At 41.8% G+C, this 144,179-nt stretch overlaps 1 protein-coding gene across 6 annotated transcripts; it reads right to left on the reverse strand.

The window, feature by feature from the left end:
* Positions 1-3,114: 3,114 nt before the first annotated feature.
* ELOVL5 (ELOVL fatty acid elongase 5) lies at positions 3,115-89,551 on the reverse strand. 6 transcript variants are annotated; one of them, XM_074333089.1, is made up of 8 exons: positions 89,529-89,551; positions 29,933-29,998; positions 26,386-26,573; positions 11,545-11,622; positions 10,520-10,691; positions 8,754-8,878; positions 6,309-6,443; positions 3,115-4,994 (listed from the first exon to the last, which is right to left on the reverse strand). In XM_074333089.1, exons 2-8 carry the CDS (start codon positions 29,988-29,990, stop codon positions 4,857-4,859), a joined length of 894 nt encoding a protein of 297 aa, XP_074189190.1. In that variant the 5' UTR covers positions 29,991-29,998; positions 89,529-89,551; the 3' UTR covers positions 3,115-4,856. The 6 variants fall into 6 exon arrangements, with proteins under 6 accessions (XP_074189190.1, XP_019590241.1, XP_074189188.1 ...); XM_019734682.2 differs by lacking the exon at positions 89,529-89,551 and adding an exon at positions 81,953-82,230; XM_074333087.1 differs by lacking the exon at positions 89,529-89,551 and adding an exon at positions 79,721-79,762.
* Between the last annotated feature and the right edge of the window lie 54,628 nt (positions 89,552-144,179).

The raw sequence follows: 144,179 nt of genomic DNA on the forward strand, positions 1-144,179 counted from the left end.
GTAATTGCAACTTTTCCTGGGAACTTGCAGCAACATTCCACACCTTTCATCAATCACAACACCCAAATTCCACCTGCCCACTTTACCTCTTTTTTAAAAAATGGAACACATTCAATAGTTAAGTGATAGGTGTTGTGTCTCACTGTCTCAGTCGTCTACTCATTTACTCATGCTGTTTCCTGTACCTGGAATGCTGTCTCCCAGGCAACGTTGGGTCACCAACTATTGAAATCCAGATTGGCTTTGAAGGCTCAGACTAAGCCCACTCCTTTGCAGAGCTCTTCTTAATCACGTTGCCAGAAGAGTTCTCTCTGCCCGGACTCTTAGAGCTGGTTTATACCAATCGCATGGCACTTGCCACAAACCATCTCGTGCTGAAGTCCTGTACCGTGTTTCCCCGAAAATAAGACCTAGCCGGACCATCAGCTCTATCGCATCTTTTGGAGCAAAAGTTAATATGAGACCTGGTCTTATTTTATTATAATAATATTATAATATAAATAATATATAATATTGGGTCTTATATTAATTTTTGCTCCAAAAGATGCATCAGAGCTCATGGTCCGGCTAGGTCTTATTTTCGGGGAAACAGGGTAGCAAAGGCTCCTGCGGGGACTGAAGTCATTTCTCACAGATTCCCGTTTGCTCTATAAACCTGGCTCAGTGCTCCGTACCAAGCATTCTCCCAGGGAACCAGGCGACCTTTTACAAAGGTCTGGTCAACTGAAGAACATACATGGGCACCAGAGGGGACAATAAGCACCGTTCCGGAGAGTCTGGATGATCTGAGAAAGGGGTCAACCACTGACAACCATATGATGGGCCCTCTGCCTCCACTACACCATCAGTTATTGGGTCCCCCTCTGCTTGCTCCTACAACTTCCGGTCTGGAGCCCAGGCCGTTTTCCATCACCTTAGACCACAAGCCAGGTACAGGCATCCTACATCAACTGGCAAAAACCGGCCCGGGGAATTTCTCCCTGTGGGTGAGTGCCATCAGTATATTGGAAAAGAGAGAAGAGGAAGCTCCTAAAAATGTCAAGAATGACAAAACTATGTCTGGAATGAGAAAGAGTGGCCGGTGATGCAATGCTACGAGAACAGAGAACAAACAAACTAGTTCGCTCCTGTCTTCTCCAGCGGGGACAGTATTTCCCAAATTAAGAGTGGAGAAAAATCAGGTATTTGAAGTCTACGACTGATGAGGGGACAGTAGGAGACACCTGTTTTAAATGAGCTTGGAGGTAATATACCCAGGTACTGAAATAACCTATAGGTGTGACTGAGGGAGGCAGTGCTGTCAGAACTCTGCAGAAATAACCAACAGTAGAAAACTGGACACTGAAAACACTGCCCTGTTTTCCAAAGGGGAAATAGATTCTAGAAACTCCAGAATGATGAGTTTCATGTAAAATTCTGGCAAAATCTGGAATAATACAGATGGTGAACATTTTGACTCCTAATTGCTGGTTTCTTTCCCAGCCATCCAACTCCTGACGCAACACAGAAAGTGTCAAACCAAACAAACTTCCTTCCCTTTCCTATAGGATTACTAGAGCAACCCACCAAGGAAATAACAGTAAAACAATAGCTGATACTTTAGCGACTACTGAGCATGTGGAGCAGAACACCATCTTGAAGGTAACAGCTCACACTTTACTAGCTTCCTCTGTGCTAGACGTGGTTCCAAGGGCTTTTTATATATTTAATCTATTTAATCCTTGTAACGAGGGGCTACAACGTATGTGTCCTTGGCAGACGAGAACACTGAGGAGAAGTTCAAGTAATTTACCTACAGGACGTACAGGTAGGATTCTAACCAAGCCATGTAGCCCCAAATCCTGCTTTTCACATTAGGCTCTAGGGCCTTTCCCTGTGAACTGCAGGGATGATAAAAAGAGGGTAAATGGGAATCCTCCGTTTTCCATACAGGTGAGTGCACTTGCCTTCTCCCTTCCATACAGGAGAGGGAAAACTGTGGGAACACATCTGACCTTGCTCTGCCCTCTTACCCACTCACTTCTCTGAGGGAGGAGGGCCACATTCTGATTGCTAGGATGGAGAATGCCACTGAGCATACCTTCTTGACATGGTAAGGTCACAGCAGAATTGGACACTGCAAGGGGAGCTTGGAGAGTAAGTGGGTAAATTCCAGGGCTGACAGGCAAAATATTTTAATAACTAGTTCATCTCCAGGCCAATAATCAGAACAGAGGCAGGCCATAAGCCACCGACAGGGCGAGTACCAGCCCTGGTACGTTTACATCAATAGGGGTATTACCCTGGCTATTCAGACAGCCCTACTGTCATCTGTTTCCCCAACCCAGTCTTCTCAGTAAGACATGAGCTATTTTGATTTCCATTAGTCTGACTTCTATGTCTTGCTTTTTCAATTTGTTCTGGACTTAAAGAGGGCAAAGACAGGTTATGATTGATTAATCACCACCACCAAACCACCAGCAGTCCTTCACGCTTTTCAGGTAATATCCCAGATACTAAATGCAGTTTCAGATGACATTTTAAAGGTGACACGGATACACTGAAAGGCACTCGAAAGCCAGGGGACTGTGTGGTACGAAGTAGACGGAAGGAGGAGGAGGCAGGGAGGGGCCGAGAGCTAGGACATGACGCTCTTTGGCAAAGAAAGTGATAGAGCTTTGGGACCAAGATGGAACCTCATTACTCTGGGGGGGGGGGGGTCGGGGGAGCAAGAAGGGGCAGCGAACGCTGGTACTATCTGGCTCTCCACATAAAAAATGTGCAAACCTCTAGTCTAGACCTAGGAAAGAGCCTGGGGTGTGGGGAGAGAGAGGAAGGGAGGGAGGGAGGAAAGGAAGAAAGGGAGGGACAGAGGAAAGAAGGAAGGAGGAGCATGCTCGGAGCTGGGACCTTCAGTGGGGGAACCAAGAAAAGGCAGAGAGGAAAGGGTCAGGATGGAAACAGCACCACACCTTACCTGTGTGGGGCTCACTCCTCACCAGAGCTAAGCAGCAACATAACCTTTCAAACTGAATTATTTTCAGCTACTTGGGTGAGTTCCTCGAAGGTGCAGAAAGTGGATTTTTCTCCAGTTTTTCATAATTGGCAGCACAAAAACAATGTAAAACGCAAGCATAGGTAATCAAAAACATTTTAATGATTAATAATGTTTGGACATTATTTAACAGTGTGGGTATATCCAGATGAGCTAAAGCACACTTTGCCAGCACACTACTGAATGTTACAGTTTCTGTATTGAAATACGTAAAGACTTTCGCAAACTAGTACCTAGACATACATTTACAAATATACACACTCTAGATTTGATAAGGTAAATGTAAACAGATGCTGTGACTCCTTCCAAACAGAAAACCCACAAGACTAGGAAGAGAACCAATTGGCTCCCTTTAATATGAATGTGCAAAATTAAAGCATGATAAACTGATATTTACATAAATATCAAACCAACAATTAGTTTATATATTGTCAATGACCTTCTAAGATGTGTCATGAGTGGTTCAATGAATATTTTTTCTCCCCCAACGGAGGAGAACGTATTCAGAGACTAAATTTTGACACTTTAAAATGACACATACAATAGTCCTTATCTGTTTGACCACTGCCTCATGGGTGTGAGACATGATTTTATGATAAGTAGTCTACTATTTTTAAACAAGCGATTCTAAACAAATCTTTAGATTCTACACAGAAAAAAATTACAGATGTTATTTGATTTACATCAAACAAATGATCCTATCCAATTTCCTAGTTCTCTTATGCTGTAGCTATCTGTTTAATTTTACCTTAAAAATTTGTAAGGAAGGTCCTTAATCCCCCCCCTTTATTAATTTTGGTAAGCTAGGCACATTTTAAAAGGAAGTTTGTGTCAAAACAGATAGCAGTACAAAAATCAATCCACATTTGGACCCTGGCAACCAGTTTCCTAGTGCTCATCTACGGGACTCTGTCAAACGGTAAATAATCAATCATCTCTCTTGAAAAGTCTATCTCCTGTCTCTCATGACTGGAAAGCAAAATGGGCTTTGTTTCCTGTATAAAAACACTTAGCACTTCAGAAATTAAAAATGGCCTACTCATCCTACACACTTCCTAAAATCTTGAAGATAAAGAATATATATTTAAGTTTCATCAAGACTGCTTTAGAGCCCCCCCCCTTTTTACATTATTAATAGTGGCACTCAAAATAAAAAAATAAGATCTGTTAAAAAGTTAAACTGACTGTTCCACTAGATTTGAGCCTGCCTGATTTAAAGCCAGTATTACAAAACCGAAGGTGCCGTTTCTGATTTCACATACACAAGTCACTTGAAATTATGTGTCACACACTAGTTTCATAAATCACGGTGTTGGATTTTTCTAAACAGAGCTATTAAAAATGAATAAAAACTTGAAACATACCGTAATTTAAACTAATAAGCTTTGGGCCCTGCTTTTTTAAATTTTAAGGCATGTGTGTTTCTCTACTGTAACAACATTGTACAAATTTACAATCACATGCATGACCTACAGTAAAAAAAAAAAAAAGTTTGGATTACAGTGTTTTTAAATTGTGAATCACAATTCAGCACCTATCATGTTATAACTAATAAGGCAACAGCAGTGTCATATACTACAATAACTCTCCCTCCGCAGTCTAGCGCAGGGGTCGGTGAGAGCCCAGAAATGTTAAAAATCTTATGCCTACTTGTCTAATCTGTATACATTTTCTAGGGGTTTTGAGCTGATGAAAGAGGTCCTACATGAGTCACATGAGTGTGGGCTGGGCTAGTTACAGCAGCTGTTAACGAGCATCGGGCACAACTCCTCCTGTGCTTACAGTCAGGTGGCGTGGTGTGGAGGTCCGCAACGCTCACACTTCAATCCTTCCGTTGCTTTCTCGGCTTCACATTGTTCTCCAGGGAGGAAAAGCGGGTGGTGTGTCCGTTCACAGCCACGGATCCGTTCTGGTGGTCTTTCAGGTGCTCTCGACTCCGGGAAGACCCCTTCTTGTAAGTCTGAAAGGCACAAGGGCAGAGGGGAGCATGTGACACGGGGGCTCGGACGGGGGCTGCTCCCAAACACGAGGCCTAGTGGCCTTATAGGACCCAGCGCTATCAAGAGGAAAGTTCTGTAGTTGAGTGACCATGAACACGTTTTTTGCCACTGGTTTCGATCACTATTCTGTTTTTTGAGGCTTAGCCTGAGGTAAGTTCACTGAGTTATGGGTTGCAATACAAATACTGTTTTAAAAATTAAATGGAAAATTCAATTTGTACTTCATTGTTTTGCCCTTTCAGTATCTGGCGGCCCAGCCGGTGTCTCCCACTCTGCTGTACTTCTCCCGACACTCACACCCCTTGTCTTGAAGGCTTGCTCGTTACTTCAGCAGCTGTTTCAGCCCTTTTGCACAAAGTGCTGTGCTGCTTTAAGCAGTGAAAGGAAGCATTAGTTCAACTTCGTGGGGTCGTCCTTTAATCTCCCTCGTCCATGGTGAATGTCCCAAGTGCAGCACAAACAACGAGTCCAGCAGTCTGTGAACTCACCTATGCCACACCCAGGTGTGTGTGAAGAAAGGTACAGGTGGGCACAGGGGCGGGGAAACGTGGTTGAGACCCAGCTGGTGGCTACACACGACCAGGCTTTACTGCCTCCACATGTGAGGCCTCTGCCCTTGCTCCCGACCTCCTGTGCCTGCCCGGGAACCAGGCACTGCCCACGGGAGCAGGCACACACGTCCCCTGGGGCTGATGGGAGACTCGGGAATCAGCAGTGGCTGCAAAGTGGTCTGGCTCCACCGGACATAATCTGCCCTAAAGGGACCCTTCCGTGAGCAAAAACCTGCATTACATCATACACTTGGAAATGACCTGAAGCCTTCAAACTCGAGAAGTAGATGTGTAAGAAAACTGGGACAAAAGGGCAGAGTTCTATCAATAGCTGATAGATTGTGATGGAAATTTCTTCGGACATTTAATTTAGCCGTGAAGTTCAGAGCAGCGGGGCTGCGAGACTTCTGATTGAGAATCCCCTCTACGTTGTGCACCGCAAGCCACAGGGAAGTAATCCAGCAGCACGCTGCACAGTCTTGCTTTTGCACACGGATCCCGAGCCTTCCCCGCCATAGATCCCGAACCCAGGAGGTCTGGGACAGACCTAGTACCTCCTACGCCAGCCATCCCGATGCAGGGGCTGCCTCCTCACTGTGACAAAATACAAGCCCAGTGCACCGCACACACCAGGGGCTCCAAAACCACCCCCTTAAACGAACAAATGAGGGTCTTTGCTGATAACATCCCAAATCCCAGCTGCCACAAAAGGGTGAGACTTACCTGAATGTAGAAATTTGTGAAGAGAACAATCAGAGAAATCATGTATCCAATCTGGAAATACAACCAACCAAGAGGGAATGCGCACCGCCAGATGACCCCGCAGCTGGTCTGGATGATTGTCAGCACAAACTGAAGCTGGTGGGAGAGAGGGGACACAGCTGAGCAGTGTGGCACCAGCCCACAGACGCGGTGCACGGCAGAGGGGCTCGTCCCCCAGTGTCCCTGGGATTTGTGAATTAACGCTTATTAACCTTTCTGTAGGCACCACAGTACAATGCATACACTAAATGTGTCCCAAACTATCTCTCAGTCTGGGTTTGTGCTATATATATTCTCCTCCTCCCCTCCAAGCTACTTAAACCACCTTCTCTGACATTCGGGGAATAGTGAAAAATATTGTCTCCTGTATTTGCAAGTTTCTAGGAGAGTACACCTTCAAGTTCTCCTCACAGAAAATATTGTAAGTATGTGGGGTGATGGATGTGTTAATTAAACTTCTGCTGTCATCATTTCACAATATATATGTATTATCAAATTGTTATGCTGTACACCTTAGACTCACACGATGTTATATGTTAATTATGTCTCAGTGAAGCTGGAGGCAAAAAACAACACACACGCACACTTCAGGAACACAGTACAGAGATGTGAGTGTGTGGGTGTATGTTTAGGGAGGAAGAAAGGGTGTGAAATGTATGTTTAAAAGGAACCAGGGATGTCACTGCAGAACGTACAATCCCACTGGACTCTTCCTATACCTTACCTGTGTACCCTTTTGGTTTGGTGAAGGCTTCTAAGTACATTTAAACTCTTATTAGGGTATAACACTAAGCTCGTAGAATAGTTCTGGTGAGTAAATCTTGCATATGGTAGTGCTTGGAGAAACAAGGAAAAGCTGTTAAAATAAGGTGTGGCTCATCTATGTAACTTTACTAACGATTGTCACCCCAATAAACTTTAATTCTAAACAAATTAAAAGAAAAAAAAAGGTGTGGCTCCGGAGAGTGCCTCTTCAAAAGAGGAATAACAGCAGAGGGCTGGGTTTTGCCCACTGGATTTCTGGCCCGCTACCAGTGCTTCTATATAAAGAACCGGGTTTTTCTTTTTCTTTTTCTCTTTTTTAAGCTCAGTACTCTAGGCTGATAAATAACTAGGAGCGGTGCTTAAAATAAATCTGGGCAAACTGGGTGCGATCTTCTGCCTCAAAAGGCAGAGCCTAATGGGAGACCAACTTCCCCATTCTGTTCTTTTAAATTTTGCTTCTGTAGAGCCACAGCCGTGTCTTGTAAATCAATCTCCTCATCACTTCTCCTCAAGTGTAACAAGAAGGTTAAAGAACAATTATCTTTGCTCATAGGTGGGTGAGGAAAAATTAAGGACTATATAGCAACTAGCAAAAAGGTGATAATGAAATGTCAAACACATCAGCAGCTCAGATCTTCTCAGGTTTCTTTTTCCAGACTGTTATTTTTAAATATTGAAAAAAAATCACAATTGACTTGGAGGGGTCTGAATCAGTTTGGTTTCTTTAGAAAAATATGTTAATAGGCAAGGCCAGGGCTAAAAGTTTAACGTCTAAGGCCCTCAGTCAGCTAGCTTTGGCCTATTGCCTCAGTGTCCTCATCTGCAAAATGGGGATAACAACATGAAATCAGGCTATTGCAACAATTCATGTAAAATTGCTTACTTTAGCATGAGTGCCCAACATGTAGTAAACGCAACAAATGTCAGCATTTAACATTAGTGGTAATAGCATTGATGATTCGTTTGTGGAGGAATTCATGAGGGGAGAGGAATAGGGATCTATAACATACTGACAACTGGGGAAAGCTTAAAAAAAGGATGGTGAGAAATAACCAAGTGCAAATCATCGCTGGATGGCCCTGGCGAACCTTGGGAAGGAGGCTGTCATTTGAAGCACAGCAGGTGTCATCCTCACCAATGGGTGCTCCATTATAAAAGGGCTGAGAGGTCAGCTGGCACCTGCCTTAGCAAATATCCTCACTGCCTAATGAGCTACAAGCACCCTGAACTCATGTCACTCCACAGCCCCTTTTGAACCTCCTGGGAACACAGATAAACAGTTTTCACTTTGGATTTTGGATTATAATTAGAAAACACAGACACACACATATATGCACACGTGCTTTGTGCACAAACTGAGAACAAAGGACTGAACTTGTCAGAAAATTAGATTCTTATCTTCGTTCTACAACTCAACTCGCTGTAAGACCAGAGACGCAGTTTCTCCAACGATTAAAATTTTAAAATTCCCTGCTCTGCCCACTTCATGGAGTTTTAATTGGCTCCAATAAGAAAGGAGGGAAAGGCACATCTTAGATGCTCTTAAACCGCAACAGAACTGGGAAGGCAGCAAGAGCACGTTAGGAAGACCTCTGTGTACAACCAGCTGCAAGTGCAGTGGCAAGAGGCCGAGTTACTCACCAGCTGCCCCTGAGTGATGTACTTCTTCCACCAGAGGTACGGACGCATGGAAGGGACAGAAGACAGACCATAGTACGAGTACATGAGGACGTGGATGAAGCTGTTAAGTGTGGCACCAAAATAAGCTGCAGGAATAGGGGGGATTTGGACAGAAGGATGCATCAGTGTTTTATATATAACAGATATAAATACAATGAAATACAACAAAATAAAATCCAAGGTTCTTTTTTAATCTGAAAAGCACATGTTTCTGAACAGGGGCTGGGAAACAGAGCCGCAGCAAGCACCACATGGGTGTTCAATCAGAATTCAATCCCCGCCCCCCCCCCCGCCCCAGCAGGCAGTTATCAGGATGCTTTAAGCCCAGCGTCAGCTGTAGCTGCCCGGTGGGCCTCTAACACAGGAGCCATGAGACCCCCTGCCCTGCTCTGGCACCTACAGGCTTTGCTGCCAGCTCCCCATCCACAACCAGAGGCAGCCTCAGATCATTGTTGAAGGCTTGAGGAAGAACAGCCGAGGGGCCTTATGTTCAAAGCTGGCTGTCTCTACACAATGGCTGAGGTTTGGAGAAGCCTTTGAAGTCACCTCCTAATTATTCCCCAGGCCTGCAGTACCGAGGCCATATATTTTTATTGATACTACAGATCAGAGTCCAGTTCCTTAGAGATAGAGATCTGTCTTTTATCACATGATTTTTAATTTCCAGTAAAACCACCCGTTGTTTTGACTCTCTGTTCTCCTTTCCCACAGTAGGCAACTACACAATGCTGTCTCGCTCTTCCACGTGCAGGTAAACAAGGCTGGGATCAGGGAATGAGTTTGTACTCCTGGCTACGACAGTAACTGGCTGTGTGACCTTGAACAAGTCACGTCTATTCTCTGGCTGTTTCCCATGGGCCAGCTGGAGCTGGTTAACATCTGTCATCCTGCAAGTTTTTTGAAAACGTTAAGCGCTCTTCAAATGTAAGGAGGTGCTCTTTCTATTAAAAGAACGTTAAGTCAGTTAATCCACAGCCTCGAGGTTCCTGACGGTGAGAAAAGATTCTATGCCTGTGTGACTCCTGGTGAGCCTTGTTACTCAAGGGTAGTGTTACCCCAGTGGGCAAAATATGCGAATTGACTCAAAGGTTCTCTGTCAAGCATGTCAGTGATGGATGACACAGTGATGGATGAAACTTCAGATGACACTCTTTTTGAAACTACCTATACATCTTTCTTAGAGAATTTACTTCAAATTTTGGTGCTTCCCATAGAAGGTATCCTGCTAAACACGTTGCACAGAACACGAGAGTCATTAGATGAGAACGTGTGCAGACTTCCTGACGCACTGCTTAGCTCGAGCTGTATTTCATCATTAGCCTTGTTCTCTGGCGTTCACTCAATGGTGTGATTTCATCTTCCTAGCCTGCGCCTGTCAGTCAAACATCTTCCAAAGTGTAGAGAAAGAGAATGAGAAAAAACCTGGAACAGCTGCCCTCTAGGACAGAGAACATTGTCCCTATTTGTTAATATGCCCCAGGCTGGGAATCAGCCATTTCCCTCACTTTGCCAGGGCAGCACAAGACATTTACGAAACCAGAAAAGGGTTTTGCCAGCTTACTGAGTACACGGGCCACACAGAGTAGCACCCCAAGCATCCCAGACACAAAGGTGAAAGCTTGACCTAGAACTGTACAGAAACGGCACCTTTTCTGAAAGGCGGTTTCACGTCAGCCTGTTCCCGAGTCCCGAGTCCCGTGTCCCCCCCCCCCGTGCAGGAGACTTACAGTGGCCGCAGGGGACCCAATTCATCACAAACCACCAGATGTTCAGCATGGTGGCGTGGTGGTAGACGTGCAGCACTGTGATCTGGTGGTAGTTCTTCCGCAGGATGAAGAAGAAGGTGTCCATGAACTCGATGAGCTTGGAGAAGTAGTACCACCAGAGCACACGGATAATCTAAGAGCAAGGGGGGGGTCAATGTCTCGCTGGAGAATCACCTCCGACTCGATTACGAACGTCCCAGAATCCCACGGGAACTCAGAGGCCCGAGTGCCCCACAGGCTGCTCGAGTCCTACAGCTGTCGGGAGGGCCGGTCACCCCGAGAGTGGCTTTAAGCACAGAACACAACCGGGGGGAGTGGGAGGGGGAGGTTTGAAATGACATCAGGGACAATTTCAAAAGGGCCAATGACACCTTTTTCAAGATGAACAAAAGCAGGAGGCTCGGATGTTTCCTCGGAAGGAGCCTGCAGAGAGCCACCAGTACAGAAAAGCCAACCGAAAGGCGCTTCTGGTTTCAGGTGCTGCTGTGGGGCAGGTGACAGGACACGAGGCAAAGAAGAAAGGGAATCGGAACTTTCAGTGTCAGGTCTCTGCCCAGCTGAATATGTCAAACCGGTGCTCTAAGGAAATGACTGCCCACGTTACACTTACACCAGCAGCCTTGTATGTAAAAAACAAAAGACTCAAGAGTGGCGGTCAGAATCTAAACACCACCGCTCCGAGGGCAGCTCAGAGGAACGAGGGAAGCATTTAAGATCTTATTCTTATGATCTCGTGTATATTAATATAGCATAAATACTGATAAATGCATGCAATTTTCTTCCTGGAAACTGTTAATAGGACTTACTTGTACAGAGAAGGAAACTTTAGTTCTCATTTTATACTTTTCATGTTGTTCAAATTTTCATACTGTGTACGTAACTTTTTAAAATGTCAACAGGGATTACCCTAGACAGTGAAGTACTAAGCCATGTTGTCTTTTATACAACTTCATTATATCATATTTCAAGTAAAAGAGAGACAGTACCTTCATATCGGCTTCTCCCGCACTGCGTGTGCCCTGACAGAAGAAGTTGTATTTGCCTTTCCATACTCCTGCCACTAACTATAAAAACAAAACAACGACAAAAAAAAGGGAAAAAGTCAATCACCAATAATATCAGAACCATGTGAAGATCTATTCAATTAAACTTCATTAATTTCAGAATCTATGAAAATTGACCTTGGGCTGGCTGAGGCCAGTTTGCTCTGAGCAAAAAAAAAACCAACATGATAGAGGAGTATAAATAAAGTTTAAGTTTAAATGATGTGAGCCTCAGTTTCACAAGGGGTGGACCCAGCTATAGGTTAGGGGGCGCACCTGGGAGTTACTCGGGGCTGCAGCCTGCAGAGATGCTTCAGCTGACTTTCTCCAGAATCCTCAATTCCGGAAGCTATCACAAACGCCCTAAGCAATTCCAGAGCTCTGACCAACCCAATCACAGGCTCCCATTGCTGGCCCACGGAGCCTCATGGGAGATCACTACGTCACAGTCAGGCTTTCCCTCAACCACTGCTTCTCCAACTTGAGTATGCAGCCGCAGATCACCTCAGGGCATGATCAAACAGGGGGTGCGCGCCGCCTGGGGTGGGATCCCCCTGTGATACGGGAGCTGCTGGTCTAGAGACCATACTCCGAGAACCACTGCTGTCAGCTTAGGGATGACCTAGTCCGGCTTCATCATCTTCATTATTTCCTGTTGCTGTGCCTTCCCCTGGGCCCATGAGTTAGACACTGCACAGAGGAAACTGTGCCCATTCCTCAGAATTCAGCTGCAGCAGAGTAGGCACTGTGACGTCACACAGGACCCCAGAATTGGGGCGCGAGCTCTAGGTTACAGACCTGCAGCATCACCAGCTCAGCGTGGAGGCCTCAGTTTCCTCATCTGCACACAATGAGGACACCTGGCCTAGATGAGACCTAAGGACTCGCTCTAACAGTCCAGCGGGAAGGTCTGACTTCACCACCCTGTGCGTGTCCACCGTCTACTATGTTCTAGACAAACACCTACGAAATGATATTCTTTGCCCACGCAAACTGTAGCTCACTGCTTCCTCTCGAAGCTTAGAGTGACCTCCAGTTTTCCGGACTTTCCCTTGGTGGCCAACTGGCACCGGATGGGGAGAAACCTGAGGTGGCCTGCTGTGTGCCCCATCTCATCCTGTGTCCAACACAAGGAACCGCCCTGGGTTTCAAAGTGTTGTTCTTAAAGTGAGTTCCCCAGTCCAGCTGCGTCAGCACCACCTGGGAACTCCTAAGACATGCAAATTCTTGGACCTGCCCCAGACCTTCAGAACCAAAACTCTGGGGGTGGACCGTCAAGGCCGGGCCTCCAAGTCTTGGATCACAGAGAATCTAATACGGTGGTTTACGAAGTGTGATTGGGACACAGCAGTACCAGCATCACTCGGAAGTTGTTAGAAATACGAAATTTTCTCTGGGTGGTGAACACACAATGGGATTTATAGATGATGTAATACAGAATTGTACACCTGAAATCTATGTAATTTTACTAACAATTGTCACCCCAATAAATTTAAAAAAAAGAAAAGAAATACGAAATTTCAAGCCCCACCTCACACCTACTGAATCGGGACTGTCTGGCTATGAAGCCCAGTGGTGTGGTAACAGGTTGTTTTCCGGGTGATTTTGATGCCGCTGCAGTTGGAGAACCGCTGGCTGAGAGCTGTGGTTCCCATTCGAGCTGCATCACAGGATTACCTGAGGGGCTTTTAAAGCGTGCCAATGCCTGGTCTCCCCCTAGATCACGAAACCAGAATTTTGAGGGGTCTTTTAGCAAGCTCTCAAAGCAAATCCAATGTGCAACTACGAGTGGGAACCACCGGTTTCACACAACGTAATTTCAACTAAGAAATGGTTCGCCTACCAGTGCCTTGAGAAAGACTAAGAACCCAGGACCCCAGAGCCCCCCGCGACCCCAGCCCGAGTGTACAGCTGGGTGAGCAACACGGACTCCCTCAGGGAACAAAGGATTACAAGGGTCTGAAGACAAACTGGTAAACCTCCACCCGTCGGACCTCAGACACATATCAGGCAGTGGGTGTAGCCACTGCACTCACACCAAACACCCTGCTTAGAACCTGACTGTTCTACGAACTTCCTTTTTGTTGTTTTCCTTCTGCTTTGTCATCTTCTATATATAAAAAAGCACCTTGTTTTTTTAGCATAAGGATTTTGTGTACACATGTGGGGAGGCATCATTTTATGATGAAAAGCACCCGGGGTTAGGAAGCAGAAGGTGAATGCCGGGGCTAGTTCGGCAACCATGTCCATCTTGGCCTAAGAGCTGAGGCAAGCCAGCTAATTGCCTTAGTCCTTGGTTGTTTTTACTGTAAAAAGATGACGAGGCTGGACTAAATAATCTCTAAAGGTTCTGTTCTAATTTTCTACAATGTTTAAGATGTCTTGAAAACAGACCACGCACAAACTATGCTGCCTGACCTTTGAAAGGCCAGCACCCGCAAGGTAATTTACTGGAAGGTCTAGTATCTTTTTAGTCTTAACCCACTCTGGAAAGCCATGGCCAGTTACGCATACCACATGCAGACCTATCAGAAGTTCCAAGAATCAAGTCAAAAAGCCTGGGTCCGAAGTGCAGTGAGGGGTGGGGCGCTGGCGTTGTGTCCTCAGCTCTGCGGTGGGAGAGAAGGAAGTGCCGTATGTGTCGGCACAGAGTTCGCGGCTCTTCCTTCCACCCCACGAGGGAACCAATGAATTATCTGCTGTGGCTGGAGGGTATAGGAAGGGACCTGACGCTTCTTGATGAAAATTTCACAGGACTATCGCAAGTGAGAATAAGGACAATAGAGCAAAGTGTTCATAAATCTTAGATTTGTGCAATTTAAAATACACCTTTATTTAACATAAGCCATATTTGGCAAAATGAAAAATTTACTAACATGATTGTTCTTATACATGTTTTTGCAATTTTATCATGAATCTAAAATTCGAGGACCCACCATCCCTGGTTTCCAGCTACCATTTTGGTTTATGGCGTCCTAAGACACCCTGGTCAGTTTCCTTTTGCCAATTTTGGAACAGGATGGCTGGTGTGTGTGTCTGCACGTGTGTGCGTGCACAGCTACAGCGGACTGAGCTCACGAATGTCTACCTTGGCAGGGGTGGGGAAAAGCAAGGAACTTCTCTGGGAATGAAAACAAGAAATTCTTGCCTATAAAACCCACAGATGCCCTAACCTCGGGGGGGGGGGGGCCAGAGACGGAGGGGTCTGTTAACTCTAGCAGAAGGCACCTCTGACACATCTTCTCTCTTTTAAAATGTCTTTCAGAAGGAATCCAGGTAAGATTGCCACGACTCTTTAAGCTTAGTGAACCTGAAATGCCATTTGCCTTTCTCCCCATAAATAAAAACAAAAATGAAACAACCCCAAACCTGTTTAAAACACCTGTTCTTTGGAGGCTGAAGAGCTCAGAACTAGGTGTTGGGTGGTGAACCTCCCCAGGACGGATGCACAGAGCAGGTCCACACCCCGGACGCCGCTGGTCGGCGCCACCTGGCCCACCAGGCTCCTGCAGGAGTACAACCAGGCTTCCCGGCAACAACCCCTTGACTGACTGCCGCTGCCATGCAGCGCTTGTCCTGGGGCTCCTGGGCCCCTCCAACCACAGAATCCTGTGTGTAAAACCCTTCAGTGACTCATCACCGACTTCAGAACGAAACCGAATCCCACGCCCAGGTGTAAGTGTTCTTCCACTGCCTCTGGGCTGAGCTTTCACTCCTCCCTCACCAGCAGTCAGATGGCACCCACGTCTGTCCTCCAAGCCTGCGGTTGGTTACTTAACCACCACACGGTGACCAAGGGGAAGAGAGCAAGTTTGGGACTAGCCAGAACAAGGTTAGATCCTCGCTTCCCCACGTATAGCTAGGGGACCTTGGACAAGTATTTCAGTCTCTTTCGGCCTCAGTTTGCTCGCTCCTCAAATAGGATAAAAGTACTGCTCCCGCCTCTTAGGGCTGAGAAGTTAATGAGATGAAGTGTGCAGTGCTTATCTTCCCCGACCTGGTCTGCGGGATAAGCACCACACGTTAGCCGTGACCATTACGCTCTTCCTTGCAATTAGAATGCCCTCTGCCACCACGGACCCCATCTCCAGCTCTTCAAATCCTATCTGTCCTTCAAAGTTCAGTTAAAATTCTATTTTCTTCATGACTGCTCCCTTGAGGCCTGCAGCCTGAAGTGTATTCTCCTTCCTCCAAGCTCACCCTGCTGTAACTTGTACTTATTTGCTCATGTGCTCCCTTTAAAGCCCTTTGTTAATGGGTCTGTGTTAAGCTCCTCTGTAAGCTCCCACATCCACACAATCCAGCCCGGGCACTCGGGCACTCGCACACACGAGTGCTCAACAAAAATATTTGCGACACTAATGACAAAGAGCTCAAGATGCTGCTTTGTCCCCCAAATCTAGGCCTAATATTTTATTTGCAGCAAAAAAGGGGAGCGGGAGGCTTTACTTCTGGTTTGCAAATGGAGGGACGGAAATACAAGAAAGTATTTTAATGAGGCTTGAACATGACGATATTCATCTGAATTCTGTTCACAAGATGAAAACCAGTCTTCATCAAATGTCATCTTGGTGACATGGAAAGTTTAACTCTCAAGCATCCTTGGCTTCAGAAGGAACAGAATAATTTAACACACAAGGACCAAGCACCTGAGCTAAGGTTGATTCATCTAAAACTCTCAGCAATCCTCCACAAAATGGGCCTGTGTCAGTGTCCTGGCCCCTCCATCCCCGTCACAAGAAAACAGCGCGTCTGTGTGTAACAGATGCCAGAGGCTTTCGGAGCGAAGCCTGGCCTTCCCTCCAACGCTACAAGCAGCACATGAAAGGAGACAATGTTCTAGTCAAAGACGCCTCAGCCACTGTTTCCCTTCAGGGCTCAAGCCTGGATTCTTTCCAAAGAGCTGCTTTGGTCAGTCCCTGGAAATTCATCAGTGTGCTGCAGGCACGGCAGGGGGAGAGCGCTCAGGAGGCGGAACGAAGGAGAGGAACAGAAAGGAGGGCAGGTCTCTCTACCCGGGCTTCTGGGAATCAGCTCCAAAGGAGGCAGGACTGTATTCCAAGGAAAGAGCAGGCCACAACGAACAGCTCGCCACTACCTGGACAAGTCCTGACACTGCTGACTACGAGGGGGCATCGTTTACCCTACCTGGCTTTTTCCAAGTAATCGAGATACAAACAGCATCACTGCAAACTACAGAGGTGCCAAAAAAATGTATACACATTTTAAGAAAGGAAAAAAAAACATTAATTGTAATACTCAATATATACTGATAACAAAAGATGAATACAAGTCATGTTTGACGTCTGCAATTACAAGAGGTGCTCTAAGTGGTTACCATCAGCGTCCAGACACTTCTGATTACAGTGAACTACTGCTTGAGCAACATTGACCAAAGTGTCCAGTTGTATACATTTTTTTGGTACCCCCGGTATATATGTGCTTCCTCCTTCCTTGGAGCAAAGCAAACTTTAATTAGTCCAGCCGCATGTGAACAGTTCTAATTAAAGCCAAGCGAGAAGCATTCTTCTCTCCTTAGGAGACAAATTCAGTAACCAAAGGTGGTTTTGTGCACCTTTTCATTTAAAGAAGAAAAGTGAGGCGAGTATCACAGCTGGTCTGGATGACACAGTACACGGAGTCATTTCTAATAGTGAGAGTTGACTTTTCTCATCCAACACCACACTGAACCACAAATGAGGTATATAACCTTTACCATGATAACAATTTCCATGGCACCCTCTGGAATGCTACCAAAGCAGCTCAAGAAAACAAGCTCATTTGAAACACTTGAAGAATAAGCAGGGAAAAAATGCCATTCTGGGTGGCCCTTATCATTCACCCCAACATCCCAAGATGTCAGAGCAACAAGATAACCCCTTTGCAGAAGGGGCTGGTGGCCTTTGGTGATAAGGGCTTATGAGCTGTGTGGTTATTACCCCCGAGGCAGAAATGGAATGACAGGTAATGAGAATAGAGACTGTCCATACAGGCATTCAAATGCATCGAGGGCCATTTCTAAACACCACCACCAGAAGTGTGTGTGGGGTTGACATTTTCAAAACAATGCTGAGTGTTTCTATGTGAACCCCTAAGTGTGTCCTTTTTAGACCTTGTAGAAGATGAGAAGTGATGGGTGGCCAAAGGCACACAGCTTCTTGGAGGCACTGCTGGGGCCAGCACCCAGGAATCGTGGCTGTCAGTCCAAATGCCACCACACACAGCAGCTCCTAACTCCTTTGACCTTCTTTGTCTGTTTCTGAATCCTTAGTAAGAACACATGGATACTCTATCCATGGAAGAATTCTGTGGAAAAGTAGACCTTCAGCTGCATCTTTATCTTTACCAGATGTTTGGTTTAAAATTAACCATCAGCTACTCCACAATTAAAGTACCTATTCCCTCTAGGGTTTAGCTGGCCAATCTTGGAAGTGCCATGATGGAAGAGGGTCACGTCAAAGCACGTGGTTTTGAGTTTCAGATCTCTCATGTTCAGAGCATAAGGACGCTCATTACGCTACTGTCACACCCATGACCTCCAAAAGTGTTTTTTTCCCCCTTATGACGAGAATACCCTTGGGTTACAGCTGAATGGAATACTCTTAAGTCATAAGGACAGGCTCTGTACACTGGAGAACTCTTCAGAACAAAGCACAAAGAAACAGCTTGTCCTCAGCCCAACCTGGAACAGGTATGTCTGGCATTTCTCCCTGAATCCCAGGCCCTGCCCTCTTACGCTGGCAGTCCTTTTTTCTCACTGTTCAGGCCTCCTGAGAGGTGCTTTCAGGTAGGTTGCTTCCATATATCCAGCAAGAAACGCTCATTTTATATTCCACGGGGGTGTTGGTGGCTGGGAAGAGAAAAACCTCAAGCTAAGACTTAGCATTCTGAGGCAGTACTGTCCAATGGTTTGGAGCGCAGACTCGGATCCCAGGTCCACCCTGGAGCTATCGCTCTGCGCAATGGGGGCAGTAACAGTGCAACGAACGTTAATGAGTTAGCCCAGTACCTGGCCTACGGTAGGCACTGTGTAAGTCTTTGCTCTGATTCTAGCCAAACATTTACCATTTCCGCTTCCAAGGCCTGAAGGCCCATGACTAGGTCTGAAGTGGTATTGCTCCTACTGTGTACAGGAGCTTCCTTCTGAGTACAGAAGCCCCAACCACAGCGTCCTTTGCATAATATAAAGAGAGAGCTCCAGCCTACCTGCTGACTCGGGCTTTGCAGACCCAGTCTGCTTTAGTTGCGGATCTGTAGAGTGGTGCGCTGCCTGTTACACCAGCTGCAATGCTGTGCTACCAAAGGTTTGCAGGGTCAGTTTAGAGGAGTCAGGCTGGGCTTTGGACCAACTCCCAAAATGCCTCTCTACTGGAAGGCATCCCTTCCTTTTCCCCTGGGTGTGAGGGGTGAGGGGAAGGCTGTGCTTCCTCCTTCCCTCCATTTGCCCCCCTGTATGGCATTCTCTCAAGACAGTGCCAGAGAAGCTGAGGGGCAAGGAACAGAGTGGAGTGTGTCCACTCCCCGAGAGGTTTCTTTCTGAGCAAGGAATTTCAGTTGTAAGGGAACTAAGAGTGAGAAATACTTTAGCCAATGCTCAGGCTTTTCTTATAAGTATTAATCTCACCAGATGTTTCAGCTTCTCTGTACTTCTGTGAAATGGGAAAAAAACAGAACAGTAAATATCTTTTTCAAAGTATTTTGGTAAACAAAATAATTCTTTTTATAAAATTCAATCATCTATTGTCAGATCTTTTATAAAGTGTTTTTCCAAATCCTATTTTCCCACAATAATGTATCTATTTTAGGAAAGCCTGAAGGGAAAGAAAAACAACAAGATAGTTTAGAATAGAATGTTTCCAAAGCAACTGCTCTGTGGTTCTACTGAGGACCTTCAAAGCCAGAGCCCGGGGAGGAATCAATCGCCTGTCAGGTACCTGGGGAGATGCTTCAGCAGCATCCACGCCACAATTATACAGCAGTTAGAAAGCAGAAAGCTTCAAAAGATTCAAAGAAACAGACACTGACGTCTGGTTCCGGCAATGCAGCAAGTTGAACAAAAGCTGAACAACTCCCCCACTATTGACACACACAGAAAGGCTGTATGAAACACACCAAAAGAATTCCAACATCACTGACGCCTAACTAACTACAAGGTGAGGTTCATCCCTACCACCCAAAAAAAAGAATTATTCAGAAAAGAGGAAGTTAGCTTACATTCAAGTCCTTTTAAAATCTTTTTTTGTATTTGGGGAAGACACACTGACCTGAGGTGATCTCAGTGATACTAGTTTGGATGCTTACACAGGACACCTGACAAACCGTTCTGTTTTTGTTTTTAAAAAGGTAAAGAAATTTAACACAGATTTAATATTTATTCCAAGAAGCATGACCTCACAGATGTAGCTGGAAGAAAACTTTTTAAAGACTATGTTGAAAAGCAATATAGTGATGATTAAGTCTGGACATCACTGTCATATATCTACATTATGGAGGGGTGAAAAAAGAAAGATGTTTCCATGTTATGGAATGAAAAAAAAAAAAAAAAGAATGAGCAGTGAACATTTGGAAATGAAAGACATAGTCATTGAAACTGAAACTGAATGAAATGGATGAAACAGATTAGACACAAGTGAAAGTATGAGTGAATTAGAAGAATTCACAGAAGAGAGATGTGAAGATCCAAAAATTGTGAAAGAGAGGATAGGTGGGATCTGAGAATGTCCAACACATGTCTAACAGAAGCTCTAGAAGGAGATAATGGAGACGGAGGAAGAGAGGCCACAATCAAGGAGATGATGCCTGGTACTTCCCCAAATTTGTGAACCATAAATTCTCAGACTGCAGGCACACGAGTCCTGAATGATAAAAATGGATGACATCTAGGCACACCATAGTTTTATTTTTAAACACTTTAAAAATACCTGGAAAGAAAAAGATTACCTACAAATGAATAAAAATGGACTGCATTTATCCCAGACTTCTCTGGGATAAATCTTTAGAGTGCTGAGGAAAAATAACTGTTAATCCAGAATTTTACGCCCTATGAAATACTCACATAAAGACAAAATGTCAAACAGATACTTAGAGTTTACCCTTCTCAGAAATGAACTACTTCAGAAAAAGAAAACTGAACCTCAAAGGAAAGAATGGATTTCACAGATCAACAGCGAGCAAAATAAAAATGAAACAAAAATCAGTGAGCATTGATTGTAATGATGATGATTGTTTAAGACCTTAGAAAAAGGTAGAATTAAACAATTGCCACCAAAAAACATGGAGGACGGGGGATCGGAGATGAAATCTTCTAAGGTCCTTGTATTGTTCAGGAGCACAGAAATAGTAATTTACTTTAGACTTTATTAAGTCAAGAATGCATGTTAAAAACTTTTGGGTAACTACTAAAACCACAGAATTAGAACGAGTAACTTTTAAATAAAAAAACCATAAAAATTCAACAGAAAGCAGGAAATTAAAAAAGGGCAAAGAAAACACATACATACGAGGTGTGATCAAAAGATATGGTGAATGTTTAAATAAAAAGAATGTATTACAATAAAAGACACATTGCCATTAATCCCTCTCAAAATGCTCCCCCTGGCTTCAAACACACTTATCCCATCATTCTTGCCACTTTCTGAAGCAGTTCTGGAAGTCCTCTTTCGTGAGTGTCTTTACTTTATCCTCTATCATGACAACGCTCCGTGTCACACATCACTTCTGGTACATGGCAATTTCTGTCAAATAAAAACATTACGGTGTGTCCTCATCCACCTTATTCACCGGATCTGGCACTGTGTGACTTGGCTCTTCCCCAAAGTCAAAATGACCATGAAAGGTAAACGTTTTGAATCGATTCAGGACACTGAGGCAGACACAATAGCACAATGAAGGACACTCAGGAAAGAGGACTTCCAGAACGGCTTCAGAAAGTGGCAAGAACAACGGGATAAGTGTGTTCAAAGCGAGGGGGGGTATTTTGAGGGGGATTAATGGCAATGTGTCTTTTACTGTAATAATTCTTTTTATTTAAACATTCACCATATAGTTTTTGATCACACCTCGTACACAAAACAGAAATTACTCTAAAATAATTATTATTATGCTAAATGAAAATGGATTACATTCTCCACTAAAGGCAAGAAACTGTCAGACTCAGTCATTAAACTCTTACATGTATATGTGTATATCCGGTAAAAAAAAAAAAAGAAAAAAGAGAAAAAAAGACAAAAACTCGATCACAGTTGCACAAGGAGATGTGTCCAAGAACACTCAACACAACTGTTAATTGGAAACCTACATGTTCACCCAAAGAAAAACGGATAAAATGGTGTAAGAAATTCTAACACTAAACTAACACAAAAAGGTGAAACTTAATCCTTAAGATTCAACGTGGTTTCATCTCAAAACATAGTGTTAACTGGAAAAAGCTATTTGAAAGAGAATGTAAACAGTATATCATTTAAGTAAATTAAGAAAATGGTCTCAAGAAAACACTATACATCGTCATGTATACATATATATATACTAAAAGCATAAAAACATCCAGAGAAGAAACATGTAAACTTTAGAAGTTACATCTGTGAAAAGGGTGTACTTTGTATGTATTTTGTAATGTTTTCTTTTTAAAGAAGAAATTAAAATGTCAATATTTGTTATGTGCACAGATATCATTTATGTGATTTTATTTTCAATATTTTGAAGCAGTTCTGAAATTACAATTTAAAATAAAAATCGCAAAGTGAAAGAAAGAGTAAGTTTGGGATCTATGAAAATCCAGATCTATCTAGCCCATTAGCTGCCAATCATTTTAAAAATTACATTTAAATGTTCTGAATGTTTGAGAGAGGGACTACTCTCACGCTAACCACACATCCAGTTCTAACTGCAAGGGAATAAACATACACAAATACTCAAAAAATAATCTTGTTTGCAATCTGTGATTTATCTCTTAAATAAAGTAAAATCGTGGTTCTGGCATTTGCTTGCTTTCTCTCCTAATGCTCAGGACACATTTGGCGGATCATACTAGCAATGGGGGGAAAAAGAGGTGGAAGAAACAGTGTCATGACAACCATCCCATAAGCCAGCGACCTGTGTCAGAAGATGCTAGAGGGTGTATCCACCAGAGCACTGTAACTGAAAGGAATGTAGCTCGGGCATTGGGAATGAAGAGATACACGAAGAAAAATCACTGCTCTGGAGCTAAGTCCTCTCAAGACTTCACAGAGGCACTGATCCTTGAGTAGAGTCCTCAAAAATGAGATACAGGTGGTCAAACGGAGGCAGGCTTAGGTGAGAAAGGAAGAGACCAAAGAATGAAAGAGCCTGGTTCCAGGGTGGGATGGGGCAGGGTGGGGTATCTGCGTAGAGCTGGTTGGGTATAACAGCCAGACAAGGAAGCTCAGAGTGTCCTGAGGAAAGAAGCGGGAAGTGCTCTCAGTTCGAAGCCACATGGACTGTGTCGTACTGAGCCATCTTCCCCGGCAGCTCCTGGTGAGTCCCAGGACCAGTGCACAGGAGCAGGCTGATCAACAGAGACGTTCCCTCTTGGGCTGTAACAAACCAAGCAATCAGATCCTCCCTGCTTAGAGTGGTAAGAGCCAGAGGCAAAGAGGAGAGAGCAGACACACCAAAATGCTTCCCTGTCGGGACAGAGCAGCTGCCTAAGTGGGAATTCCATGTTTGATAAGTTCTCACAAAGGAGTCAGAAGCGGCTGAGAGAGCTTGCTGGGTGGGCCAGGGGAAGCCGGAGTCCAGCCTGGGTATATAGTGCATTATGAAGAATTTCATGTCGGGTAGGTGGGGGTTCCCAGTCTGGGGCTTGGGAACCAGGGGGAAGGCATGCGGATACTTAGAAAAAACAGAGGGGCATCTATTCAGAGGAAATAGGCACTGACTCTCTGGGGACAGAAAGGAACACAAGACTTTTACGTGTGCGATGAGGGTGGTTTTACAAAGCCAAGTAATGCAAACTCAAGTTGTTTCCTTGTGTAACGTGATGTTTTATTTCTGAGCCTTCACCATTGACTGTGATCTTACATAACACCTAACGGAACACGGAGAAGCTAAAAGGTTTGCCATCAAGTCCTATAGTTTCAATCTAAAACATCCCACTGTTCAAATACACTTCTAATCAGGGATCTACGACGGTTTTCCTGGAAATAAACACTAGGTTCATGAGATAATGAGCAGTAATGCCACCTCTCTCCTTTTAGTTTTCTTCCTACCAAACGCATAACGTATGAACATGTCTAGGTTCTTTCGACATTTTAAACTCAGTTACACAATTTTTAAAATATCGTTTATTGACTTTCTTTCTTCTAACAATTTTAACGTTTCAGTGACTCTCCCACCCCACCCTTGCTTTCCTGTTTATCGCCCCTTTTTTAAGATTTCTCTTTGTGTCCTTGAGCGATAATTTTATTTGTCTTAACCTAGAACTTGCCAAGGCAGCTGTGAATTGATGCCACAGGATTAAATAAACAAAAATATCAGTGACTACATATTTGTTTTAAAGATTCTTTACAGACCCAAATAAGAGATAAGCAGGAAGGTAAATAAAGACTAACAATCACGACATGCCAATTGCGTGACCAAAGGCCTATGGCTCCAACTCTTGGGACATTTCACTGAAATGAGGGGCCCAGTGGGGCTCCACGATCACCTCAGTTTGTTGTTGTACAATTCCAGGACTGCCCTCCTGTGTTTCAGTATTCACTGGACTATAAATGCTAAGTTAAAAAAAAAAAAGAAAGAAAAAGAAAAACCTGTAGCCAAAATGAAATTTAAAATTTGACAAATGATACATTATAACGGTCTTACTGAAGAGTTTATGTAAGTACAGAAAAAAAAAAGTCAGAAATCAAACGTAACTATCTTTACGTTGGAGTACCAGGGCTTATTTTCAACTCAGGTATAGCTGATCTGGGTAGAGTTCATAACCTTGATTTAATTTAAGGAATTATTACCCCCGTATCTATTACTCCTCTATGTACTCTACATTGTGAGTTGAAAATGTTATTTTTCTCCTCCGTATTATTTCTCAAATCTCTATATTCAGTGCTTAGTCACTGCTCAACACCTTCTATTGTTCTCACCAAGCTACTTATTATAATATTTCAGCATCCCCCAAATTCACTCCTATATGCATAGCAGCAATTTATACAGTTTTCTTCCCTCTTTACCAAGAGATTATCTGTTTAAAGATAATTAAGGTTAAATTATGAAGTTATACCTAGCTCTATTTCTAGAGCTTGAGAAACATATAAGGCAGATGCTTATGTTCTATAAGCTTTACCAATCTTAACTATGTTTTCTCTAGAATATTGCTATGTGCAATAATAAACTCTATAAAAGCTTCTTAAGGAAATGGCTCTATCACCTATCAATTATGGGAAACTAAACAGTTCAGTCTGCACAACCTGACCGCTTGCTGCGGTTTGTCCCTTGAACACAGAGCTGTGCTGGGCCCAGGAGCCACTCCTGGGCACTGCCCCTGCCTCGTCGTGCAATATCCATCTTGGAGGCTAATTAAAACTGCGTTTGTTCTAGAATAGGACAGAAAAAAAGCAAATAAGGAGCTGTAAGCATTTCACAGAGTGTCAAGTATAAAAGCAATGGTAGTAGCATCTACCATTCTGTTACAAAGCTTTCACTGTGGTTTATGAAACACACGGGAGACCTCCCAGAGCTGCAATACCGCTGCCGATCAAATGCAATGTTTTCCAGGAGCTTGTACACCCATATCTGCTCTCGCACACAGACACATCATCACAGCCTGAGGCTGATGGAGAATTCATTCTTTCCTCTAAACACCAATCTTAAGGTTCGTACTGATCTCTCCCCTTCCCCTTCTCCCCTTCTTGACTACTCCTCGGAGAATTAAAACCACAATAAAAGGTTAAAAATCTACATAGGACTGCTTACAAGTGTTCCTTTTATGCATGGCTTGATTCTCTAATCTAGACACATAGCAGTAGTTTTGTGTTGTAAGTCTGAAAGGTGTGTAGTCCTTTCCCTAAAAGTGTACACAAATTGTGCTTACCACTGGAGAGCAGCTTCCCACCCCCTTAGCTTTAAAGGTTGTATTACTATACTGCGCAAAATAGGGAGGGTATAGTATTGATGCTGATTCGTCTTTCATTTTTATTTAAGCTACAACATTTGCCTTTGAGGTCATCAGATTTGGTTTCAACATTCCAGTTATACAGAAAAAATAATTGGGCCTGAACTCACACAAACCATTCAAACCTGAAACACAGATCTCACTATCCACTCTTCTTAGCTTCTGAAAAATAACTTGTCAAATCTCAAAGCTATTTACAGTTATTAGAGCAGGAGAGGCAGGCTGACTTACCACAAACATACCAAATACAAGTACCACCCACTTCCTTCCTCCACTACATTCAAACAATAATCATGTATTAAATGCTTAATAAAATGCTCACAAATCTGTTTTTCACCTTTTGTTCATTTTCCACTCTGCATTTTGCTTGCACAAGAGTATTTCTGAAATATTTATTTAATTCTGAGCATAACAGGAAACATAAATAAAAGAATCAATAGCAAAGGCTTCTATTTTAAATATTCTAGAAGGCATATTTGCACACACACCTCTAGCATTTTGAACAAGGAAACTAAAAACCTCCTCAAAGGGCATCAATGTCCTTGCTCTTCCGGTTGTCTCCCCACCCCATGCAGCTGCTTTTCTTTGTTTAGGAACGCAATTCAGGACAGTGATAGTACAGGGAAGTGAGGGGAAGCCCGCGTTAACCTCTGACTTACCTCACAGAACATATAGAGAGACAGTAACGTGAGTCCAAGGTTATAGACAACTAAAATTCCTCGGCAAGAGAACGGCTGCCTGTTCTTCATGTATTTTGGTCCCAGCCATACAACCAGTAAGTACACGATGGAACAGATAAAAGTAGGTATATAATTGTCCAGAAGAAACCATCCTTTCACTCTGGTATCTGGCAAATAATAAAAGAAAAATATTTAGTGATTTATAAGGCAGGTATAAAAATGACCATCACATTTTTCAAACATTAAAAAAAACAAAAAATTTCTCTAACCACAATTTTATAACAGTTACCTAATACTCAAGTTCCTAATACCAACAAAGCAACCAGAAGAGGAAGCATGAGTTTTCAACCTCTATCACATGAGGTGAAGCTCCTTGTTTCATGTTGTGAACAACAATTGTGTATATTACTCATGGCTTTTGCTAAGTAAAATAATTTTTAAGAATCCTTTCCAACAAATCTTAAAAAAAAAAAAGAAAAAGAAAACAAGGAGAAAGCTAAATTTTCCATTAACTGGATTTATCAACCAGATTTATTCAATTCTGCCTGGGATAACAAAAGCCTAGAAGTGGCAGTCTTTGAACTCTGTAGTCCTCCCAGCGTGTGCAGACGCCCTCAGCCAGCTTAAGGAGAGTCACTGATCACACAGGCAAGCATCTGCTATGGGGGCAACGGTCTACAGCACAGGGGACCTCTTCTCATTTAAGGGAGGGTGAAGCAGCAATGATTAAGACTACTGAAGGTATTAAGGAACCAGGTGAGGAGCAGAAGCTTGAGAGAGAAGCTACATTGAGGTGAGGGAGCTACTGGTGTAAGAAAGATCTGCCCCGCTCCCTCCCATCCCTTTCCAAGGCAGGAATGAGGAGAAAAAGGAACAGCAGCTCCAAGTAGCTGCCAGCAGCAATCTGACAGCCTTCTCTTTGGACGGGAGTACAAACTCCTTGGCAGTCAGCTTCCCTAGGTGTTATCTGTCCCCTGCAAGATTCGACTTCCTCCTCTGGCCGACTCCCAGGAAGCCACCTCTGCATCCTCTTATGAATGCAGAAACCTGTGGCTCCTCAATCTTGTCTGCCCTCCAAGGCCTTCTACTCTGGAGCTCAGAGACTCATGCAGGTTGCATGTCTTGCATCTTCAGAGAAGCAGCAGCTAGTGGGGACAGGCTTTGCCCCCTCCTTTTTCCCCAGACCTTGTAGGACAAGCACAGGTTAAGTAAAGCATATTTCTACCTGGGGAAGGTACTGCCAGTCTCCTTTCTTGCAGACACCCTAAATCCTCCCCGGGTTCTTCTCGTGGCTTTCTTCCCTTGGCTTCAGGGGGAAATGACCCCCACCCTCTTGCACTAGTTGTGCTAGGCTGGCAGAGAGTGTTACTGTCAGTTCTGCTGAACTGGTGGTTGGTTCTTCGAAGTCCTTTAGAGAAGCAGCTGGCCCCGGTGACCCTGACAAGGGGTTTCTTAACACCTTTTGTCCTTAGCTCTGTGCCTTAGCTCTCAATTCTGAGAAAACAAGTTCCCACTTAGCAACTAACGTCAGATGTTAGTTTGTGTGTACATTATATATCACAAACACAATAAATGCACACCAAAAAAATCTCCCATTTCCTTTTATTTAAGGCTGTTTGCTTTTTACATTTTATAACCGATCTTCATCTTTCCATATCAGCAAATACCCAACCTCCTTCCACAATGCCAAGTACTTCCTGGGCAGATGGCCCCATCTCTGCCCCAGGAGGGGCAATTCTGAGGCATCTAGCCAATCATGGTCATCCTAACCCACTCTCTGGTGACTGGTTCAGACATGGGCATGTGAAGCAAGTGTGCCCACTGAGCTTTGAGGAGATGCCAACTAGTGAAGGTCTCTGGGGAATATCCTGGTTCTTTTTTTTTTTTTTTTAATTGATTGGGGTGACAATTGTTAGTAAAATTACATAGATTTCAGGTGTACAATTCTGTATTACATCATCTATAAATCCCACTGTGTGTTCACCACCCAGAGTCAGTTCTCCTTCCATCACCATATATAATATCCTTGTTCTTAAACCCATGTAAATCAGCAGATTTCTTGCTCCTCCTCTTGACAGTTCTGCCTGGAGCTGCTGCAGCCATCCCACAACCATGAAAGAGCAGACCTATTCTGAGGACAGAGCTGCTGATATACTGAGGATGCAAAGTAGATAATGACAAGAACCAGGCTCCTTGGTTAACAACAGAGTCCCTGAAATAACTCAGGAGTTGCCTGATCTTGTAACGTAAGCTAACGGTTTTTACCATGTTTCCCCGAAAATAAGACCGGGTCTTATATAAAGATTTGCTCCAAAAGACGCATTAGGGCTTACGGTCAGGGGATGTCCTCCTGAAAAATCATGCTAGGGCTTATTTTCCGGTTACGTCTTATTTTCGGGGAAACGAAGTACTATTGTTTCAGCCATTTAAAATTGAATTTTTGGGTCCTGGAAAGCTGAAGTGGGGCATCGTCCCCACATACAGATGGAACTAACTTACTCTTTTCCATTGGCTGTACACGAATTTATTCAACCTGTGTCCCCTATGGATGGGCATCCAGGTTATTTCCAGTTCTGACAAGCAAGGCTGTTAAGGAGCCTCCTTATACACATCTTTGCATAACTGATCAAGGTTAGCTGTAGATTAAATTCTTAGGATTCAATTAGCTGACTCAAAGGGCACGTGCATTTTAGTTTTGGTAGAAGACAAAATTACCCTCCAGAGCGGTTACACCATTTTAGACTCTTTCCCCACATTCTCAGTATTAACACAGATGGTATCACACATATGACTTCATCTTTGCCAGGTGAACAGATAAAGAGCCTTTTGTTGTGTTCTTTTGTATTTTAAAACTGTGAGTGAAACTGAGCATCTTTTAAAAGATCTGTTTAAAAGCCTCTTGTAATTTTTCTGTGAATCTTTCTGTGAACCTAAAAAGTTCCTTCTTTACAGATAAGACATGAAGAGACATCACAGATGACATTAAAAGAAGGCAGCATGAAGCTGATTTACTTCCTGAAAGATAATAAAAGATAAAGAGGCGTATAAAAAGTGAATTCAGCTGTACCTATTTACTTGTTGACGTGACACAACATGAAAGGACATTGAACAGCCCTAAAATGATAAAAAGGAAGGGAGTTTTAACCTCCTATTGCAGTAGTACATTTTGGGAGCCAGTTTCAGCTGGAGACTCACAAGAATTAAGGAAAACATACTGGTGATAATGGTGCGATCTGTGGCCTTCTCAGGCTACAAGCTTTGCAGCATAATTTGACCTCCAGCTCAAGTAAGCAGAGGATCACAGCTGTGTCTCTGTTGCAAAAGCCAGGGGACATGGCAACATTTCAAGAACCATCAAAGGACTTGTCCAAGCCCCTTGTTATCCAGGACAAAGCATTAGTTTTATCACAGAAAATGCTCATGTTTTCTAGAATCTCATCATGCAATATTTACAAGTGGTTACAGTGGCAGGGGGTGGCGGGGAGAGGGAAGGGAAGGAAGGAAGCAAAACCAAAAACCACCTTACCTCGGGGGCCTAGCAATGCCTTGAAATAGGTACTAAGTGATGCATCAAAATTTTCCATTTTAAAACCTATTAAGAAAAAAAAGACATTGATTAATCTCTATTCAAAATGCTCTTTACACAGTATTTTTCATAAAAGAACAAGAACCAATTCTTTTCAAAGAATATGCTATGGATAAGGTTGAATTCCTCATGTTAACACAAAAACGTTTTTTGAACTCACACAAGTTAACTTATGTGCCAGTTCTAATTTGAAAATCAAAAAGACACAATCCCGTGAATTCACTTTATAAATGAAGTGCCAGTCTGAACTTTTCTCAGTTCCATAAAGCTGAAATCTCAGTGGGGAGAAGAGTGGAACTGGATTGAAAGGTGGCAGACAAGAGGCGATCCCATCTGGGCAAGAACCAAAGCCTGAACTAAGGCAACAAAGAAAGGCAGGAAGAGCTGTATCAGAGGAAGGAATGCCACAGTGAAAAAACGGTTTCTTCTGCTTGTGACTTTTATTATTATTTTTAAATACTTCATGCCCACAGTAAAAAAAGCAAGTATTAAAAATGAAAAGAGGCGGTAAAAAAATCTCATCACTTCCTTCCAACCACAACCTCTAAAGCCCGCCCAGTCAGAAGGAAACTAATGGCAGCATTTATTGGGTGTACTTTCCAGAGGTCATGCCAAATGGGTGTTATAACAATTGCTGACTGTAGATCATCCATTAGTAGATGATGATGTCAACTTGGCTTATTAAAAATAATAAACTAGATCATAATAATCAGAGTGAGAATAAATATTGTTTCATAAATCTTTAATGTTATTGTGTCACATTTGTAAGTATGATGTACTCAGCTGTGATGAAAAATATATTCTTATGGGGGGGAGTGGTCACAGTAAAAAAAAAAAAATCTTAGAAAAACACTGTTTTACTGAGAAGTGAGCCCTCCCTCAATGTTGTTGTCAATAGGTTCTTGGAACTACAGGAAACCGACTTATAAATGAAACCAAGTTTACCACGGGCTCATGATATAAACAAAAGTTCCTATGGCATCTTATCAACGTTGTAACAAAAAGACATTATTCGAGGACATGCTGTATATTACCTGTTTTCACGTAATGAGATATCTTGGGGACAGTATCATATCAATAGTTATAGATCTACTTCCATCTTCTAAGATTTTATAAATCCTTACGTTTCCCCCCTATTTAAGATTTGTATTTACAAGGTAGCTAGGCATCTTTTCATATGTGTATTGACTAGATTTTCTACATTAACATTAGGAGGCATATTTTTTCAACTTTCCTGGTCAATACTCTTACAGAAATAATCACACATATTTCACCTTCCAAGAGCAAAGGTAAAAATCAGTTTTATTAACTAAGCTGTTAATCTTTTTTTTTTCCAAAAAATTTTTTTTACAAGTTTCAGGTGTACAAAACAACAGACTTTTTAGACAGATACTTACATCCCTCACAAAGTCATAACAAGCTGTTAATCATTTAATGCTACTTCTCTTCCTTGGCTCACCACATGGGCACGTATGTCTTCTTTGGGTAATTTCACGGATAAACTACTTTATCTGTGAAATTACCTAATGGGCTGTAATAGTTAGAACTCAGTCAATGCAGCACAGCCAAGCTGTGAGACAGAGAGAGCTGGAGCCATCAATAACACTGGAAGCTGCAGCTACCAGGGTTCTGTCCAGCCCTGGAAGTGACTCGGGGAGGGGACTCACTCCCTCAACCCATGGCTGGAAAGCAAGAAGCCACCGGCTGCCACACATCCAAGTGCCACCAGTTAGGTATGTCACCTTTGTCCCTCAAGTTACACAACCATGCCACTAGGTCACTTCTGAAATTCAAAAATGAAACAGCTTTTTAACAGAGTTTTCCTAAGACCATTTTTGTCCTGAGCCATTTTCCTAACCTCAGACTGAAACCCTTCAGGAGACAGAAATACTAGAAAATCTTGAGGAGAGTTGGCTTAGCTTTCCATTTCCTCCACAGAATGCTTCTTCAAAAGGATTCCATCCTTAAATAAGAAATGTAGCTATTAAAGGCAATTAGAAGTCCTACAGTTAAAAAACAGTTTAACCATATCCAGTTTTTCATCATCTATTGAAAATCGTCTAGAAAATGCAAGTAGTAGAAGACAACCATCGTGTTTTTATGAAATCCAAGTCACTCTAACACAACGGAACCTCCTCTGCGATGGGTGGTAGGCCATATATACAGAGGGCACGGGATCTCAAGCGGCCCGGTCAACAGTAAATGAAGACACGGCTCAAGGAGAAACAAGGTCATCAATGCCAAGACTACTTTCTAAGACATTTTAACTCTGGACCCTGCTACCGCTTGATGGGCATATAGCGTCCTAATGGGTCTAATAACCAAGCAGGAGGCACAAAGGAGCTGAGCGCAGGTGTGGAGGAGGCATAACAGGCTGGCAGGTGACTAAGTCGTTCAACGCTGGGCTCTTTATTAGAAAATCTGGGTTTGAAACCTATTTTTTCCACTTACTAGCAATGTGACTTTGGACAAGTTATTTAACCTCCTATCTGCAAAATGGGGGAAATGGTAATTGCCAATTGCCTCTAAGGTGAAGAAGGTCACATGACTCCATACACATTAAGGTCCTTAAGGCAGTGCCTGGCGTGAAATAAGCCCTCAGTAAATGTCTCCTAGGGTGTATTTGCCACAGGTTCAACCCCACAGTGAACACTACCAACCATGTGTGGCCACAGGGACACAGCTGGCATTCTGTCCCTGGACCCATCTACTAAATGCCATCAGTGAGCTCAGTCGTGGTGACAACCCACCATGTCCCCTTCAAGGCCTAAAGCCCCCAGGGGGATAGCAACAAAGGTGGGGGATAGCACTTCAGGGGAGAGGGGCTTGTCAGTATGAGGCATTATCCAAACATGAAAGACAAGGCTAAAAACGAAACACTCATTAAACACCCCAACAGCCAACAGCTACTGTGTACAAAAGATTGCTGAACTGGAATAAAAACAAAGGAGCAAACCTGGAGACCTAGAACAAACTAGACCTTCACAATGGGGAAAGAAGTCAGCTGCTGTACACCAAACACAAAATTCAGTTTGCAAACAAGTAGATGTCAGAATGATGCATGCTGAAACAAGCTGTATGTATACATGCTTAATACCAAGCTATAAAAATAATATTCAAATCACAGTATTCGGGGATCCAACGTCAGGAATAACCCTGACGAAAGCAGTACGGGAATCACTGTCATTTTTAAATAAGAGGCCTTTCAGAGAACTGTAACCAGTTTGGGTTTCCATGTAAGGCAGATATAGAAAAGCTGGGCACAAGAGGAAAGAAATGTTGGGGAATGATAGGGTGAAGGTGGGGGAGCGGTAAGAACATTGGTGGACTTAGGAAAAAAACCAGGCCGAGGCACTGGTACAAATGACCTATTATTACAAGGACAATCAATCCCTAGGACAAAGTTGAACTTGAGAATCTAGGCTAACATCTTGCAACAGAAAAGCAGCTTGATTAAACATCCGGTAAAAATTCAGTCCAAGTGTCCTGAACAGCAGACGACCAAAGGGTGTGGAATTCAGTGTTTGGAGATACTGAAGAATTCTGTTACAAGCCATCTGTCCTGAATCATCTGAGTCTAAACCCAGCTTGAGTAGAGGCCCGGGGAAGCTGGCAGGCACAGGGGCCCTCTTTCCTCTTTCTAACATAGAACATTTTCTCTAGAAAAGCACACGCACACGCAAGAGGTAATTTTGTCAGTAACGGCGCACCTGCTCTTAGACTGTATTTCTTCTCAGCTGGAGAATTCTTCTCAGGTTTGCAGAACTTTTCACGATCAAACTCAAGAACGTACGAAATAGGCAGCAAAACATTCTCGAAAAAGACATACGTAGAAAAGCACCACCATCGTTTTCAGAAAACAGTTGCTCGTTATTCCTGAGATGTCTGCACTGACAGGGAGGAAGGCTGGGCAGAGGCGGCCCGTGGGACACAGGCCCCTGCTCGGCAGTCCTCATCCGTGAACCCCAGTCCCGATGCTGCACTGGACGCGGCCGTGCTAAAGGTTCCCCCCAACTCTCGCCCTACACACTCACAACGTGGACTGGAACCTTCTGACCCAGGCTTGTTGTCTTTACACAGGTCACCAAGAGATATCTGCGCCGAAGGTTGACTTTCATCATTTACTCCCCACAATGACATCTTGCTGTCTCGTCGGCCACGTAGCTGGCGTCCCTGGCTACCATGCATTCACTGTTTCATTGCCACCACAGGCTTACCAAGTGCTGCTATGTGCCAGGCATGGCGGCACTATGGCCCTGAGGGAGCAGAAATTCCAGGCTGGGGTAGAAACACACACACAGAAAATGTGTTACAGAAAGTAATTGTTAGCAAGAAAAAATAAAGCAGGGGAAACGGGGTGGGATCACAGAGCGAGCGGAATTCACTTTGGAGAATGTAGTCAGAGAAGGTCTCCCTGAGAAGGTGTCATCGGAGCAGAGACCTGAATGGACAGAGCAGGCCACCTGTCTATCACGAGAAAGGGCATTTCAGGTAGAGGGGCAGGTGGGTGCCATGGCCCTGAGGTCAGCACTACGTGGCACACTCAAGGACCACAGGCCAGGCCAGGGTAGGGCGAGGCAGCAACTCGGGAGGCCTGCCCCCCTCCACTCCCCGCCCAGTGCCCAGACCTCGCTCAGCGGTCGTCCACAGACGTCCCTCACAGGGCACAACCTGTAGAGAGCATGTGGCCAACAGGCGGGGGACAGAAGAAGGTGCCAATCCTTAACTGCTCTCACTGCCACCATCCCTCCATCCGCCTGGCTGCATCCCACCTGCCAGCACTGTGCCCTTTTCCTTCTCGTCCCCCTTGCTGAGCTTTGCTACTGTGCCACAGGAGCAGCACAAAAGGTCTCAGCAAATGAATTCTTCACTGCCAGGCTGGGCTGGCCCGCCCCACGGAGTGAACTGGGTACTTGCCGAGCAGCCTGTGGGCTGAGCTATATACGCTTTTGTACTTTTCTAAAGGAATGGGGGAGGCACAGAGCCCTGCAAACCCCTTGCCACTTTGCCTATTGATCTGGAATCATGGCAACAGTGTGACCCACTTTACACAAGATGCCCAACGGCACTGCCAGGGCTGCAGCCTGCCTGCCTGCCACCGTTGCCCACCTTCTACGCTGCACGTGGACCAGTGACATCACTGCTCCATAACCGGAGTCACTCTATGGGCAGCCTGGGCGAGCAGGGCCAAGTGGGAACACAGCTGCTCTGTACAATTGTACTAGCAGGGACCAAGCCCAGGCGCTGGGCCCGTGGAAAAGGAGCTTGGTCCTAATTGCAGCAAAAGAATAAGTCATTCTTTGATCTGGCTGGTTCCCCACAAGCAAACAGGAACAGGGAGTGGTCAGCACCTCCTGGGAACCAGATCACGCTGATACCAAGCCACTTGGGCTTCCCCATCCTCTTTAACCAGGAGTCTGTGACACCCACTCAACGTACGGGGCTTCCCAGCATGACAAGTCCTGACAGGGAGTACAAGGAGCCCTTAAAAAAAATAAATTCCAACTACAACAGTATCCAAAAGCTATTCACTCACTCATTCAAGGGCCACACTCAGGAAATGATGACTATGAAAATGGGATAAGGGTAGAAAACAGAAGCAGGCAAAAAATTAGAATCAATTTTAAAGAATTCCTCTTTTATGCCTATTTTCCAAAAGACTCTATCATAGTTGAAAGCCACTCCCCACTATCAAATTCAGCAGCGTTTCTGGTAACCGTGCAGACTGTTATTGTAATGGAGCCGCACTGTAAATATCTCACGGAGAAATTAGTTGGGGCTGGTCATTCTCTATCACTTAAACGAGGATGTGGGAGAGAGTTCAGCACACTGTCACCTAAAGTACGATTGTGCAAATGCCAGGAACTTGCCCCAAGATACAGAACTAAGTGTTTCAGGACTGAGGTGAGCCTCAGGCCTGCATTCAGGACAACATCGGAACGAACACAGCACAAGATAGAGAAGCCTGGAAATACTGACGCAAGCAAAACACAAAAGGGCAAACTCTGAATCCCCCAAAGAGAACCGTGCTCATGTGGAAAATCCATCTGTCTATTCGTTAGCTCTGCAGGAGCAGTGAGCCCAGGTGAATCATCTGCGCGAGGTTAAAGAAGCATTCGTGTTCACTTTGATCTAATATCAAACGGAGTTTGCTGGAGGCTTGTCTGAAAAAAGGTACAGTAAGCTTTTCAGCAAACCAGTCTCCCACCCCCTTCTATCCGGCTCCCAAACAGGGACAACAATGTGAGAGAATTGGGGAACGGGTGGGGGCTGACAATGCAAGAAGGTTGCTGGGGTTAATGAGGGCCGGCATGGTAAGTAAGCTGCTTGCCTAACAGTGCTCAAATGCAAGTTATCTGCCTCCGTAAAAATGCAAATGCTAATAATCATTTCGGCAATTTACACCTGGAGCCAAGAGCAAGCCGGACAGCCACTCTGCGATCTTAAGGCAAATCTGATTTAAAAGCTACCAAAATTAAAAATAAAAATAAAAAGTTATAATAAAGAAAGTTAATTTCCTAAGCCCACAACTAGGCTATCGGCTGAGTCCAAAGCTTAGCAGGAAAGATCATTAAGGTCAAACCTCGGTTCTTGCTGCTCAGGTGAGGGCAGCAGGAAGCAGTGCGCTTGCTTTGAAAGCCCCCTTTCCTGTGGAATCAGTCGCGTCCCACTCACTCTTGGTTTAAACACATGTTTATTGCAGACGTATACCTACCGCTCAGCAGAACTGCCTCATCACATCCTGTTTTATTTATTTTTTGAACTGTTATAGTTCATCTAAAAATAAGTCAACTGAGCCGGCCTTACAAGCAACAGGGGTCAGGATGCAATTTCCCTCCGTTTTCTTTGCTCTCTGACCCATTCATCCCTTTTCACAGTCAACTTGTGTTAAGCAGGCGTGGGAACATTCTTCAGATTGGCTGCCAATAACACGGAAAAATTAAATGCCACTTTGACTTGGCAGGCACCACACTGCTTCTTGAATTTAAAAAGGTTTTTCTAGTTGGAGAAAGTCAGCTCAGGAATGAGAGGAGGAAAATAACCAACCACACCTTGCTCAGAAACGTTAAAATACAAAACATTGTCATACAGACCATGAAGGGAAAGAACATTTAAGTACAAACATGCTTTCACAGATATGAAAGTACATTGATAACGGGATCCCTTTAGAATGCTGGCATTTAAATAAATAACTCCGGATTAAATCTTGGCTGGAGAGAAATTTCTGTGTCACATCAACACTGCTACCATTATTATGACAATCCAGGAATCTATCTATGCTTATTTTTTTCCTCCACAGAATCCCCATAGTTGCTAGCTTCCATTCTAAGGGCATAACAAATTCTTGTTAATACTCTGGTAAGAGTCACCTTATCATACATTGTATAAGTAGGAAAAAACCACAGCCCTATTTGGGGCCTTAGATAAGTAACTGCAAAAGTAGGGCACTGAAACGCACTCCCCAGCTCCTGCTCAGGGCTGCCTATGTTTAAAGGAGGCTGAATAACCTCATTCTGGTGCAATGGACATTGGCGGGGGGGGGAATTTTAAATGTTACAATACAGGTTTCCCTGTACAAAAATCAGATTAGACAGGTTAAAAGAGAAGCTCCCACCTCCTGCTCCTTGGTTGCCATCAGTTAATTAAAAAGCATTATTTTAACCATTCCTAGAGAAGGACATTCTTCTAAAGCAGTGAAGCTTTGCTCGTCAAGGAATTCTCTCTTGTCCTTCGTCCCTTTCTCCCAGGCCCAGGTCAGATGTTAAAAAGGCTCCCCCGTGTCGCTTCACTGTCTGGACAACTCATTTAGCACACAGCGACTTCATCTTCTGCATGAGTTGGATACTGACGATTTCAAGGTCTTATGGGAACAGGCTCTGCACCTCCTGGGGTAAAGCCCAAACCGTTCAAGAGCAAGTACTCCCATTTGTTCTATGTGTACAATGATTATCTGTTGGTGATACTATAAATGGGGCGATACACCTGCGATTATAAAGTAAAAAGGGGGAAAACAGTGTCACGCACTGACACCCATGAGCCCACCACGGCAACGTCCTAAAACATGGACTAAAATCCTAGTTACAGAGGCATTTCCTCAGAGGACAGGTCCTCCATGCTGGTGATCTGGAACTCTTAACAACGGCGTGTTACTCCTGTCTATTATTACATGATCAGTAAAAGCATTTTACAAGAAACAAATACCAAAACAACAACAACAACAACACACACACACACACACACACACACACACACACCCCTCTTAAACATTCAAACAAATGTCTTCCCCACTCAGAGAGAGAGGTGTTTTTTTCTAGTTTTGGAAGGCAATACGTAAATATACATGATCTAAGACTCTCAGGCACAGATCATTGTTTTCAGCAGCGGGAAGAGGGAGAGGAACATAATCTTAGCACTGTCTTCTAGAGGAATGCTTATTCACTGCTGAAAAACAGAACGTTCCATCAAAGTTCCATCAAATTCAAAGTTCTTCCCCACTTCTCAGCGGGGGGAGGCAAGGACCCCCACACACCAACTCACTTAACAAGCAAGCATTTGGAGAGGGGTTCACTGTAGAAAACTACTCTTGTCGAGTTGTATTACCTTAAACAGGACCACTTAATTTTCATTTGAAACCAGAACAACAAGAAGCAGTGATGATTTTGCTTGGGTTGAAGCACACTCTTACTTGGAAAAAAACAATGCCGATCCATCCACAGAATGCTCCTGCTGGTGGATGAAGGCCAGGCTGCTGCACACGGACTTAGAACTCTGCTCTCACAAACAGCTTGCTGACAGTAACTAATTAATCCCCACAAGGCTGCAGTGAGACAAGGTAAAAGATCCATCAAGTGCCGGGATCGGGTCACTCCCATGGCTTTATTTCTATCCTCCCCCATCATTCTCAGAATGACTGCCCTTCACTCTACCAGGCATTTGAAAGGCAGCTGACTCACTAAGTTAACAAATACTTAATGCGTGCCTACTATGTACCAAGCTGTATACTGCTCATTAGGAAAACAGCAGGGATAGAGATGACCTCTGCCCTCTAGAAACTTAAATCAGGAAGCAATATGCAAAGGTACCTGTGGGTCAATCACTTTTGGGTAGCAGTGGTTAGGAGCATGCGCTCTGGAGTCAGAGAGCCTGCGTTCATATCCCCTGTAACTTCTGGTAAGTTACTTCACCTTTTCATGCCTTACTTTCTTCATTTGTAAAATAGGTAATTATAGTTAGTACCTTCCTCTTGTGACTACATGAATTAATACATGCAGAACACTTAGAATAGTGCAAAGCACACAATAAATGCTGCAAACATATTTGTATTACCATCATTACAAAGACGTGGCATTGACCAACTTCAATGTCAATGTTTATGAGCGAATTCTGTAAAGGCGTAAATCAGAATTCACTGAAACTCCACGGGCAATGACATTTGCCCACATCCATACCTCACAGTTCTGTTATTCTCTCCTTGGGATGGAATCCCATCACGACAGTAGTGAATCCAAGGATTTTTAAGAGTCTCAGGATAAATTCCTCTAGAATGTTCAGGGGATGCTGGCCATTGACTTCTTTATGAGTAGAAAGAAGATCAGTGTTCATACCCTCTTAGGACGGAGTGGAAATCAGTCCATACCTCATATGCCTGTTTTGTACGCCCTGCAACTAGCATACAGTAGATGCCCAATGAATTTATCCATTTACTACAACTGGAGAGGTGGCTGAGTTGCCAACGGTCACAGTGCTTGGATGGAGACACAGTCTGAACCCAGGTTTCCTACCCTATGACCCACTGCTTTTAAAATACCCCATATGGCCTTTTTTTTTTAGTTTCAGGTGCACAAGACAAAGTAATACTTAGACGTTTATCATTTATATCCCTCACACTATGTGAGCCCCTCTCCCCCCATCCACTATCCCTCTGACATCACACACAGCCATTACATTCCCACTGTCTCTGTTCCTAATGCTGTACTCCGCTTCTTGCAAGTATATACATATACATACATATATATATATAAATATATATAAAATTATAGATGACATTCATTATTGTTCAGCTTCAGCTTCAAGTGTACAGTGCAGAGATCAGGCATCTACATCATCCCTGAGGTGGTCTCCCAAATGGGACACGTGTCCATCGGATACCCTACAAAATCCTTACAACATTATTGACTACATTCCCCAAATTAATTTTCAAAACCCCGTCCCATATGGCCTTTCAAGGGAGCATCTTCACATGGTCATTGTTAAGAAGACAGTGACAATATTAGTAGTAATTGAGTTCATACAGATTTAACCATAGGAATAAGAAACAGAAGTAACTTACTTTTAAATAACACTATCAAGGTAAACAAACAAACAAACAACAGAACAAAAGCCAGTTGTATTTACCTATGATGCTTGGTTACAGAGGCCTTAGAAATCTCTGCAATTCAGACCTATGGGAAGATGGTAGGAAAAGGGTGGCCGTTCTCCTCGGCCTCATTTTCATATGCTCATCATCACGTCCACTGTATCTCAGTCAGTGATAAAATTATAGGCTTATTTTTTGGCTTATTTTTTAAGTGTTATAATGACCGGTTACACTATAATTATCTGTTCATTTGTTCACGATCCCCATTAAGCTCTGAGCTCTTCTATGGCAAAATCTCTGATGGTCCCATTTGTATTTCCAGAGAGGCTGGATCCATGAATGACAGATCGCTAATTATTACATGGTTGAAACCATGAATAAATGAGTGAATGAATGAACGCCTTCATGCCTTTTAGAGTTTCCTATCAATGGGTTCTCAAAAGTGCCTACATCTCAAAATCACCGAGGAGCTTAAAAAAAAATGATTTCTGGGACCTACTCCTAGAAATTCTGATTCAACTGTCTAGAGCCTGAGAAATTGGTCTTTTTGAAAAGTTCCTTAGATAATTCTGATGAGCAGCTCTTTTGAGGAACCAATGCTGTGTACATAAATCGGGCTTTTGGACTCGAATAAAATCCCCCGCCGCTCTTGAAGTTTTGTTAGTATCCGTATGTTGACAGTACTGCACTTACAGAGTCTAGACTGGGCTGGTGGTGGAGGATAAATTTCATTCCTACAAATCCAGTTACAATTCCCTGTTCGCTCTAACTCCACCATCCTTTCCTTTCAAACCATCTCTCAAGCTGAAATAAAACCCCATTAAGTTAGAAATCAGCTCTCTCACCACGTATCAAACACCATGTTACATAGTACCCATCACATATAACCAGCCTGCAATAAGTAGTGTCGGCTCTTTCTCCGTTCCAGAATGCTGTCGTAAAGAATACCACTGTCAGTAGGAGAAACCCCTTAACCTGTCACTTCCTGAGCCGGGTGTCAGTGGTGGCCAAGTTTGTAAAGCTCAGTGAGGCCAGGGAACGTATCTATCTTGCTTCCTGTAACACCCAGCAGCACAAAGAAGGAAACTATGAACTACTTATTGAACCATATTGAACTGGGGTAGTGTGGGGTGTGGCCACTGCTTTCGCAGCCGTGGCACACACTTGGCCACAGCCAATCGTATATACTCCCTGGAAGGAGACAAGGTGAGCAATGGGAAGAATCTGTGCACTGGCTGAGAGGTGGGCTCTGGCTTGGGTCCCATTTTCATCAGTCCTAAACCGAGCCACTTCCTGCTGGCTTCACGACCTGGAGGAGACGATCAAGGTTTCCAGTCAATGTGGTATCTGTGGACGGCAGCCTCTAATAAGATGGTCCCCAAGGATCCTTTCCTGCCCCGAACCAGGGTTGTGTGTGCAACCAACAGAACACAGCGGAAGGGATGTTATTCACGCCTGGGATTAGGTTATAAGAGACGTTGTGACTTTCATCTCGGTCAGGCAGTGTGACTGTCTTTCTCAGATCACTAGCTCTGGAGGCGGCCAGCTACCATGTTTGTGAGCAGTCCAATGCGGAGGCCAACGTGGAAAGAAACGGAGGCCCATGACCACCTGAGTGGGCCTGGAAGAAGATCGTTTGGGCCCAGTCAGCTTCAGGTAACTGCAGCCACAACTGCGGCCTCAGGAAAGACCCTGAGCCAGAAAGAAGCACCCAGCTAAGCCTCTCCGAAGTCCCTGACGCTGCGACTCTGTGAGATAACGTTTGCTCTTTTCAAGAAGATTTAAAGCTGTTGTGTCCATTGGTTACTCAGCCATAGGCAAAAGGCTTAGAAACTAAGGAGATCGGTGGGGTTGGGGAAAGCGGTTCTTAAAAGTCAACTCTCAGGATGTGGAGTACAGCATCCGGAATAGTCAGTGCAACTGTAACAGCTATGCACGATGTCGGAGGGGTAGTAGATTGGGGGAGGGCGGTTATCACTTTGTGAGGGGTGTAAATGTCTATTACATTGTTTTGTACACCTGAAACTAATTTAAAAAAAATAAAAATAAGAGTTAGTATATATATTAAAAAAAACCAAAAACGAAAGTCAACTCTCTTCCTTGCTTTCCTTTTGGTTACTACACATAAGCCAGGCACCCATTAGAAGCATGGCCATAAAAAATAAATGGCCATCCTTGATTTCATTGGAACTGGGAAGGAAATGAAAAGGCTTGTTATCTCAAGTACAGAATTTGGTTATGAAAAAAAGACAACACTTTTATTACTAGCCTGAAGCTTAACAGACAAGAGAGGTAACATTTATCTATTGCATACCTAGCTTTTCAAAGGCTGAGTAAGAAATTATTCTCTTTTTAATAGATGAGGAAACTAAAATTCAGAGATTTTAAGTAATTTGGTCAGACAACAAACAAGTAGAGCCATTCAGTTAAGTATGTTTTTATGTCTTGAGGTGGTCAGCCGTCCTGCTTTATTGGAACTCAGGGATTTCCTGGGATGCAACAATCAAGAGGAAAAAATAAATCAGCAAAGTCCGGGGGACACTGGTTTACCCTATTATGTCCAAATATTGTGCATTTTAAAGCTATCATTTTGGCAGCTTATAATCTGCAACAAATTTTGAAATGTCACCTATGAAAATGAAAACCACCAGCCTTCCAAGTCTTCACCTTGCAGTGTACAAGAAAAACTTTAACAGTTGCTATTCTTATGATACAAACTAGTATGGAAATTTCTCAGTGTTCAGAGTTTCTACAAACTTCTGTTTCAAAACAGCTCTGGAGTCCACTGATAGTGACTCAAAGTGGGAGGGCGGCTCCTCACAGAACTGCACACCAAGTCAGGTGCTCTGACAGGAGGGGCGGGCAGGTTCCCAATTTCCTTTTCTTCTGCAGAAGCCCAGAGACAGCTACAGCTATCACCACTGGGACCTTCAACATGAGCAATGCACGAGTGGTTTTCATACCTGGTAGGTCAGAAGTACACTAACTACCAAGTTAGTGCAGCCCCAACAGCTCTGGCCCTTTCTCTTTTAAAAAGATCCACATAACACCCACCAGGAGGGCTATAATCGTTAAGGACAGACAATAATAAATGTTGGCAAGGATATGGAGAAATTGGAAGAGTCATACACTGCCGGGGGGATTGTCAAATGGTACATGTGCTGTGGAAAATAGTTTGGAGGGTCCTCAAAAGGTGAAACACACAGCTACCATATGACCTAGGAGCAATTCTACTCCTAGACACATACCCAAGAGAAATGAAAACTTATGTCTGCGTAAAAACCCGCCACAAATATTCACAGCAGCATTTATTTATAGCCAAAAAAGAGAAACAGCCCAAATGCCCACCAACTGATGAATGAATAAATAAAATGCAGCACACCCATAATATGGAATGTTATTCGGCCATAAAAAAACAACACAGTACCGATACATGCTACAACACAGATGGACCTTGAAAACACTATGCTAAGTAAAAGAAGCCAGTTACACAAAAACACATATTGTATGATTCCATTTATATGAAATGTCCGTAATAGGCAAATCCACAGCGACAGAAAGTACACTAGCGGTTGCCAGGGTCTGGAGGGAGGAGGGATGGGAAGTAACTGCTGACGTGTATGGAATTTTTGAGGTAATGAAAATGCTCTGGAATTAGATCCACTTAAAAAAATTAAAAATAAACTTTGAAAATGGAAAGGTACTTAAAAAAAAAAAAATCTTTGAAATTTTGCATACTCAAGCCCACTTCTAGAAATCCTTATACTAGGGGAAAAAAACACACAATAGACGTGTATTAAGATTTACCTATGAGATTGTCATCAGTAGTATAACAGAAAAATGGGAGGGGAGACATCTTTAAATATCCATCTAAAAGTAACCTGTTAAATAAATTGTGGTATAGGCATATAATTAAATATCGTGCCATCATTAAATTGAAGTTGTTGGGCATTTCTTGCAGAGAATTGGAAACATATTCACACAAAAACCTGCCCATGAGAGTCCACAGCAGCTTTATTTGTAGCAGCCCCCAAACTGGACACAACCAAGATGCTCACCCGCAGGTGAATGATTCAATTGTGGTACCTCCTTACCAAGGAACATTACTCAGTGATAAAAAGGAATACACTGGGGGGGGGGGGATTAGCTCAGTTGGTTAGAGTGCGGTGCTCTTAACAAGGTTGACAGTTCAATCCCCACATGGGCCTCCACAACTAGATTGAAACAACTACTTGGCCTGGAGCTTGAAAAAGGATTGAGTTGTCCTCGAAAATCACACTTCAAATAAATAAAAGTTAAAAAAAAAAAAAAAGAAAAACAGGGAACACACTATTGATATACTTAACAACCTGGATGCGTCTTCAGAGAATTAATGCTGAGTGAAAAAAGCCAATCCATCTATGTAACAGCTTTTAAAAAATAAAATTATAGAGAAAGAGAAGAGGTTAGTGGTTGCCAAGGATTAGACATGGTGTGAAGGCAGGAGGAAAGTGGATGTGGCTACAAAAGGGCCACATGTGCTGACAGAAGGTTCTGTATCGTGGATCTTGACTGTAACGACCTCAGTGCCCTGCTTGTCATACTGAGCTCCGCTTCTGCAGGATGTTACCGTTGGGGAAACTGAGCAAAGGGTACTTAGCATCTCTGTATTATTTCTTACCACTGTGTATGCATCTAGCATTATCTCAAAATAAAGTTATGTTAAAAAAAACTACAAAAGTGAGGAAAACACATCAATGAATAAGACTAAGCATTTGATTTTTTAAAAAAAATTCAACTACCACCCTCACACCCCCAATCCACGGACACATGGTTGTGACTTTTGGGCATCTGTAAGTGCTTGTAAAGGAAGGTTGGTGCTGGAAAGGAATAGTCTGAACTATGACTCCATTCATGAATCATTAACCCTTCATCGAAATGCTGGTGTTTTCACTTTTTTAATTTTCAGAGCAGTCTAATTAGCTTCCCAGTAAACACTTATTTATCCAGATTACTCAGATGATTGGGAGTACTGTTTTGATCCACTTAATGTTCTTACTCATTTCAAGGGATCATACATCTCACACAGGTCAGCCTTCATAGAGTAAGAAAAATCATCAAATGTATCAAATAAAATCTTCGATGATTCAGAGGCATTTTGTGACCTGGAAGGGTTTCAGAGTCAGAATTATGAAAGTCAAATCCTGTTTTACAGAACTGTGGATGAGTAGGCATAGATAATTGGGATAAATCTGTAAATCTGTATGCCTCTATGATTTAAACCATAAGTTCCTGCAATCAGCTATTTCCTTGCTCCTTTCCATTCTCATAAACACAACACAGGAAACTTGAAATAGGATTGAGTTGTCATATTCTAGATCGTTTTTGATAATAACAATATGAACAAAAGTTTTCTGCGGGATGAAAAATAAAAATTGTGCTTTCTTCTACCTTTTGGATCATTTCTTGTCAATCCACTGGAAACACACACAGTGGTGAAGAAGCACTTTTATAACGTAGCGGAGCCCTATCATGTGACCCTCCAGTTTCCTGTGGTGAGAGTTCTGTCCGAGTCACACGTGTTCTCTGCAGTGGGCCTCTCACTGCCTGTCAAGAGGAAGGAGCCGTGTGACTCACAGAGCTCTCCAAGGCACAGTGGACACTTTCTTCCAGAAAAGGCTGAGATGACTTCTGTAACCCTCTCTGGAAATTCTCTAGCAAGATAAGCTCTCTTCCTAGCAGTGCTCTTCTTCTTTTCACCAAATGCTATTTCCAACAAATATGCCACTGTGTTTCAAAACCTCCTCGACGACTATTAAAGGTGAAGAAATACTGAGAATCAGGCCCTAAAGTCATTACCTTTTAGTGGAACTGCAAATATTTTAGAAAGTCATATTAATGTAACTGAATATTGTTACTGGCTAATAAGATTTTCCCTTCATTTCAATCCTCCCCAAGTACCAGTTCAACTCCAAGCTGTCATAAAAGCCACTGTGCTGTAACCAAATGAAGAAAGCAAAGCCGGTGATCAAATGTACATGAAGCCAATTAGGTACCTACCTAAAGCCAGAACACCAATGGAGACACAAGCAGATCCCAAAATCAAAATGCAGGACATAGGTAAGAAGAAAAAAAACTAGCTATTTGTGTGAAAATTCTTTCCTGGAGAAGTTAATCAGGTGAAAATGTAGGTTGTAAAATGGCATATATCATTGTTTAACGACATGCCTTTACTGAGCACCAAATGTGTTTAAGGCATCATGGCAGCTGGTACAGACAGAGGACGTGGTCCTTTCCCGTAAGCTCAGACAGCTAGCTGTCATCCAGTGGGAACCCATATTTTTAGCTCATTTCAAAACACAGAAATTCAGCACAAATCAACAACAGGTCAACACACACACACACATACTCTGAAAGGCAAGAACATTTTATTAGGGGAGGGGGATGGATACAAAATGACACATACCATCCTACTTTGATTTGGAAAAGCTATCACATTTTCCTATGCAGAACCAAATGACAACTGATACTTGAAAATTAATGTGATACAGAAGCAGTGATATGTTTAAAATGTATTATGGTTTTCTCCAATGATTTTTTCATACACATGAACAATTTAATATACGCCACCAGGTGGAAGAGTCGGAAAAGGAGGGGAGAGTGTCTTAGTCAGCTCCGGCTGCTGTAACAAAACGCGCTGACTGGATGGCTTAAACAACAGGTATTTTTCACTGTTCTGGAGACTGGAAGTCCAAGATAAGGTGCCAGCAGATTCAGTGCCTGGTAAAAGCCCTCTTCCTGGTGTGCGGACAGTCACCATTTAGCTGTATCCTCAACCTCACACGGAGGGGACAGGGGCTCTGGTCTCTTTCCTCCTTGTAAGGACAGTAACCCCATCAAGAGGGGGCCATTTTCATGGCCTCACCTAAACCTAATTACCTCCCAAAGGCCTCACCTCCAAATACCATCACACTGGGTGGAGGCTATGGTTTCAACGTAGAAATTTGGGGGGTACACAAACATTTGGTCCCTACTTCACCAACATCATTTTTCACTTTTCTCTCCCCTCCATCCCATTTAAGAGGCAGTTTCCCATTTAAGAGGTAAAGAGAATGAATCACTGTTTAGAGTCTAGAGAAAATTGCTCCTTTTTAGAAACCTAGTCTTTAAGGTGAGTCATTTTCATTCATTCAAGTTATGAAAACACATTATCTCTACTTTACAAAAGGGTTGCGTTCCAGATGTTAATTTGTAAACGAGTCATCTGGTCTTTGGAAAATTCTATTTTCAGATCCTATTTTCTATAGAAATTGTTATATCAGTAGTTCTTAACCTTTTGGGGATCCCATACTGACTGTAAAAATTTGATTAAAGTAAAGGAGACCTTTCTCTCTATCCCCAAATGATAAAGAGTTTGGATAAAACTGACATTTAGAATGCCCCAAATCCTAGGGACCCCCAGTCCCCAAATTAAGAACCCTAGTTAAATGTGGTTGATAGATCTCCAGATGAGCCCTAAACTACTTAATTCATAATGAAGAGGTACCTATAGGAGCATAGATTCTCACTGTTATATGAGAAACTAGAATCTATAGGATGTATAATTTGAGTTGCAATCCTCTGGGCTTTGACACAACACAGTACTACGGTATATCGTATGCTTCCAAGCCTCTATAGAGCTCAGTTTCCTGACCTATAAACAAGACATAATGACGCCTACACATCACAGTGTTGTGACGATTAAATAAGAGTCTATTAAACTTGGCACAAAGCGTAAGCACCTCAATTCATGGCAGCTATTTTTAAAATCATCATCAGAAAATATCCATCAAACATACATTTAATCCACTGTGGTAGTTGCTAGAACACAGAAATCCACAAGACAAACCTGCCTCCAGAGATGTCTGAGTCTGGCAAAGGGAGAGAGAAGAGATAAGTAACAACAGAGTGAGGTGCCTTGACACAGTGTGTACAGGGCGATGTGGGGGATAAAAACAAAACAAAACACAGTCGAGTTTACATAGGGACGTCTGGTGGGTCAGGTGCGGCTTCAGACAGTAACGCGTGAGTTAAGGCTTGCCAGTGGGGGAGAGAAAAGTAAAAAATGATGCTGGAGCAGGAGGTAAGGGCTCTAGTGTTTGATTTTAAACTGGGGTGTGGAGGTGGTGGGGGTGCGCAGGAGGTTGGCAAGAAGGGGAGATCCAGGTCAGTTAGAAGACGACTGCAATAGTCCACAAGAGGGACAGAGGACGTGCTGCCGCCACAGCAGGGGAGGGAGTGGGCGAGGCGAGGGAGAGGAGGAAGGCCAAGCTTCCTTCAGGCTTCACAGCCACAGCCTAGATGGGGTGCTATTTGATGAGTCAGGGAGCCCGGGGCAAGAGGGTAGGAATAAGGGAACAGGGAAAGTTCGACCATCTAGAAATGTACTGCTCGCCTACTAATCTTACCAATCATAGATCAATTATACAGTTTCATAGGTGCCTGTTGAGTTCGGAGGCAGACTATGTATTTTGAATTATTGGATTGCAAATTAGTGGAAATTCACTGCACTGACGTATGCTTGGAGAGGGAAATATTGGGAAGATGTTTGCATTGTGCAGTGAGTCGTAAGGTTAAGTCTAAGAAATTCAAGCTTAAGGTAGGACCTAAGCCACATATTTGTTTAGGGATTTATATACTCTTGTCCTGAGAATACAGTAAGCCAGCTATGCTCAAACATGAATTACACACTTCGAGAGAGGCTGAATTATTTAGCAAATTGCTACTTCCCTTCACTAAATGGTCTGCTAATTTAATGATCAGCCGCTACAAGGAAGATTTCCAAAGTCATTCTCCTATCACATTACTACTTCTCCAAGAGAATAGAATCAGCATTTAGGACATAATCAAGCCTACCATTTCAAATGATTTTTTATTTTCAAGTCCTTTCCTTTGAAGATAAGAATGATTACCACAGTAACAACTAACCCTCAGTCCACACTATGTGCCGGTAGTTTGTCTGCTATAAATTTACATGGAAAATCTCAGGTACTCCTCTGACCAGCCCTTCCATGTATCCCCCTTTCACAGATAAACACACTGAGGCAGAGAGCAATGAAGTCATTTCTCCAAGGTGACAGCAATGGCAAGCAGAGTGACTCCAGAGTCTGCTCTTTCAACCACTAAACCCACTGTAAAACTAAAAAAGGGATGTTTATTACAGAAAATCTAGAACGTGGTGAAAAGTTTTTTGTTTCATTTTAAAGTGAAAACAAAAGCAACCAACCAAGAGTGTGGCAGAATCCATGGTGCCCCTTCTACCATTTACAAGCAGAGTGATCTTGCACAAGGTAAGCTCCGAAAGCCTCCGTCTGCTCCTCACCTGGAAAATTCCCTTGAAATGGGAATAACAACACTTACCTAATCAATGAGATGGACGGTTCATGGAGAGCGTTTACCACGAAACTATGGTAATATTATATAATAAACATATAGGTATGTATAGACTATAATCTTTTCCCGTTTTCTATGTTTTAAAAAAGCATATACTTGTAATCTAGCATTTCAACACTGTAGCAATCACTTTAGGAACCTAATTTGAGTTCTGGAACAATGTTTATAAAAATGCTTTAGTTATTCCCCCATTATTAGTCATTTAATCTGTTTAAGTTTTTACTGTTCTTAAATAATACTGCAATGAACATCGTTGCACATAAGACGTTAGCTGTATTTTACATTATTACGTTGGGTGAGATTCCCAGAAACTGGACAATTAGGTCAAAGGTCTTTATATAGACGGCAAAATTTCTTTCCAAAATGGTTTTTTATCTGTTAACATTGCCCCCAGCAGGGCCTACATGAACAGCCTCTGTAACTGTACCCTGGCCAGCACTGGTAATCTCATGAAGGAAAGGAGAAGATGGTGTCACTAATTTAATACAAAATGCTCTATGCAGATATTAAAAAACAAATCATACAGAAATCCCAGTGGCTGAATAAACAAACACTGAACATATACATTAAAAATCTGTATAAATGAAGAACGATTTCTGGCTAACACTTGTAACAGAAAAATGAGTAATAAATTCTGTGCATCCTCTGCTTTCTAAAGGATTAACCTGTGAACGTGAGCTGGTATTGATTAACTGGTCACTTATGTTAAGAGTTTTTCTCTCACTCAGGCTACTAGGACAGGTGTCCCCGGCTTTGCTTGTTTTCTTCTTTCTCGTTCCACCACTTCACTCTTACGCAGGCCTACATGGGTAAGCACCCATTTTCGCTAACCAAAAGCAATCTGAAGAGGATTTTGGCTTTTACAAAAAAAGGTGATGTGCAAATAGCGTTTAGGTTTGTTCTACAGTGAAAGGACCACACTCAGCACCTCAGTATCAACCCACCAGCGCTCTGAACTGTGTCTGTGAGCATCTGGGCTTTATCTCAATTTAATTTTGTGCATCTGTTAGCAAGATGTGTCCTGAGGTACCAGAAAAGACGAAGGGGAGCTTGGAAGGGTGTTATGCTTAGTGTAAAACTGGACGTAATTATACATTTTCATGGTGGTGAACCAAATAATGACATTGTGTGTGCACTGAATTTGGGGTCTGAGAACCAAATTTTTCCATATAAATTCAATTAATGGTAATTGCTTCTCCGCTTTGTACCATCTCAGCTGAAAAGGTTTCATAGGAAAGCTCTACTTTCAGATATTAGGGAAAACCAGTGCATGGAATTTTCTGCATTCCACAAAAATTCCCCCTTGTACCAAGGAACTAGGTCTAGTTACCAATTTTTAAAAACTGAGAGAAGCATTACATCTTGCATAAACAATGGTGATCCTTGAGAACAAGTACGAATTTTAATTAAAAAGCACCATTCAAGCATTTAAGTATCTATTTTGTCTAGGGACATGGACTATTTTTTAAAAACCTGAATCTACAAACCCAGCCACAAAGAAGCCTTGTAAAACAACAGTAAATTTGGTTCTATTAAGAGAAGATCATAAAACTAGCTTTAAAAAAACACAAGTGTTTTCTGAATTTAAGAACTTCAAGACCCTTTCAGTTGGTTTTTTTAACTGTGTACATAAAATTTTGCAGGAGATGGGCCATTTTTTGCTAATCAGTAGCTGAGTCAGACAAATTTGGTTTATGTCAATATTACCGTCAATAAAGCATCATAAAACAGCTTGATTTTTCCAATCCCACATAGAGGCACTGAGTGAGCAGTTAGGAAAATATTTTGACTTGCTCACAGAGAAATTTCATATGCATTTCACAGGACACAAGTGAGAAACTCCAGAGTCCCCTTGCCTGCACTTTTCAGCTCAGTCACCACACCCAGAATAAATAAGTGGCGTAGGGCCCAGCAGTTTCAATTCAGAATCAACCAACTCCTTCCTACTGGGGTCATACAAATCCTCATGATGACAAGTGAGTGGCCCACTATCTGAAAATTAAGTCACACCGAAAGGCAAACTTGATCAGCAAAATGTCAGACAGGCACTGGGATAAGCTTTCCAAGATCTAACAGGATAAAAACGGCATTAACTCTGGCATATTTTGCTCCAGCAAACAAGTCTCGCATCGTTATAGATTGAAACGCTTCACTAAGGAGTTAAGAGGATTTCATTATTAAACCATATTATTTTCCCCTTAGAGCGTCCCTGGCTTAAGGTGACTAAATCATTAAAATCAGAAAATGCAACAATAATAATCATGAGAGCGGCTAACACTGAACACTCAGTAGGTGTTCATACCATACACGTCACGCGCATTATTTCACCTTCTCAGTAACCCTGTAAAGGGTTATTTCCCCCCCACTTTACAGAGGAAGTGAAGGCTCAGATACTAGAAACTACTGCCTGCGATCAGTGAGCCTGTATTTGGTTTATGGGATTCAAACCCTGGTTGCCTGTCCTCACAACCTGAGCCTCTTGTAGTGAAATGACACTAAGTTGAACTTTGTCCACTAGGAAACTACAAAAGCGCATCAAACTAGCAACCGACAAATACCTACAGCCCATTACTGGGTCCCAAGCAATAATCTCAGGTTTTATGAGGAACGGTTTATGACCAAGGCCCTAACACCAAGAAAATGGCGTACAACACCCGCGGTTAGCGAGCCAATGGTTATGTGACACACACTTGATTTGGTTTTTCTGCCCCATTCAAAGGAATCATTAGATAGACTTTGGTGTCCTGCAGGCAGCACAACTGAGGTCATATAATTCTCAGGTAGCAGGCCTGCTTACTTGATTTCAGTCAGGCTGTGACCGAAAAAACTCTCCGTGGAAACTTCTGGTGAGAGTGTTCTGGAGGATAGCACGACATGGAAGGAGACATGTGTCCACCCCGTTCAGCACTGGTCAGTTTCCAGAGCCAAGAGAAGTAATGAGTTTTTCCCATACCCCTTTAAACTATGGATATGCAGCACAGAACAAAATCAGTTCCAGATCTCTCTCTCTATTTCTAGCTATTAAGTGTATACATTTATATAATGAAAAATACACATTTTTAAAAACATACAGCTTCTAGAATATAGACATAGAATATATTGAGTTACAAGATTTTTTTTTAAATGGGCCTCTGGCAATGAGTTGGGGTAACTATCTAGTCTTAGATCAAAACAAAAAGCTGAGGACAGAGCTATCATGAAAAATAAGAATTTCTCTATCTCCAAAGAGGATCACAAAAGAAGCGTTAGCTTGAGGTTTGCCTGAAGGAAGAACTTTCAGAAATATGCAAATACTAGAAAAGGCCTGTGGGGATATTGCATCAATAAGCCCCCCACCTCTCTTCAGTGACTGGAAGAACAGATTAACCTGAGGCCAAGGCCTTTTTTTGGACACTGATAACCCTATTCCACGTAGACTGAAAAAAGGTGGAAAAGCACTGTGTTAAAGGTCACCACCGCCCGTCTCCTGACTTTGCCCCGCCCTCCAGGCCTACTTTCTAATGTGAAAAGTCAGTTCACGACTTAGGCTCCCACATGCCACTGACTGCTGACCACCTTCTCATGTGTTTAGATGCCCTTCTCATGTGTTTAATGTATGGAAAGATACAGCAAAGCAGACTCATTTGGGGATTATCCTTTGAACGAAAACAAAATTCTGGGTTAAGATACCCATTCCTGTGTCATAAGCCAAAGTATGATACTTATATCCAAATGCTGTTTTTTTTAAGTGCCCGTATCTTATCTGTCATTTATGACAGATAATTGTGACAATCATGAGCCATCTGTAGATACTTATGTGTGCCAACTATTTACAAGCACGCTTCTGGATGGAGTGGACCTGAGAGTCTTGTAAGGTCCAATATAACCGGAACCACATACACTTAATGTGGATGAAAAAGGGGTTGCCCGGAAAGTAACCTCACAGGGTGCCCTAATCATAAATTCCTAACTGGGCAGGTCATGGAGGGTAGTCATGCCCCAGGCATACAACTTCTTTAGTAAAAGGTTTATCTTTGCCTAAACTAGCTCTGTCCATTGTTTCTCTGAATCTAGGTTAACACACCTTTGAAATAACCACTCTCAAGAGAGTGCATAATCTTGTTAACGATAATTCAATCTCCGCCTCGCTTTCTCCCACCTTCATGTAATCTTCCTTAAATTCCCTCAACTCCAAATACATAAAAGAAACTGCAAAGTAGCACTCTCTGGAGCATTTGAGAGCTTGCTTCCTGGCAATTGTTGCCAGTGTGGGCTCAAATAAAACTCTCATAAAAATTCATTACATGTTTGCATGTTTCTTACATCCACAATCGAAAGTTACAATAGCACCCGGTAAGAGAGAGTGAGAGCCAAAGAGGGGAGAGCTGCGGTGAGGGGGGAGAGATCTGGGGCTGTGACACACAGAAGCTTCCCCAGGGGGTGGGGCTTGACCTTACACTTGAGAGATTCGTAGATGAGGGTAGGCCAAAAAACGAAGGCAGGGTGTTCCAAATATCAAGGAGTGGAGGTGGGAGTGGACAGCCACGCTCTGTGAAGAGCTGACAGGGGACAGGCCTGAGGAATGCTTCAAATTTTCCTTCAACTTTATTAAGCAACCATGTAATTGATTGGCAAGTGATTAACGCTCCTCTTTCACTAGAAAACCAAGTCAGCAATGTTTTAAAGCACATTAAAACATATGAACGCTCTATAAATATTTGTTAAGGTTACTGATTCTGAGCAGTGGATCAGGGAAGACGACACACAAATGGCACATGGGCAGGTTATAAAGGATTTCAGAAGGCGGAAGGCGTAGGAGGCAGAATGCTGATGGGTATTTCAAGCTGAAGGCACAGGAAAGGGTACAGTAGGTTGAAGGGGCAGGGTGCCAGAGCAATGCCATCACCTCAGCCTGCTGGTGCTATCTCCCAAGCACCTTACACATACCCACTTCTTCCCACCACTATCCCAGGGCACCATTTTCTTTCGGGTGGACTCCAAGCTGACTTTCAAGCATCCACTCTTGTCCCGTGTTATTCATCTCTACACTGCACCAGTGTTCTTTTTAAACCACCAAAATTGTTAGGGCCATTCCCGCCTGAAGCCTTTCAACTATATCTCCTTGCTCTTTGGATACAACATATAATTCCTTACTTTGCTTAGAGCCCCCTTCATGCGCTGGCGCACACATGCTTCCAACCCATCTTCTGCCCTCTTCTCCTGCTCAACAGCCCCAACCACACGTGCTTCATTCCACCCTCTCCACTGCCCCCCTATACTGAGGCACATCCAAGCCCGGAAAGCTCCCTGACCCACCTGCCCCATTTCCCACTGACCTCATATCTATGCTGTAAACCTCTGCTGAGAGATCCTTTATTTCACAGAACTCTTCCCTGACTCCTCCCCCAAAGCCCCAGGCTAAGTGAGGTCCCTCTACTCACACCCCAAATAAACATTTGGTGAGTATCTAAGGCCTTGAGGATAAGGGCTGTGCCTGCCTGGTTCATCGCCCTCCACTCAGGGCTCGGACACAATGCGCATCCATTCCCTATGGAGGAATGAGAGGTGTGCCGGGTCAGGAGGCTGGAGAACAGACTGGGGACTCAATGGGGAGACCCTGGAAGCCAGTCAGGCCCTTTATTCTGAGGCAATCAGGAGAAGACAGCTGGGCCCGGCATTCGCCTTGCTGTCCACACTGCTGGCCTCTATCTCTGCTCCTGGCACCAACCACAACTGCTGGCTCAGCTTGACCAACCTTCCTCCAAGGAAGCAGAAAGAAACTCAGGGTCTGCTCGCCACCACCCTACTTCCAACCGAGCGAGAACCCAGCAAGGCGGTCTTCCCTTTCACTGGCCTGCTCGGAACCTTGGTCTGTCCATCTGCTCACTGCAGAGGGCGGTGATGGATGACTGGTCTACCAACAGAAGCGATGATCCCCACTCTGGGTGGGCTCCTGCTTCCACACGCATGCTCTAACCTGGGGCCTCAAATTTATCCCATTTTGAAATAGGACATTCCTCCCCCTCTTAAAGCAAGCTCCTACCCTCTTACTCCTCTCTAACCGCCCCCCCCCCCAGCCCCCAATGGCAGTCAGTTTGCCCTTGGCAACTGCCAGCACCAGATGCAGACCTCTGCTGCCCCCCCTCCCAGCTCTGGCCCCAGGGGGCGTGTCTTCCTGCTCAGACTGGACCTCTCAGCCAGCCATTCCACAAACACTCCTGATGCCACATCCACCTCTGTGGAGTCTTAACACGTTGCGTACGAATCACAAGAATCTTCGTTTTTTCTGAGCCATGCATGCGTTAAGGACAGATAGCGAGAATTCTCGTTTTTACTGTTGACTCTTTTTACTTTGCACATTTTATTGAATTATTTGTTTCGTTAATAACAAAGGAAGCTGCTTTCTGCAGTATCACACCAGGAGGGATTACTAACATCATAGGTGAGTAAATCCTAAAAAATTCCATAGAAAAATAATAAATGACATAGAAGCATTTACGCTTTAAAGAGAAGAGTGCATTTTAAAGTAGTTTCTTTTAAAAACCTGCCGGAACAGAGGGGTATGAGGGATTTAAACCCCGCAGAACGCAACGTGTTAATCCAAGGTATATCCAGCTGGCTGAACTGTTTTGCTGAGATTCAGGCTGTCAAAATGAATTCCTTAAAACTCCCTCTGCTTACTTTTATACGCTATAATGCAGATGAACCTAGAAAATAGTATACTAAGTGAAAGAAGTCAGATACAAAGGTTACAGATTGTGTGATTGTGTAGAGGAAACACGCAGAATAGGCACATTCATAAAAATAGAGAAATTAGCAGTTGTCCGGATGCTCAGGGAGGGAGAGAACAGAGAGTAACTGCTGATGGACCCAGGCTCTCCTTTGAGGGTGATGAAAATGTTTTGGAATTTTATAGAAGTAATAAGAGCACAGCATTATGGATAACTAAATGCCACTGAATTGATAAATTTCTATACTATGAGAATTGCACTTCAAAAAAAATTCAAACACTTTTTGAAAAAGTCAATCTGTCCCTCCCCGTTCAAAAAGAGTGGCTTTCCATCCTCCTACATGCACCCTGGATCCTTTCCTGCCTCTTTCAAGAATTTGACTCCCATTACCCCTTTTATTTTCAATTTCCTCTCTCCATAGGAGGCCCCCCCTTTTTGTTCCCTGCTGACAAATCTGTTCAAATCTCCCCAACCTAAAAATCCTACCCTTAACTCTGTTTTCTCCTGAACTCTCATCTAGAACCACCTCAAGAGCTCATAAAAAGCAGCCAATATCAACGAGCCTCCATTTTCAAGTCCAATATTCCCTCCTAGTTCCATTTCTGGGGTAAAGCAGTCTAGAGATAGTGAAACCTACCTGCTACAGCATTTCCAAAACTGATAGACAAAAATATACAAAACTATTATAAAAATGTACCGATGAGCCTGCAAGAAACTCTGAGGTCAAGGAGGAGACAGGAATAAATCTTTGAGGAGCTGCCAGGTACCCTTCAGAGTTACACTGCCCAATAACAGGGACGTGAGCTACACATGGCTTTTTAATTGTATGTTAATTAAAATGAAAACTAAAAGCTCAGGGCCGCAGCTGCACTAGCCACATTGCAAGGGCTCAATTACTACCCCTGGCTAGTAACCAAGTGACTATTGTGTTGGACATTGCAACATATATCCCACTTAGAAATCTCGGTATCTAGAAATGGAACAGCTCAAGGTGTTCTGGTACCTGATTCAGATAACAGAACCGAAGATTATAACCATCTTGAAAGAATTCCCTAGAATAAAACAAAGGGGAGGCAGATGTAGTATTTACTAATCCCCCCAGTACAAAAAAAAGGCCAGAGGAAACTTTCTGCAACACATGAAATTATAAAGATTAAACAGAAGAAGGTGGAGATGTGGGACACAACGTAACAAATTTTTATTAAAGAAAAAGCAGTGTCCAAAAAACAAGTTTAAAAAAAAGTCAAGTAGGCATGAACAAAAAAGAAATTAGCTATTTTAAAAACTATTCCCAAAAAACAGCCAATCTGAAGGCCCAAACATTACAATGTATAGATAGCAAAGACAATGGGATAAATAGATAAAACGACCATCTCAAAAATTGTTTATGCTACACTGAGACCACCATCTCTTAATTTACTACTTTATGTTTTGGATTTTTTTTTTTTTTAAATTGACCATTATAGCCCTCCAAAAGGACATCCATAAAAGTAACCAATGTTGTTATAAGACATGAGTTTACTTTTAAAAATTATCCACTTAAGAAGGGCACCCTACTTAAATACATTTATTTGACATGACCCAAACCAGTCCACCTGGTGAAGTTCAAACACAAAGGTGGTATTCAGCGCTCTTGTGGCATACATTAAGAAACTTAGGCAGAAGGAACTAGGAGGCAACAGTTGCTGAAGTAAGGTTTTTATAGCTAAGAAGGGTGGTCCTTATTTAAAAATACACTAAATAGGATGTAGTTAGAATAGGGATTCTTGCAGCGCAGCCCACACACGGCTGAGGGTCCTTGAATCCTTTGGAGGGTTCCATAAGATCAACACTGTTCCTAATACGACTAGGAGGTTACTTTTTCAGTATCATCTCTCTTATCATTGTAGAGTGTCGCAGAGGCGACATGATGTGTGATATCCAAAGACTGAATGCACAAGCAGATAAAGAGAATTCAGTTGTCTTTCATAAAGCCAGATAGTTTGGCAGAAATGTCAAACAATGCCTGTTTTCACTATTTTTGTTTGTCTTGAACAATATATTTTCATGAAAATATAGGTTACTGATGTTATTTACCATGTAATGGGCTAATTATTGTTCTTAGATATATTACTAATTATTTTAAATTTTCATTTAAAAAGATGCAAAGTTAATTTCTAATAGAGTAAATACCAATTGATACAATCCACATGAACAAAAGTTCTGAGGTTCTCAATTTTTTTCAAGTGTAGGTCCTAAAATCAAAAAGTTTGAGAGCTGCTGTGTTAAAAACTGTGTACAGATTTTTCCCTCTATAAAGTTTATTTCTAAAAAGACATTGTAAATTTAGCTCAAAAAGAATATCTTTATACTTGACTTTAGGAGCTAAATTTAACTTGGAGTACACAGAGTTTAAAATCTGAACACTCAAATCCTTGAAATTTGTTAAAATATGGTCATTTTGAAAGCAAGCTAACAATAATGAGCAAAAATTGTAATAAATATTTTTCTTTAAAATACTCTGTGAAATAAGTTTTTACTGGTTCCCTACTAACTCATCAAATTATATGTAGTATGGTATTACAAGAAACTCAACCCCGATGAAACAGGGTGAGCTGATTTTTCACATTACTATGTGGGCATAAAAACTCTGAAAGTTTCTTTATCCAAAGCATAATACTAACTTCCCTTCCAAATCAGGATACGCCTCGTGGAAACTCTTATTCACCAAAAACTAAAATTCTGAGTCATAAATGAGACGCAAGTTTCCATGTGGCTAAATTGCATTAGATAGAACTGCACATAGAATGTATTCACCCTCATCAAGCATTATACAGATGCTGGAGTGTTTGTATATTTATATACAGAGAAAGAGAGCGAACACTAGCTCAGAATCAAAGACAAAAATACATATTCTTGACTTCAACTTGCCACAACAAAACACCTCTTAAAAACCACACTTTCCATTTGCCTGCCTGTCGCCTCAGCTGTCCAATTTTCAGCAGGTTTCTTTGACTCACTTAGCTAAATAGTTCAAGTTTGCATCGTGCAGGTTTCTCAAAAATTCAACATGCGGCCTCCTCAGAAGAAAGCCACCTTCCCCTGCAGGCTGCGGCCCCAGCTGCTATCTACTCCCTGCATCAGTGGCTGGGTCTGTGGGTTCATCTCCTTTCTTCCTCTAAAAGGGGTGTCAGTTGCAGGTGTGGCCCTGACATTGCACAGGAATATAATTAGCAGAAGGAAAACAGTCCCAGCTGAAGGAAGAAAAACAGGCCAGCAGAGAAAGACAGCGACAAGAATGAATACAAACAAGAGGGAGGAAATTACACGACGCTCCCCTCTGTTCCAATATAAGAAGAATCTGAGGGACTTTTCAACCTCCCCAAGCATGACTTGCACCGTGTAGAAGCTTATTCCTTTGAAAGAGAACAGTGTCAATGAGAGAACAAAAAGTGAAGCTTAATACTTACTATAAAGGTACATATTACATGCACCCATGGGTTAGGAAGAAACTATGCTTTTTAAAATTAGAGCTCGGGGCAGTAACCTTTCCATGCTAGACACAGAGCAGATATTTGAAAGTTTCTCTCTACACAATGTTTTCTCTATTTGCTTTCTTGGTTTGGAGAACATTACAGAGAAATGCCTGTAAGCGAAGGAGACGGTCTCATTAGGGGAAACAATATGATTTCAAGAATGAAAAAGAAGTCACAACTGTGTGGACAGTAGTTGAAATGTAACAATGAATCGGAACTGAAGAGCAGGACAAACTTTCTGGATGTTTTGGGGGCTGTCTTATAAGGATACTGATTAATGTAAATGACAACCCACAAAGAAGCACATATAAGTCTTATTTTCACTACATCAAGGGGAAGGGAGAACAGAAAGTTTAGTTGGTCAGGTTAGAATGAAAGAGCCCTCTTGCTTCAATCTTATTTCTGTTTCTGAAGAACGAAATGTAAGTCACTCATCATTGAAACTGAAAGTGAACGTTATGTGTGGTTTATGGAAGTCATTACTTTATTAGTCATACTTCATCTCTTTATAGGCTTTACCATTTTTTAAATTATATTCAGTGCAGTTGTCATTGAAAATCGCTTCACTTGTAAGCTCAAATTACACGGTGCAAATGCCACCACGTAAGTAGGTAGAAGGGGGCGATGAGAGAGAGATAAAAGAGCATCACAGACAGGTAGGAGGCCAGTGTGGTGCCACAGGAAAACAAATCTCTGATGTCAGCACATTTTACACAGTTGCTCTGAAATGGTTTCTCTCCCATTTCTCAGGAAATAGGCTGTAATTTCAATCATTACAACCAAGTTTATTAGGAGGAACAAAGGAATTCAGAAACCAAGAACTTTCAGGGTGTAACCATGTCTAATATAAATATATATATATATATATATATATATATATATATATATATATATATATATATAGTTTGATGGCAAATTGGTATTTTTAAGAACAGATGTGGGAATGCTATAGCGGACAGCATCCATTTCCCTTTTTCCAGCACAAGCCAAGTTTTGTTCAGGGCTCCGTCCTCTCACGTGGGTGAGATCTGACAGCGTCAGGACCGGAGGGGCTGACACTGACCCTGAGTGACTGGCGGGGTGACAGAGACCAACCAGAGCCAGAGAGGCTTCCTGGAAGACCACCTTGCAGCATGGGGTGAAGCATGCAAGGGGGTGTTTTACAGGATTACTTTTATTTATTTATTATGTTACTTTTATTTACTTAAATGCGTTATTTATTTAGCATTCGCTTATCTTCATTAAAACTATTTTAAGGGTATGCAGAATTCCAATGGCAGCAAAAATAATTTAGGTGAGACACTGAGAAAAACTTAATTTTAAAGATTGTGACGTACTGGCTTCTTAAAAAGGGTTGCTGAGTCTCTTCACCAAAGGGAGAGATTTAAGGAAAGAGTATAGATCAATCAGGACCCATGACACCAATCCTGTGTCCTCAATTATGACCCCAAAGACCAATTTCCACCTGGATCCCTCTCCACCTACTACATACATGTGGTGTTCCTAACCCTCAAACTCAACAAGCCAAAAGCTGAATCTATCACACTTCCCCTCACAACCTTCTCTTCCTTCTGACACCCCGAATTCCGTGACTAGCCCCATAACCTTCCCAGGAAGCCAGCCCCCAAAGCGTGCTCGACCCCTCGTCCGGCACTGGACACCTGGCCACCCAGGCTTTGGGTGCTGTTGATGGTGCTGCAATTTCAGATGCCCCCATCTCTACCTCCACCCCACCCCCTCTCCAGTCTAATCCTCATCACTTCTTTTCCAGAACTGTCTCCTACGGATTCCTTGCCACCCAGAAACTCCTCCTATCCAATCCAACTAATAAATGAATTTGTCACATTGATCTATTACAGCACGGCTCTCATTCACTTGACAAACACATACTGACCCCTGTATTAGTTTTATGCGCTAACAAATTACCATAAACTTAGTGGCTTACCACAACACAATTTTATTTTACATTTCAGGAGATCAGAAGTCCCAAATGAGTCTCAGTGGACTAAAATCAAGGTGTCGGTAGGGCTTCGTTCCTTTCTGGAGAGGCTCTGTGGGCGGAATCCCTTCCCTTGACTTTTCTAGCTTCTTGAGGCTGCCTGCACTCCTTGGTTTAGGGTCCCCTTCATCCATCTTCAAAGCCAGCAACCTTGGGCGAAGTTTCTTCAAGCCGCCATCTTTCTAGTTCTCATCTGCCTCTCTCTTCCATGTTTAAGAAACCTTGTGATGACAACACTGGGCCCACCTAGATAAACTAAGCTACTCTTCCTAGTTAGTCAGCTGGTTAGGAACCTTAATTCCGTCTGCAACCTTAATCCCCTTTGTAGCCTAACATATTCACAGGTGCTGGGGATTAGGACACGACATCTTTGCGGGGGGAGGGGGCATTACTCTGAGGACCATGACCACCAGATACAAGACATCGAGACAGGCACAAGTTAAACAAAATAAAGACTCTCCTGTCAAGATCATGTTAGTCCTTTTGATACCAAATGTTGCTTAAAGAAGGCTAAACTACGTAGTCTTATATTAAAGCCTTCATTATTTCAAAATACTTCTGTAGCCTTATCAACTACACTACTTCCTAGTTGCACCCTAGTACTGTACTCAAAACGCAGAACTCAGGCACACCACACACACACACACACACACACACACACACACACACACACCCATTCTCACGTAATCTGCTCTACCTAACAGGCCCTCTGGACTCTCCCGTCCAATTTATACTTATCTTTTAAGGCCCAGCTCCTGTGCCAGCCACCCTCTCTATTTCTCCATCTTCTCTGAATGCCCACAGTGCCATTTCCCCAAATTAGCACATTCAGCAGTGACATAAAGGAAAGAGTGAGGCAGAAAAACGGTTCCTGGTGCTGCTCTCCAGCTCGCTGTGTGGCCCTGGGCAAGCCATCTAACATCTCAACCTGGCTTTCATCATCTATCAAGTGAAAATGCAGGCCACTGTTTCTAAATTCTTTCCCAGTTCTTAAGCTCTATGAAATTGAGAGGATTCTTAGTCACTTATTTTGATCCCCAAAGCCACATCTAGTCAAGGCCACCATCCTGTCAACCTGATTAATGCACTCTTTTCCTAATGGATCCTCCCTGCCTCCAGTCTTGTGTTGCCCCCCGCCCCTCCCCACAAAAAGCATCTTACTAGGTCACTAACTTCCTCAAAACCAGTTAAAGGCTCTCAGGAAAATGTCCAAACTCCTCAATGTGGGCCCCAGGACCCACACGGTGGCCCCTGCTTCCTCCTCTGGTTTTCCTCACTGACTTTCTTTCAGTTCCTCACAGGCTCCTCCAACCCCCAGTGACCTGCCACCTTCCCTTCAGAGCCTTTGCTTGAATGCCTATTTCCTCTCTCCTCCAGAGAAATTCTTGCTCATTCTCCAGGCAACCTTGCCTGATCCTCCCAGCCTGAGTCAGGTGTGCCCGTCTGCCCCCACCGCACGGCCACAGCCTTTACCACTGTAGCACGTGACATCTGTTCATCTGTCAGTACCCTCCACCAACTCCAGCTTCCACGTGGACAGGACTGTCCGTCGCACCCACCATCTGTAGCACAGGCGGGTGGCTGGTGCCTCAATTCTGTAGAGACCAGCAGGACGTTTAGCTTCCCACAACCACTCTGGGCATCTGGGATCCCCGTCACTTAGAGCCAAACCTAACTGCACCATACATGGCCGTAGCCACAGCACCAGTAAGTATCTGCTGACTCAACTCCACACCTCGCCTCTTCTACTGGATTATAATCTCTTTGCCAGTCGGTGTACTGTCATGTGTCTCTGCGGGATCCATGCTCCTTAGCAGAGGGCAGCACACGTAAATGATCAATGAATTAATGACCACTTGACCCCTGAAGCAGATAGGCTCTGTCCAACCTATATGGTCTCCTTCCACCTGGGCTCCATGTTGCGGCTAACCAAAACGAGGTTAAAAAAGCGTGTCCGTTTCCACCATTATTTTACCATGGAAGAGCTGGGTGCCTAGTCACCAGAGTTCATGCTATTCCTCCTTGGGGACAATGCCCCCAGTGTGATCTGCAGTGGGCATACTGTACCTGAGCACTCTACAAGGGAATAAGCAAATAGGCAAGGCCCTTTAAAATAACAGCATGTGTCACCTCTGCTCCTGGGCAGGCAGGATCTCTAGCAATTTGTATGATCGTAAGGCTGTTGGTGCCCTACTCCTGGAGGGGGAGAATGGCAACACTGGAAGGGAAGGGAGCCCTCAAGAGTCCCCTGCCTGAGTGGACTCCCCATTCGTGAAATATTAAATCCTGTCGGTCCATCAAGGGACACTGCCCTTCACACAGACACGAGCACAGATTACTGATTATACCTGAAAGGTACATATTTACAGAAACATACATGCAAATAATTGCTAGACATCTACTACATCCCAGATGGTATGTAAGTACAGAGGAGATAGAGATAAATATGCCAGACACTGAGCAAAGGGTGAAGGAAAGTACTAGTCATTCTCACTTGAAGAATGAGGAAACTGAGGCAGACGAAGGTTAAGTATTAGAACCAAGGTTATACAAGTAGGAAGCGGTGAGAACATCTAACTCAGTGAAAAGGATCAAAGGTCCTAGGGCATGAGGGTTTGACCTATGAAGAACAGGTCTTTTTGTTTTTCAATTATTTTTTTCAGTTATAGTTGACATTCAATACTATTTCATATTAGCTTCAGTGTACAGCATAGTGGTTAAACATCTATACCATTTGAGAGCAGGCCGGCGACAGCTAAGGCAGATCAAGGACATCAGTGTCCCATGCGAGCCTCTACCAGGGCCCCTGAAGGCTGGGTTTAAAGAGGTTGAGCTCTACTTCCATCGTATTCCTACCATTAAATCAGATGGTAATTGCAAATAGCTGGGAGACAAGCTTTTTAGAGGCCTTTACGCAACATTTTCTGCTATGTGCAGCTACTTGTAATTCTTACCTGATTACAGTCTCTTAACTGATGTGATTACTTGAATATTTAAAATAAATTATCACGTTCTCCAAGCTCATTTTGTACAAAATATACAAAGACAGTGTTAGCGCCTCAGTTGAAATTGAAAGAGGGTGGAGAAACATAATTAACAAAGTTAAGTACCTCCCCCCTCCCCCCCAGGGCAAAAAAGATTTAAATTCAAACCTGTGTAATGTAAATAAGGCATGTGACATGAAAACACATTATTTTTTAAAACCTGAATCTAAACATCCACATTTTATAAATGTTGTTTGGGTGTGGGGGTAAATGAGGAGAGGCAGTGTTAAAAAAAAAAAAAAATCTGCTACAATGTGGTATTTTTATTTATTTGTGTTTTTCCAGGACCCATCAGCTCCAAGTCAAGTAGTTGTTTTAATCTAGTTGTGGAGGGCGCTGCTCTCACTGGCCTATGCAGGATGGAACAGCAACCTTGTTAAGAGCACCCGCTCTAACCAACTGAGCTAACCAGCCGCCCCATACAATGTGGTTATTTTTAAAAGCAAACTATCTAGTAATCATTTATTCCTCTCTTGTGTAGTGTGTGTCTAAAGCAAATAGTTGTTTTATCACCTGGTCACATTCCGTGTTAATATATACGCTGTCCTGTGCATTTGGTGATTTTCTGATTTTAGGAATTACGGTGCTCATAGCCCTTATGTTGTCAGACCCAGTGACCACACCCAGAAAGAAAATGGAGTTCTAAGAGTCTAGTAACTCCAAGAGAACTGAAGCTGGTGGAAAGGGAGTATCTGCAGCCTGAACAAGCGGCCCTTAGCCGGGCCTGTGTCAGAATGACCTAGTAGATGTTTTCAAAATACACATGACTTCCACCTCCACACAAGGGAAATCAGACAGTCTGGAGACAGAGGCTCCCGAGAGGATCTGGGTGCTGTCCCAGCCCGCACCTCTCAGGTGTTCTATACCTTGTAAATAAAACCCAGGTGAAGCTGGGGCCAGGGAAGGAAACCGATGCTGGACGCCGCCCTTGGCCTGTCACACTAGTCCAGCCAACTGGCACCTGGGCACAGTTTGAACACTGATTTCTTATACCAGTAATTATAGAGTTCTCCTGTGTATGCACTTCTGGTTACACCAAAAAGAGGAGGCTTAAGTGCAGAATATCTAAAAAAGGAGTCAGACAAGAAACAAAAGGTCACCTTCTTTCAAGGACTCATCTTAAATGTTATTCCTCTATTAACTTGGTCTACATTAGTTACTGCAAAATTTCTACATTGGATACACTGTCAACCGCCCACAGTGTAACGATGAATAAGAAACTCAACTCTGTTTTTTCTAGTTCTGTATCAAGAACTGTAAATGCATAGATTTACGGCTAACAGGTGCACAGCAGACCAGGCAGCTCAGTGCAGACAGACTCTAGCCAGTCTGCCTGGGTTTGAAGACTGCATCTGCCACCTACTAACTGGAGAGCCTTGAACAAGTCACTGAACTTTCTGTGCCTTAGTTTCCTCATGTGCAAAATTGGGGTACCTATCTTGGGGTTTCTGTTGAGGCCAAAATGAATTAATATACACAGAGCACTTTGGAAAAGTGCCTGGGATATGCTGTTTGAGCAGCTATATTCAGTACCAGCTAATTCTTTTTATAAATTGCAAAGTATTCCATTGCCCAACTGCAACATAATTTCATTTTCTGAAGAACATTTACTCTGTTGACTCTTTCGATCTTTTGGTATTATAAACAATGTTTCAGTGAATATCCTATGAAATAGAGGGATCTTTTACCATGATCATCAAATTAAGTTAATCCCCTATCTAACTTTCGTGTGTAATACTGATGATTTGAACACCTTCTAAGGTAGGCACACGTATTATCACCTCCAAGTTCTACAGAGAAGTCGCCACGAAGTGGAATGATGTATGGCCAGAGCCGACACAGCCGTAAGTGGCCGAGTTGGAACCCTATCCAGTGTGCTGCCAGCCTGAAATGTTGTCTTCTTCAATACACTTCCTACAGCGTCGCTTACTGAAAAAAAAAGCATAGTGGATGCTCTTATAAATGCACCTCAGAGCCACATTAGAGACAAATATTCAGAAGTTCTGTAAGAAGCAAACTCAAATTTTCACAGGTGCATATCAGCTCACAGATGGGGCAGATGGAGGTTATCAACAGCTTCTGTAAATATTCAAGCAATTTATTTCTTCTGCCAAAGGCTGAAGCAGAGGTACCCTGAACACTACCCCTAGGGACATATACCACACTGCCAAACTCCCAGGGAAGCAAATGAATACCGTTTCCCCGAAAATAAGACCTAGTCGGACAATCACCTCTAATGGGTCTTTTGGAGCAAAAATTAATATATAAGACTCAGTCTTATATTATACAAGACCCAGTATTATAGTATAGTATAGTATAGTATAGTATAGTATACCAGGTATTAGATTATATTATACTATATTATATAAGACCCAATCTTATATTATAGCAAAATAAGACTGGGTCTTATATTAATTTTTGCTCCAAAAGATGCATTAGAACTGATGGTCTGGCTAGGTCTTATTTTCAGGGAAACACGGTAATTACTGAATTTGATATTATGAGAACTATCCTTTGGGAAAAGAGAAATTCGTGACAATTATTTTGTAGTAGCATTTGCTGTGCCAGGAAAAGGGGAACAGGTACTCTGGGGTTCAGAATAACTCAGATAAAATAAAGATCTAAGTGGCCAATTCTCTAGCATGGCGTTAATTAGATCTGCTCAGTATGGGCTTGGCTTATAAAAGATTCGTTCTAACAGGGTGAAATTGTTGACAATGGGAAAGAAAAGGGCAAAGTTAGAACTTAACAGATGGAACCTATAAACTAGCATGTGCTAACAGGAGGGTGGCTAATCTAGTATAAGGAGTATAGTTAGAAATTGCAGGTATGTTTCAAGAAAATGGTTATTCTCTTAACTAGAGGAAGCACGACAGTACCAGCACTAAAAATCTTAAAACAAATTGGGATCCTAAATCCCAGTCAGCAAGAAGACAAAAGTCTAACTTAACATATAAGGGATACTAACACATTACACACAACTAACTGTACTTCACACAGAACTGGCAGGAGAGAAGGGTGGGAATTTCGCTTTTCTGAACACTCAGCAAGCATGAGTACTTCAAATCCAGGGAGGACACAATTCTAAAAGCAAATGCCTACAAGTGAAATAAAAACGCTCCCATGGAAGAAATACATCAGTGGGAGCCCAGTGGGAACCAAACAGTTTGGTAATGATAACATTTCTGGGTTGAAATCAAGGTTGGGGGTGTGGGTGGGTGGGTGGAGGTTTCTACTACAGAAATTAAAAATTAGGTCAGGTTACCTTCCTAAACAATTCACTGTGCTAGGTCAAAACATCTCCAGCAGTTATGTTTAACCTCGTAAAGAGAAAACTATAATTTCCATCACTGATTCTGACATCTGCCTTTCTCAGACCTGTTGACAAAAAACATCCAGCCTAAGAGAAAGCTTATCAGAGTTTATTTGGGCCACCCTGACAACAGTTGCCGGGAAGCAACATCTCAACGGATTGAGAAAATGCTCTGCCAAATGGCAGTTTGCAGCCTATTTTATACATAGAATCAAGGAAGGAGGGTTACATGAAGTCCACTGGTGATAGATTAAGGGGGAGGGAGAAAGGAAAGTGGGGAAATCTCTGGGATTGGATAAAAGTTAACTGGAGAGACAGGTACTTCTTTCACATAGGTGGGTACAGGATAGTTAATAAATAATTCACATAAAGATGTTAATCAAGAGACAAGAATAATGATGAGGAATTCTGTTCTTTCCTGCTCTGGTCCAGAAAAAGGGATTACTGACATTCCAAGGACGTCATCTTAGGTGCAAAAAGACAATAGACAGGCTCACTTAAAGGCACAGATTAACTTTATGAAGGAAGCTTTTGGCTAAAGATGTGACTTCCTGCCATGACCCACTTAGTTATGAATTTATTTTTTTTTATGCGCACGCCATCATATGTGGTTATTTTCAGTCCTGAGCTTGTCAGGTTTAATATGTGGCCCCTTTTCCTTCCAGTTTCCCCTTTTGGTCATAAATCAATCTGAAGGATGCACGGATGACCAACCTTTTGGTTGCATAGTGTGGTCCCACAGTGCTAGGAAGGCCCATCCCTAGGGAGTCTTAGTGTCAGCGTCTGTCTTGCCGAATGTCTGACCATGGGGGTGGGGCAAGACCGTCCGTCAGACGGCAGTCAAGGCCAAATTGTTTATTTATTTAAAAGACAAGGTGAGCAAATGGGAGGCGGTCAGATCCTGTATGTCTAAACTAAATATATTCTGGATCATTTCTAACCTTTGAGCTATCACGATCCGAGTTTTTTTTCTCTGCCTTATGTTGTTTTGCATCTAGTGTAACATGTACAAACTAGGACCAAGAGCAATAGTACTAAACCAGTAACACGGATTAGGAGCAGAAAAATGTCTAATATTAGACAAGTATGAGTCTGAGGGGAGCAAACATGCTAACCAACCAAAGAACCCTTTACATGCATTATCATAATTTATTAAGCTAATATATTTTCCTCTCTCGTTTACTGCTGTTTGTACCTTATGATAAGTTTGGCGAGATGAATGAAGACTCTTATATTTCAGGATCTAGAAGTTCTACTTTTTTTTGGCCAATTAGTTTCCATAGAAAGGACTTCATGGGGAGGATTAAGTTCAATATCCCAACACATTGGATTTCCAGTATCAATATTATCATGGGTTGTATTAACCTCAGGCAAAGTTAATTCGCCTATGATTTTAGTATTACACAATATTCCTATAGTATTTACGGGAAACCTGGTGTCATTATAATAGAAATCAGTTAGTATGACAGAAGAATTTTCTAATCCTTCCCAATTAAAAACGTCCCCGTCCCATGTACCATATATTCTTGTTTGTTGGGGTGGATACGACAGGCCAGGATTGGGTGAATTCAGAATTCCACATAGATTGGGGACATAACCAGAATTCACCCTTTCACCTTTTTGATTTAATATGGCCTATCTAGTTTATATTGGAAGCACTCAAGTGTCATTTATTAACCTGATTTCTGCTATTGGTATAACTGGGAACTGTAACCTTAAGATTTAATAGGGGCCAAGGCTGTAAGAACACAATGGTATAAATTACAATTACTCCCTAAAAACTTCTAGAGGCCAGGAGGACAGTACGAGTTTCATAAATAAGTTTTCTGTGCCTCCGCAGCCATGTGGAGGGCCATTTTATGAAATATACATCCACGTCAGCTTCTACCTGAATTAATATAGTAAGCAGTCTATGTTGAGTTGGGGGTAAGCATAGTTGGGTTCTAACATTTATATATATATATATAAAATTTCTTTCTCAGTATTTCTTTTCCACTAACCTTCCTACTTCTTCACTCGTCCTTCTCAGTTTGTCTCCTTTTCCTCATTCTGAAGTAATCAACTCACTAGGACAAACGACTTCCTCTTAACCTCTCAAAAATACACCCACATCCCTTTCATTCCTTCTATAGTAATATTCCTTCTAAATTTCAAAACCATAAAATAATATTATTGATAATAAAGAGGTTATCTTGTACACCCTTAGCAATTATTAACAGTTGGGCTATGTAAGTACAGGGTTTGAGAAAAGCCTGAAGAACAATGATCATTATTACTAATATTATTATTAGCAGACAGGTAAAGACAATGAAACAAATGGTTATTTTAAGTTCAATATCAATTATGCAGATATACAGGCCTTCTACATGTCCTGGGACAGCTGTCTCACCCTGATGTCAGTGGCTTCTCAGCCCTGAGGCCTCTTTGGTACCCACTGACGGGCCCTTCCGACAAGGTTGGTTGGAGAGTCTTTAACTGATGTCTCATCCAGAGGAGAAAATCTCCTGCTTGTGAGTCGTGGTCTTTGAAGTCTTTGTCTCCCAGGAGCACACTGACGTGAATCAGCTAACTTACCAATTTCTTTAAGATAATTGATAAGTCCTTGATAATAATGTAGAATGTCTCCTTTTAGTAAGGTTATGTCCCTTCACATAGGGTGAACAATGACTAATGAGGAGAAAGCCGGGTTTACCAAAAGGAGTATGTCTCAGGCTGAGAAGCACTACAGGGAGAGCTTTGGGCCAAGGGAGATTAAAAGCTTCTGAAAATGTACCTCATTGAGATTTAATTCACCATTTGTACACTCTACCAATCCAGAGGACTGGGGGGATAAGCACAATGAAAATGCTGTAAATAAGCCAAATATGACAAATAGACTTTATCATTGGCTCAGTGAAATAAGTCCCTCAGTTCCTATGTAACTCAATGGAGTTCCCTAATTGAGGATTACTTATTCGTATTTTCAGTAACTTCCTTACCATTAAGGCTGTTGCTCTCTTGCAAGGGGATGTCTCAACCCAGTGAGGCAACACACAAATCTTGACTAACACATATTTGTACCCTTGAGATAGTGGCATTTGGATATAATCCAATTACCATACCTCAAATGGACCTAAAGGAAATGGGAAATGTCCTTGGAACCCATGGAGCGATTTTCCAAGGTTATATTTTGTACAGACAGAACATCTGCTATACACCTTATGAGCTACAGTAGGAGATTTCTAATAATACTCCATGAAACCATCTTTCTAAGACCCCAACGTGTTAGCTCATGTACATGCTAAGCTATATCTGTTTGGGTCAAAGTTCCTTCTTTTGTTGCCATATTTTCTTTTCTTTTGCAGCTGCCCATTGGAACTGTAACAGTCTTTTATTGATTTAACAGGGAGAAGAAACAATCTCAAGTCTGGATAACTTGGCTGTTTATTGCTGCCAGACTAGCTGCAGTACCAACTAAATTATTTTCTTTTCCTTCTATGAGGGCATCCTTAGAATGTCCTGGAATTTTGATAGTTGCCAATTGTTTCAGTTGCTATATGACATCTAACTTAAATTCTGCAACCTGTTTTCCATCCTTACGGGTGGCCCTGAGGAAGTTAAGAAGCCTCACTGCTTCCCAACAAATTGTGAGCTACACCAAAGGTATAGCAACTATCAGTATAAATATTGGCTATTTGATCTTTGGCTCATTAACAAGCTCCTGTTAGATCAATTAATTCAGCTTGTTAGGCTGATCTTATCCAACTAAATAAAAAACTTTAATTTATGTTTACCATGAAAGTTATTGCATATAGCATAGAATAAATTATCCACATACTGGCTTAAAGTAGAATTTCTGGGAAATTCAACATTATTCAAATCAGTTTTTAATATCTGAGAGAAATAGGTGGGACTCTTTGTATACCCCTGGGGCATTACTGTCCAAGTAAACTCTGATCTTCCCACGTGGAAAAGCAAAGAGGTATTTGTCTTTTTTTTTTTTTTTTTTACAGGAATGCTGAAAAAGTCACTACATAAATCTATCACTGAAAAATATTGGCAATACACACAGGAATCGCTGATAATAGGGTACGTGGAGTTGGAACCACAGGACATCTATAGCTCTGAGATCCTGTGCAAATCTCCATCCTTTCCCATTGGGTTTCTTTACTGAACGGATAGGAGAACTACAGGCGCTCATACATGGAATTATAAGCCACCCTTTTAAAAGTAAGCTTGTACCATGAGCTAATTCCAGCTGGTGTGTCAGGCCTCAAAGGATATTCCTATATATTATGTAGAGGCAAAGTATTATCAATAATTATTTTAATAGGAGTGACTGACTTAATATTGCCAATCATCTGTACTGGAAAAAGCCTAAAATTATATAGGAACATCCTGTAACAAACATCCCATTAGTATCAAGACTAGTTTCCTCTCACACAGTAGTAGTTTCTTTTGAAATCACTATTTTCCTAATCTGATCCACTTAGTCCTAAATACATTTCACCCTTCTGGGAGGATATGTGGGCATCATTGGTAAGAAAGTCTCACTCTATCAGGTGAATTGGGGCAGATTTAAGTAGTAAAAATCTGTTGCCCCTTAACATTTCCTAGCAGGAGAGGAATAGGTTCTGATTTAAACAGAACCTATCAGATGTCCCTACCATTTGTACAGAAGCTTTACTCCAAGGGAGAGGGCAGCTTAGCTGGGTGGTGCTAACAGATCAAGTAGCCCCAGTGGCCGGAAGACGGGGAGATGCCCTCATAGTCCTTGGAGCAGCCCTATGCTTGCTTCTATTCCCTTCCTTTTTCTAAATCCTATTTTAGTTTTCTACAATCCTTAAGGTGACTTGTCTTTTTACAGTAAAAGCAGATTCCTCTGCAGGAGTTTCCCCAGCAAACCTTTAATAATTCTGTTGCTTTGCTCTCAGAAACCAATAGGTGCATTAATTGGATGGAATAAATCAGAAAAGCCAGGATTATATGTTCTAACCATATAACCATTTGAACAGTTAATTCAAATTCCTTTGCGAACTCATCAGTGTCCTAGAGAGGGTTGGGGGAATCTTTAGATGTCTTAGTTCTGCCTGCATACAACCGTGGATTCCCCTCCGTCCAAGACCAGTTAGGTCCTCTCCAAAGAGAGCTGCAGCAGAGCTGCAGGAGACAGAGGAAAAGGAGAGCAAGTCCAGACAAGTAAAGCACACAGTGGGACAGCTGAAGGGGGCAAAGTGGGGTATTGGCATTGAGCAGCTTCAGAAACCTTTAGTTCACAGACAGTCTCTAAAATTTTATTACTAACTTCCTGGAGAGAAGAATGTCTCTCTACACCATTTCAGAGGCTGCTTTCTATTTGCCAATTGAGGTAAGCCTCCCATTCCATTTAGTTGGATTTTTAAGCCAGCTTTTTCTAATTGTGCACACAAAAAATTCAGATGTCAAAAGAACTCCATTTGGGCCATCTTAAGTTGATATCACTTCTAGATACATCTTTCCACATTTGTTAAGTACTTGCAAGTAAACACTCCCTAGGAGCTGTACATCAGCAGGAGAATGAATGAGGCTGGAGTCTGAGAGCTTGTCGGCCTTGGAGGCTCGATTGCCCATGTTAATTTTTAGTTTTCTGAGACCTGCAGAGTCTGAACAAATATCTAGTGATCTTGTGTAGTGGGTTGAAGTGTGCTGCTTATGGGTTGAGCTCTGAGGGGCTGTTACCTCCCAAGTCACTTTAATCCTCTTATGTGCCTTGGTTTCTCTCCCCGGCTGTGGCTGCCTAGTACAACCATGAGGGCTTGGAGCACTAGGTAACCAGCCTTTATGTGTGTGTCCCCAGACAAGTGAAATATTTAATGACAGTTGTGTTGGAATTCCTGATGGGGCCACTGCACGTTTTGAGGAGTACCCTCAAACACCTCCACAAAGATTCTTAGTCACCTAAGAATACCCAAAAGAGAGTAAATGCCCCTTATTTTCAAAGTTTCTCATTTATCCAACAAAATTTTGTTCACTCACAGTAAGCAATTCCAATTGAAAAGCCAAAATTAAAACCAGCCACCCATTTTTTTCTCCTGTCCTTGAGTTATCTTAACTCTTGTCCTTAACCTGGGTTATCTCAACCCTTAACCTTTAATGCCACCTCGAGGATTTAAAAAACACACCAAAAAAACAGCTCAAATAAAAGTCAGGGCCTCCTACCTTAAAACAGGGAGGTCCAGAATTCCAGGAAAAACGCACCCAAGTTCACCCCAATGCAAAGCAGGGAGCCGGTGGGGCACAATGGGCCCCTGTTGGTACCTAGCACCAAATCCGGGTCCGCCGGGTGGTCCTGGGTGGGCTACTTTGGAATCCTGCCGACTATGCCAAGTAATGTTGACGAAAAACATCCAGCCTAAGAGATGGCTTATAAGAATTTATTTGAGCCAAACTGACAATTTCCAGGAAGCAAAATCTCAACAGATTGAGAAAATGCTCCACAAAATGGCAGCTTGCAGCCTATTTTATACATAGAATCAAGGAAGGAGGGTTACATGAAGTCCACTGGTGATAGATTAAGGGGGAGGGAGAAAGCAAAATGGGGAAATCTCTGGGATTGGATAAAAATAAACTGGAGAGACAGGTACTTCTTTCACATAGGTGGGTACAGGATAGTTAATAGTTCTCATAGAGGTGTTAATCAAGGGACAAGAATAATGATGAGGGATTCTGTTCTTTCCTGCTCTGGTCCAGAAAAAGGAATTACTGACATTCCAAGGATGTCATCTTAGGTGCAAAAAGACAACAGACAGCCCCCACCCCACCCCCGACCCGGATTTACTTTATGAAGGAAGCTTTTGGCTAAAGCTGTGAATTCCTGCCATGGCCCACTTAGTTATGAACTTTTTTTTATGCTCACGCCATCTTATGTGGTTATTTTCAATCTCTTCAGCTTGTCAGGTTTAGCATGTGGCCCCTTTTCCGTCCACAGACCTAAATGACTTCAACTTTCATTCTCTATCCCTGGTCAGACTAAACCAAAGCATTTTCTCGTGGCAAAAGTGAAAATAAAAAATTCAGTTTGGACAGGGACCTGAAAATCACTTTAGTTCAAGCTTTAATTTTTAAAGAAAAAGAAAATCAAGCCCAGACTTGATTTTCTTATGGTTGATAGGAAGTTAGGACAAGAAACTGTGGCACCTAGGTTCTATGCATCTAGGTTCTATGCCTCGCCCTACCTAACTATGCCTTGCAATCTTCTCAAATTACTTCAGTTGTAATAAACAAAGAAACATGCACGTCCTTTACTATAATCCTCTATCATGAGTCAATCTTTATTTATTTTTCTTTTCCAAAACCTTAACTTACTCAGTCTATAAAGACCTGGTTGCCATGTGAGGTGACATAGTCACAGGTTCAAGGGATTTGTGTTGTGGCTGCTCGCTCGCAGGTTGTGAAAGAAATCATGAGGCAGGTAGAAATACAGAAGGAAGATTTATTAAAGTAAGAGGAGGGTCAGCTGGGCAGAGACTACAACCCCGAGTCTTTGTTTCATATTAAGTTTTATATTTTCTAACCAGGATGTAAATTGCTTTGGCCTGTAATGGAATCTTCTATTAGGTTCGGCTTTGCCTGTTGGGGTGAGGGAAGGGCAGTTAAACTGGTTACCACAACCTTTGCATATTATATAAATTTAAGTTGGAACCAGGAGTGGATCCCATACATATGCAAAAACCTCTCCAAGTCATGGCCAGGCATGGAAGGCTGAAGTAAACAGAACCACTGAAACTGGTACCGTGTTTCCCCGAAAATAAAACCTAGCTGGACCATCAGCTCTAATGCATCTTTTGGAGCAAAAATTAATATAAGACCCAGTCTTATATTATATAAAACTCAGTATTACAGTAAAATAAGACCTGGTATTATATTACATATATTTATATTATATAACACCCGGTCTTACAGTAAAACAAGACTGGGTCTTATATGAATTTTTGCTCCAAAAGACGCATTAGAGCTGATGGTCCAGCTAGGTTTTATTATCGGGGAAACACGGTACTCATAGTAACTGTATGGTAAACAGTCATTAAGGTTTGGCAGGAAGGAGTAAAAGAAAGAAAAGAAAGATTTCAAAGTCCCAAGCTAAATTATACTCGCTAAAGCAAATCATTCTAGAGGTTAAAATCTCAAAATAGATTTAGTGCTACCATCAACCCATCTTATCAATTAGGATGAGGACAGCTGGGGTGAGGGGCATTATTCAACCTACCACAGTCTGCCTCTGGTCCCCAGATTCACATTTGTCCCACATGTAAAACATTCATCCCATCCCAAGGTCCCCAAAGGTCTCAACTCATTACACCATCAACTCAAGTCCAAATCTCACCAGCCCAAAAGCCCCAAATCTCATCACGGAAATCATCAAAATTCGGTATGGTTGAGGTTCTAGCTAAGAGGCTGGGTAGGAAGAAAATAGCATTGGTCATTCCTGTCACTACGGGCAGGGGGCTAATTCACTGCCTTCCCCACACCTGTCAGAAACTTCCACATCAAAGGCGGTCCTGGACTGGGGGGCAGAGAGCCTTATCTGCCCTCACACCCACCCTCGCCCAGGACTGTGAGGGTCCCCAACTCTTTCTGCACAGGGTTCCACTCATCACAAAACCCGAGATTCCACTCACCCCCGCACCTTGCTACAGAGGGACAAGTCAAGGCTCAGAGCCCCGGCCAAGGCCATCGACGGCCCCCCTTCTGTGGGCTGCCCTTCTGTCTCCCCTCCTGCATCGCCACCACCTTCTGCTGAGGCAATATTTATGTAATATCTTTGATGTGAGATGAGATAACCCAGCGGAAGGAAGGAACCCAGAAGCTTTGGTTCTATCTCCAGGCTCTACCAGCAACTGACTGCATGAGTTTGAGCAACACTGGGATCTTCCTTTTCTCACCAGTGACACTTTAGTAAAAGGTGGGAAGCATCCTGACTTCAGTACTATGACAATGGGAAAAAAGTGCTTGTCGCGATTTTAAGATGCCACTGATTTTAAGATGCATCTCTACCTAGATATGTCAAAATGTGAAAAACTGTCTGAAAATGGATGAAATGTGGTGGGAATGTACTTGCAGGAGGGCAACAGTAACAAGAAGTAGCTGAGAGAGACTGGCTGCAAAGAGAAGGAACTGCAACTCGAGGGGAAGAAACGGTTTGTGTGGATATGTATCTGGATTGTTAGGATATTTTCAGGTGATTACAAAGCATCCTTCTTCTGTCGTGATGATACCATGTTTCTTCTACCACCCGGTCTTAAGAGTGTCCTTCCTTTTGTTGGCCCTCAAATCCAACTGGTCTCCAAGTCACATTGATCTTATCCTCACAGCAAGCTGGCACAGTGAGGGCTCTCCAGTCTGTGCGCATGGCTGTGGCTCCAGGTGGAGCTTTATCACAGCCCCAGCCTCTTCTAACAGCCTCCCAGCTCATCGCCACCTGCCCAGCCTCTGTCCACGCCAATCCATCCTACACACTCTGACAAGACTCATGTTCCTGGAGCACAGCATTCATAATGCACTCCTGCTGCTTCAAAAGCTTCAGTGGTACCCTGTTTCCAAACCCCTCAGGAGAGAGAGCAGACTAGGCGGCCCAATGACCTGGGCTGTTATGCTTTGTGACTGTGGGCAAGTGTCTCAACTTCTCTGAGCCTCCATTTCCTCCCCTGTAAAGTGGGAGTGCTCATAGTACCAATTAACAGTAACTGAGATAAATCCAGGTAAAGTGCTCATTGCAGGGTTTGACACCTAAGAACTCAATAAAAGTTGGCCATTATTAGTATCATCAAGTTGCCTTTCTAACCTTTTCTTCCACTTCTGCCCTCTCTATCAGCTTTCAGCCAACTGGGCTACTTGGTTTTTGCCCAATTCTACACTTGTTTGCTCTCCAAACTCCCTCTCATAGAATGCTCACCCTCCTATCTCTGCATGTGATTCCTCCATGGAATAGAAGCCTACATTCAAATGTCAGTTCGATTCTGTTTAGTTTAATCCAATCATCTCTTTAGTACTGAATCCCTGTAGGCCCACACTGTGCTCACGGCCCCCATGTCCACACAGACCCTCCCTTAAGATGTACAAGCAGTCAGGTACAGGTGAGGTGAAATTTAAGTCCACTTCCTCAGTTCTGGAATGGGCCACAGGTTATCATATTGCCATTGTTCTAGTTACTACTTCAAGTAAACAAGGCCTAAATCAATCACCTCAAGGCCAAGGACCTTCTTTGCAGGTGGAGGGAAGAGAAGTTTCCCTATGAGAATATGGTGAGAGGAGGGTCCAAATTGCTGCTGGTGGCCACCTTGCAAAATCAGCCTGTGGACATAACCAACATCTGACAGGCCTTCAGGGAAACAAGCAAAAGCTCTGCCATGAGGACTTTTCGGGTCAGGTGGTCATCTGAGTTGGGTTTTCTGTCTCTTGCACCAAAAGCATCCTAAGCAATTCAACAGCACAAGGCACTGCTGTGTCTAACATGGACAGCTCTGCCATAAACCTTTTTAACACACAGCTAGACAAGACCACAAGAAATCTTCTTCTGACCCCCTTTTATAGCCCAAGGTGAAGGTTAAGTATGGGTGTAAAAGGATTAAACTGTAAACTACTTCAGGAAGCCCTCTGGAATTAGGACCTGTGTCATTCAACTTTCCGTAGAACCTCTCCCCCCATCTCAAACACACAAACACACACACCACACACCGCACTTAATAACTGACAGATCAATGAATTAACAACAAGAATGAATCAAATATGGGCTAAAAGGAAGGGAATACGTTTTAGGAAGGCTTGAAAGGTGACACATTGTTAATCTTGGATGGCTTCAAAGTGGACCTTTAAACATGAGGTGAGGTTTTTAAGTTACACCGTGACACAGTTACATAAATGGCACATAGTCCACTGACCAAAGCCTACTAGTAACGCTAAGATAGACAGAGGAAAAGGTGTGATACAAGAGAATTTGGAAAAAAAAAAATCACTTCTCAATTATAGGCTTAGTTATCATTCTCTAAAAAAGATGTAGTCGGGCTAACACTTCTCACAGGATGGCATGAGAATTATGTATGGAAAGCAACTATTTATAGGAAGGTACTCACATCAAGAATAACTGAAACTGCATGCAAAGGCTCAGTTATGGGTAACTAATGGAAAGATTACTCCATCAGGAACAGAAGCGTTGGGAGGCAACAAAGGAAGAATTCAAAATAATTACCGAATGTCACAGGAGAGCAGAAGGATGTGACCAAGTGAGACAGAAGTAAAATTATCACTCACACTGTCAACTATTTATTTAGGCATCCAAGTTACCCTTAAAGGAAGGTAACCACATTTACCTTGATTTGTATAATTCAAGTGGGAAATAGGACACCCAAGGATCGATATACTCACCTACAGCAATAGCAGGATGACCATTAATTATGCTGACAGCAGTCAAACTAGTGGAAAAAAAGATCCTTGAAACATCTTCGCAAATGTCAAATATCCAAAAATCAAAGTCTCTAACCAAAACACAAAAAACTCTGTTGATCCCAGAAAATGAGATAACTGAGCTCATTTTCAAAAATGAATTCATAGGGATACTGGAATTAGTGCTTGTGAAAACCTAGTTTTGAATATTTTCCCAGTTATTTGGGATTCTCACGTTTCATTCTCAGCCACATCCCCTAAACCACACTTCCCCTTCCCCAACAAGAAAAACGTAAGTTAAGAAGGAAACATTTGCAGACCCATGCTGTGCTCTTTCATTTGTATCATCTCTTGAAATCCATATAACAATTCTGCAACATGAAATCCCCACTTAGACAAACAAGGAAACTGAGTCAAGGGAACGAGGGCAATGTCTGAAGCATGATGAACTTTTCTTGAAAAATCTAACAAGTTTTAATATGCTTTCTACTTTCATTTTTTAGCCAAGTTCTATTCTATATTCTGTAAAATTAGCCATCTGTAACCATCAATAACATTTTCCCTTCTGTCTTCAGTTAGAAATGGAAGAGAAAGAAAAATGCAAAAGGAGAAACACTACAAAAAAGTTCCTGGCAATGAAAAGTTATAATCTGGGGTAGAAATCTAAAAGGGACATGAGTGACATTTCTCTTTAAAGTGCGGAGCTTTCCTGGCGAATCCCAGGCAGCGTCTAAGGGGGCTAAAAAAGTGATCCACTTTGTCCCTTAACTGCAGATGAAAAGTGAGAGTTCGTTCACAGCCATCGAATGCAAAACCGGTTGTGTCCGTATCTGTAGATTCTGCACCAAAAGCTGTTGGCTGAGATGTGCAAGCAAAACAACTGCAAACCAACAGGTTATCTACCAAGTGGTTAGGGGAACAATTTACAAAGCCTAACAAGCAACATTAGCTCTTCCGTACAACCCTATAAAGTACTTCCTGCCACGGGTCCCACTATTAAAGAATTAAGGCTGCCTGCTCCGCACAATTCCCCGGCCAGCACCCCTCGGTTTCTCAGCCCAGCTAATTAATATGTCATACACTGGATTCACCCATAGGGGTTGGCCGAAAGCATTCTTTAAATTTGCAATGAAGCTGGAGATAAGCTTAACCAGAATCGTCAGGAGGGGAAACCATCTCCCTTAAAGAGCTACACCAAGGAACGTTTGTTTGCAGGACAGTTTGGAAGAACAACTCTTGCTCCAGGCGTGATTCGAGGCTGGACTCGAGGAGTCGGGGCGCGGCGTGAGTCTTACAGGCGTGGAAACTGTAGAAGGGCACTTTTCCTTACGACTCGCAGCGCCCGCGACCCGAGGTCTTCCCCCGGCCCAGAGCCGACCCGGTGCATCGCCTCTCTCTCCCCGCCCGCCGCTCCCGCGCCCTGACCCCTGAAAGGACCTCGGGGTCGCTCTCGAGTCCCCGCCCCGTTGCTTTCGCACCGGCCTCATCCCTCCTGGAGTACCGCGGCGGGCTGTAGTTATCTGGTTTTAATAAAAACCGGAGTGGTCCGGGGCTAGCGGTCTTCCCTCCGGAGGGCAGAAACAAGGCCGGAGGGTCCCTGCACCGCCAGCTCAGCGCGGGACGAAGGGGGGCGCGCCCAGGCTCGGGGTGCCGACGCGACTCGCGACCCCCGAGGCTCTCCAAACTCACCCAGGTTTTGTTCTCCCCAAAGAAAGCTCTCTCCCCCCCCCCTCCCCAGAGGGCGCCTCCCCGGACTTCCCCCAAGCAAGTTCATCCTGACCCAGTGGGCGGACCTGAGAGCACAAACCCATCCATCCCGCCTCTGGTCTGAGCACAGTGTGCGCTCCCGCGGCGCCTGTCAGCGTGCGAACCTGCCCGCCGGCGGCTTCCACACGCCGAACAGGTGAGCCAGCATCGCGGCTGGAAACTCCCGAGGCGCCCAGCTCAGCCTCGGCGGCGGAGCGAGCCAACCTCGCGCCCGCGCAGCCGTCCCCGCGCCGGCCGGCCGGCCGTGCCTAGGACGCCGGGCTGGGGCCCCCGGGGCCGGCCGGGCTCCTCCGCCATGCGGGCGGAGCGCGCGGGCCGCGCGGGCAGCTCGTCCTCGGCCCCGGGTCCGGGACCTAACGGCAGCCCGCTCGTCCCGGCTGCGCGCTCACACGGGTGTCATGGCCGAGCGGCAGCCGCAGGCGAAGTTTCCAGGAGCGGACGGCTTACCTCTCCAGCCGCGGCACAGCAGCAGCGTCGAGGAGCGGCGAGGCGGGGACAGGAGCGCCTGTGGCCAGCGCAGCCGAGGAGGATGTGGGAGGGAGGCACCAGGACTCAGGAACCGCCGCGATGGGAAGAGGAAGGCGCCGGGTATCTACAATCAGAACGTGGGCTGACCGTGACGTCACAATGGCGCGGCCAGCCAATCGCGGCCCCGAGGCGGAATCAAGCGCTATGATGTCATGCGGCCCCGCAGCCAATCGCGAGACGATAGAACTTTCGTGATTGTAAATTCCAGAATCCGATGCCCTGGGGAGCCGAGACCTGGCTTGGACCCCTCGGGTTCGCGTGCCTCTGGACAATGTTATCCCCTTTCTTCCTAATAAGCCTGCGTAGAGCGCAGAGCCTGCGCAATAGCGGCAGTGAAGTTCCCGATGCCCTGAACTCTGGTTCTCCCGGGGTCAGGCGTGGCTCGGCCGTGTGGCCGCGTCTGCACCGCAGAAGCCCCTCTCGTAGCCGCCGCCTGTGTGGTGCTGGAAGGGATCTAGTTCTGGGTTTTAGCTGATAGGGTTAAATGCCTACGGAGACCCCCGGAACGAAGGTCTGCAGTGGAACAAAACTGATCTTACAGCTTAACTCCCCTGTGATCTACCGCGATTTTTCTTGGGGATTCTGATTTTCCCTAGAGGTCACTACCAACTCCATGTCTACTCTAGGAATGATTCCAAAGGCTTGTAAAAGGAGGAAAGGTGGTGGAGTGAGTGACGTCTTTTCAGCTAGACACATTTAAGCACTTAAAATGCTTTGCGCTCAAATGGGGCACAAAAAAGAAGATCCTTGCTGTTTTTCATTGATATTTGGATAATTTTAAGGCCTTCATCATTCTAGTATCCTACGCTTTCCCCATATCAAGCCCCAGAAATTAAGCCTTTCTCCTTGTGCCCTCTTGCTCTATTTCCAGTACTCCGTGTCCTTCCACCCAACATAGTCAACCATTTAATGCAGACAAATTTATTCTTTCAAATTTAAAATGTAATGTTTATCATGCGCCAGCTGTGTTCCAGGCACTGAGCCGTTGCAGTAGGAATGCAGATGTACAAACTATATACAAATTTGGTAATTTAAACACAGAAATAATTGAGATTTTTAGCAGCCAATTGCCATTCAACTTCACAAACACTGAAAGACTTCAGTTTGTCAGATACTATACTAGATGTTAGGAATAAAAAAACTTCAAGGACCCCTTCTGCCTTTAAACTAGGAAACAACTAGTACTATGTACATAAATGTTAGAAACCAAGATACCTATCAACTAAGAACTTTCTGTCAAGGGACCTGTGAAAAACATGCTAGAAGCATGGAGGAGTTTGGCAAAGGTATCTCTACTCTTCTGCCAGCAGCCCAAAGCCAGAGCTGGTTCAACTCTTTGTCATTCTGTCCAAGCCCTGCCTTTCCAGGTTTTAAAAGTTCAAATTTAACTTGATATTCCAAAAATTTCAAATTTTACATCACATTCAATTGTTTTTATTGTTCTCATCTATCAGAATATTTTAAGACCATCTTACCAAAATATCTATATTTCAAATTATGGACTTACATAACTGTCAATTCATACATTAAATTTTAAATATGTTTTTAAAGATACATATAAAGGTCTAATATTTTATTCCTATACCCCAAAGCATGCCTTTTCACATGCTCCTTGACAGGTAGCTCTTAATCAGTGTATCTAATTTTTATTAAATAGCATTTTGTACTCTGCACTGTAGTTGTCTCCTGACTGTACCAGCTTGCTCAATCCATGGGGTGCTTGTACCCTCACTTTAAAGACCACTGCTTTAGATCGTAAACTCCATTGGAGGGGGAAACATTGGATTTTGTTCATTATTTACCCACAGATCTTAGTACAGTCCCTAGGATATAATGAGAGTTTAATAAATATGTTTTGAATGAGTGAACTCTTACTTCTCTCACCATCACTATCACCACCCTGGCTTCTATTTTTTGCTCCAGAACTCCAACCCTCTGTCAGATAATCACGTCCCAGGAATATTGACTCCTCCAAAATCTATGTTAGTAAGGTCATGTTCTCATTCTTCCCCCATAGAGAGACTTAGGGTTCCCAGTACATATATGATTTAGAGGGAATTCCCCCCCACACACACACACAATTCATCTTATACCCTAAGTATAAACTAATTACCATGACCACTGGATGAATTACTCCATATTGTAGCACCACATTCATGGATAAAGCTGCAAGAAACGCAGAACTGAAATGACTCCGCAACTTAACTGTGGGTATTCAAAATAAAAGAATGCTTGGGATTCAATGCCAGAGTTCAAAGAAAGTGTTTTAGTTACGTCAGAATCAAGTTCCTGACCAATTAGGTTCTGGATACTGCTGGAGCCATCCCAATCCTTATAACCAACCTATCAAAAGTGAACCCAGGGCAGGTGCAGTAACAAAACTGTAACTTTCACCTGTTGTTTTTTTTTATAGCATCCATATGGTAGTTCCCCTAGAAGTGATTGCTGAATCATCTTCATTAAGTAAACTATTTTATTCCTACTTCTCTCCCTTCTCCTGCTGTCTTTATTTATTTTTAAATTCTAGTAGCATTTTTCCTTTTGCTGTTAATTTTCATCAGTGGTCTCAGACCTCCTCCAACCACACACTTCCAAGTATATTAGAAGGTTGCTTCAATGTTGCTCTTGAGAAAGAAAGTATTTAACTCTCTGGAAAATTTATTGTTATTGCATCTGTAGTTGGATTAAGAAATACAATGGAAAGTTTCCTTAGAATGCAATTCTCATTAGTGAGACTGTTGTTTCACTTAAGGATGAAATACTGTATGTGCTTAGGAGATATTCACATGACATGATGAAACCTGCCTTTTGAGATAAGGGATAAGCCTGTGTTTACCAGTAGACATTTCAAAGTTGACTAAAATATAGGCCAAGTACAAGCTAGTTTATTCTAAGGATGCCACTATGCAGTCTTCATTGGTTTCTGTCTTTTTTCTTTTTCTTCCCTATGATCTTGCTTTTTTCCCTCTTTTCTAGGTTGCATTTTCTGTTATCTTGTTGCCAGAGGTTTCCATTGGCCTGTTTTGTCTTTGCTGAGGCGGATAGAAAAGTAAAGGGAGTTTCCTTTCCTCCTTAGACCTTGGAGTCAGTTCCATACTCTCACGGTTGCTTTGCGGCTATTCCTCTTCATTGCTATTCAACAACGGGACTGAGGTTTATCTTGTTACTGTCCTTGAGTGTTCATCTTGGCGGATGTCAACCAGTTGCAGGCACTGCCCATGCCTGGTCTGCCATGTTGTTTTCCCCAATGGCCAGGAGAACCTGTGTCAAATAGCAGGTGCTCATAAATAGCTGCTGAAAGAATGAATAGTTTGAACGATTTCTGGATCTCTAGTTTTTTCTTCTCCACTTCCTTTAACTCTCTTTAGTACTCTACACTGGAGCGACTGGCCTGTGGAAGGAATCTCTGTCCTCTCTATCTACATTTACTTCCTAGGTGATATTATCACCCCTTTTTATGGCTTTGGATTCCATCTATACTCTGCTGACTCCCAAATGCATTTCTCCAGCCCAATTCCAAACTTACATACTTAACTGCCTATTAATGGCTTCTCCTCTTGGATGTCCAAAAGTCATCTCAAAATGAGAATAATAAAAAATGAACTCTTGATTTTTCCTCAGACCTGCTCTTTTCATGATCTTTCCAGCTCTATAAATGACAACTCCATCCATTTTCTCAAGCCAAACTCCTTAGAGTTATGTTTAGCTCCTCTCTTTCTCTCACATCCTACATCCACGCATCAGCAAAATCCTGCCTGCTCAATCTTCAAAATATATCTAGAATCTGTTTACCTTTCACAATCTTTACTACAACCACCAGTTTAAGTCACTTGTCAGGTGTTACCAAGAATTTTTTAATAGTCTGCTAACTGGTCCTTTACTTCTGGTTTTGTCTCCTACAGTCTATTCCCAAACCAGCAGCCTAAGTGATCCTCTTAAAACCAAAGCCAGATCATATCCCATGTTTGCTTAATAACATCTCATCTCAGTAAGAATAAAAATCAAAACCCTTACAATAGTCTGTAAGGTCCTTCGTGACTTAGCACCTTACCATTTCTCTGACCTGCAAAAGCTACTGTCTTCCACCCACAGTGGCCTCCTTCTTATTCCTTGGATATACCATGCACTGGACTTGGACGTGCCTCAGGGCCTTTGCATTTACTCTTCCCCAATGTCCAGAATAATTTCATCCGAAAGCTTTATTTTACTCCTTAGAACTTATCACTTCTGACATACTCTAGGTTTATTTTTAATATTTGTTTATCCCTCTTCCCTCCATAAACACATTGAGGACACAGACTTTGTTCTGTTCTCTGCTGTATACCCAGCACTAGAACACTGCCTGGCACCTAGTTAAGAGCTCAAAAAATGTTTATTCAATCGCTAAATGAATGAAGACATGAATGGAAAATTGAAATGCCAATCAGTAAGATATGCTTTTACTAGGCACCACTTGGCCACAAATTAAGTCTAAGAGAAAGAAAATACCAACTACAATAATTTAAAAATGATTATTTATGGGTATTGTTTTTCTGTTTCCCATTAAAGTCAAGATAAGTTTTCCCTGCCACTTGCTAGGACAGAATTTCTTTCCTAATCTCCACATAACTAGAGCACTCTGTGTAGGCCTTTATCTCTTATACTATTAATATTGTAATTATTTGCTTATTCTTCTCTTCCCCAACTCAAGGCCAGAGAATTGTAATTCATTTTTGCTCCTCTAGCATCCTGTTCTGCCAGATATATAGTAGGCACTCAATAAACATTTATTGAACTAGACTTTCTTTTATTTTTTCCTTTATATTTTTGCTTTTCAAAAAAGTTTATTAAAATACAGCTAACATACAATATTATATTAGTTACAGGTGTACATCATAGTTATTCAACAGTACCCCCCTGGCACTATACAGAGTTTTTACCACATTATTGATTATATTCTCTATGCTAAAGAAGTGATCACCATGATAAGTACAGCAACTATCTGACACTGTACCACGCTATCACAATTATTATTGGCTGTATTTCTATGCTGTACATTACATCCCCAAGACTTACTTGTTTTGAACTAGGCTTTCAAAAGACTATTTACTTTCTCATGATAAAGACAGCAAATAAGACATAGTAGGTTGTTTCAGATAATGCAAGAAAGACTTTTGGAGGCCCGAATTCATTTCCACAGTTTCATATGGTTTGAGGATAGGGTAGGCAGCTTCTGAAAGTGCTCTCAATGATCTGTGGCACCTGATATTCATGCCCATGGGCTGGACCTAGAGACTTGCTCCTAAATGACAGAAAGAACATGGCAAAAGGGATGGAATGATACTTCTAAGATTAGGTTTAAAAAGAAGTGATTTCTATCTTACTGGCATTCTCTGGCTAGCTTCTTGGCTTGCATACTTGGATGAAACAAGGTGCCATGTTGGTGATACATAACAAACTAAGCGTGGCCTCTGGCCAGTAGACCCCTAGTAACTGAGGTCCTTGGTATGACAGCCCACGAGGACCTGAATCCTGCCAATGAGCGCATGATGAACTTGGAAGTGGATCCTTCCCCAGTAAAGCCTTGAGATGACTAAAGGCCTGGCTGATATCTTGATTGCAATCTGTGATAAACCCTGAAACAGAGAACCCAGCCAAGGAAGAAATGCCCCAATCACTCACGTACAGAAAGTTTGAGATAAAAAATATTGTTTCAAACCACTAACTTTTAGGATAATTTGTGTTTTGAAGCAATAGCTAACTAATACAGATGGCATCAATAGTTTTACTTTTTAAAATGGAATCAAGAGACAGAAGAATTGCAATAAAGTTTATTTACTTTGTCAGAACAATCAAGGTACACCTAGTATTTTGATAACTGTATCAATATTCCAGTCACAAGAATTTGTCTTTCCCAATGTTTTCTCATATTACAGAAAAACATTTACACATATAGGGGTAGGCTGCCAAATTTCAAAAGAAAGCAGTACAGATTAAGACAGGCCACTCTGTAAACACATTGAGCTGCTGCTTCATTGAAAAAGGGCTTACTGGGAAGGGACCCTCATTCCCAACCATCAGCAAACATTGTCTCAACTCAAGGTGCTAGTCAAGTGCCTCAAATTTTCATTTCATTTATTACTTTGAATTAAGGCATTGCAGGTTACTATTAATATTAAAACACAGACAAAAAACACAAATACAAATGTATGGGAAAAATAATGTGCTGTACTTTCATTCACTAGCAGGCAGACCCAATTAGTTCATTGGATAAGCCAATTAAGAAGTAACTAAGCTCCGAAAGTGTGAAAACCTGGAAAATTGGCTTGTGGTTATATAATCAAGAAATATTTCCAAAGACTGGGGATGAAAAATAACACAGTGGGTATTTAGGACAAGCATAAAAAGACAAAGTTAATACTCAGGAAACATTTAGGAATGCTCTACTCACTTTTTAAATTATCCTAGGTACCTAGCAGGGTACCTGGAAGTCAGTGGATGCTAAGTATATATTTTCTGACTATTCTTTGGGGACCTGGTATGTGCCAGGAGTTGAGACAATAAGTCTACAGTACTTGGTAAAAAGTGATGTGCCTTAAGTGCAAAAAAAAAAAAAAAGTGCTAAGGCAATTCAGAAAAGGGGATTGAAGCAGCAGGACCTTCTACTTAAAACTACTCACTTCCCCCTTTCTAGGTCTCAACTTAAAAGTCACCTTTTCAGATTGGTCTTTCCTATTACCCTAGCTAAAATCAAGTCTCTCCTCTTTATTTCCCCTTCGTAGGCCATTAGTTTACACTTAGTTCACAGCACTTCTCACAATCTGAAATTGTTTTATTTTTATCCCTATCTTCCTAATTATTGAAACTTCAGGATTGCACAAACAAGTCTGCCTTGTTCACCGGGATGTGCCAGGCATAAAGTCTGCACGCAATAGATATTTGTTGAATGACGGAATGTAAAATGTGAAGTCAAAAAAGGGTACTGGTGTAGGGATGGAAAAAAAGCTGGGTGTCCAGACATGGATTCCAATCATAGCTCTTCCTCTGACGAGCCGGGCCTTCTTTGCACTTCGTGCTCCGAGCACCTAGGAGGGCTCCTCAGCGGCGGGCGCGGCTTTTTTAACCGACCCCCCCGCCCCCACCTGCTGCCTCCACCCCGAGTCTCGACCGCAGCCCCTCCAGAGTCCCCACCACTTCCGGGCCCCCACACCCGCGCCAGACCGCGGGATCAGAGCCCGCCTACCGGGTCCCTTCCTTCGCTCGCGGCGCAGGGCGGTGCCCCCGCCCCCGCCCGCCCGCCGCCTCTCGGCGGCACTCCGGGATCCCGCGCCCTCGGCGTCTCCGCCCCGCTCCCCCGCCGCGGTCACCCCATTCATCCCGCGGCCGCACCCGCCAATCACCGCGCACACTCGGCGCCGCATCTGGCGATGGGGCGGGGTCTCGCCAGGCGCGTGCTCGCCGCTTCCCCGTCCCGAGCTCGCGCCCGCGCCGGGTTATTCCCGGCCAGTGACCCGACCTCGGCCTCGTCCTCGCGCTGACCCGGCCAGGGACTTAGTGTGGGGATGGGAGAGGCGCTCAGCTCGGGAGAGGAGCGTTGTGCGATCCTGGCTGCGGAGTCCTGGGATCCGAGGGTGGCCAAGTCCCGGGGGGAAAGCGGCCTTGACTCCCGCTGGCCCCGCGCCCCTCGGATTCAGAGCTTTCGGATCGGCGCGGAGGACGTTGCCAGTCCGGAGACACGCGACTGGCTAGAACTGCGTGGGGCGGGAGAAAAGGGGAAGATGAGGCAGGAAGAAGGTGTGCTTCTGTGTGCAGCGCAGCCCTAGGCTGGTACTAGGGAAGGAGGCCTCTGGAGAGGAACCTAAATCGTTACTCAGGTTTCACAGTCATCTTTTATAATCCGTGAATTAGCCCTGCGCTGTAGATTTTGTTAATGTTTGTCCAGGATGCCGATAGTGAGGGTAAAACAAAAGGCTGCTCCTGTCGATGTTAAAATTATATTTACTTTTTGTGTCATAAATTGTGATAATGAAAGTATCTTGGTATATTTCATAAACGGACTTTTTCTTTTTCTCTTCTGAGATATCTTTCATAATGTCTTATTCACCAGGAAGGATAAGAGAAAACCTAGTGGCTTTTCTATTGGCGGCAAAGGTTGACTCCCTACTTCCTCCCCCTGCACTCCTCCGCCCCACCAAAAAAGCCTTAAAGACACAGAAAGCAGTTTGACCACGAACCGCAGCTAGATATTTTCACTTCTCATTTAATCCTCCTAACCAATCTGTAGATACAGGCATTATCATTGGTTTTGGATGTCAAAATAGACGCAGAGATTAATCTGGCCAAGGTCACAGTCCGTAAGTAAAAGTTTGGGCCCTTTCCACCCTTCTTTCCTCCAGACCATGAAATTTAAATCCACAATAAATTGAAGGTGGAAAGGAATCTAATGCTCTTGAAGTCCTTAGCTAAGAGTGGTGCGTCTGGCCAAGTGCAAGCACCTCTTGGAGATGGGTTTGCATTTCTTGAGAACTCTTTTAAGTGCATAGTTTTCATGCCAGAACTTTGAAAGGAAGGAGGAGAGTTCCTTGAAGCTCTGAAATGCCAGGTCATTTATGGGCTGATGCTTTTCACAACCCAGGCTTGACCTGAAACAAAACCCCTTTTCGTAATTCAGTATTACCAGCCCAGATGCTGGAGGGCTGCCCAAGGCTTATTCAAGGACTTAAGTCTTTGTGGCAAACAGAACAGGAAAGCTGGATCAAAGACAGACTTAATTAGGTCACAGAATGTTTTGGGGCAGAGAAAGTAGCAAACAATAATCAGACTTAACCCAATCCGATTGAACAAATTGGCCAGGTATATCTGCTCCTTGCTCTTTGTGGTGGCCACGCAGGATGGGTAAGAAACTTTTCCTGCCCGCTGAAAAAGATTACAGTTGAGGCGCATTAGTGAGTCAAGCGTATGAATAACAGTAAAGGAAGGAAGCACATAAAGTGAGAATAGATAGATACAAGACAAGAATTATGGCAGATGTGTTGGGGTATCCGGTTAGTTCAGTTAGAGTGCAATGCTCATAACACTAATGTTGCCGGTTCAATTCCCACATGGGCCAGTGAGCTGCGCCCTCCACAAGGACTTGACTTGGAGCTTATGGGTCCTGGAAAAACACACTGTTCTCCAATATTCCTAAATAAAAATTTAAAAAAGAATCAAAGGTGATTTAAGAATAATTATTTTTAAAAAACTATAGCAGATGTGATGAACTTTGACCCAGCAGTGTAGGTCAAAATGCAGAGGAAGGAAGGGCGGTCCTTTTAGATTCCAACCTGAGGAGTCAGGACTTGCCTTCACCAAGAAGCTAGAGTGGTCTTTAAAAAGAAATGCCCACCCAATACCTTAAACATCCTTTAATAGCTTTCCCATTGCACTTTGTACAAAATCCCAAATCCTTAGTATGATGTAAATACCTGTATATGAGCTGGTCCTGCTTACCTGCTTACATATTCGCAGGGTACCACTGTCTACACTTGTGCCATAGTACTCATCTCTTTGCTTTTCACAGATGAAACTTTTTCTCACCCCAGGCTTTTTACACATGCCGTCCCTTCTTTCTCCTGGTCATTCACTACCATGTCCGTACCTCTTCTCCCAGTTCATCTGTCCTTCCATCTCAACTTCAGGTTGCTTCCTCTGACAAGCTTCCCTTCTGAACAAAGCCCACCATTATAACTCTCTTAAGATCCTTTTCTTTCCCTCCGCCCACACTTATCATAATTTGTAAGATTTGTGATATTATTTGTGTGATTATCTTTTCAATATCTGGCATTGCACCCTTTTTTCCCCATAGGACTTATAACAATCTATAATACATATTTATTTGTGCAATTATTTATTTTTATGTCTGGGGCCCCACTTGTGTTGGGGCTCCATACAGACATGGTTTTGTTTCTCATATCCAGTGGTTAGCACAATGCTTGGCACGTTGTTAATGCTCAATAAATATTTGTTGAATTAATGTTCAGGATTAGTTGATCTGGAATACGTGTTGGGGAATAGTGGGAGACAGTAAGGTACCACGGAGCCAGATTGGGGGAGGGGGTGCAGAGAGAGGCCTTTCTACCCAATCAGTTATTTCTGTACTGTTCAATATGGAAGCCACTAACCACATGTGGGTACTGAATATTTGAAATGTGACTGAAGAACTAGATTTTACATTCTATTTAATTTTAATGAATTTTACATGTTCTAAACTATATTTTAAACAATGTGGGTATGTGAATCTACTTTATCAACTGTACATTTTATGAACTCTAAATACATATCAAGAATTTTGGTGAAAATTTATCCTTGGAATTGAGAAGTATTATTTAAAGACCTCATACAAAAAATGGATTTTAAAGACCTCATACACTGGATTTTAAAGACCTCATACAAAAAAATGTAAAAAAATCTCTCTGTTTTCTATTGATTACATGTTGAAATGGTAATATTTTGGATATATTGGGCTAAGTAAAATATATTTTTAAAATTAGTTTCACACACAAAAAAAAAAAATTAGTTTCACTAATTCTAGGTATATACCCAAAGAATTGAAAGCAGGGACTAAACATACGCTTGTACACCAATGTTCATAGCATCATTATTCACGATAGCCAAAAGTGGTAACACCCAAACATCCATCTACAGATGAATCAATAAACAAAATGTCATATGTGTATATAAAATGGAATATTATTTAGCCTTAAAAAGGAATGAAACTCTGACACATGCCGCAACATAGGTAAACCTTGAAACATTATACTACCGTGTTTCCCCGAAAAATAAGACCTAACCAGACAATCAGCTCTAATGCGTCTTTTGGAGCAAAAATTAATATAAGACCCAGTCTTATTTTACTATAATATAGGACCGAGACTTATATAGCATAATATAATATAAGACCGGGTCTTATATTAATTTTTGCTCCAAAAGACACATTAGAGCTAATTGTCGGGCTAGGTCTTATTTTTGGGGAAACAGTGTAAGTGAAATAAGTCAGTCACAAAAGGACAAATATTGAATAATTCCACTTATATGAAGTACCTAGTATAGGTAAATTCATAGAGACAGAAAATAAAATAGAGGTTACCAAGGGCTAGGAAGAAGGGGAATGGGAAGTTATTGTTTAATGGGTACAGAGTTTCTGTTTGGACTGATTAAAAAGTTCTGGAAATGGATAGTGGTGCTGTTTACACAGCATCGTGAATGTACTTAATGCCACTGAATTGTACACTTAAAAATGGTTAAAATGTGAATTTTATGTACATGTTACCCCAATACATTTTTAAGGAATTCATTTCATTTCCTACTTTTTAGTTTTAAAAAATGTGGCTACTAGAAAATTTAAAATCGCATATGTGGCTTTTCTCATTTTATTTCTATTGGACAGCACTGGGTTAGACAATTGGGAACCCTGGGAGAGGGTGAGAAATTTTCTGTAATGAAGCTTTCACTAATGTCTGTGACACCAGAAAGTCTGCTTGTAAGGAGTACAAAAGGGTAGCAGATGATGAACCCAAGAATTTAGGAAGTGGTGGAATATGTTATGTAGAGAAAGACACTGTCGTGCAGGGTGTCATGCGGGGTCTCTGGTCCCACTCCCCACATAAGAACGCAGGATATGGTGAGGCCAAAACAGAACACCCACGGAGCCATAGATGGAGGAATCATACCACTATACTCTCGCTGGGTTGGAGAAACAGGAAGCAGGAGCCACACTGTTCGCAACCCTCACTGCACCGCTTGCTAGCTCAGCCACCATCTTCTTGCTAGCCCCCATTTTTCTGCTAGCGTAGCCACAGCAGTTATATTAGAGGCCAATAGCTCACTGGTTACAGCTGACGGCCAACTAGCCACAGCTGATGGCCATCCAATCACAGTTGATGGCCATTTACTACCTGAGCCAGCACCTTTCCACGTGAGGCCGCACTCCTGGCTCTGTCCCCACAGGCACATGAGGAAAAGCCCAAGTGGAAGGGGCTAATGCATAGTCAAGTTCAACCTGGGAAGGGCTTTATTTGTGGCTGATGTGAGAATGTTCTAGAGATAGTTTTCTCTACTGTAATGGGATAACTTGGCAGTAAGCCCAGCATGGTGTTCCTTAATTGTTGTGGGATCAAATGAGTACCACGTGTGAAAGAGCTTCCCAATCTGAGGTGAGAGTCACAGGTAAGATTAATCACAGGTACGGGATTTCTTCAATGTGTTGGTGGTGAGGCTTTCCATCTGGCGTCTGCAGAAAAGCTGTAGCTTTAGGGAGTTTTCTACCCATGTCACATATTTTATCTTTCATATAAAACTGTGACAGGCACATCCATTATGACCTCCTGCTACAATTAGAGCACTTCTCCAAAATTGCCCCGTTACCACTTTAAGAATGTTGCTCTTAGGGAACGGTTGTCCACGTGTTCAAAATCGTTCTGCTGTTTATGAGGTTTTCCACCACCAAGAAGCCAAGCAAGTACTGACCCAAACTCAAGAATGTGCTCTGTGCCCAAGGACCAAAGGTATGTGAGAAGGTGGCGGGACAACACTCAGAGTCAAATCCAATTGTTCAACTTTGTCTGATGCTCAGGGAAGCCAGTGTGAGATATATGACCCAGAACTGCTGCAGGGTGGATCTTGTGGGTTCACAGGGATATGAACCACGCTGGGCCTCTGGCCCTGGTCCCAGCACAGCCTTACAGCCCTCCACACAGTTTAGGAAACAGTGCAGCTCCTTGGGCTTGTCTCAGATTAAGAACGGTCAAGGTTGGAAGTAGAAAACCAGGTCCATCCTGGTCAGAATGATGTATGCTTCACCAGAATGAAAATTTCATCTGGCTTGGGCTGGAACTGGCTCTGACCTTGGGAATAAAGGAAGGAAAGCCGAAGTTTACCAGAGAAAAGTCTGTATACCCAGAATATGAACTTAATATTCTACAAAACAATGCTGGGGTCTTCTCTGCCCAAATGAAATCAAAAGCAAGTAAGACTGCTAAAAAGTTGGAACCAAATACGTTTTTAATCTATTTATTGCTGTTGTAGATTGGTTTAGTTAGCTTAGTTTTTTTTTTTAAAGATCCCTGAAAGGCCTGAGATTATATCCTGGTCTGACCATTTGTGGGGGCAGAGCCCCAGAAAGTAGTTTACAGGCTCTCGGCCTCACGTGGAGGGGTGCTGGCTCGGGTAGTAGATGGCCATCAGCTGTGGCTAGTTGGCCATCAGCTGTGGCCATTGAGCCGTTGGCCACTAATATAACTGCTGCGGCTACGGAGGAGAGTGGAAGAGAGTGGAGGAGAGTCGTCAGTCGGTTGGCAGAGAAAACGGACAGCAGGTCACACGTCCGGTGAACCCAGCCTCCAGTGAGACCGTAGTGGTATGACTTCCCTACCTATGGCTCCATGGGTGTTCCTTTTTGGCCTCACCATATCCTGCGTTCTTGTATGGGGAGCGGGAGCAGAGACCCCGCAGGCTTCCCCGCACGACACCATTCCAATAGTTGTCAAAAGTCAGTTCCTGGACCAACTGTCTACAGTATAGGTGCTGGTATGGGATGAAGGAGTATGGGAACTTTAATGTCATCTAAATTCCCGCACCTTAGACTTGGTATAAATAGTATCTTAGGTGGGACTTTCCCCTTCACTCCTACTCTGATGGCCAGATCATAGCTAGGACTTTGCATTATGTTTCTAGATACCACAAGTAATTGAGTTGCTAGAGCAAATTGTTCCTTTTTGTAAATTCCAAGAAAGCTGTTTCCATGCTCCACTTTATCGAAGGCTTCTATGGTTATGTTTGCTGTTGACAAAGTAGGAATTAGAGGTAGTTATCTGAAAACAGAGAAGAAGATCCACTTTGGCCTGAATCTCTTAAGTAACTGGTTAAGTAATTGGTTAACTTAACCTGGTAATGATTCCAGGATCCACAATTTACCATTTCAATGGGAAATGTGAGCATTACACAGATTTCCAGGAAAGGAAAAGGCACAGGGAAGAAGAATTCATCTATTGAATGCTTTTCATTGCCGGGTATTAACTACTAAGACTTGGCTCCATACAGGAGACTATTAAAAATCACTATTTAATAATTTAGCAAGCTTCTTGATTCATTTTGTCTTATCTGTAATGCCAGCGAATGCATTTCAGCTACAGGTGCTAAGGGATTAAGAGATACCTAAACCTTTTAATCTAGCAACACCTGTGTCAGATAAGTGTCAAAATTCTTTAATCTTTTAGATGATTCTTGGAGAACCAAAGTGGTATTATAGGTATTGTGATCATAATGTCTGCCCACTAAATTGTCACGGTGTGAACATTTCTGGGGTTCTAAATCTGTGGTAGTAGTTACTGCAGTTGTTTTGTTTTTTATGAGAGAGGTTAATGGTTATGGTTCTGTTTTGAGACTTGTACCGTTGTCCACTAAAACCAAGTAGGTGTTTACTCACTAACATTAATTAGAAGCTTTTATGGGGCAGGCCGAAGCCACTGCTTTCTGTTGTTTCTATTTTCTGAAGTGTTCATAGAATCCCAAATCCGCATATTGCTTGGTCTGAATGAGTACAGATTTTAAAATCATCTAAGCAACATTATAATCCTCTGAAAAGGAAGACAACAATTCACTGAGCCTATTGTAAATCAAATTGTTCTTTAAAATCTATCTTGTAGCTTTCTTGTCCACTTAAATATACTTTTTTTTACAGAGTTGTGCAATTTTGGTTCTGCTGTTTTTAACTTAATAATTCATTATGTTTTACCATGTTGCTACATTAGCTGTTTAAAAATGTCCATTCAATGATCGCACCACAGCCATTGCCTAAGCCCTTGGTGCTCAATACAGATTTCTAGATCTTGAACCAAAACCTCCTGAATCTAAAATACTGGGGGTAAGCTCAAGAATGTCCATTAAATAAGTTCTGCTTTACCAAAAGCATTCACCCTGAGGTTCTAGGACACTAGGTAACGGAGCTCCTCTAGTGCTGAGTAGGAAAGTCATGATTTTCTACTGTTGTAAATTATGTTGCAATGAATCTTTGTGAACACACTTTTTTCCCCCTTCTTTGCATAATTTCCTTTTTAAAATTTTTTGGGTATGTCATAATCCTTTCTAAATGAGATGAACCAAATGCATGCCTAATTTTTATCTAGTTTCTTATACTCTTTTCCCATATTAATTAATCAACAAATATTTCCAACAACAGTAAACTGGATTCTAGCTATATGTTAAATTCTAGATGTTAATTAAGACAGGCAATAGTTTAAATCCAGGGAAGTTAACAGATAAAATAGGAAATTCTTCCAGACTCCACCTGGTTGACTGACTAGGTGAGGGAAGAAGGCTGTGGAGATGCGAGGTGGTTCTGCAGCCACACATGGGGAACTGGCCAGTTGTAACAGTACTGACTAATGTTAGTGAACGTTCTTTACGCTTAGACAGCAATTTCTCGTTCATTATCAGGTTCTCTTAGCCCCGTGAGGCAGGCGTGATATACGTATATACCTACACATATGTATACGTTAAGGAAAAGGATGTATGTATATTTGTACAAGGGTTTTTTTGCATCATTGATTCTTTCATTGCTTAAACAATGACGAGCAGCATTTACTACATTTTAATGAAAAAGTATTAAAGTTTATCTCACATTCTGTGTCTCTCTCTCTCTCTCTCTCTCTCTCTCACACACACACACACACACACACGACCTTATCTATTTCTGAGAAGTCTTCCTAAAAACCACCTTACAGGGTAGTTGTCTTATTTTTTAAAAAGGAGGTCTTTTTTTTTCTTCTTTCTTTGTAAGTTATATCATAGCCCCAGGTCCTCTAGGAAGTGGAGCCTAAGGCAGAGGTCAGGTGTAGATGCTTGACTTGGAATGTGTAACTCCAAGGACCTGAGAGTGAGTAATAAAGGGAAACGAGGCCAGGAAGTTGTAAAGAAATGTAACCTTTCCTTACTGGCTACTGTTTCACAACAAACTGCACAGAGACTCAACAGGTGGCTGGGAGGGCACTTTCAGGCAGCAGGCAGGATTTCTCTGGGTTGTTGCAAGGAAGAGCGGGGCCTCTTTGAGTAGTCCACAGAAGAGGCAATGTAGGGGGAATTTTCTTGTTGGTGCTACTTGTCTCTCATTTCTTGTTGATTAAGGTTTACTCTGTCACAATTCCCCTATACTGCTGGGCTGGGTCATATGGCGTCTCCATGGCTACCCAAAAAGCCAGATCCCATACCCCAAAGCCTGGTACTTCAAGTCTGCAAGTGGAGGCCAACCTGGTGGGTGGATTCAGCCTTGAAAAAGAAAAAGGGAGCCAGTCAAGAGACTCAGAAGTCATACAGAGTCAGTACCCAGTGCAACCAGAAGAGGACACGCCCCAGCCATGTTATGTATTGCTTCTGACAATAGCAAGCACTCTGGCCAACCTCAGAAATGACGACAGCTGAAGGGCTCCGAGAAATAACCTTTTAACCTAGAAGTCAGTGGGGAAACCAGATCTATGAAGACGCTTTTATCCTAGGAGTAGTTAGCCTCTGTGAAGACAGGTCAGCATGCAGCTACTGAGCTGCTCTCCTCTCAGATGCTCTGAACATCAGATAAACTCTTGCTGCCTGGAGACACCCTTGAACTGCAGGCAGTTGCTGTTTGAAGTTCTGTTTGCACTAGCAAAAAGCTGGACACCGTCTGTTTAGATAAATTATAGAACACCAAACAAGGGAATTCTACTCAGAAAAAAGAATGAGGCATCTTTTTATGTTCTGACCCAGGAATGTATTTTTTTAACTACATTAAAAAAGAATAGATTATATAATGATATATATGTTATGATTCCATTAGTGGGCCAGGGAAGGTAATGCTATATATGCTTGTACCTGTGTTAAAAATTTCTCTAAGGGTACAGGAAAAACCTGTTGAAAGACCCTGCTGGTGTGAAAGCTCTGAGGAGAGAAACCAGGAGGTACAGGAAGGGCAGATCTTTACTTTTTACCTTATGCACGTCTATACTGTTTGAATTATTTTTAATGCACACATTATTTTTTAAATGAAAATCAAAACTGAAATGAAACATAGCTATAGTTAACAATACTGTATTGTACACTTAATTTGTTTAGAGGGTTGATCTCATGTGTTCTTACCACAATAAAATAAAAGTTTTTTAAAAAGTAAAATGAAAAAGTGTAAGTGAGATATGCTTGAAGTAGAAACTGTTAAAATATAAAAAAGGGTAAGGAGGAAAATAAAATTCACCTGCAATTCTACCAACTAGAAACAACCACAATTATACTTTCTGTGCACGTACATAATTATTTTAATTTGGATGAGATCATGCATATGTATAGTTTGTCACTCTATTTTGAGTCAGCATTTTTCCAGGTTAGAAGAAACTATAAAACACCATTTATGGTGACTGCATAATATTCTATTTTGTGGCTATGCCATAATTGGTGTACACACTCATTCGCTTCTTCACTGACCTTAAGCTTCTTTCCTTTGTTAAACAATCATGTAGACCAGTTCTTGTCACAACTCTGAGCTCTAATCACACTGCAGTCTTCCCCCTAAGATGGGGGGCAGGGACGGCCTTGGGGGCCACGAGGCTGTGTTTCCTATACGGTTAGCCTTCCCTTAGAGAGGCCGCCCTGATTGTCATTTTTAAATATCGTTGCCTTTCATCACTTTCTAGCTCTTTACCCAGCTTTCTATCACTGTTGTTATTGTTCTTATTAGTGATAGTGTAGTGTTTTTGGTGACTGGCATTGTTGTCACCTCACCATGCCATATACGTCTTTATTGTCTGTCTCCCAACCTGGATGGCAAGATCCACGGATGGCGCGGCCTTTGTGTGGTGTTGTTCTCCGCTGTATCTACTGTGCCTACATTCGTGTCAGGCAATGGCAGGTGGTCAATAAACAGGAACATACAGGAGGGGAAACTTCATTGCTTCTATCCCTCTTTCCTACCTAAAAAAAAAAAAATACTGTTCAGTTCCTAAGTATAAATACTACCTAAGCAGGATGATGTATTGCTTGGGTTCCTACTGTTTGCTCTTAGAATGATCAAATGTTAGACCTTGATAGGGACACCTTAGGTGATCTCTTCTATCCTATTCACATAAAAGGATAATGTAGTGAGCGGTGGAGAATATGAAGGCGGGGAGGAGCAACAGGATTTAACTCAAGAAGTTTACACTCTAGATGAAAAGAGAAGATTAAGACCGGAAAAAATGCTGCACAGTTTGAGGCAATGTATCATTATTTATCAAATTGTGTGGGTGTAACTCCATGTCTGCCTGGGAGGGTTTTATAATCTTGTAAAAGATGAAACAAATAATTTATTTACACTTTAAATAAAGACCAAAACAATGAGAATGGCCTTTGGGAGATAAACTTTGGGAGCAGACTGGAGGGAAGGACTTGTTTTGTTTGGAAAGGTTGAGACAGTTTCCTGGAGGAAGGGAATATTCGTCAGTGTTGAAGATGTAAAGAGTGCTGGTCAGAGGTGAGGGTGTGGGGATGAAGGTGTTAGAGGCAGAGGGAAGTATGCAAGTAAAGGCATGGAGAAATGAACCTGCTTGGCAGGATTGAAAAATGGCAACTTTCTGGCACCTAGAAGGCAGAAGGAGAGAGATACAGGTGATGAGGGCTGGCCAGAGAGGGAAGGAATGATGGATGGTGAGGCAGAAGGGGTACTTGGGCCGACTATGCCTCTGTGCTGAGGGTTTGGACTTTATTAGTTAAGTAATGGTGAGACACTGAGGGTTTTTCAGTAGGGTTGTGACAAGATAGGATCTGTGTCTTAGATGATTCTGATAGAAGGGTCAATGATATATTGGGATTGAGGAGGGGGAGAGGAGAACTAGAAACAATGAAAGCATTTAAGAAACTCTTGCAATTGATGGTTACAGTGTGAGTTAATGGAGATCTGAATTAGGGAATTCTTGAAAATGAAGCAGAGATGGTTTTAAAGGTAATTCATAAGTAAATCTACTATAAGGACTTGGGGACTTAACAAAAGTCCTACGAGTGTTTATAGGTGAGACAAATACGAACCATGCTGTCAGATTGGGACAATCTCTAGGTGTTCACATTGTGGCTTTAGCCAAGCTAACCAGGTGAGGAACAAACAAACAAAAAACAGTAACAAAAACTCCTGAAAAGTAAAAGTAAAGTGAATCCCTACCTCTGCCCGAGCCCCAACTAACTCAGGTGCTTTCTGTTCTAAGAGTCCCAACATAAAAGAAGCACATTGGAATGCCGAGGTGGGCCAATTCAGCTTTTCTAACCTCCTCCCTTCCTCTCATCCCTGACTTCCTTCTCGAAGGTGGTCTGAAGAGTCTCTGCCTAAGGCAGGAAAGCCTTTCCTGGTTTGCACACAACTGCCCTGCTGCGCTTAGCAAAGCCTTTCCTTGGCCGTGCTGGCAAAGAGGCCATTGCAGCTCAGGGTGGTGACTATTATAGGATACTCTGACTCACCCTACTCTCACCAAGCTTGTCTGTCGCTCCAACAGTATCCATGCACGCCATTGGTTTCCTCCCCTGACAAGACTGCCTCAGGATGGATGTGACCTTCTCCTATTTTCTAGACTATGGGGGCTGGGGGGTGACCAAAAAAATGTGTACCCATGTACCCATGACTTGTATTCATCTTTCATTACTGGTAGATATTGAGTATTACAATTTTAATACAGTTTTTTTCCTGTCTTAAACTATGTATACTTTTTTTTTTGGCACCATCTGTATATATCCTCTCATTGCTTTCTCAAAATGTCTCCTTCCCAGAAAACTTTCTTGATCATATTACTGTATCATCTACAATGAAATCTCTGACCTGCTTTTGTGTCAGTATACTGTAGCAGCTGTGTTTATATGTGTTGTATGGGTGCCCTGTCTCTGTTATTTGATTGGAAGCCCCTTGTAGGCTCCTCTCTGCTCAACCCCTTTTTGATGTCAAAGACAGACAAAGCTGGACACTAACGTGGAAAGGGCGGATTTTAATCAGTACCATACTACTGCAATAGGGAAAGGAGTCCAGAGTGAACTGAACTCAACTTTGATTTGTCCAGAGGTGATCAGGTGTTTTAAAGAGAGAATGAGGAACATAGAGGAGGGGGGATGCCCCATCGAATTAGGGAAGTGAAAACTTACAAAAAGGGTGGTGGTGTGGAGGTGAGGGGTAGGGGCATGGTCCGTGCAAAACAAATCTGGCGTTGCTAACTTGGCATTTACTGGTCTGGCTCCTATCCTGCCATGGAGACTGGGCCTGCCCTATCTTCTGGTGTTGGCTGGAACGAACAGTAAAGTCCTTTGGCAGCCTTGCGTTTTCTCAGGCAGACATTTTTAAGAGAGGCGGGGTCATCCTAGGGATTTGGCCTTGAGCCGTTAGAAACGATGTTCACGTTTGTTCAAGTCTTTACAGGCCAAGATTAGGGCCTAATGGAGAAGGGGGCTCAGAGAAGCCTGGTTAGAGTTTGGTCTAGGAGAGAATCCTTTTCAATAGGTCAAGAAAATCAAGAACATGTGGAAAATGTGCACTCTGACCTCAGCAGAAGATCTAGAGAAAAGGAGATGAACATTATAGGGGAACAAAATAAAGGATCATTTTAATTACATTAAAAGACTGCTAAATTCCAACCACCAAAAACTAGGTATATTGTCCCTACTATGTGCTGTCAAAATCTAAACAAACAAGCAACAAAATTATTTGCTTCGTTTTTATCTGGTCTCTTAAGATAAGCAAAAATTAATGTTGTGAGTTGTATTTTAGCTTAAATACCTCACACATTATTAACTAATTCCTACTGAAGCACAGGAATAGCGATGCAGATTGACTTGTTCAAGATATCGCTCCCTTAGAGCTAAAGGAAAGTGACCTTTTCTTTCAAATATCTGGTTTTATCATTTAAAAATAATGAAATATGAGTTCATTTTGTAAATGTACAATGTTCCCTTCTTATTTTATGCCTCTTTCTATTTGGACTTGGCAATTCAACTTTGCTTGATATTCTGCCCCTATGGTTTATAACTTGTAACATAAACCTTTATTTTCCCACACGATGTTCATGATAACTCATGATCACATGATGTTCATGATAACTCATGATAACATCATGGTCCAAAAGGCAAAAAGATGAGTTGGACGTGTAAGGGAATAAACTTCAAATCTTAATGCACTCTTTATTGAAAGTGTAAGCATTAAAGAGCTAGAGAATGCACCATGCATTTGTTTGCAAGAAATGAGTTGTTTTCAATTTAGATATAAATTACAGGCAGTGAAATGCACAGGTCTTAAGTATACAGTTGAACCAGTTTTAACAAAGGCATACACTCATACAACTCACACCTCTATCAAGATATCAAGATATGGATGTATTTCCATCAACCAGAAAGTTCCTTCATGTCCTTTCCCACCACTTGTAGAAAAAAACTACCATTCTGATTTCATCACATTTTTTTTCTGCTACAGAACTTCATACACCTGGAACTATACAATATGTATGCTTTGTGTCTGATTTCTTTCGCTCAGGATAAGGTTTTTGAGATTTATTCACGTTATTGCATGTATCAGTAGTTTGTCCCTTTGTGTTTCTAAATAGTATCCCATTGGATGAATATACCAGTTTGTTTATTCTACCGATGGACACTTGGGTTGTTTCCCATTTTCGGCTATGATAAAGTTGCTGTGAATATTCTTGTACAAGGCTTTTTGTGGACATATGTTTTTGTTTTCTTTGGGTAAACATTAGGATAGCATTTCTAGACCATAGGAGTAGATGTGTGTTTAACTCTTTTTAAGAAACTTTCAAGCAGTTTTTCCAAGTGGTTATACCATTTTACATTCCCACCAGCAATGACAAAAGTTCTGTTTGCTCCATATTATCTAAGCTCCTTGAAGGGTCAGAAGAAATTTTAAAGGGCAGTTGAGACTCTGTTTGAACTTCTAACTGGCAATAATCCTGAGCATGAATAATGCAGTTATGATACGCAGTATGGATCTTTCCCATGTACTCATATGTAGCTTATCTAAAATGTAGGCATCTGTGCTCTGAGCAAACAGATATTAAAAACAATTTTAAAATATGAACTTTAGAACAAGAATATATTTGAAGCATAGATTAAGAAAGAAGAGCAAAGGGAGAAAAGGAAATAAAAAGAAAAGAGAAAGAAAGACTTTTAGGTAGTATATGCATAATACAGTACCAAATTCAACAACACAGGTAGTCTATGGGATCAACTAAGGCCTACCCAAGTGCACCATAGTGAACCTATTGGAGTCTGGAGATCACTTACTGTTTGAAACTGTATATTGTTATATATGACCATGTCTTTCTTGTTTCCATTTATATCTGGTGTATTTCCTCGCTCAGACTCTTCGTCCTCCTCCCTAATTTCTACTGTCATTGATATTGTTCTTTCCACCACCTCCTTTTTTCTCTTAGTACTCCATTTTTACACACTAATTTTCACCCTTCATACACTATTGCTTTCTCCCCCACTAGACTGCAAGTTCTGTGAGGGAAATAACCATGTGTGTTTTATTCAGGACCATGTTCCCAGATTCTAGTAAGTGTCTGACAAGTGATAGATTCTTAATAAATCCTTGCTGAATGAAAACATGAGAGAAAAAAACAAAATGTAAAATATGCCATTTCCTCCCTACCTTATTTCTTAAAAGTTGAAATCACAGCTCCTCATTTTTCATTTTATCTGGCTTAGGTTGGGGCTAGAAATTATTTTATTTGAACCTAAGCATACTTTACTGTCTAGTACACCCCTACATAAAAGTGGATATATATGTTTTTCTTGTAATACTGATTTAGGAATGATAAATAATTCAAGTTTATGTATATAAACAGTTTAAGGACAAACTTTTGAAAGCAGAAAGATGTATAATCATTTCTTAAGTCCAAGATTCTTTAATAATAGCCATCCAAGATAGTATCTGTGAAAGACCAGTTTCCTCTGCAAACACGGGTTTCTGCCACCTGACCTCATTCCTGAAACATTTCGTTTCAGGAGCTGTCCCATTGTCAAACTATCCCTGGGGAATCTGGACAGGCAAATCATGCTGTGGACACTTCTTCTCTCCAGGATACATCAATCTTGGGTACACAGAGATCAGGTTGAAACAAGTGTCAAGGAGAGCGTTAAAGGGAGAAGAGAAGCTTGAAAATTAAGATCAGAGACAACTGTTGGTTTTCTAGCCTCAGTCTCTATACTTTTTCTGGGTGAATTAACTCATGCCATGGTTTCAGTACCACTCGATGTTGATAACTCCCAGCTCTCAGACAAGTTCTCTCTCTCTGATATCTCAGATTCAGTGTGCCTAAAACAGAGCTCACTATTTTGCCCCTCCACCTGCAAAGTATACCCCTTCCCTTCCTGTGTTTCCATCTCCCTAGTCACCAAAGGAAGATGCCATTGAGTCACACTGATCTTTTCCCTGGCTCTGTTACTAAAGCTCTATTGAGTTGATCTTTAAAATCTCTGTCTTTTCTCCTCTGTCCCCTTTCCCGTTTCTCTTGCCTTAATTCAGGATTTTATTATCTGGTTGCAATATTTTCCTTATTGGTATGCCTGCTTTTCCCTTATCCATCCCACCTTTAGTCCCTCATTTAAAACAAAAATATTGGTCCTACTGGGTGCCAAGGAGTGGGCCAGGCACTAGTGATATCAAGAGCATTGTCACGGCCCTTGGCCTCTAAGGGTTCAGTCTATTGCACAGTTTAGATATACAGACAAATGACTAGAAAATTATTTGCTAATTGTAGTGATAGAAATATGCCCAGGGTATTATGGCAACATTGAGAAGGGCAGAGAAACTAGCTCGAGGGTATGTGCAGGTGTGTGTGTGTGTGTGTGTGTTTAGATTAGTGAAGACTTCTTATAAGGTGATGACGTGGCTGGGACTTACAGGAGGAAGGTGTGGGTGGGGTTGTGAAGACTGATAAGAGGATAGGAGATTAGAGAGAAGGGACATTCCAGGTTGAGGAATCTTCCCACCAAAAGCACAGAAGCAAGGAACAACATGGTGTGTGTGTGTGGACCAACAAATACTTTTATATTGCTTATGCATAAAATGTTCATTGAGGGTAGTGAGAGATGAGACTGTGTAAGTAGGCAAAGGCCAGATCGTAGAGGGTCTTGTATACTTAGCTAAGGAGTTTGGACTTAATCCAGAAAATGAAGGCGATCCATTGGTGATTTCATGCCAGGGAGTAACATGGACATATTATCATTTTAGGTAGATTATTCTGGTAAAAATGTGACCAGACATTTGCTGTAGTAGAAAAACTGAACTAGGACAGAGGTAAGCATGGAGTTGGTAAACACATAAGCAATAAAATCAGCAGGACTTGGCAATTATCTAGATGTTCAATATGTGGAAGAGGGAGAGCAAGAATAACATGTTTCTAGATTGTGTGCATGGAGGTATCATCATTAGAATGACAGAACTTAAGAGAAATGGCAGATTTGGTGAAAAAAATAATGAAGTCACTTTTGGATGAGTCTGAGGTGCTTGTGGAGTGTCCAACAGGCAGCAGGATATAAATATCAGAAAAGGAAAGGACCTGGCCCCAGACGTTCCTGCTAGTGGTCATAGGTGGCCGACATCCGGCTGCGTTGCCAATGTGCCCAGTGGTAGGCAGGTACAACCCTCAGTGGGTAGATGCCAAGCGAAGGAGATACCAATTATCTCCAAGTCCTTCTCTGAGATTTAAGCCTGGCAACATTATCCTTGTTCTCCAGCCAAACTCCTACAGAAGTGACAGATCTGTTGGCTAATGAAGAGGGATTGTCATTGGTGGTCCTGGTATCTTTCACCCCAGGAGAGAGGGGATTAATAATTTTCAAACCTCTTTTCCCATAACTTGTTTCTGTTGCTTTTCCCGTAACTTGTTCTGTGCCTGGCAGGTTTGTCTATTATACTTTATCTAGCCTGTTGGGAGGATGAATGAGTGGACCTAAAATGAAGACAGTTTTCCTTTGGATTGGAGGAGCAGGTTGGGGTGGTAGGGGGAGGGACATTAGGCAGGCTGTGGAGTCTCAATTTACTGTATCTGGTCTTCATCTGAGGTTGCAATATTTCTTCAGGCTTTGCCTCATCCTCCCCAAGTCAGATAAACATAAAGAGTGCAGTCCTTATAATTTCATTAAACATTCAAGTTTATGGAGACTATACTATGTGCTCAGTACTGTGGTATGTGCTTGGGATTTAAAAATGACCACGACACAGCTCTCATCCTCAAGAAATTCAGCCTGTAATGGTAGTTCTCAATGCTAGCTACACTTTGTTCTGGGTAATGCTAGAATTCCCTGAAGCTTTAAAAACATTTTGGTGTCCCACCCCAGCCCAGTTGAATCAGTCCCTGGGGTGGGGTTTGGATATCACAAGTTGCTTTTTTAACCTCTTTGTTATAGAAAACTTAAAGATAGAACTTTATCAAGATAGATAAGGATAGAATAGGATAATGCTTCCCTCTCCCTCTCCCTCCCTACACACACACACACACACACACACACACACACACACACACACGGTCAATTGAGTTTGTGAACTCATCCTAGAAACAGTGCTACATATCTCAATATTGAATATCACTATGGTCACCTTGAAAGTACTCCCCTTGGGAAGCTATGCATAGACGCCAGAGCTAGTCCACCCTTCAAAGCAATTTTGGAACTCTTTTTCTGGAATGGCCGTCACAGTTGTCATCATATTACCCTTGATGTCCTGAATGTCATCAAGATGCCTTCCTTTCAATATTTTCTTTATCTTTGGGTAAAGAAAGAACTCATTGGGGGCCAGATCACGTGAGTAGGGAGGGTGTTCCAATATAGTTATTTGTTTACTGGCTAAAAACTCCCTCACAGACAGTGCTGTGTGAGCTGGTGCATTGTCGTAATGCAAGAGCCATGAATTGTTGGCGTAAAGTTCAGGTCATCTAATGTTTTCACGCAGCCTTTTAAGTACTTCCAAATAGTCAACTTGGTTAACTGTTTTTCCAGGTGGTACAAATTCATAATGAATAATCCCTCTGATATCAAAAAAAGGTTAGCAACGTTGTTGCAACAAATTCGTGAACTTAATTGTATGACCTCGTATATATCTCCAAATTTAACAATGATCAACAAATGGTCAGTCTACTTCTCTCACAACCTCCCCCACACCTCCTCACTATTGGATTGTGTTATAGAAAATCCCCCAAAGTCTATCAACTCACCTTTGATTACTTTGATATGTATCTCTAAAATAATTTATGAAACACATCTTTATCATATCATACTTAAGAAATAAATAAAATTTCTTAATCAAATATCCAGTCATTTGTCAAATTTCTCTATTTGTCTCATATACAACTTTTTGCAGTTTGTTTGAATTAGGGTACAAGCAATGTCTATATATTGCGTTTGGTTAACGTACCTCTTACATTTATTTTAATTTATAGGTTCCTCCTCACTCTTTTTTCTCTTCTTTGCAGCTTATTTTTTAAGAAACCTGGTCGGTCACTTGTCCTGTAGAGCTTCTCACATTTTGAATTTTGCTGATTGCATCCATATGGTTCTGTCATGTTTTTTTTTTTTTTTTCCTGACTTCATGCAAACCTATAATTAGATCTACTCCATATTCGGGTTGGAATTTTTTCTTTTTTTAAATTTATTGGAGTGACAATTGTTAGTAAAATTACATAGTTTTCAGGTATACAATTCTGTATTATATCATCTATAAATCCCATTGTGTGTTCACCACCCAGAGTCAGTTCTCCTTCCATCACCATATATTTGATCCCCTCTACCCTCATCTCCCACCCCCCAACCCCCCCTTACCCTCTGGTAACCACTAAACTATTGTCTGTGTCTATGAGTTTTTGTTTCTCATTTGCTTGTCTTGTTCTTTTGTTGTTTTTGGCTTATATACCACATATCAGTGAAATCACATGGTTCTCTGCTTTTTCTGTTTGACTTATTTCGCTTAGCATTATAGTCTCAAGATCCATCCATGTTGTCACAAATGTTCCTATGTCATCTTTTCTTACCACCAAATAGTACTCCATTGTGTATATATACCACAGCTTCTTTATCCATTCATCTATCGAAGGACATTTTGGTTGTTTCCATGTCTTGGCCACCGTAAACAAAGCTGCAATGAACATTGGAGCACACGTGTCTTTATGTATAAATGTTTTCAGATTTTTTGGGTAGATACCCAGGAGAGGGATTGCTGGGTCATATGGCAATTCTATTCGTAATTTTTTGAGGAACCTCCACACTGCCTTCCATAATGGCTGCCCCAGTCTGCATTCCCACCAACAGTGTAGGAGGGTTCCTTTTTCTCCACAGCCTCTCCAACACTTGTTGCTATTTGTCTTGCTGATGATAGCCATTCTGACGGGTGAGGTGATATCTCATTGTGATTTTTATTTGCATTTCTCTGATGATTAGTGATGTTGAGCATTTTTTCATATGTCTATTTGCCATTTGTATGTCCTCTTTGGAGAAATGTCTCTTCAGGTTGTTTGCCCATTTTTCAATTGGGTTTTTTTTTTTTTTTTTTGTCGAGGTTGGAATTTTTAGCAAGAATATTTCTTAGGTGATAATGGATTTCCTATTGTATCATATCAGGAGGCACATAAAGCCTGGTTGCCTCTTTCTTTTGATCAGTAAGTTATATCTTTTTTTTTTTTTTTTTTTAAACAGGACTTTATTGGGGAATAGTGTATACTTCCAGGACTTTTTTTTCCCCCAAGTCAAGTTGTTGTCCTTTCAATCTCAGTTGTGGAGGCTGCTGTTCAGCTTCAAGTTGTTGTCCTTTCAGTCTTTGTTGTGGAGGGTGCAGCTCAGCTCCAGGTCCAGTTGCCAGTTGCTAGTTGCAGGGGGCGGAGCCCACCATCCCTTGCTGGAGTCGAACTGGCAACTTTGTGGTTGAGAGGATGTACTCCAACCAACTGAGCCATCCGGGAGGCAGCTCAGCAAAAGGTGCCATGTTCAATCTTAGTTGCAGGGGGTGCTGCCCACCATCCCTTGCGGGACTCAAGGAATCGAGCTGGCAACCTTGTGGTTGAGAGCCCACTGGCCCATGTGGGAATCGAACTGGCAGCCTTTGGAGTTAGGAGCATGGAGCTCTAACCGCCTGAGCCACCGGGCCGGTCCAGTAAGTATATCTTGAAAGACAAAGTAGAACAAATTGGTGGTGGTGCTAATATCATAAAGAACTAAGATTTTTAGCAGCAGGATAAAGGCTACATAAACATAAAATCAAGATAGATAAATAAAACCTCTAACCCTACATTTGAACTGGAAAGGTCAGAGTAAAATCCTAATATATTTTCTCCTTTAAAAAATACATATTTCCTAACTAGTCACACACGAAAAAAAAGCCTATAAAAATAACCAGTTTAGAAGCAATGGGCACCTTTAAGCCCATATTATAGTCTCTAAACATCATTTCTCATTAAAAAGCACCCAAACTCCTTGGAGCAAGGCATGGGTTAGTCTGGAGCAGGAGATATATGAAATAAACCTGGAATTTTCTTGCCTTTCCTGTATGTACCTCAAGACATACCAGGAGCAGGTGAAGAAAAGTTTTTATGGAATAATTCTAGTACATGAAAAAGGAGGAAAAGAATTAGACTATCACCCTTTTGCAGTTCCCCATGGAATAATGGGTCTAGTCAAAGTACAAAGTACATTCTTTTGTGTTCCCTATTTTATTAGTTTATTTTAAAAAGGAGGTAGTATATTTTTGGGATCCTCCCTATGCCCGTCTTTAGGATGACCTGTGCCTTGCCCTAAAACCCCCCATCTTGAATATAAAGTGTCCAGGCCGAGGATGCACGTTCTTCGGTGATCACCGAGACGTTGTACCAGTATCAGGAGTGTTGAATCAGTCCATGGAGTCAGCCCTTCCTGGGAAACTCTCTTCCCAGTCATTAATGACAACAAAGGAATTCTATTACACGAGGTGTTACCCAGGAGGGCTTACCCGTGATTAACCATCCCAACAGCTGGCCATGGTACCCCAAGGGGATTTGTCCTGCCTCCTGTGATCCCTGTTATGTTGATTACCTTCCGGAAAGTTATGGTGACTGCCTGGCCAGGTGCCCTGCTCACTGCACCAGTTGAATGTAAATATAGGCAAATAGCCAAGTAGTGTGGCTGTCAGGCCTGTTAGTGCAGTATTCACTAGGAAAAACTCACCGACACAGGATTGGTCTCCCCTTGTTCATCGTAGGTGAAGCAGAACACCAGACTTCTGTTTCTTAATTTTCTTTTTAATTGGGGAGTATTGGGGAACAGTGTGTTTCTCCAGGGCCCATCAGCTCCAAGTCGTTGTCCTTCAATCTAGTTGTGGAGGGCACAGCTCAGCTCTACGTCCAGTCGTCGTTTTCAATCTTTAGTTGCGGCAACTTTGTTGTTGAGATCTTGCGCCCGCTCTCTAACCAACTGAGCCATCCCGCCACCCCCAGACTTCTTCTTTCTCATGCTGTGGAGCATAAGCTGAAAGATGGAGGAAGCACCAGCCCCTTCTCTGCCATCCGGATTGGGTGCCATAGTTATGCACTGTGGCATCTCCTAGTTTCCGGTCTGATCCTGCCAGGTCAGTTTCCAGGCTGGGAGAATCACCAGTCCTCTCCCGGTGTGAACAGAAGGCTGGGGTCCAATCCTTACAGTTACAGCTTTTTAAGGAGGCATGCTGCTGGCAGGATTTTCCATGTGAGTGTTCAGGATTGAGGAAATTGCAGCCCCAACCCTAGCATTATCGGGGTGGTGGGGGGGTTGTTGCTATCTAAGCTGGCAGGGGATCAGTCATGGGCATGTTAATTCTTGCATCGCTGTACATTTGGGTTGTTTTCAGGCTTTTGCTATGAGAAATAGGGCAGCAATGACTAACCACCTTTTGCAAATTTCCCATCATTGAGACTAAGTCCTAGAAGTGGATGGCTGTGTCAGAAGCCATGTGCAAAATTTTTAGATATTACTTATTCTGTGCTATTTCATCAGAATTTTTACAAGTTTTCCGAGCAATTCTCATGTGCAGGCTGTATTGAGAAACACTGGTCTAGAATACATTTCCAAAAATTTCTTATATCATGTGAAAATTATTTAGGCTTTTCCATTTCTTGGTAAATCTCTGATTAGGTCTTCAGTTAAAAACAAATCCCATCAATAAACAGGTGAAATTAATTTTAATAAAATGTTTTATTTCATTTACTATGTCTAAAATATTTCAATATGTAATCCATATAAAATTACATTTGGGATATCTTACATTTTTTTGTACTAAGGCTTCAAACTCCAGGGTGCATTTTATACCCCTGACTCATTTCAATGTGGACTAGCCGTATTTCAAATGCTCAGTAGACGCGTGGTGGCTAGTAGCTACCATATTGGACAACCCTAGGCAGAGCGATGGCCCCCTACTCAAAGGCCTGGTCTGCTACTTTTCTAGCACTTACCATAATCTAAAATTATCTTATGTATTTATTCTTTATGTGCTTACTGTTTGTCTTCCCTCCTGGAATATAAGCTCCATGAGACCAGGGATTGTGTTTCATTCACTGCTGTGTCCCTGGTCATTCCTACTCAATACATACTTTTTAAATGGATGAATGCGTGAATGCTTACTTGTTAAATAGATGAATGAATGAATCAGTGATGGCAAAAAATGGGTGAAGCTACCTGGTCTCTAGAGGCATTTGCACGTGTGGTCCCTGCCTTAGCTAATCACTTGACTTTTCTGAGCCTCTATGAAATGGGGGTAAATTTATCAACCTCATAGGGTTGTAAGAATTAAGTAGCAATGTTTGTAAAATTGTCTTGTAAACTATAAAGCCCTCTGTAAATGGTGGTAATTGTTATTAAGTGACTTGCCTAAATATATGTTGTTAGTAATTTTTGTGTATAAGAGTATAAAACAGTGGGGTTTTGGAATCCCAGAATCCTGGCTCTGCCATTTACCAGTTGCATGGCCTGGGCACATTGCTTACCCTTTCTGACCTACTAAAACAAAATGTCCAGGGAAGGGGGTCAGAAAACTGGATTTCTAACAAGTGTCCCAAGTGATTCTTCTTATCAAACCAGCTTGGGAAACACAGGGTATGATATGACTGCTTTGCCAGGGCTTTGCTGTGATAGCAGTTAAGACATGGTTACCCTGGTTAAGCCCTTGCATCTAGGTTAGTGTCTTTGATTGAGTGCACAGCTTTGGAAAGATCAGTGAGCAGCCATGAGAAAGATGATAACACCTCATCAGCCAGATCAGCAGTATCGCCCTGGTGATTAATGGGATGACAGATGCTGCCGCCAACTCGTGCTCCTTTTCTCACCTGGAGGCTGATGTCAGCTCTGGCATCAGTTACCTGGCCGTGGTGTGCTTTTCAGGCCAGAAGCAGAAATCAAGACAGAGGGCCTTAAGAAGGAGCCTTAGACTCTCTCTCCCTTTGAAAGGTCAGATGTCTAAAAGAGGGATCCGTGGTTACGGCCACTGAGAAGGCACTTGCCACCTGCTGACAGACCCCCAAACAGAAAGTCAGGGACCAAAGTGAAAGCCTTGTGAGTTGTATCACAGGTATGGAGTATAGAAAAATCAAGACAACCTTCAAATGAGTGCAAGGTGGTTATGGTACATATACAATCTTTACTAAGGTGACTTTTAAAAATATTTATTTCCCTCTTCTAATTTCCTTTAAATATTCTTTAATATTTAGTATTTTAAAGTCCCTCCACTGCCCACCTAAAACATACAGTCCTCAACTTCATTCAAAATAAGAGACTTCTGATGCCATCTTTTTCTTTTATCTATCCCATTGACAAATGTCCAAAAGTCAACATACTGTGCTCGCAAGGATATTGGAATTAGATACTCTTATATGTTGCTGATGGGAGTGTAAAGTGGTACAAACTTTTCAGTGGGTTATGGGGAGGGTATAATTCAGCAATAGACATAAAACTTACAATGATATATCTCCTTGGATCCAGTAATTCCATTTCCCCCTTATGTATATTAACATATATGCAAAGTATCATATGTGCATACATGCAATAGAATGTTGTTCAACCTTGAAAAGGATAGAAATTCTGATATATGAATAAACCTTAGCTCAGTGAAATAAGCCATAAGTGGCTTGTAAATAAACAGCTAAGTGAAATAATCCAGACACAAAAGGAAAATTATTACATGCTCCCATTTATATGAGGTACCTAAAGTAGTCAAATACATAGAGACAGAAAGTAGAATAGTGGTTACTAGGGTCTGGGGGTGGGGGAAGGGAAGAATGGGGAGTTATTATTTAATGGTTATGGACTTTCAGTTTAGGATGATGAAACAGTCTGGAGATGGATGGTGGTGAGGGTTGCCTAAGAATGTTAATGTACTTAATGCCTCTCCAAATTCACTGTTTACTCTCTCTGCCTTGTTTTGTTCCCTGGAAGGCTGCCCTTTCTAGAATGCATCAAGTGGTGTCCATTGCCCATGACTTCCGTTGGTAAGACCACGGAAGCACCAGCAGGAATAACTTCCTTGGCTCTCTGTCCCCCGGCCTCTTGTTGGCAGTGCCGTGTTCCTCTCTCAACAGCTATAGCTCCTATGGGGAAGGGTTCTGTCAATATTCTTCCCCCTCCCCACCCCTTCCAGCCCAAGCCTAGCGATAGAGGAAGCTTCCTACTGTTGCTAGCTCTGGGGTACTTCACCATCCCTTCTTGGTATGTGCTGATGTTTTATTGAAGGCTGGACTCAGTGGCGACATACAATTATTGAGAATGATATATTGTAACTTCCCTGGAATGCCGTACAGAGAGAAGTGTTTTAGTGAATGTTGATGTGCAGACCGTTAAGCCACCTGCTAACCACACACCCTGACATTAGAAAGTACATTATAAGCGAAAGAAGTACCCACATCTTTGAAAAGTCCTGTGGTAGTGGTTCTCTCTGGGCCGGAAGTGAGGGTAGGAGATGCTGTAATGGAGTTTCAATGGGAATAATGGAATCCTGGAGTGGTAGAGGCCACGTGGCAGCAAGAGACAAGGAGAATACATTACTGCAGTAAGCCACAATGCTCCTGAGTGAAGCCAGAGGTTTTGATCTGCAGGGATGTGTGCTGGTAGCAGCTAGTTGATCATGGTGTCCTTAGGAAGGAAATAGATGGGCAGACTTCTAAGGTATACTGTTTGACCTGATAAGCAGAAAAACAATTCTAGGAAAGGTGGGCAGAAATCTGACCTGGTCTCTTTTTCAGTTTCCAAATCTAAGACAGTATGCAGGCTTGGACCTCCTAGATTGAAGAGGAGGTAAGACCTACTGAGGAAGGGCTCTGCAGTGTGGTCACAGACCTTTCTTGGAGGAACTTGCAGTCATTTACCAGACTTGCAGACTGTACAATAGAAAAAGTTTATACCCAGACCTTCTTGGAGTTACTAGATACTGGCTCTAACGTGATGCTAATTTCTGGAGACTCAAAATGCCATTGTCATCCTTCTGTCGAAAAGGGACTTACAGAGATTAGGTGATAGATGAAGTCTTGTTTCACACATATTACAAAGTGTGTCCAGTGGGATCCTGGACCCTTTCTGTGCTTATTTCTCTTGTCCCAGATAGTAGAGTGGTAACAGATACTCTGCAAATAGATAAACCCCCAGATTGGCTCCCTGATCCATGGAGTGAGTGCTATTCGGTAGGAAGGGGTCAAATAGAAGTCCCTGGAACTGCTCCCATTCTGACCTTTAACCCAAGAGAGTAAACCCAAAGCAATACCACATCCCTGGGGGAATTACAAAGGTTCATAATTCAATCAAAGTCTTAAAAAAAATCACAGAATTGGTAATTCCTTAACTCACCTGTTTGGAAAGTACAAAAGCCAGAGGATCTTGGACATTGGAGATTATTTCAGATTTATTTAGGAGGAGGTGCAATCTCAGTTGAGATTCCAGATGTATAGCATGTGTACTGGCACACTTAGCACAGCCCCTCACTACGTACTACTGGTGTTCTACTCTTGATTTATCATAGACATTTTTGTTCATTGCTATCAGCTAAGAGAGTCAGAAGCAGTTTTCCTTCATGAAGCAGGGAGATGAGTACCTTTACTGTTTTACCTAAGGGCCATGTCAGCTCTGTTTCTGTTACAATACAGTCTAGAGGGAACTGGATCATCTTAATATCTGACAGAGCATCATATTGGTCTGCTGTATTAATAAAGTTATATTAGCTGGACGTCGTGAGTTGGAAGGACCCTAGATGCCATAGTAAAGAACATACATATCAGATGATGGGAAATAAACACAGCAAGGCCCTTGGCCACAGTGGGGATATTTCTATGGACATCTAAGGGACTGGGGCACTATAAGATAGCTCCCTTAGAGTGAGAGGTAAGTTGCTTCACCCTGTACCTTGCACCATGTAGAAAGAGGCACAATGCTTGGTGGAGCTCTTGATTTTGGAGGCAATGTATACCTCATGTGGGCATGATGCTCTGAGTCACACTCTGGGTCAGCTTTGAGTGGTACCCATTGTAAAGGCTCTCTGGCAAGTCAAGGCTGTGGTACAAAATGCCCATGCCAGTTGGGCCCTATAACTCAGCAGACCCAGTGGCCTTGGAAGTGTCGGTGGCAGACAGAGATGCTGCATGCAGCCTCTGGTAAGACCAGTAAAAGAATTACACCCAGGCTCTTAGGATTTCAGAGTAAGGTCATCCTCTCTTCTCCTGAGAAGTGATACCTCTTTGAAAAGCAGCTCCTGGTTTATTGCTGGTACAAACGAAACAAATGTCTGTTTATGACATACTAATCAACTCTGTGTCCCATCATGAACTGGATGTTATCGGACCCACAAAATCATAAAATTGGGCATGTGCAGCAGCATTCCAATATTTAATGGGAATGGAATATCCAGGACCAGGCTAGGAGGTCTGGAAGGCACAAGTAACTACATGATCAGAGGGCTCGGGTTCCCATGGAGCCTGCGCTAACGCTCAGGGCTGATGCATCGCTACCTTTCATTCAGCTTATACATTAGGCCGCATGGCATTTCCCTATGAGCAGCTAACAGAGGACGAGGCACAGGCCTGGCTCACATATAGGGCCCACATGGTGTGCTGGCACCAGCAAATGCAGATGGCCACTGCTTTTCAGCCGCACTTAGAGATGGCCCAGAAAGTGTGGGGAAGGGAAAATTTCGCAGGGGACAGAACATCAGGTGGATGTTTGGCAGTGCCTGGAAGGAGAAATGACCCGATGTATGGATCAATCCTAATTTACAGGCAGTGACTAACGTACTGATCTGCTTGTTAGGGAAAGAATAGGACTGGAAGATTGGGGACAGAGCAATCTGAGGGAGAGAGATGTAGATTGAGTGGGAACAGAATGTGGAAATATTTATTTATTTATTTATTGGGGAAGGGGGAACAGGACTTTATTGGGGAACAGTGTGTACTTCCAGGACTTCTTTTCTCCAAGTCAAGTTGTTGTCCTTTCAATCTTAGTTGTGGAGGGCGCAGCTCAGCTCCAGGTCCAGTTGCCGTTGCTAGTTGCAGGGGGCACACAGCCCACCATCCCTTGTGGGAGTCGAACCGGCAACCTTGTGGTTGAGATGACGCACTCCAACCAACTGAGCCATCTGGGAGCTCAGCGGCAGCTCAGCTCAAGGTGCCATGTTCAATCTTAGTTGCAGGGGGCGCTGCCCACCATCCCTTGTGGGACTCGAGGAATTGAACTGGCAACCTTGTGGTGAGAGCCCACTGGCCCATGTGGGAATCGAACTGGCAGCCTTCGGAGTTAGGAGCATGGAGCTCTAACTGCCTGAGCCACCGGGCCGGCCCGTGAAAATATTTTTGGGCCGTGTGATTGCTTACCAAAGGTCATGCATTGCAGAGGAGTTTTCTTAATAATCAGAGGGAAAAGATTAGCTTTACTATACATGTCAGTCAGCCTTTCGCCCCAGTTACTCCTTTGCTCACTTAATGAGACAGAGTGCATAGCAGCAGCGACTTTCCCTCACCCAGGCGACCTGGCTGTCACCACAGCATGATTGCTTAACCTATCAATGGCCAAGACCAAGGGGTGATCTCCTAATGTGGCACCATTCCTTGGAGGGACCAGCTAGATACCTGGTGGCAGGGTGATTACATGACACCTTTTTTATCATGGCAGGGGCAGCACTTGGTTCTCAATGGATAAATATACAAGTTATGGATTTGCTTTTCCTTCTCACATGCATCTTCCAGCATTTGTTGACTTAAGGGAAGTTTTAGCCTTTCTCATGGTGTCCCATTCAGCATTGACCCTGACCAGGTTTTATGGCACAGGTATGCAACAGCGGCTCGTGCTCTCAGAATTTATTGGTCTTACCACATGTCCCATCTCCCAACAGCAGCTAGCTTGAAAGAATGATGGACAGATCTACTGAAAGTTGAGGTGTTGTTCCAGAGAATACAGTGTATGCCTTAACCTAGGGACCACTCCTATGGTGGTCTCTGCCTTATAGTAAGAATCCAGTGAACCAAAGGGTAGAAGTGGAAATGGTCTCTCTCATTATTTCTTACAACTTACTTTCATATTTCCCCCTTCGGATCCCCATAACTGTGGATCCAGTGAGTTTGGAGGCCCAAAGGAGGAATGGTATTCCAGGTAACATAGTCAGGCAGTCTTGTTACAATGAAAATCAAGACCTCCTCTCTGGTCATTTTTGGCTCCTTTTTTTTTTTTTGATAAATAATTACTGGAAATTTTAAACATCAAATGAATAAACTGAATGGATGGTTATGACTATAATTTTCAACCAATACACAGATTTTTATTCAAGGTCTGGGCTTGATTTCTAGATAGTAGTATTCACATATGTTCCCTGTGCCTATTTTTATCAAAATGGGATCTCTTAAAAGTGGAGCCCATCTTTGTTTTGATTTCAAAGAGGCAGATATAGGGGCGACTCTACTGGTTGGGGTGATGAATCGCAATTAACAAGGAGAAAATGGGTTGCTATACAATGGAGGCAAGGCAGACTGTATTTGAAACTGAGGGGGATTCACTTTAGCAATCAATCAAGAGAAGACCCCCAAAGACTGAAATACTGCAAGAATGAGGTTTCACTATGAGGAATGAGGTTGAGACTATGTCTTAGTCTGTTCGGGCTGCTATAACAAAGATACCATAAACTAGGTGGCTTATGAAAAACAAACGTTTGTTTCTCACAGTTCTAGAGGCCGGGAAGTCAGAGATCACGGTACCTGCAGATTCGCTGCCTAGTGAAAGTCTACTTCCTGGTTCACACACAGTGTCTTCTTGTTGTGCCCTCACGTGGTGGAAGGGATGAGGTGTCTCTATCTGGGGCCTCTTTTATAAGGGTACTAATCCCATTCATGAGGGCTCTGCCCTCATGACCTAATCATGTCCTAAAGTCTCCACCTCCTAATACCATCATCTTGGAGGTTAGAATTTCAATGCATGAATTTTGGGGGGACACAAATATTCAGTCCATAACATCCTATCAGGGAAAGAACCCCACTCAGCTGAGGTGCTGGCAGAGGGTCCGGGGAATGTGGACTGAGTGGTAGAAAAAAAAGAAGCCATGATTCTCAAATTAGGCTTTGTAACTTGTTAGAGAATTGAAGAATGTAGCAGCTGTGTTATGCTAATTGTCTCTCCCACCCCCTTCCTTGATAAGATTTTTGCAATATTTTAAATGAAGCAGTCATATAACATAAAATTCACCATCTTAAAGTATACAAGTCAATGTTTTTTACTATATTCGTATGTTGTGTAACCATCACTGCTATCTAATTCCAGAACATTTGTGTTATCTCAAAAAGAAACCCCATACCTGTAAGTAGTCATTCCCAGTGCCCTCCTCCCCCATACACTCACAGTCATTCATCTACTTTTTGTCTCTATGGATTTGCTTGTTCTGGACGTTTCATATAAGTGGAATTATACAATATGTGGCCTTTTGTGTCTGCCTTATTTTACTTAGAATAATGTTTTCAAGGTTCCTGGATGTTGTAGCATGTATCAATACTTCATCCTTTTTATGACGGAATAATAGTCTATTATATGGATATACTACACTTTGTTTAGACATTAGGATTATTTCTTCTTTTTGGCTATCATGAATAATGGTGCTATGAACATTCATGTGTGTTTTCTTTTCTTTTGGTTATATGCCTAGGAGAGGAATAGCTGGGAAATAATAATTCTATGTTTAACTTTTTGATGAACTTCCAAACTATTTTCCACAGTGCTACACCATTTTATATTTCCATTAGCAATACATGAGGGTTCCATTTTCTCCACATGTTTGTCAGCACTTGTTTTTTAATTAATTAATTAATTCATTCATTCATTCATTTTGTTATAGCTATCTATCAAGTATGAAGTAATATCTCATGGTGGCTTAGATTTGCATTTCTCTAATGGCTAATGATGGTGAGCACCTTTTCAAGTACTTTTTGACCATTTGTATATCTTCTTTGGGGAACTGTCTATTCAAATCCTTTGTCCATGTTTTAACGGATTTATTTGTCTTTTATTGTTGTATCATTAGAGTTTGTTATGTATACTAAATACTAGACCCTTAGATATATTATTTATAAATTTGGTCTCCCATTCTTTGGGTCATCTGTTCATTTTCTTAATGGTGTCATTTGACAAACAAAAGTTTAACATTTTGATGAAATTCAATTTATCTGTTTTCCTCTTTGGTTGTTTGTGCTTGTGGTGGCATATCTGAAAAACTGTTGCCTACTTGAAAGTCACAGAGATTTACACCAATATTTCCTTCTAAGAGTCTTATAGTTTTAACTCTTATGGTTAGGTCTTTTTTTCATTTTGAGTTAGTTTTTGTATATGGTGTAAAGAAGGAGTCCAAATTTATTTTTTTCATGTGGATATTTAGTTGTCTCAGGATCATATGTTTAGAAGACTATTCTTTCCCTATTTAATAGTCTTACCACCTTGGTCAAAAGTCAATTGACTATGAATGCATGGGCTACTTTCTAGATTCTCAATCTATTCCTTTGATCTACATATCTGTCTTTGTACTAGTAGAACTATGTCTTGATTACTGTTGCTTTGTAGAAAGTTTTAAAATCAGGAAAATCTTCCAACTTTGCTCTTCTTTCTCAGAATTTTCTTTGCCTCTTTGGGGTCCTTTGCATTTTAATTTAAATTTTAGGATCAGCTTTCCATTTCTGCAAAAAGAACAAATTGTATACAGAGGGTGCCAAAAAATGTATACACATAACTTGCATTCATCTTTTGTTGTTGGTATATATTGAGTATTACAATTTTAAAAGTTTTTCCTTTCTTAAAATGTGTATACATTTTTTTGGCACCCTCTGTATTTGATAGGGATTGTATTGAATTTGTAGACCCTCCACTAATTTAAATGAAGAGCAATGTAGTGGATAATGTTTAATGATATTAGAATATGACTGAATGACATTACCCTATGATGGCATGGTAGCTGATGGGACTTTGTATGTTCCCTGTGTTCGGGACACAAATTTCTCATCTAGACAAAGAAGAAAGTAGATGCTGAGAAGTAATGCGAGTGGACAGTGCTGGATATTTTCTGTTTTTCCCTCAAGATGTACTATGTCACTTTCTCAATACTGCTCTGGGCTCCAGGAGGCTGACCTTTGTGGACTGCATAAACCAAGCTCCCTTGCCTTCTGGCTTTTGGTTGGACTCAGCCAATAGGAGGCACCAGCAGGAGACTGTAGATGAGAAGAAAAAGATTAGGATATTCCTTATATTCGTGAGGCTCCCTCCTTGCTGAGGTGAAGGTTGGCAGGGGCTGTGTTTTCCTATCAAAAGTCACACTCCTGTTGGGTCACCCTGTCCTACAGTAACACATCTTTCTGGGTTCTGATAACCAGTACATCTGCTTATCTTTTCAGGTCTAAGGGTACGAGTGGCTTTCCACTGTGGCTTCCCCCTCCCTTATTGGTTTCTACTAACCCTGCCCACACCTTTATAAATAGTCCTTTTATTTTTCTCTTTATCACTTGTTTGTAGTGTGCCATCTGCTTCCTATCCTCCCTGACAGCACACAATGGAAAGATCTACAAGATATAGTCGAAGAAGCAGAATATAGAACAATGTAGTATTGAATTATATAATAGTCTAATATTTTTGTTTTAAAAAAAGAATATATCTTCCTATCTTCTTAAATATTATACTAGTTAGGAATTAAGTTTAGCTTCAAGTGATAATACCCCCAAAGAAGTGGATTAGAAAAGATAATTCTTCTCTGTAAATGTCTAGGGGAAGGTAGCCGGAACTGAGACAGGGGCTCTGCTGTATGACACACTCAGGGAGTCAATTTCCTTCTAGCTCACTGGCCCTCCATCCTTACAGCATGGCTTTGTCCTCGGCCCAAAGAAGCACCCACTTCCCAGGCAGTGGGATGGAGAATGAGAAGGGGCAAAGGGCATACACCAAGGAAGGTTCCTGGAAACTGGCACATAGCCCTTCTGTTTATAATCAAATGGTCACATGAAGCTATAAGGGAGCCTTATATATGAAGCTATATATGAAGGGAATATAGTTTTTATTGCTGGCAGCCATATGCCCAAATAAAAATTATACTTCTATTTAGGAAGAGGAAAATTGATAAGTATTTAACAGTCTTTGTCACATATATGCATTTAAAATAACTCAAGAAGAGTATTGAGAAACTAATAGCAATGTTCCCCTGGGGAGGGGATTGGCAGGTGAGAATGGGGCAGATGAGGGATAACAGTAGGAGGGCGAGTTTTCACTACGTATCTTGTTACATATTTTTATTTGTGAATTATGTATACATATTACCTATTTGCCAACTTAAATGAATCAATTGATAAATTCCTCCCTAGAGATAAGTAAATCACAGAAGGAAAAAAGGAAAAAAATGTTCCAGCCAGTTAACTTTAGTAAAAACAAAGGAACAACGGGGTTCAGTAGAGTAATGGCCCCAGCAATTAGAATGCTAATTGAAACAGGAAGGTATAACCAGGGTATATTAGTTTTCTATTGCTGTGTAACAAATATCACAAATGTAGAAGCTCAATATAACAGAAATTGACTATCTTACCGTTTCTGTATGTCAGACGTCTGACATGTTTTATTTGGATCCTCTCTGTTCAGGGTCTTATAAGGCTGAAATCTAGGTGTTGGATGGTTGTGTCATCATGAGGAGGTTTGACTAGGGAAAGATCCACTTTCAAGTTCATTTAAATTGTTGACAGAATTCATTTCCTTGGAGTTGTTTGCTGTTAAATGGGGGACACTCCCAATTCCTAGAGTTGCACTCAGGTTCTAGACCCATCCATCTCAGCAACATGTCTTTGTCAAATCTTGTTCATGCTGGCTTCTCATGTGACCAGCCAGAGAAAACTCTTTGTACTTAAATGGCTCATGTGGTTATGTTGGGCACACCCAAATAATTTTCCTTTCTTAAGTCAACTGTGCCCATATAAGCAAATGAAATAGAATAGAGAACTCAGAAATAAACCCTCGGAAATATGCCCAAATGATTTTCTATAAAGATGTCAAAACCATTCAATGGGGAAAAGGACAATCTCTTTAACAAATGATGCTGGGAAAACTGAATATTTATAGGCAAAATTATGAAACTGGACCCTTATCTTGCATCATATACAAAAATTAATTCCAAATGGATTTAAGATCTAAGTGAAAAACCCCAAATTATAGAATTCCTAGAAAAAATATAGAGAAAACTTCATGACATTGGATTTGGCAATGCTTTTTGGATATGACACTATAGGCAACAAAAGCAAAAATATTCATATATAGCATATATAGTACTACACCAAGCTTAAAAATTTCTGTGCATCAAAGGAAACCATCAACAATGAAAGGTGGGCAATGGAATGGGAGAAAATATTTGCAGATAATATATCTGGTAAGGAGTCAATATCCAGAATATGTAAAGAACTCCTACAACTAAACAAAAACAACATAACAAATAAATAATTAAACAATGAGTAAAGGACTTGAATAGACATTTTTCCAAAGGTGATGTAAATGACCAAAAAGCATATGAAAAGATGCTCAACATCATTAATCATTACAGAAATGCAAATCAAAACCACAATGATATATCATCTCATACCCATTTGGATGACTACTATCAAGCAACAGAAAATAGCAAGTGTTGACAAGGATGTGGAGAAAGCGGAGCACTTGTGTACTGTTGGTGGGATGGTAAAATAGTGCTAGCTGTGGAAAACAGTGTGGCAGTTCCTCAAAATTTAAAAAATAGAGCTACCATGTGATCCAGCAATCCCACTTCTGAGTATATATGCAAAAGAATTGAAAGCAGAGTCTCAAAGAGGTATTTGCACACCCATGTTTATTACAGTAATATTCACAAAAGCCAAGAGGTGGAAGCAACACAAATGTCTATCAATATCTGAATGGATAAACAAAACGTGCTATACACATTCAATTGAATATTATTCAGCCTTAAAAAGGAAGGAAATCCTGTCACATGCTATACCACGCATAAACCTTGAGGACATCATGTTAAGTGAAATAAGCCAGTCACAAAAAGACAAATACTGTATGATTTCACCTATATGAGATATCTGAAGTAGAATGGAGGTTGTTAGGGGCTAGGGGAGAGGGAAATGGGAGTTGCTTTTCAATAGCTATAGAGTTTCAATTTTGCAATATGAAAACATTCTGGAGATCAGTTGCACAACAACGTGAGTATATTATGCTTAACACTACTAAACGGTACACTTGAAAATGGTTAAGATAGTAGATATTATGTTTTTTTACTAACAATTCAAAAAAGTGAACTGCGCCATATAATATAAACTAGTTGCAGGAGTAACAGCTCATCATATTCACAGGTTGTACCTGCAGTCCAAGGAAAGGTTATTACAAAAGGGTAAATGTGATTTGGGGATCATCTTAGAATTCTGCCTACTACACAGTAAGACTAAAACAAACTACTTTTCAGAGACCTCTCCTATCTGGATTTCCATTTTCCGGTTATAGCTTTGGCGGTTCTGGATTCAATGTTATTTAAGAGGGACAGGATTTCCTTCTCTTATAATATTCAGTGATGCCTGTCTGAGCATCACTTCTGTTGGTGAAAATTTATTTTCCGGAGTGAAATGGCCACTCATTTATCATGTGTCTTTTATGTTAAATCGAACTGCCTGTTGTAGCTCTGGGGTTATCTGCCTGAGATGGTCATCAAAGCTTGTCCAGGAAAACCTTTCTTCTAGTGAATAAATATTTTCTTAAGAATTAATAGTTTGACTAGATGTAGGAAATAAGGAGAGGTAAGGACTTGAAAGCATGGTTTCTAGCACTTTTAACTTTGTCCCAGATCTCAAGGATTAAACAATGCCCATGGCCAATCTGAGCTTGAATAATATAATGCCTCGGTAAATAATCTTAAAGGTTAGAGGCTTGAAAGGATTGTGAATACAGTATTTTATGGAGCAAAGATATATCAATGAAGGCATACTGGCTGGTTTGCAAAAATAATTTAATCATAGGATATAAAGCATAATTTAGCTACAAGAGAGGTAGATAATCAAGCCCTTAAAATTTAATTTATAACCTCTAATATTCTAAAAGGAAAGGAAAAAAATCTTGTAGATATATTTTTGGATATATAACTTATAAACAGTGAGCAAGGACCCCTCTAAACCTTCTTTCTCTTATATTAGTTAGGACATGAACTTTAGTTTATGGAGCATGCAAGCTGCTCAGTTTTTCCCATTTCAACTTCTCTTTCGTAGTGTCCTCATTTTTAGAAGTTAAATGACTGAAATTATTCTTGTGGGCAGGAAGATTAGTGTAGCCTTTTTAATGATTTTGATCATTAACCTGTGAGATGACCCTGAATTTCACTCAGCTTAACGTTCCCAAAATATCACAATGAGTCTGGAGGGCCATTTTTCTCAGCAAATGAAAGTCCAAAGAGACTGTATCTTGGCTGTTTGCCTGCTCAGCTAGTGAATGTCAGAAGAAAATACTTGAGCTAGAAAATAGAGGTAATGCCCCTTTCCCAGACAAGATGCTTTCAATTTTTCAGGAACATTCAGTGATGTATGGCTGAGAGCATAACCCAGTTTCAAAGCTATTCTTGCCAGAGAACTACTTCAGCATTTTCAAGTAGCACATTGATTGGTACCTGGGTTGTCAATGACAACCTGTCCCATTTCAGACCAGTCTTTCATACTGAGAAATGGAAACATACTAACGAAGTGTCTTAATTGGTCACAATCATGGGAGTTGCTGACGTGAGCTTCTCTTGGCAGAATGGTCTGCCTACTGGGGACAGAAGGGAAGTGCTGCTTCCAGAAAGCTAGTATTTACCAGAAGCAAAACCCACACGTCTCAGGCCTCCCTGTATGGAACCAGAATATATGGCCTGTGGACATGGACATTACAAGATAAATTCTCTTCTACTCTGAACCTCTCTTGGATAATATAATTTCTCCTTTAGATTAACTTGAGAGCTCTTAGCAATCTCCAGACTCCAGGGACCCTGTCTAAAATTGATAAACACCTTAAATGGTTTCTTCCCTGTGTTGTATGAGGCTGTACATATCCTATAAGAAAGCAATGAGGCATTCAGATCAGCCTAGAAATGTTCCTAAAAACCATTTTCTCCCAAGCACCGCTTGAACTTACCTGATTTCCCTGGTTTCTGTCCTTTTGATTTGATATTTGAATTTTTTCCTCCTCTCTGCCAGGTCTTTTCTGGTTTTCAGTTGATCATCCACCAGGGTTTGGGATTTACCTTCTCCCTGAGCTAGTGTTGGGCTGTGAAAGAGTGGCCTGAAAGCCAGAGCACCCAGGTGTGGGCTGGTCTGGGAGGGAGGCTTCAAACTTGCAGGTTTGGTTTCTGGTAAATAGCGTTCTGGGGGCAGCAGTTACTTTCTGTCCCCAGTCTTATCTGTGTTGGAAGGCAATGCACTATGGCCTTCCTGCACTTTTTAGACTATCAGTTCAAGGATGTTTGAAGAGCGAATGACCTTGGAGACTAGAAAGAAAGCTTAGAAATGTTTCCTTCTGCAGACACAGTCCAGGATAGTTAATCTTCTTCCTCTCCCTGGAGAGAGTTGCTTACATTTCAGAGGAAAGATAAATCCTCTTTCTTTCTCTGGAGAGAAGAAAGGGCAGATCACCACTAGCCCTACATAAGTGTGTTTTTCCTGATTTGGTGGTTCCTTTCCTGTGATGCACCCCAGGGCCTGCCCATGTAACATGTGGTCCTCACTGTGTCACCCTGTGGGGATTGGGGTTTTGGGAACGAGCCCAAAACACTGCTTTGGCTGCTGACTTTATTGTGATTAATAAACAGTCTTTGTCTGATCCAAAGGGTATATGTACTGCCAGCATATACTCGCTTAAATAAACCTGTATGTACTCGGAGCAGGCTTATTTGTTAGCTTGTAAATAGGGTAAAATCTCCAGTTCTTCAATTTCTGATTTAATAGTCTCCCTTAATATTCCAATGAGATTCCAAATTCTATACTTCCTTCGTATTCCAATGAGAGTTCAAATTCTAGAATAGAAGAATACAATGAATGAGATCTCTAATTCTGGAATAGAATACAATTCAGGCCTGAGTCCAGATTCTTTTTTTTAAAGATTTTATTGGGGAAGGGGAACAGGACTTTATTGGGGAACAGTGTGTACTTCCAGGATTTTTTTTCCAAGTCAAGTTGTTGTCCTTTCAATCTTAGTTGTGGAGGGCGTAGCTCAGCTCCAGGTCCAGTTGCCGTTGCTAGTTGCAGGGGGCGCAGCCCACCATCCCTTGTGGGAGTTGAACTGGCAACCTTGTGGTTGAGAAGACTCGCTCCAACCAGCTGAGCCATTTGGAAGCTCAGCAGCAGCTCAGCTCAAGGTGCCATGTTCAATCTTAGTTGCAGGGGGCACTGACCACCATCCCTTGCGGGACTCGAGGAGTTGAACCGGCAACCTTGTGGTTGAGAGCCCACTGGCCCATGTGGGAATCGAATCAGCAGCCTTCGGAGTCAGGAGCATGAAGCTCCAACTGCCTGAGCCACTGGGCCGGCCCCATATTCTTATAGTACGCATGTTGACATGTAGAAGACCTAGCTGTAATCTAACCATATTTGCTCAGAACATTCTCATCTCTCTATATTAGAATGTCCAAGATGTTTATGTCTCTCATTTTCTCTTATAAGAAAGAGCTTTTTTGATGAATAACATCCCAGAGGTAAACATGGTAGATGAGAACAATAAGAAGAGATTTCCATTTTAAATATGGAGAAGAGCAGTTCATTTTGCCGTAGAAATAGGTTAAATAAACACAGCACTACAGTTTTGGGGATATTGCTCAAAGTTCATGGACTTTGTTGCAACAATATTGCTAACCTTTTTTGATATCAGAGGGATTATTCATTATGAATTTGTCCCAACTGGACAAACAGTTAGCCAAGTTTACTATTTGGAAGTGCTGAAAATGCTGCGTGAAAAAGTTAGACGACCTGAACTTTTCACCAACAATTCATGGCTCTTGCATCACGACAATGCACCAGCTCACACAGCACTGTCTGTGAGGGAGTTTTTAGCCAGTAAACAAATACCTATATTGGAACACCCTCCCTACTCACCTGATCTGGCCCCCAATGACTTATTTCTTTACCCAAAGATAAAGGAAATATTGAAAGGAAGACATCTTGATGACAGTCAGGACATCAAGGGTAATACAACAACAGCTCTGATGGCCATTCCAGAAAAAGAGTTCCAAAATTGCTTTGAAGGGTAGACTACGTACTGGCATCTACGCATAGCTTCCCAAGGGGAGTACTTCAAAGGTGACCATAGTGATATTCAGCAATGAGGTATGTAGCACTTTTTGTAGGATGAGTTTGCGAACTTAATTTTCAGACCTGGTAAAGTTAAATTCAGTAAGCCAATTAGGGAAAAAAACAAAGCAAAACAGAAACAACAACCTAATGTGAAAATATGTCCAATTATAGACCACGAGCTATGGAAATATTTTTTTCCTTGGAATAATATAATATTGAAGTCTCTGGAGAGAGTGAGAGCTATTTTCACAGAAATGTTTTGACACCACCAGGTGAGGTTTGGAAGTTGAATGAGGAAGAATGAAAATAAGCCTCCTCCCAGCTTCTTAAGAATTCACATGTCTTTTGTCATTTATTTTCTTTGCAAAATTGAGTTAGAGCTCCTTGAGGATTTGCGCTTCTTGGGTACAAAGTAAGCAGCATGGTATTAAGTAATAATTGATGACACATACTTTTTAAAGCAACCTACCTACTTGCATTTGTTGCCACATCCAAGGAGAACAAAGGCATAGTTAGCAGGTTGTATAGGACCAGTAGCTCAGAGCTACAAAAAAACCCCCAACGTTTTAAATCAATACAATTCACCATTGTGTCTGGATATTTTGGCATAGTCACGTAGGCACAAATCGTAAGCCTGGTGCATGCAAAACAAATAGTGCTCATAGAGTTTAGCAGTGATCGTAGAGTAACCGAGCATCAGTGGCTTTGTGAATCCTCCAGGTGGATAGCGGTGCGGCCAAGACTGGAAGTGCCTCCTGGACTGCACAGCAGCCCTGCATTCGATCTGTGCTCACTAACCATTAGGTACGACATTCCGGTGAATATCAGCCCTTACCGATGGAGCGTTTACAGAATAGTTTCAGAATGAATGTCTTTGCCTGTTTTCTGTACTTGACATCAGGATGGTATCATGGCCGGGAGTTCGGGCTTTGGTGCCAGTCAGACCTGGACTTCAGTCTTGGCTCTGCCACATACAAGCTGGTGACTTCAGGGGAGTTGTTTAACGTCTCTGAGCCCCTCAATGTTCTTGTCTGTAAAGGACACATAACAAAAATCTTCTTTATGAAGACTAAATGAGATCATATATGCAAAGCAGTTAACATAGGGCTTGGCATGTAGTAGGCATGAAACAAGTGCTTAATATTATGACAGTGATCAGACACATAGTACTGGAGTGGGAATATTCTTCATACTCAACCTTCCTTTGAGGTGCACCTCAATATGTGTTCTCGTTTCTTAATCATTCTGTCGTTTCATTGTGTCTTACTTTGTGCTTCTCCCACCTCTAGAGACCTACTTTATGCTCAATCCTGTCTCCTCGACTTTACAATAATTTTCTCCTTATTCTGAACAGTAAGGACAAAGTCAGCTCTTCCTTTGTTTCATCTCAACTCCTCCTTCTCTGGGAAGTCTCCTCATATTTTTTTTAGTTTCCAAGGATCCCTCTCTTTTCTGAACTGCTGAATTATCTCCTTTATATATAAGCCATTTAACTGATGGCTCTGTACCTTCCTATAGGCTTGTTCAGTCTCCCCAAATACTCCATACGCTTCGGTAAGATTCTACTCCTTTGTTGGACGGTCACAGTAGAGTGCTGAAGCTCTCAAAGGGACTCGGCAAGTAATTAATAGGTGAGTTGACCTAGTGTGTCCAGCTAGAGAATAGACATCAATGTAGGAAATTATTTTTCTCAGGGATTCTTCTTGGCATGCAAAATATTTTTAAAACTTTAGTTTGTAAATTTTTTGTAGCCAGTAAATGTCTGATGACCTGTCCTAACGTCTCTTCTTGTCTTTTCCTTTTCTCCTCTTCCTCCTCCTCCTCCTTGTTTTTAACAAACTGATTTCACGGAGAAAAATTGGGGCAATAACACTGATTGGGGAAAACAAATAGACAAGGAGAATATTAGTAGCTATTGATCAAATTTTAACTTAAAAATGTATAAGAATGTTCTGAGTGATAAGTGTAACTCCTATGTATGACACCAGAGACATGTTTTGTGCAAAAGAAGTGTTCCTGAAAGAATTGAATGTGAGTTGACTTCTGAAAAGGATTATCATATTTTGACTCCATAGATCTTCATATTTATAGACATTCTACAGTGAATCCTTCTGCCATGAGACAGGTCCATTGGTTGTGTGTTGTTATGTAAGAATTATCCTAATATTTAGTAGCTTAAAACAACATTTTTTATGTTGTAGTTTCTGTGGGTCAGGAATCTGGTGCTGCTTATCTGGTCTGTCAGTTAGGCTCTCTCATGAGGTTGCCATCAAGGCGTGAGCAGAGCTGCAGTCATCTGCTGGCTCAATTGGAAATGAGCCATTTCCAAGTTCATACATGGTTGTTGGCCAGAGGCTTCCCACAGTCCCTGGCTCGTGGGCCTTTCCACAGGGTAGTTTACGACATGGGCACTTGCTTCACCAGAGCAAGCAAGTGAGCAGAGCCAGATGGAGAGTACCGGCAAGACAGAAGCCACAACTGTTTATAATTTAATGTATTTAATGTCAGAAATGACATCACATCACTTTTTTTTTTTTTTTTTCATTCTATTTATTAGAAGACACTCAATAGATCCAGTCCACACTCCAGGGGAGGGGATTAGACAAGGATATGAATACCAGGAAGTGTGGATTATTGGGGACATCCCAGGGGACAGGGGACAAGGGTTAAAAAATTGGCTTTTAAATTTATTTATTTATTTATTTATTTATTTATTTATTTTAATTAAAGTTTATTGGCGTGACAATGGCTTACTAAAGAACTGTCTTTCTTTTTTTTTTTTTTTTTTTTTTAAAGATTTTATTGGGGAAGGGGAAGAGGACTTTATTGGGGAACAGTGTGCACTTCCAGGACTTTTTCTCCAAGTCAAGTTGTTGTCCTTTCAATCTTAGTTGTGGAGGGTTCTGTTCAGCTTCAAGTTGTTGTTCTTTCAGTCTTAGTTGTGGAGGGCGCAGCTCAGCTCCAGGTCCAGTTGCCGTTTCTAGTTGCAGGGGGCACAGCCCACCATCCCTTGCGGGAGTCGAACCGGCAACCTTGTGGTTGAGAGGACACGCTCCAACCAACTGAGCCATCCGGGAGCTCAGCGGCAGCTCAGCTCAAGGTGCCATGTTCAATTTTAGTTGCAGGGGGCGCTGCCCACCATCCCTTGTGGGAGTTGAGGAATTGAACTGGCAACCTTGTGGTTGAGAGCCCGCGCTCTAACCAACAACTGAGCCATCCGGGAGGCAGCTCAGCTCAAGGTGCCGTGTTCAATCTTAGTTGCAGGGGGCGTTGCCCACCATCCCTTGCAGGACTTGAAGAGTTGAACTGACAACCTTGTGGTTGAGAGCCCACTGGCCCATGTGGGAATCGAACCAGCAGCCTTTGGAGTTAAGAGCACAGAGCTCTAACCGCCTGAGCCACCGGGCCAGCCCCAAGAACTGTCTTTCTTAATCTGGATTTTTTTTTCATTTCAAAATTGTGTGACATATCTCTGTGCAAAGTGGAGTTGAAAACTTCCTAATTTATGTTTCATCTATTTGTATCCCCGAAGAAAATCCTGTGGGAACAACTTATTTAGTCATTTGAAGTTAACCTCTTCTTCCATGCTCATGCATAAAATTATAGTTGAAATCAGAAAGTACCAAAGAAAAGATCGTAAAATGAAGGAAGTTGGAATTAAAATATATTTCTCACTAAAAAAATTTCAAGATACAGAAAAGTGGAGAACATAGTATAATAAACCACCAAGTGTTCATGACCTAGAAGAAACAGTTCTATCGTTTATTGACTGCCTATTCAAATTATTGTATAAAATGTTTCCAAAACATTGTTTTCACTTCATCCTATCAATAACCTTGTAAGTAAATGTTGTTTTACTTAAGGATAAGATTGAAAAAAAATACTTTAGGGCTGGCCTGGTGGCTCAGGCGGTTAGAGCTCTGTGCTCCTAACTCCGAAGGCTGCCTGTTCGATTCCCACATGGGCCAGTGGGCTCTCAACCACAAGGTTGCCAGTTCGATGCCTCGAGTCCCACAAGGGATGGTGGGCCGCGCCCCCTACAACTAAGATTGAACATGGCACCTTGAGCTGAGCTGCCGCTGAGCTCCCAGATGGCTCAGTTGGTTGGAGCGTGTCCTCTCAACCACAAGGTTGCCGGTTCGATTCCTCAAGTCCTGCAAGGGATGGTGGGCTGCATCCCCTGCAACTAGTAGTGGCAATTGGACTGGGAGCTGAGCTCCGCCCTCCACAACTAAGACTGAAAGGACAACTTGACTTGGAAAGAAAAGTCCTGGAAGTACACACTGTTCCCCAATAAAGTCCTGTTTCCCTTCCCCAATAAAATCTTTAAAAAAAAAGAAAAAGTAAGAAAACTTAAGTCTCAAAAAAAAAAACTATGTAGGAGAACACTGAGACTCAAGTTAGGTAAAAAAATTGCTCTAGGTTATATAAGTAGTAACTGGCAGAGCTAGGAATTATTTTATTTATTTATTTATTTATTTATTTATTTATTTTCTTTTTTTTTCCTATTCCAGTATCACTCTTTTCACTCTCTGTTCCTTTTTGCTATTGTTGTCCTATATAACCCAACCACGAGTTTTATAATTCTGACTTTATGCAGTTGTCTTTTAAATCATATAGAAGAAGAAAAGTTACTAACAAAAAATACATTAACGAGTATGCTATCTTTTATACGTACCTATGTAGTTACCCTTACTGGCGCTCTCTGTTTCTTTTTGAGGATTAGACTTACTGTCTAGGGTCCTTTCATCTCACTTGAAGACCTCACTTTAGGATTTCATGTCGGGCAGGTCTGCTAGTACAGAGCTAGGATTTGAACCCAGGTTTTCTAACTCCAGGTTCAAAACTATTTTTAACACACCCCAAGAGCAGTGAGAAGCCATGAATCCCAGGCCTGTTTTCTCATGAAGAGCTTAATTTCATCATCTTGGATATTGATGTGGCCAAAAGTTCTCAACACTCTCATGAATCCTTTCACCTTCACTGCCACAGAAGCTCCTATGAGCAAATTAGTTGCACTATTTTCTTGGTTCATTTTGTCCAATATCACACTCTTTTAAAGCTAGCCAGGGCTAGAAAGCAGTGAGGCAAGGGAGACGTAGGAACTGAAACCCACAGGTGTAATGTAAGTTCAGGTTGCGCCCCCTCCCACTCCCAAAGGATGATCTAATCAGAAATCTACTTGTAAGAAAAGCAGTGAGTTCTTGCCAAAGTTAAATATATCATAAGATTAGGAATCGTGTTATCGGATCAGATAGAAGACAAACCAAAATCAAGCCAAAGCTAAACAAGTACTTAGCTACAAGCACTACAACGCAAAGATGTCTGTGCATTGGATAACCAGGACCAGTTCCAGAAATAGTGAGTCAAGATTAGCTGCTTTTTTCCCAGTGCTTGCAAGTATGGTGGCAGTATCAGGGTTGTATAGTATTTGCCTGGTGGAAAGCTATAACCTGGGCACCATTTAGGAAGGAGAAAGGAGCCTCTAGGATTCTGTCTCTGAGTCTTAATACTTCCCTTTGTGTTAAATCAGCATTTCTTAACTTTAAATAATGCATGCAGGGCCTCTCAAGGTGTGAAAGAGGCGTGGACATCTTGGGGCTCCAGGTGTAATTTCAAAAAGAAGAAAATGTGCTATATTTTAAATGTTTCATTTTGTCAGTGTATCTCAGTTGCAGTATGTGGGTCTTCATTTAGAGAGACCTTTAAAAAAAAAATCTAAATTTCTTGTCTTTGTAAGTATGAGACCCATGATCAGTGGGCCTTCAGGTCAACTTTCCTCTCCCCAGCCATACCCTGCAATAGTTCAGAAGGCAGGGACCCATTTAAAAAGTATTGGTGACAGCATAGGGAATAGAGTCAATGGAATTGTAACAGCTATAACGATGTCAGAGGGATGGTAGATTGGGGGAGGGGGTTATCACTGTGTGAGGGATATAAATGATAAATGTCTAACTATTACATTGTTTTGCACACCTGAAACGAAAATAAATAAAGAAAAGAAAAGAAAAAAAAGTATTGGTTTGGGAAAACTAATACATGCTTATCACAAAAATGTCAGTACTACAGAAAAGTTAAAGAAAATTAAAAAAAAAAAAAAACCCAAAAAAACAAGCAAAACAACCACTTTTCAACTAGCCAGAAATCATTATCATTAACATTTGGCAGACCTTCTCTTAGTCATCATCTCTCTATATATGTGTCTGTATATGTATATAGACATAATTCTATAAAAATAGGATCTTATTAGAAATATTTCTCAAAAATGAAAAGTACTAAATTTATCTTTACTTGAACAGGAGAAAAGCAAATGTAATTTATAGATTTGTTCAACTTCAGATTACTAAGAATTTTTTCGTATCAAGCAATTTCATTTCCTAAAAGATAACCCTAAAATTTCTAGATTCTTTCTCTTAAAAAAACACACACACAAAACCCACCAAAATGTGTCAATTTAAAGAGTATCTATGGACTTCCTGCTCTGAAAATGAGAAACTTGACACTATCCTTACCTCACTCCTTGAAGACCATATTTCTGTTAAACATATTACTTTTACATTATCAAAATTCATGAATTTTGTTAATGAACAAACCATAACCATAATTGTTACAGTGTTGATTTTTCTTTAAACCATTGAATGGATTTAATGATCCATCTTTGTTTGGTCATGGAACCTCCACTTCTAGGTTCTTTGTTTTCATTTATCTGTTGGTTTGCTGGACTTTGTTGTTGGATGAATTTTTTCAAAGAGCTCATGAACACTAAATTTTTTGAACTTTATTTATTTGAGAATGTTTGTTTCTTGCCTTTATGCTTAAAGCACAATTGGTTGGCACAAAATTAACCTTTCCTCCCCTCAGAACTTTATAAAGAGTTTCATTGTCATTGAATTAAATGTTGCTGCAAGGAAGTTTGAAGATAGTCTGATTCTGTATCTCCCACACAGCTCACATTTGTAGATTTTCTTTCTTTTTCATTTTTGTATGGATATCCTTAAAGCGTTTAGTTTATTTCAGGATATGTCTAAGCATTAAATATTCTTTATCAGATTTTCCTGGAAAACATTTTCTCATGGATTAAGTCTTCTTTTTTTCTTACTAAATCTTTCTTAGCCTTTAAAACATTTTTTATTTTTCCATTACAGTTGATATACAATATTATATTAGTTTCAGATGTACGACATAGTGATTATGCATTTATACTTACAAAGTGCTCACCCCAATAAGGTCATTGCCCATCTGACACCATACATAGTTATTACAATATTATCGACTATATTTCTTATGCTGTACTTTACATCCCCATGACTACTTTTATAACTTAATTCCTTTCACCTCATTCATCCATTGCCCAACACCACTCCCATCTGGCCGCCATCAATTTGTCCGTTGTATCTATAAGTTTGCTTCTGTTCTGTTTGTTCATTTATTTATTTTTTTAGATTCCACATATAAGTGAAATCATTTGGTATCTTTCTCTGCCTGACTTGTTTCACTGAGCACAATACCCTCTATTTCCATCTGTGTCGTCTTAAATGGTAGGATTTCTTTTTCATGGCTGAATAATATTCCATTGTATATATGTGACACATCTTTATCCATTCATCCATCAATGCACGCTTAGGTTGCTTCCATATCTTGGCTATTGTAATAGTGCTGCAATGGACATAGGGGTGCATATATCTGTTTGAATTAGTGTTTTGGATTTCTTCAGATAAATACTCAGAAGTGAAATTGCTGAGTCATACGGTAGTTCTATTTTTAATGTTTTGAGGAAACTCCACACTGTTTTCCATAGTGGCTGCACCAATTTACAATCTCACCAACAGTGCACAGGGTTCCCTTTTCTCTACACTCTTGCTATTACTTGTTGTTTGTTGATTTATTTATGATAGCCATTCTGACAGGTGTGAGGTGATATTTCATTGTGGTTTTAATTTGCATTTCCTTGGTGATTAGTTATTGAGCATCTTTTCATATGTCTATCGGTTATCTGTGTGTCCTCTTTGGAGAAATGTCTATTTAGGTCCTCTGTGCATTTTTTAATTGGATTTTTTTTCATGTAAGTTGTATGAGTTCTTTATATATTTTGGATATTAATACCTTATCAGTGTATCATTGATGAATATCTTCTCCATTCAGTAGGTTGTCTTTTTGTTTTGTTGCTGGTTTCCTTTGCTGTGCAAAAACTTTTTGGTTTGATGTAGTCCCATTTGTTTATTTTTTTCCTTTTTTTTCCCTTGCCTGGGGAGACATATCCAAAAAATATTGATGAGAATAATGTCAAAGAATTTACGGCCAATATTTTTTTCTAGGACTTTTATGGTTTCAGGTCTTACATTTAAGTCTTAATCCATTTTGAGTTTATTTTTGTATATGTTGTAAAAATGTGGTTTAGTTTCATTTTTTTTTTCATCTATCCAGTTTTCCCAACACCATTTATTGAAGAGACTGTCTCTATTCCATTGTATATTCTTGTCTCCTTTGTCATAGATTAATCGACCATATAGGAGTGATTTTATTTCTGGACTCTCTATTTTGTTCCATTGATCTATATATCTGTTTTTATGCCAGTACCATGCTGTTTTGATTACTATGGCCTTGTAGTATAGTTTAATATCAGGTTGTGTGCCTCCAAATTTGTTCCTCTTTCTCAAGACTGTTTTGCTATTTGGGTTTCTTTCATGGTTCCATATGGATTTTTGGAGTGTTTGTTCTAGTTCTGTGAAAAATGCCATTGGTGTATTGATGGGGTTGCATTGGATCTATAAATTGCTTTGGGTGGTACAGATATTTTAATGATGGTAGCTCTTTTTCTTGGAGTAGTTCTTTGTCTTTTAATTGGAGTATTTGGTCCATTTACATTTAAAGTAATTGTTGATAGGTATGTAGTTATTGCCATTTTATTACTTGTTTTCTGATTGCTTTCATAGTCCTTCTCTGTCCTTTTTTATTTTCTTTCTCTCTTCTTGTTTGTTGATGATTTTCCATAGTGTTATGTTTAGATTCTTTTCTTTTTATTTCTTGTATATCTCTTGTAGATTTCTGGTTTGTGGTTAGTATGTATTTTATATATACCAAACTATCTTTATACCAGTTTATTTTAATGATGATAGTTGATTAAGTTTGAACACATTCTAAAATCACAATAATTTTTCTTAATCCACCCACCTTTATGTTTTCTTAATTCTTTTGTGTATGTGTTTGTGTGTATCCTTTATTTTATTGTTGTAATTACACATGACTTTCCTATTTTTGCCTTTTAACCTTTGTACTAACTTTATAGTTGGTTGATTCATTGCTTTTACTAAGTGATTGCCTTTTTCAATGAGAATTTTTTTCTTTCCTATATTATCCATATTTTTTATCTTTTTTCATCTTGAAGAAGTCCCTTTAACATTTCTTGTAATACTGGTTTAGTGGTAATGAACTCCTTTAGCATTTTCTTGTCTGGGAAACTATTTATCTCTCCTTTGATTCTGAATGATAGCCTTACTGGGTAGAGTAATCTTGTTTGTAGGTCTTTGCCTTTCATCACTTTGAATATTTCATGCCACTCCCTTCTGCCTGCAAAGTTTCTGTTGACAAATCAGCTGACAGTCTTATGGGAGTGCCCTTGTAAATAACTAACTGCTTCTCTCTTGCTGCTTTTAAGATTCTCTTTTTGTCTTTATACTTTGGCATTTTAATTATGATGTGTCTTGGTGTGGGCCTCTTTAGGTTAATCTTGTTTGGGACCCTCTGCACTTCCTGCACTTGTATGTTTATTTCTTTAACCGGGTTAGAAAATTTTCAGTCATAATTCCTTCATATCAGTTTTCAATCCATTGCTCTTTCTCTTCTCCTTCTGATACCCTTATGATGTGAATATTGGTGCACTTGATGTTGTCCCAAATGTCACAAACTATTCTCTTTTTTTTTTTTTTTTAATTATTTTTCTTTTTGCTGTTCCAATTGGGTATCTTTTACTACCATGTCTTCCAGATCACTGATTTGATCTCTGCTTCATCTAATCTGCTGTTGATTCCCTCCAATGTATTCTTCATTGCACTTATTGCAGTCTTTATTTCTGACTGGTTCTTTTTTATGTTTTCTGCCTCCTTTTTTTTTTTTTTTTTTTAATTTTCTATCTCTTTGTATAAGTTTTCACTGAGTTAATCTATTCTTCCCCTAATTTATTGAACATCCTTATAACCAGTGTTTTGAACTCTGTGTCTGGTAGATTGGCCCATCGCCATTGCATATAAGTTCTTTTTCTGGAATTTTGTCCTATTCTTTCATTGTGGACATCTCTCTTCATTTTGCCTGACTCCCTCTGCTTTTTCTTTTCTTTTCCTGTATATTAGGTAGATCTGGTGTGTCTCCTGGTTTTGATAGCCTGGCCTTATATAGTAGGTGTCTTTTGAGGCCCATTGGCACAATCTCCCTGGTCACCAGTGCCAGGTGCTCTGGGGGTGTTCCCTGTGTGGGTTGTGTGCGCCGTCCTGTTGTACTTGAGCTTCCAATTGCTGTTGGCATGCCAGTGATTGGTTGACCCTCAGGCTGACTGGCTGTGAGGGTTGGCTATAACTACAGTGGAGGAACTGTTGTGCATGGCCTGACCACAAGGAGCAGGAGTTGCTTTAGCAGGGCTCTGGTGCCAACCCAGCCCTCCCTTCCTGTGTATCATTTGTGGAGCTTGTTAGGTGGTACTCTGGTGTGCTCTAAAGCTAGACACCAGGTGTGCTGGGTCTGGAGCCTTTTGGGAGGGCCTCTGGTGCAGGCCTAGGTCAGTTGCTTGGGAACTCTTGGTAGGAACCACAAAGTGATCTGATGTTGATTGCCACTTGTGCTGGGCTTGGTGGTACTTGGGAAAGGCTATGCTGTGAACCAAGGCCAGTTACCTCTTATGGCAGGTTTTGGATCCTTTGGTGGCACCACAGTATGAATTAAGGCCAGTTGCCACTTAAGCCCAGTGCTGGGCTTTTGGTCATTCTGCTGAAGCTACATTCCAGGTAAGACTGACTGCCACTTGTGCCAGGCTTGGGACTACCTGATCGGAATTACAATGAAAGTTGAGGCCAGTTGCCACTCATTTGGGCTTGGGATCTCTTACCAAGTGATACTATTCATGCTGAGTCTGGCTGCTACTTGTTTGCTACTTTGGACCTTTGAGAAATTTTGAGAAAGTCTGCAGAATGAGCCAAGGCAAATGGCTTGTGTGTGGGAGCTGCTGGAAGAATCTTGGGCCAGGTGGACGAGGTGGTTGGGGTGGGGTCTTAGGGAATCACCAGGGTTGGGCAAACAGTGTTAGCCAGGTTAATGGAAAACACAGATTTGGAGCCCACATGGGCCAGATCAGCTGGTGAAAGGAGAGCTCACCAAAGGAACAGTAGTTCCTGCCAGTGCTTCCATCCCTAGAGAGAGTTGCCCCTGCCTCTTCAGGCCTTGTCCTGAAGTTAGTCAATTTAGTTCCTCCACATATGTTCCTGGCACTTTTCAAGCTGCTACCTCTACACTGGAACTCAGGACGAGTGAGTCTGTGTGCTGGCTTTTAAAAGAAGCACTTTGGTATCCTGCAGCCCTTTCCTGGATGCAATCTCCACTGGTTTTCACAGTCAGATGTTATGGGGACTTCTTTTTCTGGCACTGATGTCCCAGGTTGGGAAGCCCAGTGTGGGGCTGGGGCCCCTCACTGCTCCTTGGGGTGACCTCCCTAGCTGAGATATCTCTCTCAATTTTAATCCCCACACCAGGGGTGTGTGAACTGTCCATTCCATATCTCCGACCCTCCTACCAGTCTCAATGTGAATTCATCATTATATCCTTAGTTATAGGAATTCTGTTCAGCTAGACTTCAGGTGGTTCTCCATGATGATTGTTCTATAATTTAGTTGTAATTTTGCTGTGGTCCCAGGAGGAGGCAAGAACTGTGTTTACTACACTGTCTTGACAAGAAACTCCCAGAGCTTTTTGTTTTACTATTTGCTTCTTTCCTTTAGGCATGCTAATTTTTTTTATTAGTTTCAAATGCAGAAAACAATGCAATAGTTAGACATTTCACCCCTTACAAAGTGATAACCCTCCATCCCCAATCTATTGTCCCTCAGACATCGTATATATCTATTACAATTCCATTGACTCTATTCCCTACGCTATACTCCATATCCCATGTCTATATATGTTAAATTAAAGTTGACATACAATATTATTCAACTTCAGCTTCTGGTGTGCAGTGCAGTGGTCAGGCATCTACACCTTCCATGAAGTGGTATCCCTAGAAAGACATGTTCCCGTCTGACACTCTACAAGATCTTTACAACATTATTGATTATATTCCCCAAACTGTCTTTCATATCCCCATGGCAATATTGTAGTTACTAATTCATGCTGTCTAATCCCTTCCTGTTCTTCCTCATCCCCATCCTCCTCCCTTCTAGCAACCATCAGTTTTTCCTCTATCTCTGAGACTGCTTCTGTTTACTTTGCTCAATTATTTAGATCTTTAGATTCCACATATAAGCGAGATCATATGGTATTTGTCTTTCTCTGACTGACTTATTTCACTTAACATAATGTTCTCTAGGTCCATCCATATTGTTGTAAAAGGTAAGATTTCATTCTTCTTTATAGCCGAGTAATACTCCATTGTATTAATGCACCACAGTTTCTTAATCCAGTCATCTGCTGATGGGCATTTTGGTTGTTTCTAAGTTTTGGCTATTGTAAATAGCACTGCAATAAACATGGAGGTGTGTATGTTTTTTCTAATTAACATCTTGGATTTCTCTGGATAGATACCTAAGAGTGGAATTGCTGAATCATAAGGCAGTTCCATTTCCAGTTTTTTGAGATAACTGATTTCGATAGTGGCCGCACCAATCTGCATCCCATCAACAGTGCACCAGGTTTCTCTTTTCTTCACAACCTCACCAGCACTTGTTGTTTGTTGATTTATTGATGATAGCCATTCTGACTGGCCTGAGATGGTATCTCATTGTGGTTTTTATTTGCATTTCTCTAATGATTAGTGAGGTTGAGCCTTTTTTCCTATGTCTGTTGGCCATCTGAATGTCCTCTTTAGAGAAATGTCTCTTCATGTCCTTTGCCCATTTTCTAACTGGTTGCTTGTTTTTTTGGTGTTGAGCTGAATGAGTGATTTATAAATTTGGGTATTAACCCCTTATCAGATGTATCATTGACAATTATCTTCTCCGATTCAATAGGCTGCCTTTTTGTTTTATTGATGGTTTCCTTTGCTGTGAAAATCTTTTAAGTTTGATGTAATCCCATATGGTTTTATTTTACTTCCCTTGCCCGAGGGGATAGATCAGTAAAAATATTACTCAGAGTAATGTCTGCAAATTTACTCCCTGTATTTTTTTTTTTAAGATTTTTTTTTTTATTATTGGGGAAGGGGAACAGGACTTTATTGGGGAACAGTGTGTACTTCCAGGACTTTTTTCCAAGTAAAGTTGTTGTCCTTTCAGTCTTAGTTGTGGAGGGCGCAGCTCACCTCCAGATCCAGTTGCCATTACTAGTTGCAGGGGGCGCAGCCCACCATCCCTTGGGGGGAGTTGAACCGGCAACCTTGTAGTTGAGAGGTCGCACTCCAACCAACTGAGCCATCTGGGAGGCAGCTCAGCTCAAGGTGCCATGTTCAATCTTAGTTTCAGGGGGCGGAGCCCACCATCCCTTGCGGGACTTGAAGAGTTGAACTGGCAACCTTGTGGTTGACAGCCCACTGGCCCATGTGGGAATCGAACCGGCAGCCTTCGGAGTTAGGAGCATGGAGCTCTAACCGCCTGAGCCACCGGGCCGGCCCCTACTCCCTGTATTTTCTTGTAGGTGTTTTATGGTTTGGGTCTTACATTTAAGTCTTTAATTCATTTTGTATTTGTTCTCGTATATGGCATAAGGAAGTGGTCCAGTTTCATTTTTTTGTGCTTGTGTCAGTCCAGTTTTCCCAGCATCATTTATTAAATAGACTATCTTTACCCCAATGTAAATTCTTGCTTCCCTTGTCATATATGGTCATAGATTAAATGACCATATATGAATGGATTTATTTCTGGGCTCTCTGTTCTGTTCCATTGATCTATGTGTCTGTTTTTATGCCAGTACTTTGCTGTTTTGATGACTATAGACTTGTCATATGATTTGATGTCAGGTAGTGTGATACTTCCCACTTTGTTCTTATTTCTCAAGATTCTCAAGATTGCCATGGCTATTTGGGGTTTTTTATGGTTTCATATAAATGTTAGGATTATTCTATTTCTGAGAAAAATGTCGTTGGTAGTTTGATAGGAATTGCATTGAATCTATATATTGCCTTTATATATATACATACATATATAATATATATGTAAACGGTATTGATATTTTAACTATCTTAATTCTTCCTATCCATGAACAGAGTTTGTGTTTCCATTTATTTGTATCTTTTTTCATTTCTCTCTTCAGTATCTTATAATTTTCTGAGTACAGCTCTTTTACTTCTTTGGTTAAATTTATTCCCAGGTACTTTGTTGTTCTATGATAATTATTTTTATGTTAGGTCTCCCTTCTCTATATTCAATATCAGTAATCATATGTCTAATAATTTTCATCTTTTTCCATTTCACATTGTATGTTTCTTCAAGGTTGTCTTTTGTATCCTTAATTGTTTTCAATCACATGTATTTTACTTTTGGTTGCTTCTACATGGCCTTTATCTATGAAAAGATTTGGTGACTCCCCTGGACTTGCCTTTTAGCATTTTGAATATCAGCATTGTGGACTTACATAGTTATGGGGCTTGTTTATTTTCCTTCTTTTTTACATCAAAGTCTCCTTGCTCTACTTGGATCTGTCAACCAATATAATAAACAGGATCCAGAACACTTTAGTAATAAATAATAAAAGTTAACATTTATTGAGGGTTTATAAATAATGCCAGGCAGTATTCTAAATGCTTTACGTGGATTAAATAATTAATCCTCTGAATAAGGGTACATTCCTACTTATAACATCATTTGCTTAGGAAATACCCAAACTGAATGGTACGTTTCACCACAACTGGTTCTAACCACTTGAAGCTGGAAAAATGATTGAGAACTCTGTGAATGTGTATGGCAGACCCTCATTGAACCTAACTGAAGATTCTTTCTTGACCAATGAAAAATAGGCTTTTGCAGACCTATGAAGTCATTCTTTCCTATGCAGAGTGCAAACTTTTTATTCTTAAGTAGTATAACCACTGGGACCCTCACCTGCCCCTTCATTTATTTGTATAATTTCCCCGCCTGCCATGAACTTCTTTACTGGTGCGTATTCCCTTGCCTGGCAAGTAAATAAACTCTGATCTTACTTTATTAATCATCAGGGCAAGGAGAAGAATGTGG

The sequence above is a fragment of the Rhinolophus sinicus genome, linkage group LG05 (genome assembly GCF_036562045.2).
Source record: "Rhinolophus sinicus isolate RSC01 linkage group LG05, ASM3656204v1, whole genome shotgun sequence".
Classification (NCBI taxonomy): domain Eukaryota; kingdom Metazoa; phylum Chordata; class Mammalia; order Chiroptera; family Rhinolophidae; genus Rhinolophus; species Rhinolophus sinicus.

Coding starts and splice junctions, on each gene's coding strand:
- ELOVL5 (XM_019734680.2), bottom strand. CDS start 38,703: ATGGATCGGCATTGTTTTTTTCCAA. Junction 11,623..26,385: donor CTCTCTATATGTTCTGTGAG/GTAAGTCAGAGG, acceptor TTGTTTTTATAG/TTAGTGGCAGGAGTATGGAA. Junction 8,879..10,519: donor TTGGGTCCCCTGCGGCCACT/GTAAGTCTCCTG, acceptor CTATTCCTGCAG/CTTATTTTGGTGCCACACTT.